We start from the raw sequence: 144,179 nt of genomic DNA on the forward strand, positions 1-144,179 counted from the left end.
ATCTGCTCACTGGATGGCATTGGCAACAGCTGCAAAGATGCATATGTTACTAGATTAATTAGAACATTTTATGATTTTACATCTTTGTTTAATCAAAACATTAGATTAACCATCTCATCAGCTCACTAGATGGCATTGGCAACATCTTTGTTTAATTTTGTTTTTATATGATTTCACATAATGTTATTAGATTAATCAGAACATTTTATGCTCAAATCCATAAACAATAAACACCACATCAGAAAAGGAAAGAAAATGACAATTTGCGTGAATGCATGAATGAAGCAGCAAAGAAGGGTGAAATTAGAAATGCAAAAAATGCTAGGCATATGCAAAAAATGAAAGGTGAAATTTTAGATCATTTTCAGTCAAAACCCAGAAGAAAATAGGAAAACAAGTCTATAAATAAACAAACCACATTGTTGGAAAAAAAAAAAGAACCCAAAATACAAAATGTAACTTACATTTGCAAATCTAACAAAATTAGAGCTAACAAAAGAGAAATCAGCCGCTGGAAACTCAGTAAAACCACAAAAAAAAAGAAAAAAAAGTAGCTCAAAATCCAGATACGATCACAAAGAAACATTTCAATAATCTCTTGCCGAAACAGTTGCCGAAGATTCAAAGAAAATACAAAAAAATATAGATAGAGCATATAACCTGAAAATAGCCACCGACAGTGAAGAAGCACTTGCCGAAATAGTTGGGCCAGAGATCTGAGACGGTGGAGCCGGCGAAAGATGCCAAGATGAAAGTGAATCGAGAGCGGGTAGAGCCTTGGGTGACTTTGCTGGCAGCTTCTATTTGATGTGTTTTGGGGCTTTTGGGTTGGGAGGGTAAAACAGGGTTGAATAGCAAAACGGTGATTTGGGAAGGGAATAGAAATCCTCCAAAAATCAACCAAATTTTGGCATACACCCGTAATGGAATAAGCCCGTAATAGGGCATTCCATTGAACCAAACGGATGATTAGGTGGGCCCATGAAATAGGGTTGTAATGGCATAGCCATTACACCCAACCAAACATGTTGTTAAAGTTAAAATCCTTATAAGATTGATTTTTATTTTATTTATAAATTATATTAAATTACATATATAACTCTTTTAATATATGTTTTTTGTTCTAAAAGTTTTATCATTTTGATAATTTCTCAATTGAATTAATTCTCTATTAATTCATGAAACCTTAGATAATATTATTGTTGATTTTGGTGTTCAATAAGGGAAGAGACAAGGAAGAGATGATGGTGATGACTAGGAGGCTAGTTCACCTGAGTTAGGTTGAGAGCCGAAGTACATAGAGGATGAATAAGGAGAGAAGGCTATGATGCTAGGATATAAAGCTTAAGGGAGTCAAGTGCTAGGGAAAAAAATCCTCTCTTCATTGTACATTGGGGGCATATATATAGGGTAAAAGTCCCCATACTTGGTAGTCTCACATCACAGACAATATGGGTGGTGACTTGGTCGTGGAGTCAGTCAGGTGAAAAAAACCATTATATGTTAGTTGTCATCAAGTAAGAGCTTGCTTTGATATTCCCCATTCTTGAGGTAGTATGAGGTTGTTAGGCCTCAATGACCACTTAGTGGTCCTTTCTTGGAGATGAGTGTGCACCCTTTTATAGTGGGTAGCCTAATAACGAGTGGCCTGAAGAAGGTTTTAAACACATGGGTAGTTAGTCAATAGATGACCACTTAGGTAGTATAAGTCGAAAGGTCATTTGTGTGTGTTTCTCAGGTTGCTTCTTACATCGCCATGTGTCCGATTTGAGTAAGGGTATAACAATTGTCTCACCCTTAGTTGAGAGGTAGGTTATAAAGTGGCATGGCTTGAGACTATCTGCAGATAGGCCCAATGGGTAGTATCTATCGCAAATGAAGTGGTGGATGGTTCAGAATACCAAAAGTTTCCTTTTTGTTTGTTGAGGACCCTATTGAAGTTGAGAGGTTACTTTGAAGATTCTAGAACACTTGTATTAAATGCAAAGCTAGCCCGCTATTTATAGGGGTGAGGCCAATAATGAGTCACATTGCTTCATGAGACACATATCCAGATAACATTGGATGTGAAGTGTTGGTTCAAGTGTGTAATGAAACGCATCGCTTTGGGGGATTTTTATATATACAGTCTTCTTGTTCAAACTATTTAGCCATTTCAAATTTTCCAAGCTTTTCTGCATCTTTATTTACAATTGTCCTTTGATTTTCTTTAGGTTTTCAACTTTTCTATTCTCATTAGTTTTTTTTCCTTCAGTTTCAAATCTCAACCATATTCATTTACATATTCCACTTTTAAGGTTTTCTATGGTAGGGCCTGATTTTTTGGGTGCTTTTTACATTTTATTTCACAATTTTCGATAACCATAACCGAAAAGCAACTATGGTGTAGAGGTCAGAGATTCAAATGTGATTGAAAAGAGGTAGATTAGGGCTTTTAAAATACATAAGGAACCAATGGTTATTACTACTTATGAGTGCAATACCACAAGCATGAACTTTAGAGGGTGCTTCAGTGCTACAGACGCACCACCGCTATAATTTCAGCATCTTAAATGGGTGATACCCGCTTATAAGATTTATGAGCCCAAACATGATGGCTAGAAACTAGGATTTTATCTATCATTCCATGTTTTAGAAGTTGGATTCCATTATTCTCCATATTTGTTCATTATCTAGTCTTTGAGTTGTTATAAGGTTGCACTCGAGCAACTAAATGGGGTATCCTAAAGGATAATCATCTCGATGATTATCCTCTGCCAATAATGAGGGATGTGGCCCATGTTGAGAGTGTTTTAGAACATGTATAAACTGATGAGGGAATTAGTTGTGAACCATCTAAGGTTGTTATATTTCTCGAGGAGGTCGAACATCCCTCACACCGAAAACATGCTTTATAAGAGGGTCGATCATTTAAACCTCGATTTTTACAACTATATCCTAGTGGAGTTGAAGTTTAGGGATGAGTTTGATTTTCTATTTGAGTGGAGTCTCCCACGAATGTGTGCACCTACAAGTCCTCGTCGGAGGGATACCGAGGAGCTGAGAAGCAATTCAGGGTGTTAAACCAAGCTAGTGTCCTTAACATTCCACAGTATATCACCCTTCGAAAGCTTTTCAAATATTGCCTGTTGGATTGGGGCACAAACAGATATGTTGAGTCCAACCTTACCCAAGGTTTCATAAATGATAGGTCATGAGGGCCACGTCATCAAACTTGGATTTTTAACTCAGATAACACAGTGGCCTTAATCCTTCACAGTGTCATAGAAAAGTTATGGAACTGTATTGTTACTTATAAGAAAGGCCCTGAGTCCTCGTCGAAGGTTCGAAAATGAAGGCACCATTTTTTACCAATCATCTCCTTCGATTCGAAGGCTTCTCTCATAGCTACAAAGGCCTTTATAACTACTATTAGTGGAGGATCTAGTCGACCCATTAGCTCTTACACTCAAGCTTAAGCTTCAGGTGTAGAAACCTCTTTTCAGGCTCGAATTCCCGTCAACATATCTTTAGATTAAGAAGATGAGGGTAAGCCCTTTGGATGTACCTCCATTGAATGTGGATATTTACATGTCATTTGAAAAAAAGGATGAGAAGGAGGTCCCTCTGGATATCCTGCCACTAGTCGCGAATGTGGATAAGAAAATACTTTAGGAGTTTGTTAAATAACGATGAGTAATGCTAGGAGGGGTGTTGTTTTGAGGATGATAAACTCTCGTTGTATCATTCTTTTAAACTTTTCAATTTTTTAAGTGTCTCTATTTCGTTTGACTTTGTTAAATTTGACCATACTTTTCTTTCATGCAATTACTCCTAACGTTACAGCAATCACCGGTGGTGAGAAAAGAGTAAGTAAACTATTTGAAAAACCATCTAAACAATTAAAAGAATTGGTCAAGAGGATCAAAAGTATTGCCATGGTTAAGGGGTAAAACTTCCCGAAGCATATTAGGATAATTGTACAAGAGCCTATTGCTCCTTTAGTATGTATTGTTGAGCCTCATCTAGTGTCATTCCCTCGACATTTGCTTTGGGAGGCCAATTTGGAGCCACAACCCTGACCTTTCATACAGGTGGCACCCCTCTCAAAGATAGTTCAACTCAATTTGTTCGATACCTACCACCAATCCTTCAAGTATAATATTTTCATTTTTTTACTAATATTGTTTTACTTATTGTGGCGCTAAATTGGGTGGCTATTATTCTTGAAACTCTTTAGAGTAAAACCACTTTACTCATCATTCCAAACTTAGCTGCAGAAGTCAAAGTCTCAGTTTGTGTTACTTAGGACTTCTTACCATGATTGGTCATCATATGTAAACTAAGCTAACGTATATTCTTGACTATTATAAAATTTTTCAAGAGGGCCAAACTCGATTTGACGAGACATTGAAAAAGGTTAATGACAAGTTAGCTAAAAGCAAAAAGGTGGTAGATGAGCTCTGAAGGGCTAACTCTAAAGATGATCTATTGTCCATTTCAACTAATGATGAGATCGCTTATTTGAAAAATTAGATGGGATTTCTCGAGTCTTATTAGGATTTCTTTAAGAGGGATAAGGAGACATTAGCCTTTCGTTATGACTAACAAATGGATGAGTGGGATGCAACCTGGAGAGGTTATTAAACTGAAGTTGGCCCTTCACAAGGAAGAGGTAGAGCTCAAATAGGTCGAAGAGGAGTTAGAAAAGGAGAGAAGTACTCAGCTTAAGGACCTTAAGATGTTTGATGATGCATAACTTACCTTTGGCCCTATTATTAGAGATAGAATTGTTTTGAGGGCCTAAGTCTCTTATGAGTTACTAGATTTGTACATGGTGAATTGGAAACCTTGTATTGACATGGTGAAAGCAGGTGAAATGGACTTGGACTTTGATTTTTTTGTCTATCTAGTGAGGCATTGGAACAATTTAAAAAAAGCATGCTTGCAGGTCTTCTTTATTCCTTCTACCCCTCTAAATAAATCCACAGCTGGTTTAGGAGGGGAAATTGCTCAATTTAGGGGTGCTATGGAAGATCCTGCTATAATTTTTTTGCAAAAAGATGGCACCCGTGAAGCTATAAATGTAGAGAACTAGGCTTCATTTTTTGTATTTATGTTTTGTATTTGTACGTTGTATATAGATTTTGTTCAATGAAATGAGTTTTTCAATATCATATTTTTGTTCATTTCACTCTCCATGTGCTTCCATGTTAATACCATCTATTGTTGAATAAAGTTCACTGAGTAGTAAACAAAGCTAACCATATAATATGGATGACATTAGTCATGGGTGGTTTTTGCTTTGTCTTAATATCATCTATTATAAGAAGTGATTAATGAAATTTAAGCCAAGACTATCCATGTATTTCGAACATTATTACTCACGGGTGATCGTTGTACCTTACATTAGCACCATTCGTAACGTTACCTGTAACATTATTTGTATAACCATCTATGGAACCAAGTCGTAAAACCATCTGTTGTGGAGTGAAGTACTAAAGGAATTCTATAAGAACTAGTCTTGTGATTTAAATAGTGTCAACCACAAGTGGCCATTTTCAGGAAAATTTGTCGCACTTGTGGATAATTCCTTATGTAGCATGTTTCAAACTGATGGTTGCTAATTTTTTTAGACATTAAGCACAAGTGGTTGATAAGTGAACAATTGAAACATGTACTATAGTAGTAAATATGTTATCATAGATGGTTTGGCAAGTAAAGTTCTTAGTGTTGAAGCATTCTAGGAATGTTTTGTGAAAGGATAAGAGGAGTATCAAAGGCTCACTAACGATAAAGCTTGAAATTCGTATATTCGAAAAAGACAACAATGATGGTATATGATATATGTCTTTTAGTGGACACGTATCTCGGCTCAAATGGTTGACCGCACCCTAGCATGCATGTGCCGAGGCTTAGAAAACTATAATTATAGAAATATGAGCGATGTCTACAAGTGTACAGGTCAATTTGTAATATAGTTTTATTACATCAAAATACTAAAAGTATTCCAAAGATCGTGTACCCAAGAAAGGTTTGTTTGAATTAAATTGACAACACAGAATCACACACTAACTAGGTCTAAATAATACTTACATCTAAGTCATATTATGAAATAATCAAAGAAAATAGGTTGCAAAATAAAATAACAGAAAAATACAAAAATTAAAATCAATTAATACAAGCAGAAGGGTGAATCACTTCCATGTTCATGATTAACTTAAATCTAGGTTTTTTCACTAATTAGCTAACAATTAACTTAATTAATACCTTTCGTCCTATAACAAGATTAGTTGATCGACTTAATTTACTTATCTTTTGACCTGATAAATTAAATTAAGTTAGATTAAGTTGATTCTAAGCAGACTATCTTGTCAGTCTCATTTATCTAAGTGACTTCTTAGAGTCATCAATTGTAGGGTTTATTCCGCTTAATATAATCCAACTAACTAGATATGAAACCCTTAACCCAAGATAACCAATCCCACTTCAGATCATCAACCACTCTAATGCTTTAGTTTCGGGCCATTATAGATGTAAATTCTCCTATCAAATTATTAAACATTCAAAGAGATGCAAATGTAAAGAGAAAAAAAATATGCTCAGAATCTGAAGATCTTGATTTGCGCCTTGGATCTTTGAAACCCTCAATTAATTTGTTGATTATTGAATTTGGTGAAGAACAAATAATAGAAACGTGATTGAAAAGAAAATAAACTGAACTACTATTGAAATTGAAACTAACTATTTACAACTAAAAAGAAATTGAAATCTAAACTAAACCCTAACTAATAACAGAATTCTAAAGTTTGAATGATGAACTGAACTCCCTAATTAGGTTGTAAGAGCTAACATTTATTGTGTTTGTGTTAGATGACCAAATTAGGTCAATTACAAGCTGCTTAACATGTTAATTATGATTGTATGAATGAAAAACACCCTTGGCAGTTAATTAGGCATTATCGGACCAGTGTTGCGATTTTGAAGGTCATATGCTCCCCCTTTGAGTTTGAAATTAGATGCCGCGACGATGACTTGTGGATATCGCATCATTGATGGCCATATGCTCCCATTTTAACTCGAAGTTGGATGTGTTGGAAAAAATCCAGTTCGACAATGGTTTTCTTGCACAATGAAAAATAAAAATTTTGAAAACCGAACTAGTTTGTGATATTTATAGCAATAAACCCTTTTACCGAATTCACACTTGTGTTTTCGGCTAGACAGATCCTTGTTGTTCCTAGCTTTCACCAGAACGACCTTCTCTGTTATTCTCATACCACGAATTGCTTCGAGTATAGGCTCAAACAATTCAAATCAAACACATAACCAGAAATAATGTTCTTTACTTTAAGTGTGAAAACAAAAATCTCTTTTTAATAGAAACCGATAGAATTGTTATTTTGAAAAACATATTTAAAACTTGAGAATAAAACTTTCTCTATTTTCATGCAAAGTAACAATATGTTAAAGTTGTGTATTTTTCCCTACCGGTGTCGTCTATTTATAAAAAGAAGAAGTAAAGCCCTTGTTGAATTGTAGAAGTTTATTTCAACTAGAAAATGAACTCCTAGTCTAAGTAGAAGTATAGGTGGCAACAACCCTAATTAATAATACTAGGATTTGTCGTCCCTCCCTTTAACATGAGGGGCTTTTGGGCCTCTCTCATATCGGGTCAAATTAGAAGTACTTCGTGAACATTTAACCTAGTACTTTATAATTCGATCCAACTCAATATTTTTTTCTATTTCCCCAAATAAATATCTCAATATATTTCAATTAAATGATATTATCAACCCAATTCTAATTCTGTTAAAATCATAATAACTTTACCGTAAAAGAATCTATGACGTATCGTGATTGAGCTCCCCTTAACTACATACCATTACGAAAGTAACTCAATCATTGCTCAACCAATAACCTTGTCATAAGTGTATTACCCTCATAGGATATCCTTAATCTCTTTGGGATAATATATGTTCTCCCAATATGATCATATTTTATCTCATGGTAACCATTACATCTTTTTTCATGAAAAGTCAATTACTATCAAATAATAATCAAGTCATTCATCACGAAGACAAATAACTCGTGGCCACGTTTACTTTTCACCATGTAATGCTAATGAGATGATATTATTTACCCATGTCTCGAGCTATGAATTCCACCATTGTGAATGACATTACATAATGCAAAAGTCGTGTACCCAACGCACCAAATTTTGAATCCTTATCTATTTGAACTCAGGCTTTTACTTACATCAAAGTATACAAGTCATGCATACATAGTCCGTCATTCACTCAAGATTTAGGTATGTCACACTATGAACGTCACAAGTGAATGAATCTATAAACGGATTCAAGATCTATTCTTCTTGGGTCAATTTCGATGTACTGCCAGTCTAGTCAGTCACATCTACGTCTCTATTTTTTGGGACTCATACGCTCCGATGTCCAAGATAAGACATCTCACCAATTGGACTTGATATACTACATATTAGTCTTTTAATCGATTTGCTCATTTTTTATTAGACTAAGGACATGTTTAGGTTTTGCTACAAATATAACTTTTTTTTCTGTATTACGATTCGACCACGTAATACAGCTTAGTATTAGTTAAACATTAAACAACCAATGAGTTAATATTTGCTTCTATTTTACTTTGCGTGCAAAACCCATATGATGACAATTATACAAAGTACATTCATGTAATCTATGATTTTTTTTATTAACCAATCTACTCGAAAAAAATTACAAGTGTATATAAAAGAATATACTACACTTAGGGCACCAGTTCAAACAAGAAGTCTGACTTGGGCTTGTAGATGTGAGTTGGAGTTGGAGGTGGCCCAGTTTGCATTGCCACCAATCAACACATTGATAACCATTTGTTCCCCCTATTGCCTACCGGGGGCAAGTCCGTTGTTGTCCATTGTAACCACGTAGAGGGATGGATTGCATGGAGGACGAAGGTCTTGGTGCATAAGAGCGGAAGGTTTGGCATTCTTCTGTTGGATTTCTTCACTCTCAGCAAATCTGCAAGTAATTTCATATAGTGTGGAGAATTTTTTCGACGAATTGTTGATAATGTTGTACTTGAAGAATTTGTGGGTTGTGCTAGCATTGAAGGCTTGGTTGGCTAGACCATTTGAAACCCTTTCTGTGATCATTGTAGCTGTAATGAAAACCACACAAAGTCATGAAGGGATTCCCCCTCTTTTTAGAGGATAAACATGAGGTAAGCAATGGATTGTTACAACGTCTTCTTTGCCAAAAATTGGTTCATGAACATATTAGATAGTTGGTCGAAGGTACGAATAGAACCTCTTGGCAGGAACAAATATCACGCTCATACGGTATAGGTAAGTGTCATAAAGATTTCCAAACACTTGATTTCTTCCAATGCCTCCAAAATGTTAATATGGTTGTTGTAGTGGGCTAAGTGATCTTTCAAGTTTCCTAGACCACCATTTGAGACCTTAGGAAATTTAAAGGACCAAAGGAGGTTATAGCCACCTCAAAATTATTGCAAAAACTCAATTTTTATTACTCACACATTTTTTTAAGAAGATGTCGTGATTACGAGTGCCTTTGGTCCTACTTCTTACGAAGGGTAGATTGGATGGTGTCCCCCTCTTGAGGCTGTCAGTCTCTCGTCTTGAGTTCCACAATTAGCTACTTATTTTGGGCATTCTTTAAGTCCAATAGGCCTTGGTGTTCTTACTATTCCTAAAATTGGCGTTGTTGTTCAAAGAGTTGCGCTTCAAGGTGGTGCATCTTTTCTTATATCTTAGTGACTTGCTGTTGGGAGCCAGAGTTTTGGTGTTGAGAGGCTTAGTCGGTAGGAGTGGTGGTAGTAGTGACCTAAGAGATAAGGCATAACATCAATGTAAAGGTAGGTGTTGGTACAATGAGGCATAGACATCTCTAGAAAAATAGTAAGAGGCACTAAGTGAATGCTAAGACTGTTAAGACTGGCTTGGTGTTGTCTAGTCAGGGTTTATGGTTAATTGTTGGGTAACTGGTGCAAGTGGTTTAATTGAAGTAGGTAGTTGAGTCTATGTTTGGTCTGAAGGAAGCTCTATTGTAGTATTTATTGGGTTTGTTGGTTTAATAGGGGTTTCAATTGAAAAATTAGCCATGGTTCAATCCACATTCACCAAACTAGTTGTTAAAATTGGAATTCAACAAGGGAAGAGATAATGAGGAGATAGTGCTGATGACTAGGAGGCCGATTCACTAGAGTTAGGCAGAGAGTTGGATTAAGTAGAGGATAAAGGAGGAGAAAAGGGTGTAATGCTAAGATATAAAGCTTAAGATAGTTGAGAGTTGGGGAAAATATCATCTCTTCAACGTGCCTTAGGGTATAATGGTTCCCTCTTGGAGATAAGTGCACACCCATTAATAGCGAGTGACTTGATGAAGGCGTGAAATACATGAATGATTGGGACCACCCGAATGATACAAGTCGAAAAGCCATCCGTGAATGTTTCTCAAATTGCTTCACGTTGCCATGTATCCAAGTCAAGTAGAATATAACAATTATATATTAGCCTTCGTGATAAGATTCTTACAAATGTTTTCTTAGGATGTTTATAGACCTACATTTGGTAATTAATATTTAATTTCCATAAATACAATTTTTATAATTGATCATCCTCGAGCTTGGATCTTCAATCGTTGAAAGAAAAAGTACAATTTTCTGCACTCAAAGTAATGAATACGATTCTTTTGTCACCCATGGGCCGCCATGCTTTTACTTTGATTTTTCGAATAAATATTAAAATTATATTTTGATTTAATGTTGAATATTATATATTAATTGTATTTTATACAATTTTATATATGAAATTTTGATTTGATTCAATTTTTATAGATTATTAACAACATCAATATTATATTATTTTACTTTTATATAATTGTGTACACACAAATATTATATTAATCCAATTTGAAATAAATAGATGCATTTCTTTATTTAAATATGTACAGTTGAATTAAAATAAAAAAAAATTATTTAAAAATATGAAACATTATCAAAATTTCTTATATATTTACACCAAATCAAAATTTATATATTAAACTAACATTAAACTAATTTTTTTCATAAATTTAATATTTATCCTTTTACTTAATTTTTTTTATTTATCATCATGAAAGCATTACATTATTTCCTATATACAATCCAAAATAAACCCCACCGGGACTCATTGCAATAAAGTTCCATTCTCATTGCGAATTTGATAATGTTCTGTGGCCGGAAAATGAAAGAAAAAGAAATCTTTTAATTTCCCACTCCATCATTCATTTTCTTTTATTTATTTACAGGTAAAAATAAAATAAATCAAAATTTTCTTCATTTTATTTAAATAAATTCTATCTACTTTTATTACACTCAGATCCAAAATGATCTGTCTTAAATCATTACTATTTTGAAACCTAACATAATATTTAATTTATATTTAAATAGGAAAAAATTTAGTATACTATCAATAGACTTTTTAAATTTCACAAATAGAACCAATGAGTTGAAAAGTGTTTTATAATGGTGTAATATAATATTAAAAAATAAAGATTATGAAATAAATAAAAAAAATACAGTAGCAGCATACCAAATACTAACCTATTTAAATATAAGAGAATGATTGAGCAAAGGCATAAGGCAACTAACAAATTACAGCAGTCAGGAGCATGTTTGAGCAGACCAACATAGCACACAACACACCACACAAAGAAGCAGATATCAGGTACCCCATTTGTAAGTTCCTTAGACAAACTAACACGCTTAAAAAATCTAAAAGATTTTACACACATAATTTTCCTCACTTAAGTTATCTTGAAACAGTTATCCAATATTGAATGATATGAGTTTATTTACTAATAGCAAAATTATTTAACACTAATAATTTGTTTTTATTTTGAAAAAGATTTCCCCGTCCATTCTCGAAGCCCATTTCATAATTTAAATTCATGGTCCAACTAAAAATAATGCATTGAAATAATATTTAATTTTTATTAAAAACTATCAAATATTAAAATATTATGTTAATAAAATTAAAATTATGAAATATAAATTTTCAAATTTTAAATTCTATCATTATTAAACATCACAATTATATTATGCTATTTTGTTTTGAAAAGATAATTATATAAGAAATAATTTTATAATATAAATTCAAGCCTCACCCAATTATATTAAAATTAATTTTGTGACGAAATGATAATGTGATAGTTCTTTAATATTTACAATTCTAAAAAAAAGTAATCCTAAACATTTCCGAATTAAAATGCTCGACACATGCTAGAAATGATTGAAAGGGCGTGCGAAGAATCCTGAACCCACAAGAAAAAAAGAAAAAGAGTTGTTAGATATGAGAAACTGTGATCCCTACACCTACTCAAATTCTCTCAAGTAAAAAAGAAAAACATACAGGTTAAGAATATCTTAGATTACCCAAATTGCCTTTAATAGAGTTGAAGTTGTCGTGTTCATCAACATTTCTAATTTCTCTTTTTCTTTTCTTTTCTTTTTCCAATTGTCAACTCAAATTTGTCGCTTTCTCTTTCCCTTGAAAAAATATTCTCCAATGTGTCCAAGACAAAAAGATACATGCTTGTAAGATGAAGCCAGTTCCTTATACCAAGAGGCTAAGATTTATAAGTAAATAGGATTTTCAAAATGGAAGTTTGGAGATAAGAAATCTAAGATAACAAATAATTAATGGGGTAGAAAAATGAATTTCATAACAAGTAAGAGAGAAATTTGTCGCCACAACAGTAGTATTCCATTTGTTTTACTACACTTCCTTATGAACCAAGGAGAAAATGGTTTTGCTACGAACTGGAAAATTTTGCAATCCTCATAATTGAAATCCTCCATTAAAACTCTCTCTTCTTTTCTATTTCTCGAGAAGAAGCAACACCTAAGGAAATAGTTTTCCTTTTTGGGTGAACCATCTACCCAAATCTAACTACTAACCTCCACAATCTCTCACCCAAGTCGACTCACCAAACTGAAACTAACTTAGTACCCATACCATTACCTCATCGCCAAATTACTAACAAAAGCACACAAAATCCCAAATAATAAAAAACGGAGAGAGAAAGCGAAGAAAAAGAAGAAGAAGAAGAAGGACCTATTTTTGGGTTTTTTGAATTCTTGAACATTGGGGCTCTGTTTGAGAATTCAAACGGTGAATACAGAGAGGAGGTTGAGTAAAAGGACATATAAAGAAAACTAGGTCGATTGGAATCAATGATAGAAATTGGGTCGAAGGAAGTTTAAAAAGCATTTTTGGTTTTAAGAGGTTTTCTGGTTTATTTTGGGAAAATTGGGGCTAAGAATGTCAAAGAGGAAAGGAAAGGCTTTGCTTTGGTGTAGAAATCCGACTGAACGATGCTTCGACGGAGGTGTTGGCAGTCGGAGGAGGCTGCTACAGTTTGTAGTTTAGTGGAAAATTAAGTTTTTTTTTTTTGTTAAGAAAGGAGAAAAAATAAGGCTTACTAGAATTAGTATCAAATTGTGTAAATTTTAAGAGTTATTTTAAAAAATATATATATAATCAAATTGATATAATAAATAAACACTAAATTTTAAATTTATTAATTATGTCAATTGTATCATCAAAGCAAGAGATTATTTTTCCTTACCGAGTTAATGGAATTAAACCAAAAAAAAAAGAAAAGAAAAAAGACGAGCAATATTAATTAAGTAACAAATTCCAAATCACAGGAGAATTATTCTCACGTTCAAAAGCTATGCGAGAGGTTGTTTTTCAGAAGGGGCTTCTTCCTTTTTTGCATCTATCCTCTTCTCATTTTCAGATTTTTATCTTCTTTGTCTTCAAAGACCACTTGTTGTCTCTTCCAGTGCACCTCGAATTCACCGAATTTATTTATTTTATACCAAATAAAGGAATAGGGTCAAATTCTGTATAAAAAGAATTACATTCTGCTGTGACCAAAAATTAATTATCCTCGTGACTAAGTAAATTGTAAAGAAATATTTTATAAAGAAAATTGCAAGCAAATAAATAAATGGAATTTTCAATGATAATGGAAACAAGAGGAATCAAAATATTAAATAGAAAATTCGAAATAATGAAGAAATAATTAATATGAGGAAAACTCTTGGCTTAGGTGTGATATTAGTCTCAGTATTGGATTGATCACGTATTATACTAGGTTTTTCTTACTCATTGAAAAGTTGGTTGTAGTAGTTAAAGAACAATTTTATATCATCAGCTTTTTTTTTGTTGGTAAATTAACTGTGACTAGTTCAACAATTAATTATTGCCAATCGAACAATTATAAGAGACATTTTTAGAATTTAATTTGTCAATAAATTTACAAATTAGAAAGGCTTAACTTTAAACAACAAACTCAATTGAGTGGTATATTTAAATTAAATCACCATTTCGATGGTACCACTCAGTCACCTAATATTCACTCAATTTATGTTAAATTATTGTTGTTATTATTATTAGAATAAAAAAAATCCAATTATGGGTCTAGTTATTCTAATTAATTTTCTATCCTAAATGCTAAACAAGTGATCCTACTTGAAATGATACCGCAAACAATAATATAGGAATTGAACCTAATCCCATAAAATAAAGAATGACTAAATATCAATTGAATAAGAGAAGATGAATACTTGAATCTCACAATCATAAAAAAACTGGAACTTTTATCTATGTTCAGCTAGAAAATATGAAAATTAACCCTCATTATTTTATAAACATCGAAAATAATACTTTTTTAAGGGGATCTGGATTATTTTATTATTAATAATAAAATAATAAAATAAACCAACCAAACAAGTAGAAAAAATTCAAAACTAATCAGAGAAAATATCGAGACTAAATGAAACAAAATAAAACAACCCAACATTGAGTTGGAATCCACTCGATAGAGCATTCTCGAATTCTATCATTTCTAAGGCCCCACTCACTTCCCCTTTCTATGGACAATCACTAGCACCACGGAATCCAAAACGACAGCCTTTGTTCCTAGGTAACAATCATACCGTTCACTTCCCCTGATCTTAATCGAGGCCCCCCAAAACTCGTCGAAAACTCGAAGAACACAACAACCCATCACCACCTCAAAAGAAACCCCCACCTCAAATAGCAACAATCCTCAATACCCTTCCCCACCTTCAAGCCTCGTTAAAGTTCCTTGTCCACCAACAAACACCCAGTGTGATGCCATCAGAGATCATCTCCACCATTTCTTCCCCCTTCCCCCACATGTTGGTTGTGTCGATCGTTGTCCACCGCATCCCTCACAAAGTCCGACACACACCCTTCCAAGTAAGTACTCCCACCTCTTCTCAACCCCTTTCTTGTTAATATATGTGCAACTCTATTCGCATCTCAAGGATCATGTCTAAATAAGCATTTTGGGAACCCCTCTACTTTTTTTCTTTGCATCATATATATAAGCCCCTATAACCGACCCATCTTCACTCCAGGACCTCATCTTTTTTTATTACCGACAGGGAAATCTATCCCTAAACTCATTGCGTAAAGACATGCAAGGGCCTCCGTTGCAAAACTCATAGGTATGTGATAGTTTACAATTGTTATTGAGCCCACCACTTGACCCCCCCAATTTCTAATAACTATCCCTGTGCAGGATCTCCTATCATTCCTTTGAAATGTTGCATCGAAATTTATTTTGAGGAAATGAGCCTCTAGGGGCTTCCAACATTCATTCTCAACCCTTCGAATAGGTAATTTCCTCTGTACCACATCATCTTCTCTAATGTAGGACTCGACCCTTTGTATTTTATGTTTTGAGATAATAAGATCATCCTGTCATGAATTAATCTATTTCTTGCGGACCACATAAACCATAGGGTACAAATCACAATCCTGCATGTAGTAGTAGAGAATGTGGAAACAATGTAATTAAGCCATTCTTGCAAAGATCCATTAGCAATATCATCAGGCCATTCGAAATCTAACTTTCTCCAAATTTTCGCTACGGAAGGATACCCTCTAAAAATATGCTTAGAGGTTTTGACATCTCCTGTAAACTTCGAGCACATTGCTGAACTTCCCAGCCTATTATTGTACAAATTATAGTACCTAGGGATGTGATTTTTAAAGATTCTTCATACTATAATTTTTATTTTCTCTGGTAAATTTATTTGCCAGAGCTCTTAAAGAAAGTTGTATGATTACCGTTATTACCAGTAGACTCAGCATTTTGAATTAAGATCTTATTCGTTCCTTACAGTAAAGTCACTCGACAGCTCCTCCCCTCAAACCACCATGTCCTCTTGCAGATTCCCAGCAATAGGAATACATCGTAAGCTTTTAGCAATTTCCTCATCCAAATACACAATAAGTTGTTGCTCATCCCACTGTCTTTCTTGATGATTAATCAATTCGGACACTAACCGAATTGGTGAGTTCCCTTCACGTAGTTGTATTTTCGGTTTAGGCAGCCTAGGAACTCATATGTCCTCCCATATTCTGATATTGGTCCCATAACCCACTTGTTAGCCCAATCCACTTTGGAGCAAACCCCTCGTAACATAGATGCTCTTCTAGGTATATAATGGGTAAGTACCTCTAACACCCCTTACCCGGTTCGGTCATCGAACCTGAGTAATAGGATCTACAAACAAATACAAATCAATTACATGCAATTTATTAATCAAAATCTAAATAAATATTTAATCATATTACTATAATCAAATATAATAATAATTTGCAATCTATATGAACCTATTTATGAACTCCATGCATGAAATAAGATTGAATTTGTAAAACTTTCAAAATCTAGTACTGGTATTGATATTAAATAGCTTGGTATCGATACCATATCGATACCTTGTTTAAGATCGATACCAAATCATCATACTGTTTGTTTTGTAAAAGAAGGGTAACGATATTTTTATGAAAAAGTATCGATACTCATAAATATCGATATCATTTTGGCATTCTGTTTGTTTTAAAATTGTTCATATAGTTAGGTATCGATACCAAATGCTAAAATATCAATACTTAAGTTCAAAAATGGTAAAAATCTATCTTTAAAATATCTATTTCATGCCCAAAGCACCTAAAACTCAAATGGTACCCTTTGGAAATAATTAATACCTGAAATCATCAATCAAAATATATTAATCCATAAACAATTATCCTTATATTTAACTAATTATCATTATAGCATTATCAACAATATTTATACAAAATTTTATCACATTCATACAATATCAATATGCCCTTAATGACACCTCAAACAACAATCAAACATGCATTCATTCAACCATTCAAACAAACTCACATTTAGCTCCCTCTCAATCATATAACTCATGAGCTAAGCATTAGCAAAATCATTCAAAGTTAGCATATGCATACCATCTATCAATATATAATCATGCACCAACCAAAAATATCACCTAACTTATTATTCCCACAATCATCACGCCATTATGCACATAACCAAACTACTTTAGCAAGATAACATCAATTTGACCAGTTCCATCATCCACATATATAAACACTTATACACATAACATTCAAATACCATCAAGATACAAAATGATCATATTAACTAAAAAACTTCCTAGGTACATGCCAAGACAAAAATTTAAAACATCACCAACACTTGAGTCCGAGACTATTACTGGATGCTGAGTCATTGATTGATTCTTTAAGTAACTATCCTGCACAAGGAAAACAAAATAGTACGCTGAGTATAACTTGATGGTATTTCTATAATCCAAACTTTTAAAACATAATATAAGTCATAATGATGCATAAACTTAATTAAGATAATATGCAATATGTAAACTCAATAGGCTAATTCACATAGTCATTAATCCCGATATGCTCATTTTACCAATATTAAGACATAGCAATCACATTTCATAAGTCATTTGCAAATTCAACTAATGTAATGACACATTTCATCTCAATTTCTCATTTCAAGTGTTCATTGAACAAATACAATCAATATTTCATAATTTAGTACACTATTTCATATTCTACTTCACTGTAACACCTATTACCCGTATCCAACACCGGAATAGGGTACGAGGCATTACCAAAACACATACACTTGTAAACGTATTAAACCGAGTTATAAAATTTCATCTAAATTAAAACTTTTAAAATAATTAACATGCTTCTATAATTTTTCATAATATATCCTCAAAATATTATAATCATAATAATTAGGGCCTACGAGACCCGATACATACTCATGCAATTCAATGCTTCATTTTCATTTTATTCAATTCGCAATTTCTCATGCTCACAATTTAAATCATATCACTAGTAATTTCCATTTAATTCACATACAATTCAATGATATTAAGTTCAACACTATTGCGTATTTACCATTTATCTCAATGTTTATCAATTATACCATTCAGTAACATATTTTATGAAATTTTCAATTTTGCAATGAAAATATCACTTTAGCTTAAATAACAACATCATCCTGTTATAAATATACAACCACTTATCCATTTGCTTTAATTCTTTTGGGCCAATTTGTCACTTATCATCCTTAATCAAATTAGGGAACAGTTACGGAAAATTGAGTACTTCATTACCTCTTGGCCATAGTATAACTATGGTCTTACGTATGATCACTTATCACTTGTTCCTGATCAGATAAGTGTAGCTAGGCTATCACTTATCACTTTGTCACTTGATCAGATAAGTGTAGCTAGACTACCACTTATCACTTTTTCACTTGATCAGATAAGTGTAGCTAAAGCTACCACTTATCACTTTGTCACTTGATCAGATAAGAGTAGCTAAGTTACCACTTATCACTTTGTCACTTGATCAGAAGTACTCAAATCCGGCGTTCCACTCAATTTGATCATTTATTCAGTTTTTGCATTTTTATTTTATTCTCATTTCAACAATAAATATATATTTCATCATACATTATATAATTCATGAAATTAACATTTAATCATTAAATTTCAGCCATATGAACTTACTATTTCATTATCTTTCCACACTTGTTCCTATGCACATCACACAAGATATAAACATATCATTCAACCATAGTTGCAAGCTAGTGTATATAAACATAACTCTTTTTGGAACTAACCACATGATAAACCATTCATGACATTATTTCATGTCAAATCATATACCGAATATACCATACACACATACTATGAAACTTTATTTTCACATACGAGCTTAAACCATAACCAATAATACACAAATATAAGCATTATTCATATTTCATCGTTTTTCAGTTATAATCAAACATATGACCAATTATATACAAATCATTCATATATTTCCCAATTTTCCTCAACCTCTTCTCCATTTCTCATTCTTAATGTGTATAACATTTAAACAATATTATTCGTACTTTCACTATTTTCTTGTATGTAAAATTCAAGCTGTCCGTCTAAGTTAGAGTCACCAAATTATTTTTCCCCGGAGATACAGAACTCCAAATTAATATCCGTAAATTTTCTCTGAAACTAGATTCACATATTTTTTTACCATAAAAAATTTAAAATTTTTGGTTTAGCCAAATAGTACAGTTTATTCTTTAAAGTTTCCCCTGTTTCGCTGTCTGACAGTTCTGACTTCTCTTCACTAAAAATTAATTATCTCATTGTACAGAATTTAGATGATGTTTTCATTTATTTCTTTTGAAAATAGACTCATTAAGAATTCTAAGCATATAAACTATAACTCATAATTATTTTTGTACAATTTTTTAACAATTTTCCAAAGTCAGAACAGGGGATTCTGAACTCATTCTGACTCGGTCTAACTAACCTCAAATATCTCAAAATTTACAATTCTATTACTTACACGGTTTCTTCTATGAGAAACTAGACTCAATAAGCTTTAATTTCATATTTTATTCATCCTCTAATTCAATTCCTACAATTTTTTTGTGATTTTTCAAAGTTAGACTACTGCTGCTGTCCAAAACTGCTTTAGTGCAAAATGTTGGTTTTCATTTTGCCCCAAATTTTACAGTTTATACAATTCGGTCCTTTCTCAATTAACCCTTCAATTAATCTAATTTTCTCAATTAATACTTTACCTAGACATTATAAGTTGTTACACAACTATTGAAATTCAGAATTTCCACATATAACTCTATCTTCAAACTCTTTTACTATTAGGTCCCAAACATTCACTTTCTATTCAATTCTTTCAATAAAATCAGTATATGAACAATTTAAAACTCTAATTCAATGCTAAATCATCATATACTTCCTGCACATATTCATAGCAACTTTCAACTTCTTTTATAGAATAAAAAACTAATGAATTCAACAAGTGGGCCTAGTTGTAAAAGTCACAAAAACATAAAATTTTCAAGAAATAATCAAGAATTGAACTTACCTGCAGTAAAAATGAGAAGAACCAGCTTAAGGAAACCCTTCTATGGTGTTTTTGCTGATGAAAGTGCAGAAAAATGAAGAGAAATCTAGATAATTCCACATTGGTCGTAACTTTATTAAGTAAATTTTGTAATATTCTAATTTTGCTCGTAATTCTCCTTACTTTGTTGCTGATTTCATGCCTTTGTCGTCCAGCCCAAATAGACCTTGGGTCTATTTGCCTTTTAAGCCCTCTTCCTTTTATCATTTAAGTTATTTAATCATTTCTTATAATTTTGCATTTGTTACAATTTAGTTCTTTTTGTTCAATTAATTATCGGAACTTTAAAATTTATTAACGAAATTTTAATACTAACTTTTTAACACTACATAAATATTTATAAAAATGTTTATGGTTCGGTTTAAAATCCCCGAGGTCTCGATACCTCATTTTAGATTCTAATTATTTTAATATTTATTTCTAGTGTTCTATTCACTATTTCAAAAATTTTTCTAACATCACATTTAACTTACTAAATTAATAATATTTTTTTACTCATTTGTCGAATTTAGTGATCTCGAATCACCGTTCCGACACCTCTGAAAATTCAGGCCATTACATTTTTTTCTCGTCGGATTTGTGGTCACAAAACCATTGTTCCGACTAGACCCAAAATCGGGCTGTTACATTCACATTTCATTTCATTCTATACCATTTGCTATTTTAATAGAATTATAATTTCTATATCATTTGCCATTTCGAAATCATTCTCGATTTCACCATTTATTTCCCTATTAACATGACTCGGACGAATACATGGATCCAACCAACACACCAGTTTAGCACCTAGAGTTGCGCCCAATGCTATTAATAAGTTGACACCCAATGTCTCATCGGTTAAACTAAAACAAATTGGTACCTAGTGCCTCATTGACTCGTAGTCGAAGTAACCCTGAGCTGTTTCTATCCTTTGGCATTCCAACTATCCAACTTTGTCTGAATAGTTAATAGGTTTTTCATTTCATATTTCATTATCAATCAAATTTCAATTCACATTTATTTTAATCTTATATACATTTATTCAACATATGACATCAATAGATCAACCTAATATATACTCAATTTCACATTTACATAAATATTTACAATTTTCATAATTATTAAATTTAGTCCCCAGAAACATCAATTAGTTCAATTCAATCCAACTTATCTCATCATCACAAAATGACTCACTCATATTCTTACAATGTTCACATAGTTCAAAATACAAAAATTTACAGGTAGTTTGAATTATAGAAACACAAACTATAAACTCCGTGTTATTCGTCGACAACTTTGTCTTTTCCTTTCTTTTTCGAGAAATCCGTGTCTACATTAGCTTAAATTAAAACAAACATAATAAATTATCAATACACAACCAAATTTGGATTCAATTACTAAATTATGCCACTTTTGCATTTTATTCAGTTTAATTCTTAAAACCAAGACTAACATAACTTTTACATTTAGCCCTCTAATTTTATGCTGAATTCATTAGAGTCCCTATAGGACTTCTTAGTCTTCAATTGTACAACAAATTTCATAATTTATGCATTTTAGTCCCTATTACACAAAATCATCAATTAACTTTATAATTTAGTCCTTTTTCACTTGTAACCTTAAAATCTATCAAAATAACACTTCAAACTCTAATTATTCAACAATGGTAACATTATCAATTTTTAACAATATTGAAAAATACGACATGGGTCACCTAGTTTAAGCTCCCAAGATTCTAAAAACATAAAAATTACAAAAAAAAAGACTAAATTGACTAGTCAAATAAAGCTTGGAACCTTAGAAACCCTTATCCGAAAGTGTTTCTCTTCTCTTCCCTTTGGTTTCAATTTGATGAAATGAAGAAGATAGCCTTTTCTTTCATATCATTATTTTATTTAATTACTTATGTTTTATTTTATTTTAACATAAATTTTTATGACAATTTTCTTTATAAATTTTCTAAGCTACCGTCCATTATACTTATAAGTGATATAATTACCACTTTAGTCCTTACTCCATTCCCAAATAATAAAAACTTATATAAATTGAAAATTTGACACTTTTATGTTTTAGTCCCTAAACCCTAATTAAGCACTAATTCAACGAAATTACCTTATCGAAATTCAATTCACTTATAAAATACCTCCGTAAATGTTTAATAAAAATATTTATAGTTCTATTTTACGAAAACAAGGTCCCGAAACTACACTTTCTAACACCAATGCCTTTCGGGTCATTATAGTACCTAGATTTGCATTCATGAAATCAGTAGACGGATAATATATTACTTTAAGTGACTACGCTAAAAGTGAATCCGAATATTTAATCAAACGCCACCCTTATTTCACAAGTAAAGCAATATTAAATTTCGCCAAATTTTTAAAACCCAAGTCTCCCATCCTCCCTTAGCTCACACAACTTTGCCCACTCACACCAATGAATATCCTTTCTTCCCCATGCTTTTGCCACCAAAACTAACTGATAATACATTCTAAATCCAAGCAAAACGAGGCTGGTAATAAGAAACATGACATTGCAAAAGTAAGGATGGCTTGTAAAACACTTTTAATAAAAACCTCCTTACCCCCCTACGACAAAGGTCTAACACACCAACTCGCAATATGGCTTCTTAAACGATCATTTACAACCTGAAAAGCCCACCTTTTATTATAGCCCACTATGCTGCTTTGGATCAGTAGAGGAACGAACCCCAATACATTCAACAATACTTTCCCTACTACATTCTTCGACATTTGCGCTGAAATAAACAACTGATTTATCAAAATTAACACATTAACTCGACACATTCTCATATTCTGCCAAAATCTATTTTAAAATCATAGCTCCATTTTTTATCATCTTCCTAAATAGAATACAATCAACTAAAAACAGTAAGTGTGAGATTTTCGAGCCCTTTCGATGGATTTTGCTCTCCTAACCAACTTTTCCCAGAATGTCATTAACATAAGGGAAGACAATCCCTCACTACAAATTAGAAACAAGTAAGGACTAAGGGGATACCCCTGACGAAAATCCCTTTTAGGAGAAAAAGTCCCTTCCCAACTCACCATTCAAACCACAAAGTAAGACATCGTGCTAATACAACCACCTATCTTATCGAGAAACCCATCTTCAACATTATCTTATCTGAAAAAACTCTACTTCACCCTATCATAAGCCTTACTAATATCCATTTTAAAAGTGGAATGACCTAATTTATTCAATCTCTTTTGTTTATACACATTGAGAATTTCACATGCAAGAAGAATATTATCTATGATTAGCCTTCCTGGAACAAAAGCGCTCTACGCTTCATCCACACACAAATTTAACATTTTTTGTAACATATTCACCATTGTTTTTGAAATGATCTTATACAAAATGAATCATAAAATAATGGGACGAAATTGTTGTATACACGTAGGATTTACAGTTTTTAGGATAACGATTATATTTGTTTTATTAATGTCAACAAGTGACTTACCTTCATTCAAAACCTCAAGGAAATAGTCCCCAATGTCCTGTCCCACAATGTGCCAGCAATTCTGATAGAATAGTGTTAGTAAACCATTCGGTCCCAACATTTTTGTTGGCGCCATAGCTCTTAAAGCAGTAAAGACTTCCTCCTTCTTATAGCTAGCATCTAGGAAAACATTCATCTTATCAATAATGCATGCTTCCACCCCCTCTAAAATATGACCAGAATTACCTCTCCCTGCGAAGAAAAAAGTTGCATGAAATAGTCATTAGCAATGGCAAACAAGTCATCTCTATTTAAAACAGTTTACCTATCACCCCTTAAACCCTTAATTTTGTTTGTTCTTCGCCTTTGCGACCCAAATCGAAAGAAAAATCCCGTATTCCTGTTCCCCAATGTCAACCAATTCACCCATGCTCCTACTACCAATATAGTTATTCATTGTCAATTTTAAGATTCATTTCCAACTTAGTGCCTAAAAGATTAGAGAGATTCTCCTCATCTCTATCACCCTCATTGAGATCCTCCAGCCGATTTCGTAGCCCCTTAATTCACCCCTATTCCTTGATCTCAAGTGAGTCACCCAATGATTCAGACCCATACACAACGACATTAACTATTGGATAACACTCCCTCTACCATTCTTCCATAAATGACTAATCTCAACTTCACACGACTCCTCCAATGACCAACAGGAATCAAAGCAGAACCTCTCCACCTTTTGCCTTACCATCCTTTGTATCGTATCTATCAACAAAAGTAAACTATTAGAGAATGAATGAGGTAGATGACTCAATGAAGAACTAGAGAATTGCTCCCACCAAACTGCATTCACAATCCCCTTATCCAACCTGATAATACTCTAACATGACATACTTTTATGTTCTAATTGCATATATATTTTGAGTATAATCTTACTAATTTGAGCTTTTTATAGTTTTTTATTTTGTAGGGACTAAACTGCAGGCAAAAGGAAATTTGAAGGCGAAAAGCTCGAATTTAAAGACAAAATGAGTCAGCATGCAAAATAGGGAATAGATGGTGCCGAAAATACAAAGTGCAACAAAGTTAGGGAAAAAATTCAAAGAATAGATTTATGAACAGAAGACTATTTAAATTCAAATTTTATTTTTAGGATTATTATTAGGATTATTATGATATTATTTAAATTTAATTTCAGATTACATCTTTATTTATCTTTTAGAGTTTAAATAGGAACAAACTAGATTTTCTATGTACTATAAATAGGGGATAGAGTGACATGAATATTGATTCATCTTTTTTGTAAAAAGTTCATTCCCTTTAAGGCTTTAGCTTTTTTATTTTTTCCCTTTTCAATAAATTTTATTCCACTACACTTGTGTTTCTTTTCCCGAGCCAATAAACTCATCTAGCCAAAGGTTGTCGAAATTCCCCAAAAAAGGTTTATGAGGCTTAGAACCCGCACTTAGCCTTCTCAACAAGTATTCATAGTTTCTTCGTATTACTAGACTGACACTTCCATCAATATCCTTCCAAAAGTGATCTTTTCATCTTGTGCAAGGAACAGTCGTTTTGTCTGTTTTGGGAAGGTTGCACAGTTAGTTCTCTAATTTATTGCATTAGTGGTTGTCAAGCCCAAGAGATGAAATAGCGTGGCATTCGCCATTGAGAAATGATGATCTAGTGTAAGACAATCCCACAAAAGTGACAGTTGGCTAGAGTCAGGTTCTTATAAATCGTAAATCTAAAATCTAAGTGGAGCTAGTGGTCGTAGGCGTCCTCTTCCAGTATAACTAGCTTTTTCTATTATGAGAATGATCACCTAAAAGCCTAGGATTGAACTCTAGGAGGATCGAGATAACCGGTGGCTGGAATCCCTTAAATCAAAGAATCTCTTTCCTCAATTCTGGTTCTTTTTACAATTTCAATTTCAATTCATCCATATTTTTAATTTTCTTTTTTATTTTTCTAGGTACACCGTTTTTCATGGGTACGACTGTGCTAGGATTTCGAGAAACAAGAAGTTGTAGCAATCCAGTCCCTAAGGATTTGACATTACTTCCTTTATACTATTCTTTTCATTCTTCCATAGGGATAGGTTATTTTTAGTATTTTCAACAACATACCAAATTTTGGCTCCGTTGTTGAGGACTGACGACATACTAATCTTATTTTTTTCTTATAACCATATCTGCTTCAGGAAATCTTACATTCAATTCTGAAATAGAAAAAACTACGAGAGCTAATCACAAAAGAACTAAGCTACGAAAAAAGCAACCAGAGGTGGTAGGAACTTAGAGTAACCCACCACCGAAAATAGGAGTAGACGACGAAATTGAGTCTCGGGTTAACGAAAACCCTACTCAAACATTGAAGAACCAAAAAATAGGAGTCGATCCACCAGAAGAAGTACCTAACGCTGGTTTAACATAAACCCGAATTTAGCACAATAACCTATGGCTCAAACGATTCAGTAAATTACCGAAGCTCATGCAAAACAACAGCTGTTATGTATTGCGTATCCTACTGTGGATACTAAATTTGAACTGAAGTCAAGATGAATCTAGTTACTGCCGACTTTTCATGTATTACAAAATGAAAATCCATACAAACATCTAACAGATTTTCATATGGTTTGTCTTAGTATGAAACCTCAGGGCATAACTGAGGATCAAATCAAATTACGTGCTTTCCCTTTTTCCCTAGCAGATTCTACTAGGGAATGGTTATTTTATTTACCTCATGGATCTATCACAACATGGGCTAATATTTCTTTTTTGTTTCTTAACAGATTTTTTCTAGCATCATGCGCAGTTGAATTAAGGAGGGAGATTGTTGGGATAAGGCAAAAAGATGTGGAGTCTCTTTTCGGCTATTGGGAGCGATTTAAAAAGTTGTGTGCAAGTTTCCCACAACATGGGATAACAGAATAGTCTCTGCTCCAATACTTTTATGAAGGCTTGAAGCCTATAGAAATGAATATGATAGATGTCGCTAGTAGAGGGATATTAGTTAACATGACCCTCTATCAGGCAAGGGACTTGATCTCCACGATGGCTGCAAATACACAGCAATTTCGAGACAATCTAGAACCCATTAGAAGGGTTCACCAGCTAAGTAATTCAACTTTAGAAGATAAAGTTGATAAACTTACTAATATTGTGAATTCTCTTTTTACAGTAAAAGCAGGACTGATGCAACTATGCGAAATTTGTACAACACCCGAAAACAACTGACACATGTCCTAGTTTGTATGATGATACTATAACTCATTTGAATGCTGTGAGGAACTTTTCTAGACCGCCTCAAAGGTGATATGACTCTTATGCAAGTACATATAACCCAAGATGGAAATATCATCCTAACCTGAGTTATAGTAGAAACCTGCAGCATAACCAACCATACTAAAAATGGTTTCTACAACAAAGGAAGATTCAAGTACCTCTTTAGAAACCATGGTCAATAAATTAACAACTAATATGCTTGATTTCCAACAGCAAATACAACGACAAACTCTTGATTTCCAAAAGGAAACAAAAGATTTTCAAAAGAAAATCGAGGCGTCTATAAGAGAGTTGACCACATCAATTGAGAAAATGAACTCACAAGAAAACCTACCGTCACAAACGGAACCTAACCCAAGACAACACTCAAATGCAATGACGTTGCGAAGTGGAAAAGTATTGGAACCAAATCCTGGCAGGAATCTTGATCAAGATCCATTGCCCATAATTCAACCTCCATTCCAGGACGGTTGAACCAACATCGGAGAGGTAAGGAGGAAAAAGATATCCTTGAAACATTTAGAAACGTGGAGATCAACATACCATTATTGGATGCCATCAAACAAATTCCACGATATGCCAAGTTCCTTAAGGAGCTTTGCACCAACAAGCGAAAATTAACTGGAAATGAAAGAGTAAGTGCTGGTGAAAATATATATGCGGTGTTGCAGTGAAAGATGCTAGCAGAATGTAAAGAGAAGGGCATGTTTGCAATACCATGCAAAATAGGGCACTTAGGAATTAAAAAAAGCTATGTGTGATTTAGGGGTCTCCATAAAGGTAATGACTTTTTTTATTTATGAATCACTTAACGTGAGTTTTTTTATAAAAATAAGTGTTATCATTCAATTAGCAAACAGATCTATTGTGCATCTCGAAGGAGTCATTGAGGACGTATTAGTAAAAGTCAACAGACTTAACTTTCCTGCTAACTTTTATGTGGTAAAAAGGGAAGAAAATAACGCTTTTGGGTCTTCGGATAACTTGTTGGGACGACCTTTCCTTAGTACCGCAAGTACTCAGATTGACATGCGTAGCGAAACCCTCACGAAGGAGTTTGACGGGGAGATCGTGAAGTTTAACATTTACGACACTATTAGTCACCCGAGTGAAATCTTGAACGTAAACTGTGTTGACATAATTGACTCATTAGTAGAAGAAACTTTTGAGTCACCTTATGAAGATAAACTTGAAACATTGTTTGACGATAATTTCAATTTCGGATCTATTTGTGAACCTGTTAATGAATTATCGGCTCCTATGAACACTAAACTTCTACCTTCTATTGTGTAGGCACGAGATCTGGAATTAAAACCACTTCCTGAGCATCTCAAGTGTGCATTTTTGGAGAATGATGAGATCATTGCTGACTTAAAAGGGATTAGCCCCTTGACATGTACATATAAGATTTTCTTGGAAGAAAATACGAAACCAAAGCGAGAGGCGCAAGGACGATTGAACCCAAATATGTTGGATGTGATTAAAAAAAGGAGAATTTCCAAGCCCATACGATCGAAAGATTTCAGCTGGAACAGCCCCAATACTAGTTGGGGCGTCAAACTAACGACGTTAAACAAGCGCTTGTTGGGAGGTAGCCTAATTTTATTTTATTTTATTTTATTTATATATTTTATTTTCTGTTTTTTTTATTTTCTTACATGTTAATAAATTTTATCTATCTTCTTATATCTAGGAGAGTCGAGGAATCGACAAAATTAAATTTGGAAACGGACGAAAACAGTAACGAAAACGACATGTAGAGTGTTCTAAACCCTTTCTTTTTCATATTATTTTTCACATTGAGGGCAATGTGATTTAAGTAGGGGGAGACATTCCTCATTATTTCTAATGTTTTATCTATTGTATTTATTATTGTGTTATTGTTACTGCTGACTGGTGCTTGTTTTTTTCCCATATTTATTTTTTTTAGTATATCTTGCTCCTTTTTATGCCCAAGATTTTCACTAGGAATTACCCACTGTTTGACCTGCAAGCGTGATTCTTGTCTACTGAGTTATGAATTTTCTATATTGATTTCATCTTCACTGTTTTATTTCTATTTAGGCTATGATTAAAGAAGTTAACCCTATCTTGCTTATAGTAGAATTGATTAAATCTAAATGCAAAGAGGACACTTAATACAAATGTATGGTAAAATTATTTTCATGAATGATAGGTAATTTCCAAAACTTATTTTTAACACTTGATTGTTTTTCCTAGTCCTCCAAAATTGAATTTTTGTTTCATTAAAAAAATAAAATAAAATAAAATCTGATGATTCCTTGGTTATGAGCACATTTTAAAACGTGACTGACTGAGTAACCGGGGTAGGGGGCTTGGGTTTTCATCCTACTTTGCATGAAAAAGTTGTGTGGCATGTTACATAAAACTCCTCTAACCGAAATTTAAAAAAAAACTTAAGAGTGTGTTGGGAGAGTAACCGGGGTGGGGTGCTTGGGTTGTCATCCCTTTTCATGTCAAAAAGGCCAAAACATTCTTAACCACAAATATATATAATAAAATAAGAATGTGTTGGGCTGAGTAACCTGGGTGAGGTGCTTGGGCTGTCTTCCCTCTTTGCGTCAAAAGGGCCAATACATTCTTAAGAAAAAACTAAAAAAAAAAAGGAAAAATTTTATTTGGGAACTAAAGGGGGAACAAATAGGGTGTCTTGGTATGTTTAGTAAATTACCTAATTTTCATGAAATAATCCAAGTCGATTTAACTTTTGTGTGTTTAAGATTCGAATAATTTTCGTGTTTACTTAAATCAAGCTAAAGCTTCTCTTTATTTTTCATATGCATTATGCCTAATTTTTATAAAACTTTGGAGTGATACTTCTTTCATGGTAAAATCTAAATTACACAATGGGATGGGAACCATACTTGAGGGCAAGCATGGGCTAAGTAGGGGGAATATGATAATACTCTAAAATGACATACTCTTATGTGTTAATTGCATATATATTTTCAGTATGATCCTACTAATTTGGGCTTTTATGGTTTTTTATTTTGTGGGAACTAAACAGCAGGCAAAAGGAAATTTGAGGGTGAAAAGTGAGAATTTACACACAAAATGAGTTAGCATGCGAAATAGGGAATAAATGGTGTCGAAAATACAAAGTGCCAAAAACTTGGGGAAAAAATTCAAAGAAGAGATTTATGAACAGAAGATTCTATTTAAATTCGAATTTTATTTTTAGGATTATTGTTAGGATTATTATGATATTATTTAGATTTAATTTCAGATTATATCTTTATTTATCTTTTAGAGTTTAAATAGGAAGAAACTAGGTTTTCTATGTACTATAAATAGGGGATAGAGTCACATGAATATTGACTCATTTTTTCTGTAAAAAGCTCATTCCCTCTGAGGATCTAGCCTTTTTGTTTTTTTTTACCTATTTCAATAAAATTTTATTCCACTACAATTGTGTTTCTTTTCTCAAAAGCATGAGCTACTAAACTCATCTAGCCAAAGATTGTCAAGATTCCCCAAAAAAGGTTCATGAGGCTTAAAACTCACACTTAGTCTTCTCAATGAGTATTCATAATTTCTCCGCATTACTAGATTGACACTTCTGTCAATGTCCTTCCAAAAGTGATCTTTTTATCTTGTGCAAGGAATAATCGTTTTGTATGTTTTGGGAAGGTTGCACAGTCAGTTCGCTAACTTACTGCGTTAGTGGTTGTCGAGCCCAAGAGATGAAATGGCGTGGCATTCGCCATTGAGAAATGATGATCTAGTGTAAGACGGTCCCACAAAAGTGATGGTTGGCTAGAGTTAGGTTCCTATAAATCGTAAGTCTAAAATCTAAGTGGAGCTAGTGGTCGTAGGCGTCCTCTTCCACTATAACTAGTTTATTCTGTTATGAGAAGAGTCACCTAAAAGGCTAGGATTGAACCCAAGGAGGATCGAGACAATCGGAGGCTAGAATCCCTTAAATTGAAAAATCCATTTCCTCAATTCTGTTTCTTTTTACAATATCAATTTCAATTCATAGACTTTCAATTCGTTCATATTTATAATTCTATCTTTTTTTATTTTTCCAGGGTACGCCATTTTTCTTGGGCACGACTGTGCCTAGGATTTCGAAGAACAAGAAATTGTAGCAATCCAGTCTCTGAGGATTTGACCCTACTTCATTTATACTATTCTTTTCATTATTTCATTGGGGTAGGTTATTTTTCGTGCTTTCAACGACACATCACAACCGTTCTCTAATATTATTTTCCACAAAATTCTCTTATTCCTATAGAAACCAAGGCCTTTCATACCCTAAAATCTCTAACTGGCAATTTGTTAATACATTTCAAAAATCCTCCATACGACTTTCATCCTGAAAAGCACCTCGATTCTTCTCAAAAGAATAGAAGATCTCATTGAAATCCTCGCACACTAACCAAGGCAAGTTTTAATCCTTACCCAAAACTCGTAGAAGATCTCACATCTCTGAATGAGACTACATATTAGAAGAACCATAAAACCCTGCCATCCTCCATTTATCCCTATCAACATCCTTCCAAATTTCCACATCATTATGATTTTTTGAAAAAATCTTTAATTCTACAGAAACATCTGATTTCCAATCTAGACTAAATCCTCCCCTAATACCATCTACCGCTACCTCAATATCATGAACAAATCCACCCTTTATATGCACCATTTCTATTCTATTTGAATTAAGCTTTGTCTTCATAAAGAATATAATTTGGGGATTGTAAAGTCTCAAAATATGCTGAAGCCTCCTCGTAGTCTGTGAGCTCTCCAACCTATGAACATTCCAACACATGATCTTATTGTTGCTGATCGACCTACCCCTTGGTAGCTACCGGTAACTCATTTTGATAAGCCAATAGTTGCTCATCACATTTCTCTGCAGAATTCAGAAGTTCAGAAACCCCATAAGAGAAATCCACAGTTCTTTTCCTTTTCTTCCTATCAAAACCCTCAATCGGACTATCATCTAAATCATGAATCATTAGATCCTGTCCCATACTAGTAAAGGAACCCATCTGTCCCCTCTTTCCCCTTGTATAAGCCCCTTCTAGATTAATTCTCAACACTAGATTAACCTGCCTCATATGTCCCAAAAATAAGAATTCTTTGATGTTTCTTTCCCCCGCTTATTGTCAGAAGGTTTCCCTGGGAAACCTCCCCCATTCCTTTTCCTCAATCAAATACTTGCCACTATGGTAACTCTTTTCACCGGTGCCAAAAACGAAATAACCCATCCCATTTCTAAATCACCCATTTCCCTTCTTAGTTTGATTAGGCAAAAGCTATCACTATAACCAAGGCAATCATACAAAAGCAAAATAGTGTAAGCTTCTCATAATGAAACCAAACATATATGTGGTTCTAAGAGGATACTTGGATTTTCTTCCTGCTTTTCAATGGAGATCTTATATCCAACCGCATCTTGATCCACATAAATTAAGTGAAACCCCACTAACTCGTTTGGAGTCATATTCTTCGAAAAAAAACCAGTAAAATTTGCCAATTATTTTGCAACAGTCTCGGAGAAAAACCATGGTGGCAATCCATAGATTTGGACCCAAAAGTACGTGTAAATCAGTGACACATTCAAAGGATATTCATTCTCCCCTAGCCAATGAAACACCAACGAATAATTATTAAAAGTCAAAGGTGCCCCCTTTATTACTCTCTCAATGTCAACCTGGTGAAAAAATCTAAACAAAAATCGTTTTTCATCAAGATCTGAATGCCTTTCAACGAGTGCTAGAGATTCGCTAGGGTGTTACACATAGCAGGGAAATGAACAACACTTGCCATAATGAAACAACCTACTAGATAGATCATACAATTGCTTTTGATCTTTTAAAGCCTTATCAACTTGCAACACCTCATCTTTCTCCTCTCTGATACACAATCCCGCAGTTTCATTTTTCATTTAAAGATACCCAAACAAACTAAACAACATGAAACAATAGAGAAAACAATTCAGAATTCATAAAAAAAGATTGAGAGAAAACCCTAAAATGTATTCTAGACTAAGAGACCCAACCAAGTCATGCTACTCTAGCAGACAAAGGCGTACCATACGGTAGACAAAAAATAAAAAATAATACTTACTATTTGAAAAATATTCGAAAGTCTTCCCTACATAGATGTTGGCTTCCTCATTTCTATAGAGAAGAATTTTGTACTCATTTCCTTTCTAAAAAAAATTAAAATATTACAAAATAAAATCCTAAAATGATAAAATCATTAATAACATTACTTATGATTGAACAATTTTTTAAATTAAGTACAAAATCAATTATTTATCTCAAAATAGTCCCCAAAATTATCAACTTGATCCACAAGCTTTCATGTGTAGCCCATCTTCTTTGCCGCATGTTAATTACATTGTCCCCAAGTTTTGATCAAATATTAACCATATGCCAATTGAAATAATTAATTAGCTTTGAATTCTAGTATCCTTACAACATATATTGTAATTGTAAAGAAAAATCATAATTCACTAAAAATATTAATCATGTCCAAAGTTTATTGCATAATTTACCTAAAATTAGGTTAAATATGTACACTAGTAATGCCATGAACTATGATTACTAGTACCTTATCGTGGCTTTGAAGACAACAAAGTCCTATTTTCAGCAACATTCATTGTTGAAGAAATATTTGTGTAAGAGTCTTCTTTTATGTGTTCTCTTCAACAAGTAATATTGTTTCTCTCTTATTAATATTTTTGTCAACTACTTTGTTAGTAAGGAACTCAAATACATGAATGAAACACAAATACTTACTCAAAAAGAAAAACCAATAATAAAACAAAATACTTGAACAAGAAACCAATCAATAGGATAAAATTCTAATATGCGTAACTATGCCACTATTTTTAAGATGAAGTGCAATTCTTTTCCATTCTTTCTTGTCACTAGAACCATCTAAGCATTAACTATCTTTCAAACTGGAGTCACTAGAGGTTCTATGATGCAACATATTCGGTGCTTTTGTATCTTGTTAAGAGTAAACAAATTATTGCACAGAAACGATACAAACCAAAATGAAAAATAGCAATAAGTAGTAAGTCGAATATATATATTTGTGATGAGTATTAAACACTGAAAATAAAATTATTTATTTATTCAAATTTAGTCAACAACTTTTATGTAGTTAGATATAGACTAAATTACCAAAAAACAACTTTTCTTTAAATTACGAAAATAGACCAATTTTTTAAAAATTTATGAGAATGAGCAGATTTTGGTAAAACGCTTTTCAGGAAAAACCCAGAAAAATGCTTCCAACATATTGACAGAAAAACTCTTTCAGCTGGATACGTGTTTGCCACATCAGCACTAAAAGTGGTAGCATCAATTTATTATTATTATTTTTGGTATCACCTATTAGTGTGAAAATAAAACTTACAAAACAAGCCTTTATATAGATTCAAAGTCTCATTTCTCTTGTTTTCTTAAGTAATGTGGGATATGAGATATGTGTATATATAGACTCATGAATAGGTTTGCAGCTTGTTGTTAGACAATGTTGGATTGCTTCATTAAATTGTGATATATAGACTCATGAATATGTTCAATATAAATTGTGATTTTTTGAAGACATATAGATTATGAAATGTAAGTTGTCAATATGTGAATTTGTAACACTTTAAACTCAGCCTAAATGTTACGGCCAAATCTGGAGAGTTACAATAATCATCTTTAAAAACTCCAACTTAAATTATTTGAAATTCAACGATCGAAAATCATTGAAACAATTAAACCAACATGAAATTCCAGACTTATAAACAATAATCTGAAATTATATATGCAATAACTTAAATTCCTATAAAATGGTAAAACAACTAGAATAGAAATGACTTAGCTTCTGCCACGCCAGCTAGCCTAAGTCTGTGGGTTACCTATAAATCAAACACACAACTAAATGAGTTTACGAACTCAGTGTGCAACCTTAATATTCAAAAATGCCAAATACATATTTAGATTTCTAGTATTCAGATAGTTATCAAAGTCGGGAACAAAAACAAAAACATGATATAATAGATACAGATACATATCATATAAGATACAAATGCAGATTTTTTACCCCCATCCTCTACACACCATCCCTGTCCATCCCTATACACCGCATAGTGATTGTATGTCACATTCAGAATGTTGTAGATTGGATGCTAGATCAAAGTGCGATGAATCACCAAAATGGAATATGCATATATATATGTGGCTTAGCCACCAGAGTTGGTAGATAATTAAACTGCCTACACTTCCTTCTTTATCATAATTCTCGCCCTAATGTAGATGAAGATTTAACAGATATCAGATAGGTGTATATAGTGATACAATTTTATATCATGCTCATGCAATGCGGGTCACACTTACTTATTAGATTACATAACAATATATATGTATAAATAACAGATCATCAGATAACGGATTTTATTGCCTAATACAGATCATACGGACCTTATGGTAGGCTAACGTTTGGTTCGAACGATCATTACGACCTTAGAGAATTTTTTTATTTTTGGCCCACACGCCTATGTGGAATCACATGGCCTAGATGGCTGGCCCATATGGTGCACACGGCCTGGCACATACCCATGTGGCTCATCACAATGCCTCACACAGTCTATCACATGACCGTGTGACCTAAGTCAGAGAATTACACAATTTAGCTTACGGCCTGACACACCCTCGTGTGGTTCAAACCAGAGAGTTACACGGTCTAGACGCACTCCCGTGTCAACCGTCTGTGTGGCGTACAATCCAAACAATTCTTCACACGGCCTGGACACACGCTTGTGTCACACGCCCGTGTGAGCTAAGATAAAGAGTTTCATGGCCTACCACACAGCCTGGCACACGGCCGTGTGGCATCGACAGTCATGGTTTCTGGCTTTCACCGTTCACAAAATCACAAATTTTCGTTACACACCTAATGTAGATTCGACGTAGAAGCAATAAAAGTGACTACGAAACTTAGAAACGATAAACCAATTACCCAATCAACAACTTAATCAAAATAATTACGCACAATTTAGCACTCAACCAAATTTTGTCAAAAACTTCGACGCAACTCCCAAAACGCAACTACCGCTTACTGAAGAACAACATCAATTGCTCGAACCTGAAGTTGTAGGAAGAGCGTTAGACGTCTCTAGATTTCCCCTAAAAGCAGGCATAACAACAACACAATGACTGATTCAAAGATTAAACACCAACTTCAAAGTTTGAAGGAAACCTCCAAACCCACAACAAACCAAACACCAAACGAGCAGAAAGAAAACAGTAGAATCTCACCTTCGAAAACCAAAATTGAGCAATAGAATGATACAATTCAGCAATTCACACAACAGCAAAATAGAACAAAAAATCACAAAAAATAGAGGGAAGAGCGATAGTAAAGAAGAAAAAGAAAAGAAAATTTCAAGAAAAAAATGTAAGAGGGAATTGTTTTTAGAAAAATAAATATTTAATTAATAAAAACAAACTAATTAACATACAGTGCAAACAAATGATATGTAGAGGTTTAACCATTGAACCCCTGAGATGCAACTTGAGAGTGCAAGGATAAAGGTTTACAAAAGAAATAAAAAAAGTTTTACAAAAATGCAACTTGAACCCCTGATCTCAAACACATGATTAAAGCTCTAGTCCCCAGAAACAGATACTTAATTAGTGATAAAGTTTAACAAACAAAAGTTTAAATTTTTGGGGCGTTACAGAATTGATTTTTTCTTAAAATATATTCATTAAAAATCATAAAGTGATTATATTTATATGATTAATAATAAACTCGATGTATTTTTTAATGTTTAACTATTGTATTTAAAGTGAGTGATTTATATGGAAAGTGCGAATCTAAAGTCTATATCTAATATAATAAAGAAACAAAGTGAAAAAAAATATTTTTTATTTTTAAAATGAGTATTTAAAATTATTAATTTCCATGTTTCATACTAGTTAAAATCTATATTTGACATACTCAAAAATAATTAATTTTTTTTTCTAAATGTATATTTAAAATAGTTAGGCTGCACTTTAACTTGAAGATTTATAATTTACTCTGAAAAGAGTTATGATTTAAGGATAATGTTCTTTCTTTTTCTTGCACAACTTTCAGTTTTGTCTTTTTTCTGATATGATTTACAGTTATATATTGGAAATCAAAGTTCAACACTTGTCATAAAATCTAGAGTTGATTTGAATTTTTTATTTAAATATTGTTGAACGATTAAATCGAAAATTGATGGGTTGGTCAGTTTAATCATCAATCTAGATGTTACAATATTTGTGAATTTTTTTTATTTATTCACACCAATAAATTTTTTAAAAAAAATGATTTTAACAATGTTAGCAATTAGACTTGTATTTTTAAATTCAAGAAATAGAGAAACTAAATTACTTCAAATTAAAATAAAAGACCTAAATTCCAAACTTATCAAAAATACAGGGACTTCAATCTATTTTAACAAAATAATAATAATATGTATGGATGAAAAAAAATTAAGATTTATCTCTGCATAAAATAGTAGGGGGCCATACTCTTCTAAATTCTCTAGGATTTGGAACTGTGATACTCAAAAATTGGTGGAAAAAAGATTTAAATTAAACAATTTGGGTTTTTATCTAAATAAAATAATTATTTAGACAAAGTGGTGGATTAAACATATTCATAAGTCTATATATACACATTATCTATATATATCACAATTTAAGGAATCAATCTCATATTGTCTAGGAACAAATTGCAAACCTATTCATGAGTCTATACATACACATATCTCATATCCCATATTGCTAAGAAAACAAGGGAAATGTGACTTTGGGTTTATATAAAGACTTATTTTGTAAGTTTTATTTCTACATTAATAGATGACACAAAAAAAATGGTGTATCACTTTTAGTGCACATGTGACAAAACCATTTCTAGCCGAAAACATTTTACCAAAATTGGCCATTCCTGTAAATTTTCAAAAAAAATTAGCCTATTTCTATATTCACGTACTATTTATCATGTTTCAGGGTAAACAAAACTAGAAACCAACAAATTAAACCTCATACGATAATTACTACCCTAAAAACATTTGATAGAAGAAACAAAAGTTCCATAACCTAGACACTCTAGCAGTTACCATCTTAGCATAAGCTATTTTAGAGTAAAGCCATTGTTGGGGCCGGGATAGAGGTATGCTGCTCTTCGAAGTTGGTTGATTTATTGGTCAGGGAAAAAAATGGATAAAATTTCGGACAAACGTGCATATTAAATTGAAAGGGAGGAAAAGAGAAGGGGAAGTAAAAAAGAAAAGGAAAAAGGAAAATTAAAAGAAAAAAATTACTCAAAAGGAAAAAAAAAGAAATATTAAGATTAGATGTATAATTTGACGTAAAATTTTCATTTGAAATGATGATATTAACATGCTACAGAAGTTTGTCATCACACGTTAATGATGATCATAACGTAACAAATTGATAATATGGTGACCATGTAATAATTATTAAAAATTTAGTGATCAAAACATAAACAAATGCATATACTAAACTTGTAGTTTACTTATTATAAAATCAACATTCATGTTAGAATATTAAATTTGATTATTTACATTTGTGCTCAAGTTTGACTTTGTGGATTTTCAATACAATTAAAAATAATATATATTAAAAAAGAAAGGTTAAAATATGTTGTTAGTCTCGATATTGTTGGAAAATATGAACATCACATATATAATAAGGGTAATTACATGTTATTATTTACTATTATAATAAGTTAGCCCAAATTAAAAGTGATATAATTTGGTGAAGGTTTATTAGGCTTTAATTATTAAATAAAGTATAAGTCAAATATGTGTAGATACTCTAATAGCTAATTTCTAATTAATGATGAAATTAGGGTTATGTGCAAAAGTTATATATTAGGGTTATGATCCCCAATTCATAAGGTAACTTTTCGAATATCCCATCTTTAGAAAAGAGAGTCACATTCTCTGAATTTCTTGTATGTTAATTTGAAAGATCAAAACCTCATGATCCGTAAATTTCAAGAAATCAATGAATTCAGATACGCTTCCGCATCTAGTTTTGTTATTAATGATTTGATATGATAGATCCTGATTTACAATTTTAAGTTTATATCAGTTTTTGTTTTATGGTTTTATTAGTTATTTGTATAGAATTTAAGATTTAGTCCTAGTACTTTAAAAGTTAAAAAATAAATCCTTTTTATTTTTTAATTTAAAAATTCTAGTTCAATCATTATCGATGTTGTTTGAATTAGACTAGTCGGTTGGATCAGTTGAACCGGTTTGGAAAGTGGCTTTGAACCAATTAGATCAAGAACCAGTATGAATTGATTGAACCGACAGTTAAATGAGATTTTTAATTTCTTTTTAATTTTTAATCGAATTGTTTTTTGTCAAAATTTGTCAACTTATCATATTTATTTTCTGTCAATCATAGGCCATGTCAAGTGAGAACAACCTAATCCAAATTTCAAGTTGACAAATTTTGAGAGCTTATGATTTTAACAATTGGATTGAAATTTAAAAAAAAAATAGTAGGACTGAATTTTTAACTTTTTAAGTACAAAGACTAAATTTCAAATTTAGTCAAAATACAAAACTAATAACATATTTTAACTAAATAGAAAAACTTATTGAACTCACAAACTATTCAAACCAATTATTAAGATGATTGTACTTTGTTCGCTCGAAAGGTTGGAACTCAAGTCACGATAACGGAGTAAAATTTGAATTATTTCAAGTACGTTTACGCAGCTAATTAATCTAGTGTTTAAATATATATATAGCTGCCTATATGGAATTTTAGATGGCAGCAGTCTCAATACCTGATCAGTTGATTCTAATGCAGATTGCAGGTAAATACTAAAAGCAAGCGTACATACATATAGCATTATTAAGATAGTTCATCATAAGAATTATGTATCGCTTAAAATAGGTTCCTTTCCAGCCGTGATCTAATATGCTCTAGGTAATATGTCTGAGAATGACAGGCTCTTTGCCATTAGTAGAATATATTTAAGTTTTTGTTTTTCAATTTCCAGAAGAAACTATATGCCAATTATAGATTATAGATTCAGGATAGTGCGTAGAACTGGAAATCATGCTTCTTTGTGGAACAACTGAAGTATGTATGATGTCGAAAAGATCGTGCAAACAGTGATGATTGCAGAAGATATTACTTGTAGGTGTAGTTTCTGAACTACTGCAACAATGGGGATTCTCTGTATTGTTGAATTGTTGTTGCTGATTCTAACTATTCAGGTGCAGAGAGAATCAGATGCTTCAAAAAAAAAACCATCGTTTCCCTGAACTTGTACAGCAACTAGATTCTCCTGGTATACATGAATGATTCCTGTTGACACCATTTTTTTGATAAAACGGAGTCGACTTGGATTTTGAAAATAAAACGAAATTGGGAGTCGCCACCAATCTTTTTTGATGAGATGTGATCAGGTCACCTCGTAAAACGGTTGTTTTTAATAAACGATTTAATTTTATTAAAACAACGATTTTGGTCCACGAAATTCAGAAAAACAGGTTCGGGAGTCGACTACGCACGAGGAAGGGTTAGCACCCTCGATACGCCCAAAATTGGTACCTAGTCGATTACTTAATGTCTTGGTGTCAAAAATTAAAAACTCGAAAATAATTTAAAAATACGGTCCCTTTTTATATTGTGTTATTTTAAAATTACTCGAATAAATCAAAATGGAAATACCTCCTCATCTCGAAGTAACAAGATGTCACATCCAGTAAGTTAGGACACGACACCTCGTATTTTGAGGGTAAGTTTGCATTTCACTTTTTAAACCTTATTTATTTCAATTTTAAAAGGATAATCAATTATTTAGAATCAACAAGAAAAATCGAAGCTCAGTAAGTTAGGGCACGATTTCTCGAATTTTCTAATTATAGAACATTACCTTTATTTTGAAATTTTATGTGTTTGGAAATTTAAAAGGATATTTTACTATTTAGGTTTAACGAGAAAATCGAAACCCAGTAAGTTAGGGTACAATTTCTTGAATTTCCAAAATGCAAAATATTGCCTTATTTGAAATTTTTATTTTTATGAATTTGGGTAAAAATGTAACATTTAAAAATAATGTGCGAATGAAGGGTTACATTAATGGAATGATAATATAGAGCATAAAATAATAATTTATGAATAAAATGTTGCATCAATAAATGACAATAATATGAAACTACGAACAAGCTAGTTATAGTACACACAATGGTAATGAACACACAATATATCTAATTTAATACCAACATTAATAACCAAAGGAAAATAAAACAAGATAATATATATAACAATCTAAAGTAAATAATAATTTAACATGAATGATTTATAAGAACAATAAATAATAAAAATTTCGAATAAACAATATATAAGAGAACTTAAAATAAATAAATTAAAACATTTTAAAATAAATAATATTATATAAAAAAAGTACAAACAGTTCCAAAGAATATATACATACATATGAAAATTTAAAAGATATATATATAAAATAGCTTACAATAAATAATAAGTAAATAAAACTTAAAAACAAATAATAATAAAAGAGTTTTTTTGTTTAATAATAATAATAATAATGATAAACAAATAAATTCAATGGACCCAGGACCAGACTGAAATTAAAACAAAATGAAATGACAGAATTTAAATAAAAGGGACAATCGGGGCCTGAACTAAACACGTGCATAGCTACAGGGACGAAAGGGAAATATTCCCATACCGTCTGAACGGCACCGTTTCAGGGGACATCTGCGCACGGTCCATAGACCAAATTGAAGCAGAGGCAAAGTTTGCGGTCCAAATCAGAAAATAGAAAAAGACCGTATTGAGGTAAACCGCAAAGAGCAAGGGACCATTTGCGCAAATATTCCCTAGAGGGAGAACGCGCGGATCCTCTTTCTAGCGGGTCGGGTTGCGGGTCATATCTGAAACGGCGCCGTTTTGGCCATCGATACGAAGGCCCAAAACGACGCCGTATTGTAGCTTATATAAATAAGAAAGAAATAAAAGAAAAATCATTTCCTTCAGTTTTTAAGAAAAAAATAGAGAGAGTGAGGTCTTTCTCTCTCGGTCTCTCCCAAATCCGGCCAACAGGGCCGACGCTCTCGCCACTATGGCCGACGGCCGGCGCCGCGCGAGGGCGTTTCCGACCAGCGCGTCCAAAGACCGAAACCTTAGACGGGGGAACAAGGAGATAAAGAAAAGGTCCCTTCCCAAACCCGAATCTGACGACGGTGAAGGACCACTAGCGGCAGGGCTGCGGGTCTGCTTCAGGTAAGTTTTGCTTTCCCTTTTACTCTCGTATTTCCCCTTAAAAAAATAAATAAACAGAATAAAAATAAAAAAGAAATCCTTTGACTGAAATCAGTAATAACTTTGCTACTGTTTTATTTCTCCTGTTCGTAAAATCCGAAAGCCGATTACAATGGTTGTGTTCGGCTTATATAGCCAAATCTTTAAAACTGCTGAACTTCTATTTTTTGTTGTTTCTATTGTCTTCTAGTGTTTGTGTGTTGTTTGCTATATGTTGCAGGTGATAAGGGTGTCAGACACGTGGTGGTAGCATGCGCGATGGAGGCCGGTGGCGTGCGTGAGCGGCGATTGGTAGTAGAGGCAACGTGCACGAGGCTGGGGGCTAGGGGTCAGACCTAGGTGCGGCGCACCTAGGGTTTCCCTTGGCTGAAAAGTTTCTTAGTTTTGGGCTAGGGTTAATTTTGTATTTGGGCCTGGTTTATACTTTTATTTTGTGTTTGGTTTTAATTCGTATTTGGGCTGAGATTTATTTGGGTTTGTATTGGTTTCGGGCCTTGGGCAAAAATGGGCTCTTACAGCTGCCCCTCTTTGCTCATTATCGTGTAACGAGAATAGAGCAAAGATTAAGAGAGACCAATTTTGCCCGGTCTCGCCGAGTCTTGACATCTTGGTGCTTTTCTTCTTCAGATAGCTTCATTCTAGTCCATTGCGTCTTTTTTCTTTGATCCTCTTCACGGCATCTTCAGAGAAATACGGCTTATAGCTTCAATCCATTTCATTGCCCTTCAGAGAGATACGGCTTCAATCTACTCTGCTGCAACTCTATGGGGATGAGATTTGTGGTTTTTAATCCGTTCCACTGCAACTTCAATGAGATAGGATTGGTTTCTTTCGTCTGCTCCACTACTGCTTAGGGAGATAAGACTTGATGCGATTTGCTCCACTACTGCTTAGGGAGATAAGATCTGGTTTCTTTCGTCTGCTCCACTACTGCTTAGGGAGATAAGACTTGATGTGATCTGCTCCACTACTGCTTAGGGAGATAAGATCTGGTTTTTTCGTCTGTTCCACTACTACTTAGGGAGATAAGACTGGTTTCTTTCATCTACTCCACTACTGCTTAGGGAGATAAGACTTGATGTGATCTGCTCCACTACTGCTTAGGGAGATAAGATCTGGTGTGATCTGCTCCACTACTCCTTAGGGAGATAAGATCTGCAATCTTCAATCTATTCCACTGCTGCCCAAGGAGATAGAACTACTGGATTCAATGTACTCCACTGTAATCTCAGAAAGGTAAAATCCGCCATCTTCGATCTGCTCCACTACTGCTTAGGGAGATAAGATCTGTAATCTTCAATCTATTCCACTGCTGCCCAGGGAGATAGAACTACCGGCTTTAGTGTACTCTACTGTAATCTCAGGGAGGTAAAATCCTCCATCTTCGATCTGCTCCACTACTGCTTAGGGAGATAAGATCTGTAATCTTAGATCTGCTTCGCTGTCAATGCAGGAAGGCAAAATCTGCTATCTTCAGTCTGCTCCGCTGTCAGTACATGAAGGCAAGACTGGTTTCTTCGATCTGCTTCACCGTCAGTACAGGAAGGCAAGATTTGCTATCTTTGACCAGCTTCACTACAAACGAGGGAGGCAAGACTTGTGTCTTCGATCTGCTTCGCTGTCAATGCAGGAAGGCAAGATCTGTTGTCTTCAACCAACTCTGCTACAACCGAGAGAGGCAAGGTTTGTGTCTTTGATCTGCTTCGCTGTCAATGCAGGAAGGCAATATCTGTTGTCTTTAACCAGCTTTGCTACAACCGAGAGAGGCAAGGTTTGTGTCTTTGATCTGCTTCGCTGTCAATGCAAGAAGGCAAGATCTGTTGTATTCAACCAGCTCCACTACAACCGAGAGAGGCAAGGCTTGTGTCTTCGATCTGCTTCGCTGTCAGGGTAGGAAGGCAAGATCTGTTGTCTTCAAATAGCTCTGCTACAACCGAGAGATACAAGGTTTGTGTCTTTGATCTGCTTCGCTATCAATGCAGGAAGGCAATATCTGTTGTATTCAACCAGCTCCACTACAACCGAGAGAGGCAAGGCTTGTGTCTTCGATTTGCTTCGTTGTCAGGGTAGGAAGACAAGATCTGTTGTCTTCAAACAGCTCTGCTACAACCGAGAGATACAAGGTTTGTGTCTTTGATCTGCTTCGCTATCAATGCAGGAAGACAAGATCTATTGTCTTCAACCAGCTCTGCTACAACCGAGAGAGGCAAGGTTTGTGTCTTCGATCTACTTCGCTGTCAATGCAAGAAGGCAAGATCTGTTGTCTTCAACCAGCTCTGCTACAACCGAGAGAGGTAAGGTTTTGTTTTCGATCTGCTTCGCTGTTAATGCAGAAAGGCAAGATCTGCTATCTTTGACTAGCTCCACTGCAACCGATGGAGGCAATACTTTATTTTCAATCTGCTTCGCTGTTAATGTAGGAAGGCAAGATCTGCTGTCCTCAACCGGCTCCACTGCAACTGATGGAGGCAAGGATCTGTTTCTTTGATCTGTTCTCTAGGGAACATGACCTGTAGAATCCATTTTATGGACCTATTTATGCTTAGTGTTTATGATGACATGATCAGAATAAATCAAATGCTCCTAACTAGATGTGTATGAATGATATTTGCATGAATGTAGAATGTCATGAGAATGATCCCTTTTTAATGTTTGGGCTGTCGTTCCTCATTGTTCGTCAAGGTTCTATCACTGATGTTTTCCCGTTCAGCAAGTATCTTTGACAGAAGATTCAAAGAAATAGTCTCAATTTAGACTATCCTTTCTCAAATGTTTCCAACCCTTAGGTTTGGCTAGTTCTAAACAATAGTCCTGTTTCAAGTCCTCGTATTATTTAGAAACTTTCAGAGTAATATGCAGAACTCCTTCTGCATGAGTATTGTCAGTCCATTAATCGTTATTTCAATGAAAAATGCTTGAAAAAGATTATCAAAATGGACAAAATGAAATTTTATTAAGAGCAAAGCTCTAAACAAACAAATCAATCAAGACATCAAATTTTGCTGAGATACGAGATGTATAAGATGAAAAAGATTATCACAATGGATAAGATGGAAATTTGTTGAGAGCAAAGCTCTAAATGAACAAATTAATCAAGATAGCAAATTTTGCTAGAATACAAAATGAGAATAAATTAATCAAGATGGCGTATTTTGTCAAAAATACAAAAATGAATAAAATAGAAATAGGTGCCCCAAATATCATAGCATGAGCTTCTCTGCCTCAAACTTCTTGAGGACCCTTTTGAACTTGATATGTGTCTAGAAGTCCTAGAAGACTTTGTTGATGCCCCAAGAAGTAGCATCTCTCCTTCTTATTAATTCGGAGAGGATAAGACTACCGCATGCCCCACATTCGATCAAAATTTGAACTGCCCATTCCTGGGTTTTCAATTCAAAACCCTTTTGGTCTCAAGGCGCCCTTTGCGGGTTTTCACCTTGGCCTCTCATTTTTCTCTTTTCTTTTCGTTTTTCTTTTCTTTTTTCTTTTTGTTTGTTTTTTTTTCTCAAGTGAAGTTTCTATTGCTGGCATCAAAATTCTCAAGATTAGGCAGGTTCTTGCCATCTATCTTGGTCAATACCGACGCTCTCCTAGATAATGCCTTCCATATAAGGTCCTTCTCGATTTGGCATCCACTTTCTTTTGAAGTCCTTTTGTATGGAAATGATCTTCTTCGATATCAGGTTCCCCTCATGGAATTCTCTAGGGCGAACCTTTTCTTTGGTAAGCTCGCACCATTTGTTTTTGGTGTATTTGACCATGATGAATAGCTTTCGACCTTTCTCTTCAATCAACTTTTAACTGATTATATCGGGCCTGGATTCATTCAGCTTCATCCAACTTCAGCTCTGACAAGACTCGAAGGGAAAGAATATCGACTTCGATGGGTAAGATTGCCTCTATTCCATATACCAATGGGAAATGAGATGCCCCGGTAGAGGTTTTTTATTTTTTTTGTTTTCCTCCACTGAGTCGTTCATTTTGGGGCGACATGGTGTTAATCTTGAATAGACTGCAAACTTCTAATATCGTGCCGTCGTTCAAATTCAACGCATCGTTTGATATGAGCCTTTTGGCTTTCCATACCGACATATGATTTCTTTTTCAGGAATTTACTGACTGTCAGCTTTGCGATATTAGCATATGAAACAACCTCTACCCACTTGATAAAGTAATCGACGACCACAAAGATGGATCGATGACCGTTAGAAGCTTTTGGCGAGGTCGGCCCAATGACATCCATGCCCCTCATAGAGAAAGTCCATGGAAAAGTCATAACATGAAGAGATAAATGAAGCACATAAATCTTGTCTTCGTAAATTTGGCCCTTGAGGCGTTTCTTGGTATAACTGATGTAATCCCCTTTCATGGTCCATGGTGGTCCAGCAGTACCCAAATCTCCTGATTTGCTTGGCCATTGCAAAATCATTAGCATGTGTTCCTCAGATACCCGTATAGACCTCTCCCAAGATCTTTTCCTTAAGGGCGTCTACATGTCTTTGTAGCTCAAGCATATCTTGATCATGTGAAAACATCTTTAAATTCTTGGAATAACTCAATAACATCTCGCTTCGTCTCTGTGGTGATACAGGCTCTGATCTTCACCTTTTTCTCTTCTCCTAAGCTCACAATTTCCAACTGATTTTTTTGTAAGGTAGGATTTGCTTTTCGACTTGCTCTACCATCCTTAATAATCAGGAGATAAATTACAGTCTCGATCATCTTCGAAGTCTTAAGGTTCCCCTAGACACATATCTTGCTCAAAAGAAAGTTCTGAGTCAATAGCAGTGTCGCTCATATCATTGATATCTGGAGACCTGTTCGAGGGAACGAAAGAAGACTCAAAGAGCTAATGAATCAAAGGGGAATTATTCGTGTGGTATGAGTATGAATGAAATGGAAGGAACAAAAGAATGTTTGCCAAAACAAGAAAGATGCATTTGTTGAAATAAAGAATAGTGGATATGTTCCTTTTTCACAAAAGGATTTTCTATTGCTCCCAGGCTTAGAGCAATAAGAATGTTCCAAATATTACTCTGAAATGGTCCTAAAATTTACAAGAATCTCCTTCACAGTCCTGTTGTTTAGAACGCCTCTAGGGATATAGAAACAAATTCCTGATGATTCTTTTGTTTTTGTTTGTTTTTCAGTTTCTTCTTCAAAGGTACAAACATCTTTCCTTCTGAACCAATGGTATCTTTAAAGAATTCCAATTCTTTATAATCTATTGCGCTCTGTACTAGAGTTCTGAACTCAAAGCACTTTTGGATTTTAGGAAATTTATTGTATGCATTGAAATGTAATGTTAGTGAATGAAAAGATGCATGCAATGAAATGTAATGCAGATGAATGCAAAAAGAGACGTTGATTCTTGGTTTAATTCTATTAGAAAAACTTTACTAGGAAACAAATCTCTTTACATAAAGCGGATACATATACGGCTTTGCCCTCATATGTGGAGACATTCAATCTTCTTCTTCATTTGAGCATTAAGATAAATTTCACGAACTCTCCAGAAGGGACGTCTCTTCTATTTCCTTTGGGCCGCAACTCGTTGCTCACTCATCCTTGTAATGCTCGTTGACTCTTTTTTAAGAAAGTTTAGTGGCTCTCGAATAATCTTTATCATCTTGAGTCTTCGGGCAACGAGGCAAAGTCGTGTATTCATTCACCAGACTACCACTCCTCTCTTATTACGTTTTCTTAGACCATATTCAGACAACTGTATTGTACTCCACTTTATCAAGAAACCCGTTTTCTTATGACAAGCTCTCTATTTAGCAACTGAACGTGAATCAACACCTCCTTTTTATGATGAAAATGCAATGCATTCATAACCAAAACAAAAGAAAATAGGTTAGTACAAAGCAACAGCAAGAAAGAATAAATAGAACACATATTTGAGTGACCACTAGGGGTTTGAAGTGGCCCTCCCTAGGGTAGGCTCCTAAAGCTCATTATATGCGGTTTGGTTCTAAAGTAAGGGTACCCGAACCAGCAGATTCCTCGATCCTCACCCATTATAGGCTCATACGGACCGAGTTCGATTCAGGGGAATACATTTCCCTATGGCTGCATGGAGATGAAAATCTCACGAAAACATAGGTTCAGATGTATCCCAAAAGCGATCCACTATCCTGCACGGAGGTGAAGACCTCACGAAGGACTAGTTTCTCACTCCCACTTAAAAGGTGTGACCTTCGGTCATGCAATGCAATGCAGCAGTATACCAAACTTAAACTACCACAGCAATCAAATCACAAAGATAAAAATCGAAATAAAGACGAATGAAATGCAACGAAAGGACCGTACATTTAAACCAAATTTTTGATATTCGACAAGAAGACAAAAATAATCAACACGTGGCTTGACTCTCTTTTTAAACGTCCTCAGTGGAGTCGCCAAGCTGTTGACACCATTTTTTTTGATAAAACGGGGTCGACTTAGATTTTGAAAATAAAACGAAATTGGGAGTCGCCACCAATCTTTTTTGATGAGGTGTGATCGGGTCACCTCGTAAAACGGTTGTTTTTAATAAACGATTTAATTTTATTAAAACAACGATTTTGGTCCACGAAATTCAGAAAAACAGGTTCGGGAGTCGATTATGCATGAGGAAGGGTTAGCACCCTCGATACGCCCAAAATTGGTACCTAGTCGATTACTTAATGTCTTTGTGTCAAAAATTAAAAACTCAAAAAGAATTTAAAAATACGGTCCCTCTTTATATTGTGTTATTTTAAAATTACTCAAATAAATCAAAATGGAAAATACCTCCTCATCTCGAAGTAACAAGATGTCACATCCAGAAAGTTAGGACACGACACCTCGTATTTTGAGGGTAAGTTTGCATTTCACTTTTTAAACCTTATTTATTTCAATTTTAAAAGGATATTCAATTATTTAGAATCAACAAGAAAAATCGAAGCTCAGTAAGTTAGGGCACGATTTCTCGAATTTTCTAATTATAGAACATTACCTTTATTTTGAAATTTTATGCGTTTGGAAATTTAAAAGGATATTTTGCTATTTAGGTTTAACGAGAAAATCGAAACCCAGTAAGTTAGGGTACAATTTCTCGAATTTCCAAAATGCAAAATATTGCCTTATTTGAAATTTTTATTTTTATGAATTTGGGTAAAAATGTAACATTTAAAAATAATGTGCGAATGAAGGGTTACATTGATGGAATGATAATATAGAGCATAAAATAACAATTTATGAATAAAATGTTGCATCAATAAATGACAATAATATGAAACTACGAACAAGCTAGTTATAGTACACACAATGGTAATGAACACACAATTTATCTAATTTAATACCAACATTAATAACCAAAGGAAAATAAAACAAGATAATATATATAACAATCTAAAGTAAATAATAATTTAACATGAATGATTTATAAGAACAATAAATAATAAAAATTTCGAATAAACAATATATAAGAGAACTTAAAATAAATAAATATAAAACATTTTAAAATAAATAATATTATATAAAAAAAGTACAAACAGTTCCAAAGAATATATACATACATATGAAAATTTAAAAGATATATATATATAATAGTTTACAATAAATAATAAGTAAATAAAACTTAAAAACAAATAATAATAAAAGAGTTTTTTTGTTTAAAAATAATAATAAGAATGATAAACAAATAAATTCAATGGACCCAGGACCAGACTGAAATTAAAACAAAATGAAATGACAGAATTTAAATAAAAGGGACAATCGGGGCCTGAACTAAACGCGTGCATAGCTATAGGGACGAAAGGGAAATATTCCCATACTGTTTGAACGGCACCGTTTCAGGGGACATCTGCGCATGGTCCATAGACCAAATTGAAGCAGAGGCAAAGTTTGCGGTCCAAATCAGAAAATAGCAAAAGACCGTATTGAGGTAAACCGCAAAGAGCAAGGGACCATTTGCACAAATATTCCCTAGAGGGAGAACGCGCGGATCCTCTTTCTAGCGGGTCGGGTCGCGGGTCATATCTGAAACGGCGCCGTTTTGGCCACTGATAGTAAGGCCCAAAATGATGCCGTATTGTAGCTTATATAAATAAAAAAGAAATAAAAGAAAAATCATTTCCTTCAGTTTTTAAGTAAAAAAACAGAGAGAGTGAGGTCTTTCTCTCTCGATCTCTCCCAAATCCGGCCAACAGGGCCGACGCTCTCGCCACCGTGGCCGACGGCTGGTGCCGCGCGAGGGCGTCTCCGACCAGCGCGTCTAAAGACCGAAACCTTAGACGGGGGAACGAGGAGATAAAGAAAAGGTCCCTTCCCAAACCCGAATCTGACGACAGTGAAGGACCACCAGCGGCGGGGTTGCGGGTCTGCTTCAGGTAAGTTTTGCTTTCCCTTTTACTCTCGTATTTCCCCTTAAAAAATAAATAAACAGAATAAAAATGAAAAAAGAAATCCTTTGACTGTAATCAGTAATAACTTTGCTACTGTTTTATTTCTCCTGTTCGTAAAATCCGGAAGCCGATTACAATGGTTGTGTTCGGCTTATATAGCCAAATCTTTAAAACTGCTGAACTTCTATTTTTTGTTGTTTTTGTTGTCTTCTAGTGCTTGTGTGTTGTTTGCTATATGTTGCAGGTGATAGGGGTGTCAGACGCGTGGTGGTAGCATGCGCGATGGAGGCCGGTGGCGTACGTGAGCGGCGATTGGTAGCAGAGGCAACGTGCACGAGGCTGGGGGCTAGGGGTCAGACCTAGGTGCGGCGCACCTAGGGTTTCCCTTGGCTGAAAAGTTTCTTAGTTTTGGGCTAGGGTTAATTTTGTATTTAGGCTTGGTTTATACTTTTATTTTGTGTTTGGTTTTAATTGGTATTTGGGTTAAGGTTTATTTGGGTTTGTATTAGTTTCGGGCCTCGGGTAAAAATGGGCTCTTACAATTTCAATGTAGAAAAATGTGAGCTTTCAACTGCTCTTGATTGAGAAAGTTTTAATCATGCTTCCTGGGGAAGGAACAAGGAATGGGGGGAACCATGCTGAGAATCTATATTGGCCAAAATCCAACTCGAATCGGGCCAGGCCTATTGGCTGGTACTTGAACGGGTCTCGTATGTATAATAATACTCGTAATCTCATCATCTTTGTATAAGATTGATTAGTCATTTGCATTTAGACATCTTGGTTAAAATATTAGTCATTAGGATAATTGTAACAGGGAACGTGAGTTAGAACATGTGCAGTTGCTGTCACGGGCATTGATTGCATTTGTTGCCGTACAACCATGAAGTCACAGTTTCCTTTCTCTCACTGCCTAACAATGAAATTAATAATTAAACTAACATAGAGACAAGAGCTAATATTTAGAACCCAAAAAGGGGAAAGAAAAGAAAAAGTGAAGAACTTGAGAGAAATAAACCTATTTCAGATGACTACTATCCTTTTAATTTATTATCAACTGTTGGCTTCCTCATAATTACATTTGCAGTGAAAATGATATTTGCTTTTTGGCCTGGTGAAGTACTGCATTTATTAGTTTGATTTAACAATAGGATATAAGATATATACTTGTTCAGAGATTAAAGGACTAGTAGTCACCATCTATTTACCTTTCTGAATTTTAATTATTGATTGGCTTATGTCTGCTGCAGCAATGAGAAACGAATAATTTTAGTTGTATTTTAGACAAAAGAACATTAGTAGGCCACTGGTTGCTGCACACTTGGCCCTGACCTGATTTCATTCATTCCATTTCCATTGAAAATATGAAATTCATGATGGGTTTTGAGTGAACAGTGATTAATAATGGGGAAATATTATTACAGCAATTGCAAATCCTTGAAGAACAAATTCAGAGAAAATTTAATTCATATTAAGCTTTGTTAGATGATCATCTTATTCTCCTCCTAATGATTCTACAGACATCTTCCTCCATAGCCTGCATTTCTGAACAATGCTTGCTTTATGTCTTCAGAGCTTATCAATGTCCTCTGCTCGTCTACCTAGTACATTACATTGGAAGAAATGCACATTATTGGGAAACAACCGGTGATTTTGCAAATTGCAATCAAACATAAAATAAACATATACCTCTGAACAAGAAGCTTGCATTGAAAAATCATTGAAGCAACTTATAACACACTGTTGAATCTCAAGGCCTAGTGCTTCCAATGTGTTCACTGTAGATAACAGCAAGCCTGGTTTCGTTGCACAGCAGATATCGATTCGAGTATCTGTATCTCTCCTCTCTACATCAAACTGTGTTTTTGGTAACATGAAAAAAGAATCAGTAAAGGGACAATGTCTTCAATTACATGTCCATATAATGGTTAATATTAGAAAACGACTATACCTTTGGGGAATTTCTCACCAATACTTCATCTGGCTTTTGCTCCTTCAGGTTCTTCAATAAACTCTGTTGATTAATAATAATACCCTCTTTCGTATCTTCTTCCTGCAACTTATTAATCCTTTCTAGAAGCTCTTTCATGTAATCTATGGTATCTCCAAGTATAGATGTTCTATCCATCTGTTCATGTTCACCATTGTTTGGATCAGTTGCATAAAAAATGTGTTAACAGATTAGGGGAAAAAAACCAGGGGTCACCTTGCTGATCTTGGGGACTATTGATCTCAGCATTGAAAGCCTGTCATTCAGTCGCTTCCTTCTCCTTCTCTCTGCCATTAAATTCTTTGAAGGCTGACCTTCTAACTTCTTTGTCTTAGCCCTTTTCCTGCCTAACAACAAGTCGCCCATGTTGAAACCCTGAATGTTGCTGGTTTGCTCAATCTCGACTTTGCACCTACTCTTTGTTTCTTCCAAGCTGTGTTGTTGATGATCAATGGTAAGAAGACCAAACTGATCTTCATCATCAACCATGGATGGGAAGTCTTGTTGAGTAGCTGAGAAAGGAGATGTGTGGGGGTGGACGACATTGACGTTGGTGTACGAAGAATCCATGTCCCGCACTGTGAATCCATCAACAAAAGGGTAGGGTTGATCACTGAAAGGACATTCAAAGCTGGGGGTTTGATCAGGTGGTGGTGGTGGAGAGAACGCAACAAAGGAGAGATTTGATGTAGCCAAAGTTGGATTCTCATCAAAAGAATCAAAGTTCCATGAGCCATTAGGGAGGAACTCAGTCACCCCAGCTGAAAAAGTGGTCCAACTGTCTCTTCTTGGAGCCAATAGCTCCTCCAGGAAACCATGCTGTGAGAGCTCCATTTCCCTCTCTCTCTAAAAAAGTTCCAATGAGAACTGATTTGAACAGGGGAAAAAAAAGGGAAAGCTTAATAACATGAAGTTGCCCTAACTTAGAATATATAGAGACTAGTTAAATAATGATGCTACTTATTATAATAGAATATATGAACACATTAACAATGGAATCTGCTTCTTTTTCTCTTTCTCTCTCAAGGTAAATTCGTCCTTTTCACCGAAATTATCAATCAGACAAATTTAATATTTAATATCCACTTCCCTGAAAAAACTTTGACCCACAAATCTTCTGTCATAACCAAAAAAAGGTGGCTTAACATCATCCTCTGTCAGGTTCTTTGTTCATTTCATAACCCCTCTTTTATCACTATTATTGTTTCTAATTTTATCATCACAAAATTATTAATGCAAACCCTTTTTCTCTATCTTTCTACTCTTTAATTTTAATATTATATTGAAAAAGCATGTATAAATGTAAAAATTAGATATATTCGTCAATTTGATAATTTAGATTAGACCAAATAAGGAATAGGATGTATTTTAAGGATTGTTGAAGGATACAAATAAAGACGCCAATAAAACCATAAAATTATACAGATATGCAAAGTACGTTCACAAGTGAATCATTGGTGATTTGGGCACTAAGAAACATGGAAATGTGTTGGATTTTGGGAGCTAGCCAAGCACCTACAAATATAATTACTGCAAGAAGCACATGCAAAGCAATATAGATGTAATATGAATGTACCAAACAAAACAAGCAAAGGCTGCAGCACCTAGAAAGCCTAAGTTGTTTAACTGTTTACTGACAGTCTTGGGGATGACTGACTGAAGTCTTACTTAAAAAATTAGAATAACATTAACATTTTTTTGAGCCTGTATCAGTCTTTGATATTATAATCAATTAATCTCTAACTATTAAAGAGAAAATTGCAATAGTTAGCTAAATGTTACAAATTAATACAGTGGTAACTGAAAAGTCTAAAATTTGGGTTTAATTAAGTTTGTGGATTTGGGAGTAGTGCAAGTTAAGGCTAGAAAGAGGAAGGTTAAGGATGGAAGTTGTGGAGTCCCTAAGGTAGAGGAAGGCCCAGAAAGATGCAAGAGTTGAGATTGTTTGATGTTCCTAACCTGGAGAAAGAAAGTGATAGCAGCTGTGAAAGTTAGGGTGGTTAGCCAAAAGATCCCAAGTTAATGATTTAACATCGTTTATTTCTTTATTATTTTTGTCTATATTTTAAACATTTTTATTTTGTTTCTTAAATATCCCGGATTAGTTATGAAATTTGATTTAATAATAATGTTAAGATATTAGAAACTTTTATATAAATTATCTGTAAACTTGGATCATGACGTAGTTCTAATTTCTTTTTCCCTTTTTTAAAAAAAACTGGAATTTCCACTTCGATGTTTGACATTTTTTTTTCAAATTCTTACATCATTTTCCGCAACTTTAACCTAACAACTTCAAAAAATCCATTCAATTTTTTATTTTTGTAAAGGGATGAATTCAACTTTAACTACCAGGGTGATGAAAAGAATTATACGCAAAAATAGTAAATTATGTACTTTTTTATTTAGGAAAATTTGACATATATGAAAATGTTATTGCCGTTATTATTCAATATTCAGTAATAAGGGTGGTAACATTTTTATATAAAAGTCATTCATCTTAAAAAAAAAGAGTATATTTCATAGACTTATTTGTAATTTATTCCAAAAAGAAAATCTGAGTGAAATATTTTGATGGAGTTTATACCCTAATATTATTCAAAATTTTCGAATTAAATGTTTAGCATAAAACTAGTTTTTTTCGATGTTGATTTTTTTTTTTAATTTTATAAAGTTCTCATTGACTAAAAAGTTCTTGAATATCTTCACTTATATATCTATAACTTATACTATATATAAAAGCAAGAGTTTAGAAAAAAATTTAAACTGAAAAAAATGTTTTTTATTTTTTATCGTATTATAAAATTAACATTTACAAATATTTATAATTTAATTTAGATTTTTTTTCTCTTAAACGAAAACAGACATAAGCCTAGCCAAAACAATAATTTAGAACCATAAACTATGCCATATATTGTCTAAACAAACACTCAACCCAAGCAGGAGGTTGTTGAAAAAGATGTAGCCCCAGGGATAGTCGTCTTGCAACCTTGGCCATGGAATCCGCCACACAACACACTACATGTTGCACATCCACTTGTCATTGTCGAGACAACAAGCGTTGAATATCATCAACCAAATCATATCGTATCGAATCGCGTATTAGTCTACCTCCAACCACATCATTGTAGTCTGATTAACACCTCTATCCGTATTCAACTTGTGCCACCCGTTTGACGACTGACACCATTGCACATTTATACTACAGTAGAGACGTCAAAAATGAATTTAGGCCATGGCAAGCTATTAGCCACAACATATGCAGCACTATGTTTGTCTTGGCTAAAAATAAATTGATTACGAGTCATCCAAATCCACCATCCTAAGAAGCCAAATAGAACCTCCCAACAAACCCCTTCAACCAGCACATCCTTATGTCACGGGTCAAAGTGCAAAACCCGTGACCATGGCAGAAAATGTGCCCCATGGAGGTCTGTCGATAAGATGGGGTTCATTTAGCCCACGAGAATTGGCCCGATTCAAAGAACTATTGGAGAAGCCTGTTAAATTGAAGCCTGGTTGGCCTGATAATGAAGATATGGTAACTTAGGCTAGTTTGGTAACTAATCTTAGAAGATTGAGGGAATCCTATATTATGAAGATTAGATTAGATTAGATTTGATATGGCATATCTTGTAAATCCCTAAAATCAAGGGATATAGTTAATCTCGTCCGTCGATGTAAATGTATCTTTACCGTCGATTTTAGGGAGCTCAACTATAAATAGAAAACCTCCCCCTCATTTATACCCATTCCATTGTATATTAAATTCTTAAGAGAAATAGAATTTTGAGAGAATATTTCCTCAAACACCTTGTGTGTGTTCTTTTCTATGGCTTTCTATTGTTCTTTTTGACTTCTTTTGGCATAAATCGCTTCCGCTCTTCAACTTGGTGCCTTGAAGGAGTTGTTACGGAATCCTCACTTGAGTAAAGGCTGACTTAGGCGAGTTTGGATGAACGGATCGCCTAAGGTTGCACGTATCACGAGACAAAATATCTAGCCCCGTGACAAGTGATATTCGACCTATTGGTTCGAAGGCACCGTTGGGATGTCGAAAGAAGTTGTTGGTCAGAGTGAGCCAATGGAGACCCGAGGAAGGGCCAGAAAAGTGAGTCGATCGAGGGACTTATTTGTCAGCTTTAGAGGATCGAGTCGTCACTCTTGAAGAGTTCATGGGAGACGTCAAGGAGAGGATCAGCGATGTCGATAGTAGACTCAATGATGGGTTGCGAACAATGCAAGAGAAGCTCAAGGAATTTGTTTGGGATACTATCGGTTCCTTGAAAAATAAGCTGGCTGGGAAGGACAATGCTCTCGAGGCTATGGTGATAGCTTTGAAGGAGGAGATCAATGAGCTCAAGGGGGAGCTTAAGATTTTCAAGGTTGCCATAGGTAATGGAATGTTGGCTTCAAAGCCGAAGCCACAAGCAATGGATGTGCCCAAATCGAAAGTGTTTAAAGGGGCAAGGTCCGCAAGTGAAGTAGACAACTTTTTTTGGGCCATGGAGCAATACTTTTGTGCGATAAACATCGAGGATGATGCCACAAAGGTAAAAAAAGTTGCTATGCATTTTATTGGCATTGCTTTGTTATGGTGGCAACGTAGGTCCACTGATATGAGACTTAGTGGGACCGAGATTGAGACTTAGAAGGAGTTCCAAACGAAATTTAAAGCATAATTTTACCCCGAGTATGCTGAGAATGAAGCTCGAGCAAAGTTGCAGTGGTTTATGCAACAATGCATGTTTAGGGAGTATGTGCGGGAGTTTAGTGAACTCATGCTCCAAATCTTTGATTTAAACGAGAAGGAATCATTTTTCTCCTTTACGGATGGGTTGAAACCATGAGCGAAATAAGAATTACAACATCGAGGAGTTCAGGAACTTACCAATACCATCATGGTAGTGGAGTCCATAGTGGAACTTGTTCCGAGAAGAGATAGGTTTGAATCTTCTAAGCCCAACAGGAGGGGCAATGGTGGGTACCATGAGGAAGATGAAGAGGGACATAGATATTATAGCAACGGTAGTAGTAGCGAATGTGGTAATAGGAAACCATGAAATGGGAAATGGAGACCTAATAGCCTGAAAGAGAAGAGGGGAAAGTTACGATGCTACTTTTGTAAAGGACCGCATATGAAGAGGGACTGCCTAAAGGTATCTTCAGTTTTGGCTATCAAGAGGAATGATGAGCCGAGAGAGGTGAAGCCTACTGGGAAAAAGACATCGACGGTCAAATCCATGGTGCACATTCTAAAGAAAAAGAATGGTGAAGGGTTGATGTTTGTAGACATCAACATTGCAGGTTAAAAGAGGAGTGCTCTTACCGACACAGGAGCATCGGACTTGTTCATATAGGAAAAGGCTATGGGGAAACTTGGTCTCTCGATTTTGAAATCGAATAGGAAGATCAATACTGTAAATTCTGAAGATGCCCCAACTTTAGGTGTAGTTCGTGATGCGGAACTACAAATCAACGAATGGAATGGTAAGGAAGATTTCGAGGTAATCCAATTAGATGATTATGGTTATGTGCTTGGCTTAAACTTCCTTGATAGGATTCAGGAATCTCTACATCTATGGGCCAATCAAATTCATATTGTCAATGGTCTGTTATAAAAAATTGTTGTACCGGTGCATCGAGATATGAAGGTGGGGACAAAGGTGTTGTCGTCAATCCAACTAGTCGAGGATGTTTCGTCTGGGAGGAATATTGACTTGATAGAATGAAATGCTACAAAATCCCCTTCGAAAGTGTTAGTAGCGCAAGTGATCGATATGAAGCCTGCAAATTTGACTGTAGAGCCAACACCTTTTGGAAAAGTAGGTTGTGCATCGGGCTTCAAGGGAAAATGAGCGATGCAAAAATAGTTGGGACAAGTAAATGCTACGAGTAAGGTACATTACGAACACTTTGATAGTGTTTTGAGTTCTGATTTGTTGGCTTAGCAAGGTCATAAGGGCCCTTTCAAAGTTCATTAGTAAGGAGGCTAAGAGATTGTGGGCAATACGAAGTCAAGGTGTGGGAGTCAATGTGATTCAAAAGGGAACAAGTCAAAATTGGGGCAAGTTAAAGTGGAGACTTCTTGCCAACGAGATGTACCAACGAGTGTAATAGTTCAAGTAAAGAAGCGATCGAAGCTGAGGCAAAAGTTCTAAAAAAAGGACAACCCAATCGCAAGGCAAGTCAGGAACAAACCAAGGCAACAAGAGGGTTTAGAGGTGAATCAAGTTAGTGCCATTTGGAAGTCGCAACAAGGGCATTACTAGAATGGGTGGGGGAGAATGTTATGGGTCAAAGTGCAAAGCCCGTGACCATGACACAAAATGCGCCCCATGGAGCTCTGTCGATAAGATTGGGATCATTTATCCCACGAGAACTGGCCCGATTTAAAGAACTGTTGGAGAAGCCTGTCAAATTGAAGCCTGGTTGGCCCGATAATGAAGATATGGCAACTTAGGCTAATTTGGTAACTAATCTTGAAAGATTGAGAGAATCATATCTTGTAAAGATTAGATTAGATTTGATATGGCATATCTTATAAATCCCTAAAATCAAGGGATATAGTTAATCTCATCCGTCGATGTAAATGTATCTTGACCGTCTATTTTGGGGAGCTCAACTATAAATAGAGAGCATCCCCCTCATTTGTACTCATTCCATTGTATATTGAATTCTTAAGAGAAATAGAATTCTAAGAGAGCATTTACTCAAACACTTTGTTTGTGTTCTTTTCTGTGGCTTTCTGTAGTTTTTTATGACTTTTTTGGCATAAATCGCTTCTGCTCTTCAACTTGGTGCCTTGGAAGAGTTCTTAAGGAATCCTCACTGGAGTAAAGGCTGTCTTAGGCAAGTTTGGACGAACGAGTCGCCTAAGGCCGCATGGATCGCGAGACGAAATATTTAGCCTCGTGACACTTACAGTTGCAAAGGTTCTCCACAAGCCACAAGTCGATAGAAGCCAACCAAAATCCTTCCCCCATACTCTATGGGATAACCAACTGCCATATTGAACGTGTTGCTAAGCAATCCCTTAGAACATGCGCAACCATTTCTTGGCTATGTCCACAAATGGCACACAATCTGACATTTGTGATACCACCTCTACAACTAATTTAGATTTATTAGTTATAATTCTATCTAAAAATAAGTTGTGATAATTTTATTGACTATAAAATAGAGTTATAACTTGAATAAAAGTTTAACCAAATTCGTTACCAATAAGTAAAGATAACTAATAATTAAGTAAATTTTTGTACTTTCATATTTATCAATGTAATAAAATAAAGTTATAACTTAAATAGAAGTCCAAGTATATAATTAGAGATTGATTTAATCTTTTAATTATCACTCAATTAATGTTAGAGCTATATACCAAATAAAATTTAAGTTTAGTTAAAAGAACAGAAATTGATAGTATTAATAAGTTAAAAATATCTAAAAAAGAATAGAGCATTAAAGTAACAATTTTTCATTTTTTGAGGAGGTAATATGATTTTTTAAAGTTCTCTATCAGTTGTTTATAATATGCGAAGTAAGTAATCTTTTACACTGTGATACCCATATTCGATCCGTTACCAAATTCGAATATGTGACATCACATTACATTGTTAGAGTAACTCAAACTGACTCCATCACAATTGTTAAATAACAAGATATTCAAGTAAATAAATTTCACACATTCATAGCATATACATCATAATCAATTCTATTAATGCACGTTAATTACATGCTATGCATTTAGGGATTGTACAAAGTTTATAACATAGTTGGGATTCAAATCCAAACTTTTATTGTCAAACTTTAACATTATGCCGCGAGATAGGGATCTCCATGTCTTGAGACAGATCTTTTTTTTATTTTTATTTTCAATGATGACATGTCTCGAGACAATGACCTTCAAGTTTCAAGATTGATCTCGAAACCTATTTTCTTAATTTAGCTTAAATGTTTGAATATCTCGAGACAAGGAGTTCTTGTCTCGAGGCTTGAAACAAGGCAAAACTATTTTCTCTTCAATGTAGTCTTGTCTCGAGACACAGATCACTCTGCCTCGAGACCTAAACCATGTTGTCTCAAGACTAGTATAGTTAGTCTCGAGGCCTAAACTATTAATATGCACCAAATGATTAATTTTGACCTTACGATCTTGAAAAATTTTCTTATTATCTCGAGACTTAAATGTAAAAGTGCCCAAAATGAACATTTATATGCATACAAACACAACAAAATTATGCCTAAACTAACCTAACTTCACCCTAATTTAATATATGTCTTCGTAACCCATAAAACATAAACTCATACTCACCAAAACATCACATTCAATGCCACTTACTCTTATAATCCTACCAATATACACCATAAACTAAAGCCTTATAATTCCAACTACCAAAAACATACCAACACCTTCACAAAATAAACAAACCGTAGCAAGATTCAATTTAGGTACATGCCATTATCTATACTAACATACTAAAAGATATATATTTGATCCGAGCTGAGTTAAGCTACTAACCTTGGATGTTTTGCAATTTTGATCTACTAAAACTCATACAAAATCTGCATACAGAAACAAAAACAACTGCACACTAAGCAATGTATACTCAGTGGTATCATCATAATTCAAAGACAATATAGCTAATGTCAATAAATTAAACCACATAGTTAAAGAACATTATTTCACAAACTAACAACTTTGATTTTAACCACATGAATTGCATAAGCTTTCACATTATTAAACTATTAAGTCACCCTCTAAATATTAATTTTACTATTAATAATATTGACGCACCTTAAAGGTATTAGCGTCTCGAAACATATCATATATATATATAAATCTCATTTTTTATTATTAAAACATAATTGGTTATTCTTTATCTAAATCACATTCATATCATTAGTTTAGCCTTTATTAAATGGTTTGAATTTGAGTACAAATATATGAATTAATCCACTAACACATCAATATAGTCACCTAAGTTCTAGTCGAGGATAAATACATCGATCCCACCAACCACTCCAATATAACACGTATAAAACATTAAATATAACACGTGCAATATGTTGAATATAACATACATAAAACGTTAAAACTCCCACCTATCAAACAGACCCTATGATATGTCAAATATATCTGTAACTTTATCCTACACTGCTAATATGACTTTATTCTTTTCTAATCATCATATAGTCATATTGAATTACAATAATTTCACAACTTCATATTCACTATTTTAATATCATATTAATTCATGTAAACATATAATTTCATATTTTGATACAATTCAATCAAATCAAACATTCAAATTTATCAATTTTTACATTTCGATATATCACTTTTGTATTAATTTTAATATAGCACAAGTAATGATACAATAATACAATCATCGGATATATTCATTATATATATCCAACCATTTTCAATATAGATAACATCGTATTATCCCGATGCAAACATTTATATATATATACATTGACTTAATCTGATTAAATTGAGTAGTTGAGTTTATATTCATGTTTGATTTAAATATTAAATGGTTATAATTAGATACGAAATAAAGCATAAATTTAAGTAAAATTATGAGGACACAAACCGTATTCGTTCTTCGTTGTTGGATTTCGCCTTCTCCCCTCGTAAACTCTACCTCGTCTCTGCTTTGAAATTAGGTTCTGCTATGGAAGGAAGTTTAAGCAAGCTTCTTTTTCATTCTTCCTATTTTTTTTTCTGTTTTTGCCATGAATTGAAGATGAATTAATGAAAACACTCCTCTTTCTTCCTTTCATAATTCCTATGACTAATGATTTAAATAATAAAACTTAATATGCTGTGATCAATTATCAAAAGGTTTGGTGTACATCAACAGTTAGGAACACATCAATCCACTAAGTCATATTTAGCATTGGTTTAGTTGCTAATATATCCTTAGTTTAAATTGCCATGGCACTTGCTAAATTTAAAATTAATCTTTCCTCATTTTTGTTACTAAGCAATTTAGTCCCTATATTATTATTACTAATAATTTCTAATTTAATTTTATTTAATAATTCAACCCCACAATTTCATACTTGACACGTAAATATTTGATTCTAATCTCTAACCAACTCATTTCAAGAAATTCGACCCTAAAACTAAATTTTTCGATATTATTGAAATTTAGATAGTTATATATATATATTACCTTATCATTATTATTGAAGTTGTAAACTGATGAAAAAAAATTAAATAATATATAAAAGATTTACCCTATAAAATTTCAATAATTATTTTGTAATAATCGGTATTAAATGTGTTTTTTAATGTAATGTAAATATTTTTTATATTTAATTCATTTAATATAAATATCTTTGTACTTATCATGAATTATTGCTTTACTTTTTATTTATTTATTTTGATTTAATATTTTATTTTACTTTAAGTATAATTTTAAATTTCTATATTATTTTCAATAGTTTTATGCAACAATTCAAAGATAATATTTTTGAACTGTCATTGGCTCTTGGATAAAAGTGTTTTATTTTTTGATTTTGTTTCTTTTGATGATTTGAAAGAGCACAGGTATAATTTTATTATTAACTAAAATATATAGTTATTTTTTACTTGTATAATATACAATATTTTATTTTTCATTTGGTGTTTTATTATTAACTTAAATTATGATACCAACTTCTTTTTATTTTAAGTACTATTTACATTAAATAAGTTATATTTTATAAAATTTTAATTTATAAAAAAAAATACATTTATTCACTTACAATGCATGTGAAAAAGAAAATTAGTATATATAAAAGCATGAGTTTGGAAAAACATGAGAATATCTTTTATTTTTATCATATTACTAAATTAAATTTAAAAATAACTATAATTTAATTTTAAGATGGAGTTTTTATTTTCATAGAAATCTAAGCATAAAATATAGAAAAAAATTAATAATTATAATTATAATTTAATTTATAATTATTAGTTAAAATTTTGAAATAAAAAAAGTTGTGTTAATTGTTTTTAAAAATCTGTGTTTATTAATGTAAAATAGAATTGTTACTTGAATAAAACTCAAAACATCTTAATTGTCACTTAATTAATACTAGAATTATATACCAATTAAATTTAAGTTTAGTTTTATAAATAACATTTAATAATTAGGCATATTCAATTAAGTTGCATCTAAAAAAAATTAGAGTAAAAAATTGGAGATTTTTAACATTAATAAGATAGAATTATAAAAGATAATGAAGAATTAAAGTCATGGTTCTCCGAAGAGGCAATATCGGATTACATTCAAACAACAATGGCATCAAAGGGTGATTGAAGGGTGATCGAAGACTATATTAATTGATGATGAGGTAATATTATATTATGATATTATTTTAAAAATAATAATAAGTTTATACTATGTGAAACAAGTGCTCTTACAACTATTTGTTTTTTTTTTGTCTATTTGTTATTTATTTGGTGTGGATGAAAAATGTTTGGTGGGTTTGTTTTGAAAAGAAAGTCAAAATTCAACAAAATTTTTAATCACTGTTATTAAATATGTTTATTAATTTAGTTTAAATATATTTTCTATTTATCATGAACTATTATTATAATTGCTACATGTTGTTTTTATTTTTTTTAAAATTTTCAAATTAACATTATAATTCACTTTCTTATGTTAGTTAAATACAGAGTATTTAAAAATTAATTAAAAATTAAGCGTAAATTTACATGCAATGCATGTACAATTAAAATTAATATTTATAAAATTTCAATTTTAAAAATATTGTTGAATCCTTCATAAAAACTGAAATACCAAAAATCAAACAAAACTTGTATAAAAAATCCAACAAAACTCATACTAAAAATGCTGAAATTTAGTGTTAAAATTTAATTTTTAAAGAATAAATAAATAAGAAGTAATATATATATGCCATACGATATAAAAGAATGAATATTATAAAAAAAAACTGAAACAGAAATGAATTAAGTAATAAAGAAATAAGAAAGGAATGGAGATTTGCTTTTTGAATATTATTTTATTAAAAGGGGAAAAGATAGACATTTAGATTCCTTAAAAGATCAAACCCAGAATATAAATGAGAGTTGATTAACCATTATTCCAAAAGTTGTTCTTTTTAATAAATGAGATTTTAGGGACGAAATTTGAAGTTCCTTCCTTACAGCAGGCAACAGCGACATTAATTTTATTATTTCCATATTCCCGACAACACCACTGTTTGGTAGGCCTCTACTGAAATGCGTCTCCTACCTAACCAATGTAGATGTCTTCGTTCTTTTTTCTCCTTAATAAAAAGTTTGGATAGTATTATAATTTAACTGGTAATCTTAGTTTCATATATAAATGTAGATTATTAAATTTGTAAATTAGGGTGATAAATACGATGTACATGAGTCATACAATCGATGCCACCTCTATTTATATGCTGGAAAAAATATTTTTCAAAATACGTTATTTTCTTGAAAAATTAGAAAAATAGATCGATTTTAAAAAAAATATATAAAAATGTATTCAGTTAGCGTTTCTTACACAGTTGGCAATAAAATGCGCTCAACTGAACTTATTTTTCTTCAACGGTAAATTTCTAATGGTCAAATTATAAATTACCCAACGATAACTTTTTTTCCCATATAAACCCAGGTCATTTTCCACTCTTTTCACTCAAATCCATTTCTCTCCATACACTCTATTCTCTCAAGTTTAGTTCCAAAATTTCCAATAAATTTCTATAAAAATATTCTAGTTTTACTTTATTATTTCGTAAATTGTTCATTTTAATTAATATTTCACGAATGACAAGTTCTCTTATTTGTTTTGACGATAAGCACATTTCTGCATCACAATTGACAATGGTAAGAATTTTTTTATTAATTTTAATTAAGTTAATTTTAAATTTTAAATTTATTTTGTTGATATAAATAGGCAGATGATCAGGTTTTGGAGGGATTTATACACAATTTATCAAAAAGCGCACCCAATGCAATTCATTGTCATTTGCAAGATGTGGGATTCTTACAAGTGTCTTGTATGCTTAAGGGGCTGTAAATTGGATCTCACATTTATTAGCGCGTCAGTGGAAAGATGAAGAACTGAGACACACACATTTCATCTCCATGCGGTAAGTGTACAATCACACTAGAGGACATAGCTTTACAAATTGGGCTTATTGGTGGATGGGGAAGTCATTATGGGGCCAATGATCGTTCCTGGTAGGGAGGACTTTTGCAACGCACTATTAGGGACCATGCCAAACAAGTTTCAATGTGGCCGAATAGAGATCAAATGGTTGGAAGATAATTTCGGTGAGCTTGATAAGCATGCAACTTCCTTTGAAAAAGAACAATATGCTCGAACATTCATCTTGAGGTTTATCAGGGGCTTTCTAATGCTTGATAAATCTCAAAATTTGGTACACTTAAGTTGGCTGCTATATTTGGTCGATTTCAAATAATGCGGTCAATTCAGTTGGGGATCAGCTGGCCATGTTGTATCGAGAGTTGTGTCGGGCGATGAAATCGGATAAGATGTCAATCGGTGGTTGTTTGCTCTTACTGCAGTCATGGCCATAGTGGTAGCTACAAATTTTACACCGTCGAATCGACGCCTCTTATAAATTCCCATTGGTGACAAGATAAAATTCATTTGATAATAATATAGTTACCATAGTAAATGTTGTTTATTTTTTTTATATGTTTGAATTAACATATTGTTTGAGTAGGTGGAACTTTAGGGCGAGTTATGTGGGACTACCAGAACAGCTCAAAGATATCCGATTACTGTTAGATCAATGCTTAGAAGCCGATGTTAGTTATTGAATTTTTCAAACATATAATAATTACGTAATGATTTGAAATTTAATATTTTGTATATAACAAAATTTATAATTGTGTACTACAGTTTTAATAGATGTCATACGCTGATCCAGCAATCCTAAAGTGCATCCCGTCTGAAAATTTGGCCAATCAGAGTATGTGGGACTCGAATGTGCCATTGGTAGTTTACGCGACGGTGGAGATACACGAATCTATTCGAGTGATGTGATAGTTCGGGTGGAGGCAAAATATTCCATTGCCACCGCAATACATTAAAGCACTCTACAAGCTTGATTTGCTGGGGGAAATCGATGAAAATTGATGGGAATTCCACAAGGAATATATAGACATTTGGGATCATAAGAAATTTTTCATACTTATGCGCGTACCTTTTTTCTCACTGGAAATGGCGACATTTGCAGAGTACATGTTATGGTTTAGACACCATGGGAAGCCATATCTACTATACGTGGAGGTGAGGAGTAGGAAAATTCATCCGAGGAGGCCACTATGACTGCCCTAGAATCCTAGGTTTAGACTACGTGGCACAACAGGTTTGTCATCGGCTCCAAGCCAACAAGGTGCATCGATTTATTCACCACATCCCGGTCAGTTCCTTCCATATTTTCTTATTTCTTTCACTAACCTTTATGTATTTTACACAAGCACCACACTATGCACCACCGCAGAACTTTGCATCTACACCTTCTTCAGGTGTGTTTTTCGTGGCATTTTCATCTCCAGCATATTACGCCCTGATGACGACATTGATGCCGACACCAATGCCGATGTATCCACCAACAATAATGATTACAAGATATTATCCATAACCAGCTTATGCGACACTGTACACTTATCCATCGATAGTGTTGCAAACACCGCCCGCATTATTATTTTACCAAAGTGGCTCATGTTCACAACCACCTTCTCGTAAAATGGATGAGACACGATGGGAGGCTAGGATGACACCGGACTCAACCATATAGGAAGGAGATGAAAATGAAGATGAAGATGGGGGGTCAAGGTGAAGATGTAGACGAGGAGCAAGAACCCCAACTTGTGTGAAGAAATCCTACCAGTAACTATCATCCACCATCCTGTGGCTCTGATTCGGCTTGACGACGTCGATGATGTTTTTTTCCTTTAGTTTTGTGATGTAAATATATTTGATATCTATAGAATATGATCATTTTTTTAGTTTTGTATTGCAACTTATAATTCATTTTCTTAAATTCTAATGTATATTGTATACAAATTTTCCATCTATTAATATTTGATATCAATAATTTAATGATAATTTTATAAATTTTTAAAGGTAAATTATTAAAATGTAAAAAACTCATAATTTAATAATATTAAATAAAGTAAACCCAGAAATTAAATTCGATACCTTGAGAGAGAGCCTCAACGTACCTATTACACCTAGTTTATCTTTATTCATTATTTCACCATGGAAAACAAAATAGTGAATAAGGTAAAAATTATTTATCACTTAATTTCTATGAAAAATTCAAAGTAAAACGTGTAATGTGACTCGTGACTATGAGGTATACAAATGAATGAACAAAATTTGTACAAAAAAATAAATAAATTTGTGTAAAAATGAACAAATTTGTTAACAAGGTATTGTCCTAAACGTATCCCACAACTGAAGACATGTTGCCCTAGTATGCCTTGGGTTCCTACAATAGCTGCAAAACCTCAGTTGATTGGTCCTCTCCCGAATATACGTATTGTCGTGCATCTGAGTAGAATTTGGACGACCTTTTGGGTTACGACACAACGATATATTTGGAACCAACGTAAACGAGGCGTTCGACACAAGCGACTGCATACTCTCATCTGGGACCGATGGGAATTCAGCTTTTCATACATTTTACATGCATTCCAGTTTATACACTTCATTAATATATGGTGTACTATATTTATGCCTGTGTACATACAACAATTATATGTGCCTATGGGAGTCGAAGTGTTTGGAATTTCCTACAATTGTAGGTCCCTTATGTTAGGGAAACACAGTACGTTGCCCCAACAATATCTTGGTCGAGTCTAGCGAACTCCGTGACCGGGGATGATAGGTTTGGACATGAGTGACACACTACATGCATAGAGTTTGCTCTCTCTACATTTTGTTTAATTTCTTTCATGACATCCTTACACCAAATGTGACCGCCCACTATCTGTCCAACATATTTCTCCTTTACTTTGGAAATAAGGCTATCAAGCGAAAGTATGTTTCTTTCACAATCAAGGTTATCGAAAAATGATGCGTCTCCTTCAATATAGAATTGATGCCTTCTGCTAGGTTCGTCATCATGTGCCTGTATCGTGGACCCCTATTATACGATTGTGTCCATTGGTCGAAGGGTATGTTAGCGAGATACACCACACCGACGTTGTTGATGGTGTGTAATTTTTCCAACATTTCATGGAAACAATGTTGGACGAACTCGTACCTTGTCAAAAATTCAAAGTTAAACAGTATACCCATGAATGCAAACACTGTATATGTTATAGCATTATTATGAAAATAGTGACAACTACATACACATATCAATGACTTGCTGTCGTTGACTATCAGAATGGTATTTTGCCATGTAGTTAGCACCGGCATGTCTTATACAATACATATGGTGTGTGCAGTCCTAAAGGCATCCATGCCATTCAATTGCGGTCAAGATTCTGAGTCCCTTGTTGAAGATGACGCATATATTAAGTTTCAGGATAACATTACGACACAATTGGCTCAAGAAGAAATCCTAATCATCTACCTTTTCTCTCACCATTATTGCAAATGCTATCAGTAGAATTCTCTGATTACCATCATCGGTAATAACCATCAACAACTGATGTTCGTATCTCCCATATAGCCAAGTGTTGCCAATTTTTACCAATGCTTACAATACTAGAAAGTTTCTCTCTATTGGTCGAAGGTCCAAAAGAATCAATGGAAAACTCTTCTCTTAGGGACTAAATGATCATCGAAGTATGTTGGCTCTATTTGCAGATTGATTATGGAGCCTAGTACATACCGGTCCAATACCTGACATCATTGCCACAAATCATTATAGGACTTGTCCCACCCATCGTGCATCTTCTCCATAGTTTTCTGTTTTGCGACTCATGCCTTGTAGTACGATTGCGTGCAATCGTACTGACTTCAGATATTGGCAATCAAAATCAGCTAAAGAATCCTAAGACTCGTTTTCACTATAGGTAATATTATGTCAACTATCATGTCAGAGTCTAGCTTTACATGATCTTGTGATACACCTGCAATTGGAGGAGTTAAAGTTAGATACAGTGACTATTGTTAGTTTAGATAGAAATATCGAGTCACCGCATGATGCACCTATGGCAACACAAATATGTGGAGTGGTATACTTTTTTATTGTCCACAACCCTGTCTTCTTTCAAAAAGATGCCATGATTTTTCTTTGGCACTTGCCGTCACACATTGCGCATTTGGCCTTAAATTTCTCTAGACTAGATTTTGTGACATAATAGTTCACGCCGTTCTTGACACTGAACTGTATCACTGTAGCAAGAAAAAAATCTTTTAAGGAATGCTCCATGCTAACTTGTAATTCCTCAACATTTGACGAAGAACTTGCATGACCAAGTCTTCTGTGTGGAAGATTCAGAAACTCTAACCCACCATCAGCTGAGAGGTCGACGTTATGGATGTGGGTTGAAGGTACATATGCCCTAATTTGTAGATTTTTTTAGAGCATTTTCTGAACTATCATTGCTAGAACCGCAAGGTTCTAGCTTAGTTGGAACCTAGTCTGATTAAGAAAAAATTACTATTTTCGGACCATTTGACTTGGATTTTTGAATTGGATTGGGGTTGGATTCAAATTTTCCAACAACATCTGTTGCCCTTTCTTTCGTGTCTACATCTTCTTCTTTAGTTGCATTTTCATTCTTATATTCCTCAACAACCTTAGTAACATGTGCAGGGTTGGATGTCTTTTCGCTGGCTCCGAACATAGGGAGTAAATCATCAGTTCATCTATACCCCATGTTACGGTTAAAATTTCCAACAGGTTGCCAACCGGTGTAAGTTGATGGAATACTAGTATAAGTGTTTTTAGCCTAGGACATCGATCCACCAAAGTTGAAATTGAATACATTGACTAAAAGTTGTACCCGAGTGTCGAAGTTTGGGTTACCGATATGGCCCTACTGATGGACGGAATGTCTACTGAAGATGAAATCGATGCTTGAAACTGAAAAATGTCTTCCCATTGATGATTCCATGATATCGTAATGGGAGCTTTGTAACGAAACAGTGAACCCACCACACAACCATGTCATAGGACTTTTTGCTTCTTGTTCAATTTTTCATGACCTAAAATATTGATCGAAGATGGACCAACTCTATCGACCTCGAAAAACTCAACATATAACTCAAGTATAACATTTCTACTTGAGCAATGTGAATCCGACATCGCCTTGAGCTCCATCTCACCTTTCACATCAAAGAGCTCATACTTAAAGAGGTCTAGTGAGGCTAGATATCTACATTTCAAGCTTGAAATTCTTTTCCAGCATGAACCCCCAAATTTCCTCCTATTTTTTTGTAGCTCACACAATTGTTTGCTACAATTGAAATCCAAGTCCGTTGAATGGGCTTCTGCAAATATGACCTCGACATTCGTATTACAAATTCGACCATCGTAATAAATTATGACTTTGACTCATCGACTCATATCCTCCCCTACAATAATTGGGTACTAAATTTAAAATTAATTAAATATTTAGAAAAAAGAGTGTTAATTATCCAAAATTGAAAATAATAAAACAAACTTCAAATGATTATTTAAAGAAACGGGAGAAAAAAGTCGAAATAGAACTCTTCAACAAACATAATTTACTGGTGTCTTAGTATTGAATACTTTGTTGGGAATGTTGGGTAGTTTAATAGGAGAAAAAACAAGGAGGGAGGAAGGGATACGTTAAAAACGTGTCTTCTGACACACGTTTTCATCGAATAACTATGTATGTTTCAGTTGTGCTTGAAAACTTACCTGAGATTCCTAGGAAAAAGGCATCTGCACAGGTTTTGGACAAATGGAGGAAAGAAAACGTGTCAACATGAGCACATTTTCTACTGACATGTCAGGGAAAACCCACTTAGATGGATGCTTTTTGATAATTTCGAAGAAAATATGTCAAATTGGGCGCACTTTTTCTTTTCCATGTTAACAACAAATGCGCCAGCTAGACGCATTTTCTCTCTTCCATTTGTCCAAAGCCTGGGCAAATGCCTTGCACTAGGGAATCCCATGTAAGTTTTAATGCACAACTGAAGCATACATTACTATTATTCGATTAAAACACGTGTTAGAAGATACTTTTAATGTATCCCTCAATTCCTCATTTTTTTCATTTTAGTTTCACACCAACCTATAAGATGGGGGCTCTCCCCCTACTGCATAGACTGTCCCGGACACCATCCCTCCCTTTTAAAAATTTCTCTCTCAGTTTTCTTCCTAATTCAGTGTTTAAAATTTTCATAAAAAATATTTATTTTTGTTTAAGGTAGAGAGTGTGCTAGCTTTAAGGTATTCTTAAGTAGCTGGTGATGCGATAACGCCCTGAGACACATACATTTCATAATTTGTGCTAGGATGAAATCATTACTTTAGATACCCATTCTATGGATGTTAGGTTTCAGGGTGATGGTGGTTTCTATGGTCATGGGTCGAAGTCTAAGTAGAGGTCTCGGTCGACGGTCATTATATGGTCACGAGTTAGATTATAACTCGGGGGCCAATTATCGGTCGTTATGTGGTCACAAGTTCAAGCTTTTTGGATACCGGGGATGATGACATACATAAGTTTGAGGGCATAATCATAAGGAAAATCTGAGTGGCTTCACGGTATAATTAGCTTGTTAATTTTCCCCATCTCCACTAAAGGCGATGTCCTTAACCTCTATCTTATCTGGAACCCGAGATTGAGTTTGAGGCAAAAGGACTCTTAGGGGGGATCGAATGTGATGGTGGAGTAAAGGTGAAGCTCATTTTGGAAAGAAAACAATTGTCTTTATTAAGCAACTCATTAATAACTACAACCGCTACCGCCACGACTCGTGTTTTATCTCTACTCTACTGAAACATCTGCTCCCCCTTGAGAGTCCTCTTGCATCTATCTCAGTCCTGAGCTTCAGATAAGAATGAAGTTTAAATATACTTCCTTCGGTGGAGATGGAGAAAAAAATTACGTTGAATACACTGAAAAGCCCCTTTGTTTTTCCTTATGATTATGACCTCAATATTATGTATAAGGTTTATAAGCCACCATGTCTAGGTATCTCTAAAGCTTGAACCCGTGGCTGTATAAAGCATCGTCACCCTGAAACCTGACTTCCATACATAACATATGAAATGTGTGTCTCTCCCAGTGTTATCACATTCCCAACAACTCAAATCTACCTTTAAGCTTTCACAGTGTCTATCTCAAATCCAAAAATAGTAAAAAAATCCTAAACCATAAAAAACCCCAAACCTTAAAACTAATCAAACACTAAAAACCCTAAAATTAAAAAAACCTTAAAAAATCCCTAAAGAAAAAAATCAACCAAGGAGAGAGAAAATAGTATGACACTGAAGAAGGATCATGACCATTGTAGAAATTATTTACTCAATTATATTTCTGACAACTTATATGATTATTATGATCAAATGTATGCTTCAGCAAAGAAAATTTGGAAAACATTGCAGCAAAAGTATGGCATTGAAGAAGCTAGATCCAAAAAGTATTCATGTAGTCTTTATTTCATATTTCAAATGGTGGAAAATAATTCTATTATAAAACAAACCCATGATCTTTAGATGCTTGTACATGATGTTTGACACGAAGGGATAACAATCAATAAGCAAATGGAAGTGTTCGCCATTATTAACAAATTGCCCGACTCTTGAAAAAAATTTGGAAAGGTCTTATGATACACAAAAAGAACTTTCTATTAATCTCTAATCATGTATCTAAGAGTAGAAGAACACAAAAATCAAGAAAACTTTCTTGACTTCAATCATTCATGTAATTTAAAGGTAAATCTTGTATATTCTAATGAGAACATGCCTAAGACTTATAACAATACTAAATTGAAACAATAAATAAAATTAAAACACATAAGTCCTACGGGAAACAACTTAAGGATCAATTTAATTAGAGGAAAAACCAATTCCCTTTTTTAAGAGAAACACCAAATAAAAAAAATTTATGGGTGTTATGTATGTGGGAAATCTGTACATATAGCAAGAGTATGTCATTTCTGAAAACATGGACCTTCTAATCAAGTTAATATAATTGAAGAGCCCTTTATGGCTATGATATTTGAAATCAACACTGTTGATTCCTCTTAAGGATAGTAGGTAGACTTTGGAGCCTCTAGGCCTGCCTGCTATAATAAAACTTGGTTTAAAACATATTCTTTGTTTGAGAAAGAGAATTAAATCTTGCTTGGTAATTCCCACATCATTAATGCCTTGGGCTATGGTGATATTGAGCTTAATTTCAATTATGTTAAAAAGTTGATCCTTAAGATGTTTGGCATGTTCTAGAAATTAAAACAAATTGGTCTCTGGTTTGCTCTTAAACAAAGATGGATTCAAACAAGTTTTTAAATCAAATCATTTTATTTTTCTAAAAAAGGTCAAATTTGTTGGGAAAGATTATGCCTATAAAGGCATGTTTAAACTCAATGTTGAAATGAATGAATTTCCAATTTTTCTACTTATATTGTTTGTTTTGTGAATGTGTGGCATGTTAGATTGTGTCATGTTAATAACAAATATGTGAAAAACATGAATAGTTTAGGTTTAATTCATAAACTAGATATTGAATTTGGAAAATGTGAATCATGTAACATGATTAAAATTACAAGAAAACCTTTCAAAAGTGTGGAAAGAAAATTTGAATTATTAGAATTAATACACATTGACATTGTGAATTTGAAAGGATTCTAACACTTGGTGGAAAAATGTATTTTTTTATCATTTATTGACAATTTTTCAAGATATGCATATGTTTATTTGTTAAAAAATAAAAGTGAAGCTTTTGAGAAGTTTTCCACATTTATAAAGGAGATAGAAAATCTTTTTGGAAGAAAAATAAAAAAGATTTAGGAGTGATAGAGGAGGTGAGTATGACAGCCTTGGAATAAATACTTTTATTCAATCCTTGGGTATTATTCATGAAACTACCCCTCCTTATTCTCCTACATCAAATGTAGTGGCTGAACGAAAAAATAGAACTCTAATAGATTTAACTAATGTTATGTTAATGAGCTCTAGTTCTCTTAAAATTTTATGGGGAGAAGTAGTTTTTATTGCTAATTATGTCCTTAATAGAGTACCACAAAAACACTTTTTAGAAATACCTTATGAACTTTGGAAAAGTTATAAGTCAAATGTGAGCTATTTTAGAGTGTGGGGTTGTCCTACCTTTGTTAGGCTTTCAGATCATAAAAGTCTAAAACTTTGGGTAAAAGCCTCTAGATATGCATTTATGGGTTATGCCTTGATGAGTAACGCATACAAGTTGCTCAACCTTGATAACAATGTTATAATTGAATCCTTAGATGCCATGTTTTACGAAAATACATTTCCCTTTAAGGCTAGAAATAGTGAGGGTGTTGAATCTAGACTAACAATAATCAACAAGCTCTTGAACAATTTTCTTCTCAAAACTTAGGGTAAAAGCCTCTAGATATGCATTTATGGGTTATGCCTTGATAAGTAACGCATACAAGTTGCTCAACCTTGATAACAATGTTATAATTGAATCCTTAGATGCCATGTTTCACAAAAATACATTTCCCTTTAAGGCTAGAAATAGTGAGGGTGTTGAATCTAGACTAACAATAATCAACAAGCTCTTGAACAATTTTCTTCTCAACCTGTGAGTGAACCTACAGGAAGTAAGAGAGACTTTAGCCTTGATTATCATGTGTATAATGTTCAAGAAGATCCTATTACTTTAGATAAGACTTTATCTTCTCTTGATTCTGACATTTGAAAAGAAGCCATTAATGATGGGATGGACTTCTTGACAACCAATAAAACTTAGAAACTAGTAGGCTTACCAGAAGGTTATAAACCAATAGAGTGTAAGTGGATACTAAGAAAGAAATTGAAGGATAATGGCTCAGTTGATAAAATATAAAGCCAGGCTTGCAACTTTAAGCAAAAAGAGGACAGATTTATTTGATACATTTTCTCCTGTAAGCAAAATAACATCAATAAGAGTTCTAATTACAGTTGTTGCTATCCATGGTTTGATAATCCATCAAATGGATGTAAAAACAACATTCTTAAATAATGAGTTGGAATAAGAAATTTACATGGAGCAACCTGAGGGCTTTGTTGTGCTAGGTAATGAAATTAAAGTGTGCATATTGTTAAAATCATTATATGGTTTAAAATTAATGTCTTAGGCAGTGGCATGAGAAATTTGACATGTGTTTCATTTCTAATGGTTTTAAAACTAATGAAAGGGATAAGTGCATATATTACAAAGCTAATAATAATTCATATGTCATAATTTGTTTATATGTTGATGATCTCTTGATTTTTGGAACAAATCTAAAGACATAGCTTATGTTATTTTTCTAGCATGGACTTTAAATGGTATTTTTCTAAACCAAATTCATTATATTGAAAAATATAAAATTTTCGATTGAAAACCCTTGTGCTCTTCTTTTGATCCAAATTTACATTTATTTTTCATGGAGAATGTCAATATGTATGTAACCAAAAAGAATATGCGAGTATTATTGGTAGCTTGAGGTACCCATCTTGACATGGCTTATGTTGTAAGGGTGCTAGCTAGATTTACAAGTAAACCAAACATAGAGCATTGGAATGCAATTAATCAAGTGGTGAGGTATTTAAAAATGACCCTAAGTTATGGTATACTTTATAAAAAATATACTGCTATACTTGAAGGATACAATGATGCTAATTGGAATACCTTGGCTAGTGATTCCTTATCTACCTCTCGCTATGTGTTTATATTGAGAGGTGGATCGATTTGTTGGAAATCTAAAAAGAAACAAATTATAGAAAACTCCACCATAGAGGTTGAACTTATAACATTAGCTTCAACTAATGAAGAAGTAGGTTGGTTACGAGATCTTTTATTCAAGATTCCAATATGGGAAAAACCAATACCACCTGTATTAATCCATTGTGATAATATTGCAACCATTAGAAGAGTCAATAGGATATATTACAATGGAAAATCTAGATCTATAAGAAGAAAGCATAACTATGTGAGATCTCATATAACTAATGGTACCATTAATGTTGACCATATTCAAACTGATGATACCCTTGTAGGTCATTTGAAAAAAGCTTTAGGTAGAGAAAAGATGTAGATAACATTAAGGGCGATAGGGCTAAAGCCCAAACAAGAATAAAAATCAACTATGAGGATACCCTATCTAGTAATTGGAGATCCCAAGAATTAGGTTCAAAGGGAAAAACGAATCATAGAGTGGTTTGATGACTTGCACATATAAACAAATCCCTCTCTACGATGCAGTGCATGGATTCTGCAACACTAATAAAGGTTGAGTATATTTATACTCTTAATGAGTGTAGAAGTGAAGCCATATTCTATGAGATTTAGGGCTTATTCTATAGAGCACTCATTATAAATAGGATAAAGCACATGGGCACAACATGCTGGATTACGAAGCTTATTGTAGGGAACTGGAAATCTATGTGTGTGACATAATACTTTGTTTCCCCAAAGCAGCCTTAGTTCAAGACTTAGTTCACTATTGGCTCTGGAGTAGAGATTGTTGAACACTAAGTGTAGGTTCAAGCCATTGGCACCTGCACTATGCATAGTTTTCTATTTTCACCTGAAAAAATAGTACTTAATTGATTTTATTAAAATAAGTGGGGGATTGTTAGGGATATTTTAATACAAAATAAATGTTTTACATCTTATGAAGAAAGTTTAAATGAAACATTTTTGTTTTTAAGTTTGCTAAAGCTTTAATATCAAACTTTAATGATGTAAGTTTTTTTTTCAATGCATTTAAATCAAGTTTAAATTTTTTTAATTCTCCATTTATTTTTAATGCTTCATCTTATCCAATAAATAGAGTGGTTTGTTGTATTCATACTTCTGTAAGAATTGTATCCATTTTTCAAGAGAAATAAAAATAAGCCTTCCTAAGTCTTTCGGAGAGTTTTAATTAATTAGGTGAAGAAAGTGTTGTTTTTGGTGGTGCTTCTACCTTCTAACTTGTGTAGGTTAGCAAGGTATACAGTGGGTAACTAGACTTGTTGTATCCTGGGGGACAGCGTGCAATAAAACCTCTTTGCACTAGTTATTATCACCGAGATGGGGCATATCATCCCAATAGAGCGACCTAGTCCGCACCTCAATGTTTGTCACCTTATTTCAACTATTATAGTTGTGATAGTTCGACAACAATAAATTGATTCTATACTCTTATGCAGAAGAAATATTGTACAACATTCTCCAACACCATAGAGGTCATTATACTAAGAGCTAGATTGCATTTTACTCCCTTTAATAAAAAAATGGGCAAATTAGTCCTTATACGTTAGATTAAATAACAAACTGGTCCTTTCTATTAAAAATTTCATTCCTTTGTACTATTAAAAACTAGCGTGATTGACAAAATAACCAGACAATGAAATATAATGTGCCACATATACTTTATACTGACGTACAAAGACCAGTTTTCAATGGTAAAAATTGGTGAAATTTTTAATAGAAATACTAATTTGCTCTTTGATATAATATATAATGACTAATTTACCAACTTTTGAGTAAATGAGCTAAAATATTATCCAATTTTTAATACATGAACCTTTATGATATCTGCAAATAATATTTGATAAATGTTATAACACTCAACCTAGAAATGAAAAACGTAACTTGTATTGGATTAGTTTTCCCATTGAAAAAATGCATCAATCAAATGAACTCTTAATTAATTAATCTATTTTTCCTATAACACTTGGAAAATAAAACAATGGTAGGGAAGCAACTTAGTTAATTATAAATATTGACCGTTGGTAGATAGTTTGGTCTTGTAAGGTCGTATAGAATGAGGTATAGATTAGATTTGGGGGCAATTATCAGAATCTGGTATGAAAAGACTATACACAACCACTTCTTCTCTCTACAATCATCAAATGCCATTAACCAATTTTCCCCAAAACCAAGGGCTGGCTTGCTTTCTATCTTTATTTTTCGACCGACAACACTAAATCAGTAAATCACAAAACCCAAATTTAATCTATTTTTTTCTCTATTTTATTTTGTACTATATATAAAAGAAGACAAATTAAACGTCAATTTATAGAGTTTCTATTTGCATGGCAGAGGCAGGTAGTAGCCCACAATAATATAAAACCCTCTTCCTCTCTCCCTAAAACCGCTTTTGACATATACTTTTGTCCACTGTTTTTGTTTTAGTTTTTGTTTGCTTCATTTGGCTTATTTGATTGCATGGTTCCTCATTTGCTATAATGGACAAACAATGTCTTGTGAAGTATTGTTCCTAGGGCAACAACTTATTATTGCTGTGATAAAATGACTTGATAGGGGGCGTTTTGGATCATCTCATTTTACATTACTAGCACTATATAAGTTTTTATCATTAGGCCAAAATTCGATATAAAATATAATTTCATTAGTAGATTACTTTTTTTTAAAAATTTTCTCTCAAGTAATATTCCAACAATATATATTTATTATTGTTAGTTATGGAAATATATTTTAGCTATTATATTTACTATTGTTATTTTTTTGGTATTATTCATGTCCGTTTTATGATTCATGTTCGAAGTTTGTGTCTACCCCTCCCAACAATGCCGTCTCTAAGGTTTAAACTTGCGTCTTCTATTAGGACTGTAATGTGCCTTACCATTGCATCCAACACTAGTTGGTTCTATTACTAATGTGATTATGTCAAAACTTTCCTAGAATTTAATTCTAGAAATAAAAAGGGGTAAATTGTAAAAATAGTTATTCAACTATTTATGTGTTTCTGTTTTGGTCATCAAAGTTTAAATTTGTTTTATTTTAGCAACTAACGTTATCGAAATTTAATATTTTGGTCACTCATCCATTAAGTCAATTACGTTAACCTTTTTATTCGCATAATAACAAATTTAGCCCTCCAATATTTATAGATTCTATAAAATTTAGTCATAATTCTAAAAAAATCAACAAATGTATCCTTCAATTTTACACATTTTATCAATTTAGTTTTAATCTTAAAAATTCAAAAAAAAAATTTAAAAATAGGATTTATTTAAAAATTCATTTTTCAATAAAAATACATGATTTTATAAAAAACTACATACAAAATTACTAGGTCTTTAAAGTATGCTTGAGCTAAGGTAAGATAAAAATAATAAATTTAGGCCCAATACCATGGTGGTTGGTTCCGCATCAATTCTGGTCGTATTGGTCGGTGCGCATTGCTCTAATGTTAAAGCAGAATACACAACACCCTTTTTCGCACTGGTGAAAGTTTCAGTCCATACTAATCACACTAATTCATTACGGACAATTCTGGTAACATTAGTCGAAACATGGTGCACCAACTGGTGCATTACTAATATTAAAAAATATAAAATTTTTAATTATCTACTATTATGCTAAAGACTTAATTGAGATGTACAAACTAATAAAAAGAAGAAACTTTTGCATTTCAATTTAGTTTTTATCTTAATACTAAATGTACTAACTAAAATATATTAAGAAAAGTTCACTCACTTGATTATCAAAGAAAAAGTTTCCACTCATCTTTCAACTTTTTTCTTCTTCTTATTTTTGGATTTATTGAATGATAGATTTTCATTTGTGGAGTTATTAATGAATATTTTATATAATTGATTAATATTTTATATTTGAAATTTTTTGAGTATAATTTATTTGTTATTTGTTCATATGTTTATAAAAATATATTAAATATATATTTTTAAAAATACCGACTATCTTGCTCAATACCATAAGCACTAGTCAATTATGAATCAATGTGAGGTAAAATATCATTCCCAATGTCCCCAATAAGAATTCATTTTCAACTCTACCATTTTTAACTCACCCCTTATTTCTTCAAAACATTTAAGAATAAATCATGAATTAAAGGCAAAAGATATAAACTAAATGAAACAAAATTTAAAAAAAAAAAGCACTTTTCTCTTGATAATGGCCTGAACTACAAGTACTTTTCATCTTTCTTTTTATTTATTTATTTTTACTTTTCTTCGATTTTTTTGAATTTTCTGTTTTTTCTTTCCTTTTTTTTTCTCAAATTGAAACAAAGTAAACAAGAATTATAAATAACAATAAAATTTAATGTGTAATCTCTCCTCATTAAAATATCTACCTTAATGTTTTTACTTATCCCAATCCATACTTCAAGCAACAAAATAAGTAATCCTTTTAAGTAAAAGTACTAATAGCAAACATAATTAAAGACTGAAAAGGGTTAAGACATAAGGTTAGAGAAAGGATTGTATGAAATAGTGATGCCACGTTATTTGTGTCTTTTTTCTAATAATTTTATGCCACATCAGTAATTTTATCCTGAATTTCAGGATCTTAATTTGGATTTGATTTGTTTCAGGATGAAAATACTAAATTTCGAGATAAAAATACTGATAAAATTATGAGAAAAGGAATATAGATGACTTGACGTTACTGTTTCATACAATCTTTTCCCGATCAAAGCAATCCAAAGAAAATTTTCATAGTCTTCCTTTATTGTGGAACCAATGGTAAGAGGAATTAAAAGAAATATTCCTTACTTATGGTCGATTACAATTCATGCACTTCCTTTAAAAAAAAGGTAACATAACAAGGAATATTCATAGAATATATAACTAGGAAAGTCGCAAAGTTGAAGCATCTAAAGTCTCAATAATATTTAATTATTGCAAATAATCAGTTGCTAATCCAATGGCATAATAGCATTCTTAAATAACAAGAAAAATAAGCAAACTCACTTTGTAAATTGCTTTGCGTTCATGTCAAAGTTCTTTAATTTGTTTAAAAAAATTAAAAAATGCAAATAATTTAAAAAAGAAAAATAAAGACAATACCCTAAAAGGTAAACTAATCTCCCTCAAGGCTTACTTCATTCATTGTTCTCAATATAGCACAAACCTATTTAAATGAATGAAATAAGAGTTAAGGAGACTTCTCTAAGTAATGCAAGAGAAGATGGAGGGAGTGAAAGTAAGTCGGGTTCAGTTTGATGATGCTCCGGATGTGCCTTTGAAGTTCGGCTCAATGATAGCTAACTTCAAGTGAAGCACATTATTTCACTTCAATGGAGTCGTGAAAATTTTCTTTTCCATTGCTCGCAAGAGTTACGAATACAACAAGAGAATTTTATCGAGCTATTTTTTAATCCAGCCTACTCAAGCAAGAGAATCCCACGAACGCCAACTATTTCACCACTAAATCAACCTGTAAAATAAGAACAAAAAAGAAATCATCACGTATAACCACCACAGTAAAAAGTCCTTAAATACAATATCATTTTTTTTCTTTTTAACTTCATGGATGATCGGCTTTCCTTTGACTCCACTTCTAAGTGTGGTGCATAAACATTCCCTTTTTAGCAATTCAAGTTCACCTTAACCCAAATGTTTTCCGCTATAATAAACCAACTACACCCAAACATAGTAACCCTTCCAAGGTAATTCTCGTTTCCTAAAGACAGCAACAAGTCATTAATAAAGGTGCCAAAATATAAGAGAAGGAGAAAACTAAATGGGACTGAGGCAGTGGCGTGCACGGTTGGGCCTGGTGGTCTAGGGGCGTTGCCAGGAGGTTTAGCATGAGGGGCGCATGTTGGAGCTAATGGCAGAGGCTTGATGTGCGACAGCAAGGTGCGAGCTAGGTGCTGCTAGGTTGGCTACTCATTGACGTATGAATGTGAAGCTTGGGTAGGGAGGAAGTGGACAAGGCTCGGTGCAACTGTGTGGTGGCTAAAATGTGCTAGACTTGTGGCCTAGGCGCAGGGTTGTTGGTTGAAAGTGTAAGTATATAACTTATTTATGGATCCAATTAAGTTTAAAGTTAAGTGGTACAATTTAAAGTGTTTAAGTCATTTATTTTAATGATAGTTAAATCCTATTTGGTCATTTAATTATTTGATGGATGTATTGGATTAAAGGTTATAACTTGATACTCCATCTATCTATTAGAGTTGCACATGTAAACTAATAAAAACTATAGCCTTCATGGACTATCATTAGGGTTTGTGTAACAAAAGGAAAAAAGTCAAGAGAGAGAAATTAATTTATTGTTGTCTTCTTCGTCAAAATTCAATAGTCAATTCCAATATCGCGTCAAGTAATTTTATATACTTGTGATAATCATATTATTCTAAATACCCTAGAATCATATTAGCAAGTATTGGGTGTAATGGTATGGCACATTGCTCTTTCAAGTGGATAACACAAGTTTGAACTTTGGAGATGACATTATTGGGAGGGGCAGCCACGAATCCTGAACATAGATCATAAAACAAACATGAAGGGGATACTTTCTATGTCATGATTTATGAGATCTGTATAGAGTTGGTTTAGATCGAGAATTTTTTTCAATTTTAGATCGAGAATTTTTTTCAATTGTTGAACTTCACTAGGTGTTAATATGCTAAGAAAACATAGTATGAAAGGAAGTGACAGTGGAAGTAGACACTTCTAATGGTGTTGCATAAAACACAATAAAAAAAGGGGACAACAAATTATTTATGTAGTTCAATTTTCCTACGTATGTGGAGTCTACCTCAGTGAGAAGAATCTATTATCTTTGTTCTTAATACAACAAGTGACCTTAATTCTATCACACCCTGGTATAGTAACCTTACTCTTGTATCCAAAGACTAACTCTAAATTCTCCCCTTGAGTGTAACACCTCATGCCCGACTTGATCACCAGGTCTGAGCTATGGAATGTTCATTCATTGTCGCAGTAGATTGATTACAATTCGATTTAATAGTTAATTCATATTATTAAGTTTAAAATATCATTATTGTATGCTATTCAATCATATACGAACCTTATACAAGCTTACAAAAGCTCTTTGGAGAGCTTGAGGTCGAATAAGGACCAAACTCTAAATTTTTAGACTATTGGATTGATGCCACGACTTTAGGGGTTCATGTTGGATCTGGTGCCTTAAGTGTAGTATTTTCGTCTATGTGAACTTGGAATTTTGTCGAATAGATTGGTTAATAAAACAAATTCATTGATTACATTAATATACTTTGTGTAATTGTCCTCATATTGTTTTTGCATGCAAAGCAAAATGGAAGCAACTGTTCTCATTGGTTGTCTAATGTTTAAACTAATATTAAGCGATATTACGTGATTAAATTGTAAGATGAAAAGACAACTTATATTAGTAGACGAACCTAAACATATATTTAGTTTAATAAAAAACGAGCAAACAAATTGAAAGACTAATTGTCGTCTATCAAGTCCAATTAGGGAGATGCTTTGTCTTAGGCATCAGATTGGATGAATCCTAAAAGATAGAGACATAGATTGTAACATCCCAAACCTGGCCTAGATGTTATGGCCGAATCTGGCGTGTCACATTGAAGTGTTTTTCGAAAACCATGTTTTCATTGAAAACCCTTCTTGAAATTTCAAACTTCTTGCCATTTAAAACTTATACAAAACCCCAGTTTGTGTTTGCTTATTTTCAATCAAGGTTTATTAAAGAAACGTTGTTACCTTCAAAACCTTATTGTTGCGGAAACTTAATTTAAAGCAAATGATTTGTGAAAACGTGTTATTTAAAAATTGAGTTGCGGAAACGTAGCGTTTGAAAATAGTTATTCTTTTGGAAAATCGAGTTTTCCTTCTAGTAGGTAAGAATCACAATCAATAAAATCCCGAATTTAAAATCTAAAATTTTAAAGGCCTTATTACAACCCAAATCAAAATCAAAGTGCTTTAGTAAATGAGCAAAACAGAATAAAACTTGTGCAGTTGTGTGGCCCTCTCTGAGTCCCTCACAACTCCGAACCGTCTAACGCTGGGGATTACCTGAAAGGTTAAAAATGGGGTGAGTTTAAAAAAACTCAGTGTGTGATCCCCTATCATTCAGTCAGTAATATAAGCAGTAACAGTCTGAGCTTGAGCCCTTTTGAGTAATAGAACAATGTGGCTTAGCCCACAACAGTAAATGTGCAGTGTTAGCCTTAGCCCATTACAGTATCAGAATCAAAAAAAGAATACATGTGGGCCTAAGCCCAATACAATGACAGAATCAGTAATAGAAATGCAACAATACAATCATGCAACCCATCCCAATCCAGCCAACACACCACCAGTACCAACCAACACACCTTGTGGGGATAAAATCGACCCACCCAGCAAATACACCAATATCAGCACCGGTTGCAGCACTAATCAGTATCGCAGCAAAGCTGCCAGTAACCAGAATGGCTAAGTGCCGTAAACATGATAGCTATAAGCTATAAAAATAATGGCTACAAGCCATAAGTACAGTAATATGATTGACACAAACCCATCAGTAGCAGTGATATGATCAGCACACAGCCATCAGTAATGGTAATATGATCGGCACAAAGCCATCAGTAACGGTAATATGATCAACACAAAGCCATCAGTAGCATCGCAACAAAGCTGCCAGCAACAGTATCGTAGTAAAGCTGCACGTAATAGTATATGTGGCCAAGCCACCAGTAACAGTGATTGTGGCAGAGCCACCAGTACAGTACTTCCTCCATAATAGTATCCCAACCCCATGTAGTATGTCATGTATGCAGAATGCCATGCTCAGAATCAGTCATACAAATCACAGACAAATCAGTCATACCAATCACAGACAAATCAATCATTTACACTCGAGGGTCAAAATGGTCATTTACCCTCAGAGGCATTACGGTCATTTTACCTTATAGGAGTATTTTGGTCATTTAACCCTTTTGGTCATTTAACCCTATGGGGTATTATGGTCATTTTACCCTACAGGGGTATTACAGTCATTTTACCCTACAGGGGTATTACAATCATTTTACCCTACGAGGGTATTTCAATCATTTTACCCATCGAGGGTATTTCGATCATTTTACCCATCGAGGGTATTTCGATAATTTCACCCATTAAGGGTATTTCGGTTATTTTACCCATCGACGGTATTTCGGTAATTTTACCCATCGAGGGTATTTCAATAATTTTACCCATCGAGGGTATTTCAATAATTTTACCCATCGAGGGTATTTCGGTCATTTTACCCATTGAGGGTATTTTGATTATTTTACCCATCGAGGGTATTTCGATAATTTTACCCATCGAGGGTATTACGGTTATTTTACCCATCGAAGGTGTTTCGATAATTTTACCCATCGAGGGTATTTCAGTTATTTTAGAGGCCCATTTCGGCCTAAGCCCATGATAACATTCATGGGAGCCTCTAGAGTCCCACACCGGGTTTCGTGGCCTCGGTTTACGACTCGAGCGTTTGCACGCCCTTACGGTCCCAGCCTTGTCTTTTTCGACTTTCGGCTTTTTTCGATTTGCAGTTGAAAGAGAGTGTGATTACTCACCTTTTCATGAAAGCTAGCGAAACACCTCTTGGCACCAACCTACATTGATTTGAATATTCGGTCAATCCTTCAATAACCAATATTTTTAAGTACTTTAACCACACTTAAACAATCATCACCTACCACGATTATAAGAAATATGGCCTACTCTTCTAAGATTCTTGGCCAAGGCACGATTCCATGTTCTTGATGATTATCTACTCAAGCAGCAATTTTTATCAAACGGATATGGTTACTCGAATATGATTTAAGAAAAATCCAACACCAAAATCACAGCATATTCGGTCTACCAACCAACTTACCCCAACGATCAAATGGCTGGTGAAGGGAAGATTTGGAATGCCTCCACACACTAGAGAACCCTCTTTTCTCTTCTCGAGATTTTAACACCCGAAATTGATGATGATAAAATCAGTTAGAAAAGCTTAGGTATATTCGGCCAAGCACAATAGAGAAAGGATGGTAACTGAAAGTACACAAAAGAGCCTTGAAGAAATCGATTGGGATGGAGAGAGTGGGAAGTAGAGAAGAAGAAGATGGTGAGTAGGTTCAGCTTTGAAAGAAATAGAAGAATGGAGGGAAGAGAGAAGAGAAGTGCATGCGGCACTGTTAAGAGAGTAGTGAAAACAAAATATGGTGTTCGGCAGAGAAAGAAAAATGAGACCAAAAAGAAAGTTACCTATTCGGCAAATGAAGGAAGGAGGAGAAGTAGTGGAAATTTTAATCACTTCAATAGTTAAAACGCAAACCCGAAAGGAACCCCGAATGGTAGAAAAATCCCAAAGAACATTCGACACCTTCCTTTCAACCCTCTCAAAATCGAACAAAGAATTGCCTTGTGCCGAAAATGCTCATTTCTTTTCCCCTTTGCCGAATTTCACTAAGCCTTAAAGTCCCAATCAGCCACAACACCCTACCAACCTCCCATTTTCAAATTTCCTTGATTTTCTCCCCAATCTCCTCCTTGATTTGCTCCACAATTGCATCCAAGACCAATTCAAACTTCACTTTACAGAGTTCGAAACCACCTCAAACTCCTCCCGCCTCATACTAGTAAAATAAATATCCTTTTTGCTTGGAATAGGATTCGAACCCAAGCCCCCCTCAATAGCTCAACACGCCACTTGCCTCATTGCCACAAGCTCTTTTGTGACACATTTTATCTTCAATTAGTAAAAAGGTCTAAAGGCCAAAGTCCAAGTTCCTTTATAAGAACAAAATAAATTACAAAAGCCAAGACTTGAACCCATGCTCCCTTATAACCTTAATGACGCCACAACCACTAGACCACAAGCTTCCTTATGACATTTTTTTAACACAATAATTTAAAAGGTCTACATCCAAGTATCTAGGGTTTTATCCACTTAAAACCAAAATTTTGGCTAAAACCCAGGTTTGAACCCAGGATTTTCCCAACTCCTCTCAGGACCCTTAACCACTAAAGCAGACATACTTTTGTGCACAGTTTCTTAACTGTTCCCTTGCTCAAGGCCCAATACTTTTAGGCCCAAATTTTGGGGTGTTACATAGATGTGACTGATTGGACTAACAGTACATTGGATTGGACCTAAGAAGAATGAATCCTGAATCCTGTTATAGATTTATTCACTTATGATGTTCATAGTATGACATACCTAAATCCTGACTGGATGGTGGACTATGTATGCATGATTCGTACACTTTTATGTAAGTAAAAGACTGAATTCAAATAGATAAGGAACCAAAAGCTTGTGCATTGGGTGTAAAACTTCTGCAATATGTAGCATCATTCACAACAACAAAATTCATATGTAACTCCTTCAACCCGATCTGATTCACTGGATTTGGATCATGGGTGATACTACATGAATACAGACTCGACTTGCAATTGAACAGTTACATCCCAAAACAATATAGAGTTTAAAAGAATACATATACATTAGAGAAATATAATTACAAATAAAAATAAGTGGAGGAATTAAATTACAAAAGTTCTCATCTAACATTACAATATATTACAATTATCAAAATAATTACTCTTATGCAACCCTATTGATACATAAACGCCACTAGGCTTGATCTGTACACATAATAATTCGATACACCTCTTCAATAGCATAATCTTGGCATCGTCCCTCAGGTGCAGACTCACATCATCAACCTGAAACTATAAGTATAACTCATGTAAGTTCGTAAGAACTTAGTGAGAATTAATCACTTATGCATTGATCATGGTTTGCATAAAGTGCCAGATTCTTTTCTTTGAATATCAACTGTCTATCAAATTGAACATCACACAAATCGCACAACATATGCATTCTTTCTATCTGCTATATCGTAGTCTAAATCCATTACTGTCATGTATAACTAAAAACCGTTCTCTTAGGAATCTCTTTCAACTCATCTTGATCATGGTTTCTTGCTCGTATTCTTGCAAACCAAAGTTCAGAATTGCTTCTCATACCTAATCTTGATTTCCAATGTCTACAGATAAATACCCTTTTCAAGTTATATGCAGCCTTATTCAAATTTTTTCCTCCAATGAGGGTTCCCATTACATCTCTTCAGATCACTACCTTTAATTTTGTCTTAACTTGGTACTGTCCTTACCATATATTCAATCGATATCTTTAATCATTCTGGTTTTACTGCTCATACTTAAGAGTCATACTAAACACGCCATATAGCTATATACAGAACCCGCCACACTGGTCATCCATTAGAATACACCACGAGGGCCTATCGATCATTTCCCACCTCGGTGATTAGACACAGACCTACAAACCAGTCCCTCAGACACTGACACGATTCATACCTGACATTTTTTATCACCAATTATACAGCTATTAAAACTCATGTTTCACGTACTAGACACATTCATGTAGATGTATTTTAACACAATACATACCTATACACAATTCATCATATAATTTGAACTCATCTAATTTCTTATATACATACATACTCTCTTATTCAATATCTTATATACTTTTCACGATTTCTAGATTATAAATAATAACAATACCCTAATGCATACTTAGCAACCTTGTACGAACTACTGTATACTAGTCATTATCCTGCATCATTAATTCTTATGGATACGACCACAGTCTCATCATTCTCTCAAACTCTAGTTATCATGCTCTTATTCTACTAAATCTTTTTTATCTGGTTAATTGACAAATCCCCTCAAACCTTTCATAAAATTTATGGTCATAATAATAAATTTTTAACAATACATATCCTCAGAATCCACTTCTAACAACCCATGCCTTAAGCCATACTCTTATTTCAAAAAATTATTCACTGACATTTACCTTGGATGGATTTAGATGTATTTGGCGAATACTTTCGTTGAATTGAATGCCTTCAAAATGACATTCAAATATACCTCTATGCCACACGTATTGATAATGACACGATACTATATAGACCATTCGAACGAATTCCCACTACACTCAAATATACTGACCACGACCTTTAGCGGCACTTTTCCCACAAACGCCGCTATAGACCACGACCTTTAGCAGCGCTTTTTCCACAAACGCCGCTACAAACCACGACCTTTAGCGACGCTTTTCCCACTAACGCCGCTATAGACTATAGCCTTTAGCAGCGCTTTTCCCACAAACGCCGCTATAGACCACGACCTTTAGCAACACTTTTCCCACAAACGTCGCTATAGACCATGACCTTTAGCGGCGCTTTTCCCACAAACGCTGCTATAGACCATGACCTTTAGCGGCGCTTTTATCACAAACGCCGCTAAAGAATAAACCTTTAGCGGCACTTCTTGTAAAAACACCGTTAAAAACATAACCTTTAAAAAAATTATTTTAATCAAATAATATTTATTTTTATGATAAATATTATATTATGTTTTATTTTTTTAATTTAAACTTTAAATATACTTTTTAAGGATAAAAAAATATTATTTAAATTAAATTTTCTATGAAAATTTTAACTTTAAAACTAAATATAAAAATTAATGAATTTAGTTTTAGAATTTAAAATAATAAATTAATAACACAATTAAAATCCAAAAGTTAGAACTCAAGTTGTCGCAAATATTAAAGTAAAAATAAAAATTTAGAATCAAAACTAAAATAAATAATACATATGAAAAACAGACTGACTAGTTGAACCTGCCTATGACTATACAAAATGCAAGGTAATAAAAAATACAATGCATTAAATTGTTGAACCTGCCTAGGTACTATCTGACAGCAGAATAACACATTAAATTGTTGTATTAAGCATGTAGATTACATACTAATGTAGACCAAAATATTTTCCTTTGCCTTCTACCCTTAAATCTAGAGATAACAAAAACCAGGGACCTAACACTAGCAAGTTCAAATATATCGCTAAAAGAAACACAGCTTTAGCTCCATCCAAATGTACATTCAATTCTTAAATTCTGCTTCAATATATTGGATGAATTTCCCCGTAGCATGATGTTAGGTGATCAAACAAAGTACTTTAAAACTGCAAAACTAAGAAGAAAACATCCTCACTTGATAATCTGAAGGGTTGTCTTCCTTACAACTTGGTCCTCTAAAAGGAAGCAGCTTAGCTTTAGGTTTCTCTAAAGAGAAAACAACATGAATTCCACCCTCAATCCCATGATCTTTCCTTAAACGGTGTCTCACCTAGAAGCAAAAATTTGACAAAGAGTAAAGTGAATGATAGCAGGAAATAAACCCCTAAACAATATCTTCTTAATGCAATAGATAAAGAATAGTAAAATTGGATATCCAAAATAACAAATACAAGCAGAAGATATTAAAGTTTTTCCAAACCAATTAAAATCTAATTGGACAAGGCCCCAAAGTAAACACCAATCATAAGATCAGCAACCACCAAAAAACTACAGTAGCAAGTGTAGATTCAAAAGCCACAGACGCAAAGAGCAATGATAAAAGAAAGAAAACCACAACTCTCCTGTAGGCTGTAGCATTTTAATTTCATAAAGAGAGTAAATATTGGTTCATCCATAGACCATGGATTAAAGAGATTTACCTAGTCAGTTGCTCAGAAACTATATCATCTGCTCGAAGGCTCAAGCCAGTCATCCCAATATTTCCATTTCCAAGACCAATCGCACATTTGACAGTTGTACCTGATGCAATTTCAATTCCCAGAATAGCAATTAAAGAAATGGAACGATAACATTTTCACCAATTTACTAGTATCATACAAAAAGTTTGACGAAAGGGAGTTCAAATTTGAACTGAAAATGACATTAAAAATTTAGAATAAATACAGAATCGATAAAGATGATTGCATCTATCAGATCTAGCATGTTTAGCCTTTTGCTAGTGTTATAGGTCAGTTAGAGCATCGAATAAAAGCATTAAAATAATAGCATCTTTCATTATGTGTTAGAAGCATACCACACAATAAAACAACAATCATATGCATACAACACTCATAGTAACAATTAAAGTAGAAGAAATTAGTGGAAAAGGAAAGATATACCATAAATCCAAGTCCTTTAAAAAATTATTGAATAACATATATATTTATAACATCAAGAAAGAAAATCCACGTTAACACTTTTGGAATCCAGGATATAAGGCTGACCTGAGAACTATTCTGTAGATCAATCCTAAAGAATTTGACATTTGAATTATTTGAAACACACTCCAACTTATCTGTTGCTTTTTTACTAGAAGGTTTCCATTTTCCTGGAGAAGGGAAGCTATCACATTTCTTTTGAAACATGAAAATATATTGATTTTTTTAAAGAAAAAAAAAGAGAAGAGATTTTAACATATTGTAAAAAATCTACTGTTGCAAATACAAGTAATTAAAACAAAATCATATTCATAATATTTTAAAGAAATCATAGACATACCAACTCCAAGAGGTCTCATATAAGCATGTTGAGTGTAAACCTATGATTTGTCAACATAAAACACTAAAATATTGGAAAGAAGCAAAAAATTTAGATAATTAAAATAAAATAAAATAAAATAAACATTCATTTAAAAGAAATTAGAAAATTCTGGAGCATGTTACTTACATATAGTCAAAATGGATTCTAAACTAAATATATAAACATTTTATAAATTAATTAAAATAAAATAAAATCTTATGAAACCAGTGCCTCAAAGTTGGGGCAATCCCAGATTTCAATGACCTCCAAATGGGTAAGAGCAACCCAGACAGAGATCCCTCACATTGCAATTTCCTCTAATTTCAGACTTGTACAACAACTCAGCCAGAAATTTAAGAGACGAGAGGTTTTGCATCCCTTTAAACAAAATATTTTAATGCCTTAGCAACCAAAGAAATGCAAGAACTGAAGCGAATTCCAATTACCAGGTTGAATTTCCTCTACGAAGATGAGGTTGATCAGACAGGCACTTGAAGCTTTGAAACATCAAATAATCTCAAAATGTCAGTAAGCTCTGAAGCTTTCGGATAGATTTTGGAAGTGTCTACTCAAATTCTGCCACCTAATCATACAACATTCATACTGTCACTTGCATTCTTACCATTTGTTCCTATAATGCACAAACTAAACTGAACCAAGGATCGATTGAACCATAACACTTCACCTTTTAGATTTGTTAGACAATTGTTTTGTGTAATATAATGAATTCCCATTATCAAGGTATTGACATACTCATGATGATAAGAAATGTAAAAGGAGAAAGAATAGGGAAATGAAAGTGGGTGATCTAACATGTAATAATAATATAAACAAGAAGATACAGCTTTAACAAATGAAGAAACTAAATGAGGAAATTGGTGTCTAGAAACAGAGCAAGGGAGAGAGAGAGAGAGTTTATCCCCAATCCACGAAAGGAAGAGGTGGATATCCATCCTTAGGTGGGGGCTTTAAGGATGGAGGCAGATTACCCCACGATATTGCCATACCATTTCCATTTCCCTCTACACCACCTATAACAATATAAATAAAACCCATCCTTACTTGCATTACACTGCATAAACAAATATGAATTAATAAAACAGACGGAGAAAAAAACACTTGGTGCTACAGTTGAAAGTGGAGGATTTGGGGTCCGAGAATCATTGTTGGGATGGAAGTATTTACAGTTATCTCCGTACTGGAAAAATCCCTAAAATAGGAAAACCAAATGCAGTAAAATATTATATGATTGAAGTAAAAAAGAAACAAAAATGGCTTTCCAAGAGGAAAAGGGAGGAATATTTACTATATTAAGGAAGCGATTGCAGACGCCTTTCGAAAAGGGTGGTACCGAAGTTTGACAAAGATCTGCAATCATAAACATGTGAATAAAGAGCAGGAAGTAGGGAAGTTGGGAGAAAAGTAGTGAGTGAGAGAGTACCTTGGGCGGTTTAGGAGTGGAACCATTGAGCTTTAGCACGGAGGTGCTGGAGGCCCTGCAAGTGGCGTTTTCGAGCAGCAGGAGTGTCTTGAAATTGCTTATCGCAATAGTCGCAGTAATACTTCCCTAGCAGCATTCGTCTCTCTCTCTCTCTCTCTCTCTCTCTCTCTCTCTCTCTCTGATACTTGTTCTATTACTAATACTAGTCCATAACTGGAAGCCAAATCAGAGTAAAAGGGGAAAAGTTTCGGTAAAATTCTACCGTAAAGCTTGTCGTTACCGGAAAATGAGGAAGGGTGTAAGTTGGGAAATATTGGACCGGACAATGGGATCGGGCCGGTTAGCAAATTATAGGAGACATTGAAATTTTCTAAAGTGCTACAGTTTTCGAAGTTCGAATGGATAGTTCCAGTGAGCATATTATGGGAAAGATCAACTGCAGTTATTGAAGGAAGCATCGATATTTCCCATGAAATTATTCCAGTAAACAAATTGCGGTTAAAATTCAAAGACGAGCTTTTCACAATGATCAATGTCCCAGGGGATGCTTCCGTTTAGAGAGTTACCTTGGAGCTCGATTTTGTACACGTTTTTACAGCCGATGAAGTCTGGGATTATGCCTGTTAGCTTGGCTGAACTGGCTGAGAAAATTTGCAAGCTCGGTGCACCCCAAATGTTGCTCGGCAATGCGACGTTGAAAGAGTTCTCGGAGATGTTGAAGAACTAAAATCATAACATAAAGATTTAACATAAAGATCTAAAACATCCATAAATCAAATCATAACATAAAGATCTAAAACATATATAATGGATCCACTAAAACCCTAGAGAGAACAAAAAAACGAGTAATAAGCTAATTTAAATCCGAACATAAGCCGATTGCAAGGGGGAAATTAGGGATTTTATGGGGGAAAGTTGGGGATTTCGGGGGGGATTTTATAAAATGGCGCTATTTTTTGTAAAGTAAAATTATTTTTTTGTGGCGTTTTTATAAAAACGCCGCTATCGCCGCAAAAAATTATTTCATTTGGAATAAAACGACACTGTTTTGCTATGCTAAAAATATTTTATTTTGTCTATTAAAAATTATTATTTAAGTGATTTTATAAAAAAATTTATTATTATTTTTTATAAATTGAATTTTTATAAAAAAAATCAAGTACTCTTAAAATAAATATCATATATTTTAATAAGAAAAAAATGATTAAATGACTATAATTAATGATTAATTTAGAATTATCCAATGTAAGCAATTAATCTCTCACATATCAAATTTCTATTAAAAATTGAGACGTTAATCATGATTTTATATTATTCATTTCCGATCTAATCTCCATTTTATTAGAGATATTTCTTTCTAACTAAAATATAATTATTTTGCTAGATGTTCGATGTGAAATGATTTTAGTTTTTGTATTTTATTTTTATTTGTTATAATTTGGTCTTATATATCCAAAATAGATAGTTACCTATCCGTAACAATTTGTTACATTTTTTTATTTATTAATTTTTTTAAATCTAATATTTAAATATATCAAATAGTTTAGATTAAATATTTTTTAGTCATAAACACCGCTAATGTTACCTTTTCCGGCGTTTACAGAAGAAACGCCACTAATAAATTAAATTCTTGTAATGAAACAACACCGTTTTGAAAAATTCTAAATCATATTAGCGGCGTTTTGGCTATAAACGCCGCCAAAGCTCGCATATTTTACAATTTTTTTATATTCAATTATTGTATATTGCATATCAATTTTAAATTAATAATCTTTACAATTTATTATTATCTCTTTTACAATTATATAAGAACTTATTTAATATATAAATTAAAAAAATACTAATTAATCTAAACCTTAAACCCTAACCCGACCCCAAATCTCTAAACCCTAAACCACTAATTATTAACCCCAAACCCCAAACCACTAACCCCTAAACCTTATTTAATATATAAATTAAAAAACACTAATTAATCTAAATCATAAACCCAAACTCTAACCCAACCCTAAATCCCTAACCCCTAAACATTATTTAACATATAAATTAAAACACACTAATTAATTTAAGCCCTAAACCTTAACCTGACACTGAATCCATAAACATTAAATCCCTAACTCTTAACCTCTAACCCCTAACCCTTAACCCATAAACCTTAAATCACAACTCTTAAATCAGAATCCCTAATCCATAATCCCTAATTCAATAATCTATAAACCTTAAAATCGTAACTCTTAAACCGGCCCTAAATCCTAAATTAACCATATATATATATATATACCCTAAACCATATATATTAAACCCTAAACTATTATGATAATTAAATTAAATATTTTAAAATTAATAATATCGTATCTTTTACAATTATATTTGAAATTATTTAATATATAAATTAAAAATCAATCAATCATGTACCCAAAAAAATTTAATATTATTTTAAGTAATAGTATTTTAATTTCTCCATTTTTAACAAATATTTTCTATTTTTTTATTTCAAATTATTTCTACGTGTCATTATTTCAAATTTATCCATTTTTAATTAAAAATAAATTAAATTTTAATTAATATAAATAAAAAAATTAAATAGTAAGTAGATAGATAAAAGGTTAAAGCCTCGAGCATTAGTGGCTCTTTTCCTAAAACGCCGCTAAAGATCTGAGCAATAGCGACGCTTTTTCAAAAATGCCGCTAAAAGATCTGAGCATTAGCGGCGCTTCTTCAAAAATGCCGCTAAAGATCTAAGCATTAGCAGTGCTTTTTTTAAAAATGCCGCTAAAGCCCCGGAAGGTAGAAAACGATACCGTTGGGCTTAGGTTTTTTTGCGGCGTTTTTCCAAAAAACGCCGTTAGTGCTCATTTTTAGCGGCGCTTTAGCGGCGCCTTATGCACAATTTTTAGTGGCGTTTTTTGTCCAAACGCCGCTAAAAGCCTGTTTTGGTGTAGTGTCCATGCCCATTTCTTCATGAAAATGTATATTCAAAATACCCATTTTTCTCAGATTCCTTATGATCTTAGGAGAGGTCATTAAATCCCAGACCACTATGATTTGATAGATTCCAAATAACTCTGATTCAACTATTAATCATAATATAGACAACTCTCAATGAGCATAGTAATACTTTACCTTAGCTATACTTATTATAAAACTATCTGACTCATTCATATCTTACTAAAAATATAGGTATGTAAATCCTACCAGACATTCATGACAGATTACACCATTCAACCAAACAGAGCATACTGTGCATGCTTCATATGGACACTCGTTTGTTGTCCCGGTGGACTTCACAGAGGATGCCATAAGATTCGATCAGAATGCGCTACTGAGTAGCAGATAGAATACGTCACAAAACATTCCACAGAATACGCCATGAGTCATTGTAATGAATGTGCCATCACGATTTCATACTAAACACGGCCTTGATGATTTCATACATGTTTATATACTTACGATCCATTCATAACATCATTTCATATGCTGCCATGGGTCATAACCTCATGGTATTACGTAATCATTCATGACCTAACTTTATTCTTACAATATTATACATGTTACATTCTTTCTGTACTTTTAATGATTTCCAATATGCATTTCAATCATGTTCATAGATATAATTTAATATGAATAGTATGCATGTAAGATTCATGGTAGAGACTCACTTGGAAACTTACTTACAATAGCTTAAACGCTAGATCCAAACACCTGACTTGTAATGAGCATCAATCACCAGGATATGATGAAATCTCCTACTCTCGATTTGATCTTCAGTTCTAGCTCAAAGGAGAAATAAATACTGTTGGTTCCTTAAGATTCAGTTATCAGTCTTTTGAAGAAGGAAGAAAAAACCTGCCCCTTTCTTTAGCCTGAATACTTATAAATATAACTTAAGTCCCCACTGGAACTTGACATGTGTCACACTCTTTCAAAAATATCTTCATTAATAGTCTACATCTGTAATGCAAATATAAATAAGAACCCAGAGGGTCCCTAATTACTATACTTACAATGCAACTAGCAATCACCCTAATAACATGGCGCACTATGCCTTCGGCGAGTACTCTTTTCAGTCATCTTTTCACTTGGCTATCATCTCATTCCAACCAGCATAGTGATCTATCATTAAACCACCCTCGACTTAAACACTGTTAGGAATACGCCCATTCTGTACACCAAAGGAAACTATCAGCCGGATACCACTTTGCCAGACAGACTATTTCAAAAACCATGTGCCAACCTTGAACCTGCTAGAACTGAGGTGTTGCAACTCTCATCCCCTTAACAAAATTTCACCCTCAAAATTTCTAAATTTGGAGAATTCCAACGTATAATGGGTGACAAACTTACTATTCCAGGAGCATACTATGAGTTGGGCGAATCCAGGATTTACTGGTTGCCTTCATATATTTAAACGTTACTCACTTACCCAGTTTGACAGATGTTAACATTACTTTAGAGAATACACCTCTTCAAACTCTTTGGCAAGATTGATCAAAGCCTTAACTTTTCCTCCATTTAAGCTTTCTGCATCCTTCATCTTTAGTTTTAGGTTTTTCCCAAAGGTATCTCTTTTCCTTCTTCTCTTTTCTTACATCATTATAACGTACATCTTAGACATAAGCGAGAAAATTTTTACATACCTGAGGAACTTAACCAGGTTTGACGTATTATGCATATAGGGCTACTTCCACATACGTTGTCCAAGAACCGGCTAAATCGAGCTCTGATACCAAACTTGTAGCACCCCATACCTGACCTTTAAGGAAAATCTAGGAATGGCGCGTTACAACCTTACATATTTTCCCTTTTTTTTTCTCCAACCATAATTTGAAAAAAAGTTAGATTTATCAAATCTAACTAAAGATAACAAAATTTTGAAATACTAAATCATGAAGTAAACCATTACAAATCAAGATCATAAGCTTCATTACAAAAGTTAGGGAAAAATCATAATTTTACGAATATAATTTTAGTTACAATCGTTCTTTAAAATCCTAAGCCTTAACGCCACCCCATTGTCATGCATAACACAAAATTATTAGAAGTCTCACAATATAAGATATGCTCTAGCGTGGTTCTTGGTGATTCCTTTACTTATTCAATGATCCTGAGAAGTAAATATAACGAAGTAAGTTCATAGAACTTAGTGATTTCTAGAGCAGGCATTAAGATGACTATACATATGTTAAAAAAATTAACTTTCTCAACTCAATGGAACACATAATTCACCTATTGGAGAATACTATACATAACAAACTTTGTACAATTCACCCATTAGCAAAATACGAAACTTACATATACTATATAGCAGACTAAGTTCCTTTGGCACATACATTGCGCCCATGCATTCCTGCAGAAAACCTTCTTTGTGTTGGCTAAAAACTCTAGTCTGTGTTGTAAGATATAGGTTTGTGCAAGTATACACATTCGTTATCAAGTAATAAATAAGTATAAGAGTTATCATCTCCACAGGGACTGTAGATGTTAATTAAATAATTGAGAAATTAAAGATTACAAGTTGGTAAGAAAAGACAATAATTTTGATGTGATGGATAAAATTAATGTTAACTAAATACAAATAAATTAATCTAAATGCAATGAATGAGATGAGATGGTTTAGCAGTAAATTCACAAGCTTCAAAAATAATAACATGAATAAGCTAGAATAATTACAATATTCAATGTAATTCATTTTTCATCATGTTTAGCAATGTCCGGAACGTATTCCATGACAACTCGATCTTTCATTAACTTGAAACCAGTATAAGTTCTTTCAGAATATTATGCTTAGAAAAACATGCATACTACCATGATCTTATTTAACTAAGGCTTTCTTAGAGCTTATGTGAAGTAACAAGGATGGATTAGGTTTGAAATAATTTAATCACACAAATCTAAAAGTTATGCAAGGTAATAGAGCTCTCTTGAGTTATTAAAAACCTTTAATTTTATTGGGCTAAGATTTAAATTAAGCATGCATCTTTCAATTATTGCGTCCATTAATCATCATCTGGCTATGGTTGATAAACTAATTCTAATGCATTTAGTCACATTTTAATAAATGAAATACATGCATGAGTTTAACTGAAAGCATGAACGATTAAGGCACAAATATCATAAACATGAATCAACTGAACTTTGTCAAATTAATGTAAGTATTCTATCTAAAAAATTAAGCTATCATTGTTAATGGAAAAACATGAAAATAATTTACAAACACGTTGAATAACTAAGAACAAAATAAAGCTAAAAAAAGAAGAAACTCTGAATTATTTCGACAATCCTCCAGAAATCGATCGTAGTGGCTTCCTCCTATCCTCGTGTTTGCTCCTTCACAAAGTGCTCCTTAAGGTGGTTGGCCAAGAGTGATTTTCCTCAAGGGAAATGCTAGCTAAATTCAATGGGAAATGGGAGTGTTATTCGTGAAAAGAGAAACAAAGTGAAGAGAGAAATGAGAGATGAATGAGTGATATGGGAATGAAAGATAGTATCTATAGTAGAAGGTTGACATGAAAGTTTGTGAAAAGTAGCTTGAGGGATCTCTTGAAATGCTCGGTCTCTTGGCCAGCCATAAAATGTGGGAAGTGGCTGATTTTACCCTGGATTTTCTTGTTTGATTTCTGCTAGGGGTTGGACGGTTTCTTGGGAAATATTTGAGAGTTGATTTTTTATTCTTCCCCAAGTGCAAGAACCTCCAAATAAATCATCTAAAAGCTAATTTTGGGTTGCTTATATGCTTGCCAAATTTGGGATTATCTTCCCCTTGATGGACGATTTCGTGACCCAATTTAAGACACAATTAGATTTCTTTTCAGCAACCAACTTCAAATGAGTCAAGGTAAAATTTCTAAACACAATTATGCTTTATTCATCCATATGACTTGTTCATGTGTGATATTGAATTTTCTCCCATGTTAGTTAATTCTATAGTTCCACTGCAATAGATTAAGTTCTTTATTAAACATGTAATAATATAACTTAATTTTATGTAGAATTAACTCTAAAAATTAATAAAATTAAAAACTTACTAAAATTATGCTCAATGTCTTAATATAAATTAAGTTCATATATTTTTCTAACAATATACTCAAAATTTGCTCAAATATTAAGTAAAAGATGCTAAATAAGTTTATATAATTTAGATTTATCACGTGTTTAGAGATCATATTAATCATACATTTCTTTTCCTTTGTCATGCTCTGCCAATCTGGTTTGCAATTACGTTTGCCCTACTAGAGGCTACATAACCATTCTAATGTGTCATGATCTTCCAGTTCAATGCTCATATCATTGAAGACAATGCCATGTGTAACATCCTATTTTTCAATGGTGTCAAAAAATAGTGGTTTCGGGACCACAAATTTGATGAATGAGTCCGTAAATGTTATTATTTAATATTTATAAGTCAAATATAGTGTTATAATAAATTTTAATTTGATAAATTATGTTATTTGAACAAATAATTAAGTTCAAGTGGTATGTTCCTAAAGTCAAGTGGTTTTAGAAAAAGAGGTATTGGGACCTTGTTTTTATAAACCGAGGCCGTACAGAGTGCTATTAGGGTGATATTAAATTTTGTTTAAGGAATTTTAAGGTATAAATAGTTAATTAATTAAAAAGGACTAAATTATAAAAGTTGCAAAAGTAAGTTTCTATTAGTAAAAATGTGTTAATTTAATAAGGAAACAAGAGTTAATTGGCTTATTGGGTAATTATACTTTTGGTGGTGTTAGTGGATGGTTTTGGATAAAAGAATTAAGTAATTTAAAGGTTGTAACAAAGGGTATTATAGTAAATTGATAATTAAGCATAAAATTAATAAGCCAAATATCATCATCTTCCTTATTTCACCAAATTTTGACTGAAAACACCATGGGAGAGTAGAGAGCAATCGACCAACCTTTGTTTCAAGTGCATGGTATGTAAATTTGTTCCGTTTTTAGTAATTTTTATGTTTTTGAGCTCATTTTAGCTTAATCTAGCTAGTTCGGGGGTCAAAGTGCAAAATTGTTAAATGTTATAGATTATGCCATGGATGAGTTTGGTATGTTTTTGAAGTTCTATGATAGATTATTAACCTTGGTTGTTAAATAGAAGTACTTTGTTAAGTGATTTTTAGTAATTTTAATGTTAAAGGATTAAGTTGTTAAAAAGTAAAATTTATGGGATTTAATATAAAATTTTGATGATAATTGGATGATATGTGAATAAGAGTATTTTGTTAGCTTGGTTGATGGTTAAAAAAATGGTAAATTTCTTGTTTACGGTTTAGGGACTAAATTGCATAAGAGGTAAAACATTAGGAGTAATTTTGTAATTTCACAATAAAATGGGTTATAAGTTTAAATTAGATATTTTGAGTTATTTGAACTATTTAATTGAATTAAGTTAATATTTAGATCAAGAAATGGCTCAAATAGAAACTAATCACGAAAAATCCAATATAGCGGGTTAGTCATTGGATCACGTTAGGGCATCGTTTTGGAACATGTAAGTTCGTACTATACGTAATATGTTAAATTAAATTCCTTTTTAATTTTTTTGTTCAAATAATTGTGGTGTTGTAATTTTGAATGTGGTTGATGAAAAATTAATAATGGAATTGAGTGGTATTGGAGATATTATAAGGCTGTGTGCCTAGCAGGCTTTGTGCTAGTATATATAATCAGGCTTTGTTCTGGTGTATATAATTAGGCTTTATGCCTATCAGCCTTTGTGCCGGTGTATATTACCTAGCCTTGAGCCTAGCAGATTTCGTGCCAGTGTAATGAATCAAATAACTTGTATTATACGGCTGTGAGTGCTGGTCCTGGATGTCCTACCGATGGCTGAGGTCTTGCATTTGTTGCAGATTCTCCACAGCTTGTGTGAGCAGTATTGTGTAACTAACATCTCAACCCACAGTTCGTGTGAGCAAGCCCATTTCATAGCTTGTGTGAGTGGAAAGGTTATGAATATATGAAACTGCACACTTTGTGTAAGTATTCCTAAATATTTGATGTAATTCTATATGGTTCAACAAGTAAGTAAAAGTTCATGGAAAGACATGTATAAAGGTTTAATGTTACTAATGTTCACATGAAATGAAAAAAATTGATATGCATATATAAAATGAAAAGTGTGAATATTTATCATGTGATGGATGAAATATGCATGGAATCCATTTCTTAATTTATGCAATGTTTCATAGATGTTATGTTTACTTATTATCTCTTAACTATGTGAATTCAAATGAGAAGAATGTGTAATGGATATATATATATGAGATGGATGATATATATAAAGCCTAAGTGCTTATTATGTATATGCCATGTTTTAGTTGGAGCTTACATGAAATGTTATATTTACTAACCTTAGGGGGTGATGTGTATAGGAAAGGAAGATTGGCGTATGACATGATGAGAGTATATTTGGTTGTTTAATTTAATGCATTTGGTAAGTTTAAGTTCTTTATACGAGCTTACTAAGCATTAGTTGCTTACGCAATTGATTTTCCCTATTTCTATAGGGGTGTCACATGGTCGTGTACCATACACGACTGCTGCACATGCAGGTTTCACACGGCCTACAACATGGCCATGTGACCCAAGTCAGAGAGTTACACAGTTTGACACATGGGTTGGGACACAATCGAGTGTCCCATAGTTCGAATACCCACACGGTGTAGACTGTACCACACGGCCTTGCCACACAGCCGTGTGACCCTTATTTCATAATTTTTCATGTTTTGCCTAAACTTTCTGATTTGTTTCAAATTGGTCCCTAATTATTTCCAAACTATTTTGAGGGCCAATGAAGCTTGATTTAAGGCATGTATAAGTATTTATATCATAATTAAGTTATGTTATCAAATATAATTATGTGAATTTCCTGTTGATCCATGTTTTGATGTATAAGGTTCTGTTTTGTACTTAATGCTCTGTAACCCTAATTTAGCGTCGGAGATGGGCTAGTGGTGTTACATTTAGTGATATCAGAGCTATATTTTAGCCGATTCTCGGACTAAACATAGCATGTATGGAGTTTACAAATACATGCTAGTTTATAACTTATGATAGTGTGATGTCTCCTGACTTAATGTGATTATGTTCCTTTAATAGAGAAGTGATTTTTTTCCAACCAAGCTAATCCCGATGAAGCCGAAAGCAATACTCAAGTATTCGATTAAAAGACTGCTCTTAATGTTTCGAAATTCAAAAAGTACAGAGAAAAGGTCCTCTATATTAGTTTTTATAACAAATGATATGTTTAATAAGTGTGAATAAATTTTGGTGACTAAACAACCTCTACCCTATTGTCCTCAAAGTACTATATGATAGAATATTCACAAGATTTTTATTGATTAAATTTGAAAGGGCAGAGCTAAAGAGTTTAGAGGTAAGTGAATAGTGAATCAGTCAAGAGTCTAATACTGGAAGCAAACACAGAGAGTTTAAGACAAAGAGTTATATTTTTCTTGAAGATTATCTGAGATGTGTAGTGACACTGTTACATGAGGAGGTTAGTAACTGGAAATCGACTTTAACTACAATGATATTGAAAGAACAGATTAACTAGGTTTCTTCTAAATTTATTTCCTAAAGAATTATGTAAGCCAACAATATTTAGACAAGAAGAAAAATGAAGTTCTTGAATTGAAGTTGGGAAATAGATCAGTTGTGGATTTCGAGTGAGAGTAGTTCAGCTCAGTAAATTTGTTTATAAGATGGTATCAATTGAAGAGAAATTATGTATTTATTTTAGAGACGGGTTGAATAATGTGATTAAAATGTTTGTTAGTGCAATGAAATTTTGTGAGTTTGTAATTTTTATTAAATCAAGCTCAGAAAAAAGAAGAAATTTGATATCACAAGAAACAGAGTGAGACATGAGGTGGAGACTTCAATAAACAGAATGTATCCAGAATATATTCTACCTTTTCGCCAATGAGAAATGAAAGAATCGATGTAATCCCTAAAATTGGGCCTAGACGCTATGGCCCAATTTGAGCGATTACATGGCCCTTGAAGATGGCCAAAATGATTTTTTAAAAAAGGAAATTCACTTACCTTTTGAAAAAATTTGTGATACGAACTCACTTACGGAATGCAATTGAGTTGTTTGAAAGCCCCATCGAAAAATTAAGTAGTTCTCGTCTTAGTTAGCAAATGGATATATTTCAAGAAGAGAGTTAAAATAGGCAGCAGATAAAATAAAGATAGTTGATGGAAAATCGATAGTTGAGCTTAAAACAAGAAAGAACCCTTAATAGAGATTAAGGTCTCGAATCTTGTAAGTTTTAACATGATAAAATGGTTTGTTGAAAACAGATTGTGACCCACTATCTACCGAGATAGGAACCAACGTTATCAAGTTTGAATGCCACAATCAGACGAGTGATAAGTTCGAAAAGAAATAGGGTTGACGCTAGTAGTTTAGCTAGATAAGTCAAGTTGAATCTTCAAGAAAAATGAGAGTGAATAACTCACCAAGTTATATTTCAAATATGTCAAAAAGTTCAAAGTTACCTTCAAAAGGTTTACAATTGTACTATTTATAAGCTAACAATCAACCAGCCGAATGGACAGGAATTAAATGAAGCTAAAGGAATTTAATTGCCAGTTAAAAAAAACCAATGAATTTAACTAAGTATGGTGCCGAAACAGCCTTGGTTCTTAGTGTTGATGGATGAGCTGAATGAAGCTGGATTCGATGAATGGAGGTAATGTTAGAAAGGTGCACTGAATGAGAAATAGCTGGTGAATGTACTTGCTTGTAGCCGAATGGTCTTTGAGGTGTGAACACTTGGGTTTGTGAATGTCAACAACAAGAAAAAATGAACGCTTGAAGAGGTAGCTTGTTAAGACCATACTCATTGGCTGAGGTACATTAATAATTTGGCTGGAGAATGCACCTAGTAGCTCCTTTGATACATGGACAATCGGATGCATGATCCTTCTTTAACTAGCTTCAGTGTATCGACTAGATACATGCATGTTCGACTGAATAATAGCTCCTTTGTTCATGCACAATTCAGGTACATTGCTCATCATTTAATATCTACAATGTATCAGCTAAGTTCATGAACATTTAGCTCAAAATCAGCTCCCAACGTTCATACTTAATTCAGGTGCATGCGCCACATTGAATGAGCTACATTTGATCAGCTTGTGCATGAATTTGTTCATCCGTATGCTTTAAATCTGTTAAGACAAATTAAAACAACTTAAAACAAAATAAACACACAATTAAATATGTAATGGAATAAAACATATTTAATAATTGTAATTCAAGCTGTAATAAACTCAAACATAATTTAATGAGCTGAAATAATTAAAATGTCTAAAGTCTAGCTAGCTAAGTGAGCTAGCTGATTCGAATTCACCTTCCAGCAAATTGAGATTGCTTCTTGTTTGTTCGCCCAACTCCTTTGGAGCTTTCTTCCAAGCTTGTTCTACTAGAACCGATAAGGACTCTTTAAAACATTTAGCTCGAGCTTGAGTAATTGGTCCAACGGGGAGCTTGAGGGAATCTTGTTTGGGGTTGGCTAGGTCCGTAGGCTGGTTCGCATCAATTTGATTTTGTAAAACATCTTGTACTTTTCATTATAAAGTTATGTGTTCCTTAAAATTTAAAATTTATTTGAAATGTAACATAGTAATATAAAATTATTTAAATTATTTCGTTATCCAATTCATAATATAAAATTTAAAGTCCCAAAACCATTTAAACAAACCCAATTTTAAAGTCCATAGTAAATCCAAGAGAAGTTTAAAAAGTCCATGAAAACACCAAACCATTTGCAAAATCCATAATCACGAAAACATATTATAACGAGAGCCTCTCTAAAGATCCAAATTCAAGCCTTAAGTATGGGGATTACCTGAGACACACGAAAATCATGGGTGAGCTTTAAAAGACTCAGTGTGAGATCAACACAAACACTTATTTTAACACATAACATAACACATCAAAATATTATAAAGCATCTTTCATAGAATTGAAATATTATCGCATTTATTAAATCAAAACATGGCATGCTTATGAACAATGTATAATTATAGGATTTTCTATCCATCTCTGCTACACACCAATATCGAGTTACTGAAACTAGTCCATCCAATAACACACCAGTTTGTGGACAAGCCACCATATAGACACTGATGAACGGTCACATAACACATCGTGGACAAGCCACTATATAATTACCGATAACGACCACATAATTGCAGTTAAAGTACCACATATCTTCCTCCTTTCACAAACCCACCCTATGCATTTATCATAGTTTATCACTTATCACATTTTTCGCATTTTCATGCTCATAACTCATGTATTTCAATTTTCACATATGCATGTATCATGCTCATATTTTCACATATCACATAGTTTCACTTTAGCATGCTTTAACATACATAATTTGTGTTAAAACATGAATCTTATCATATACATACAAATATCACTTTTTAAATCATCGCTTATTAATCTAGCCATAAATCAAATAACATATAGTTGAGATCAACATTTCACGCATCACATATCATAAATCAGATTTTTCACAACACTTAATAGTTTAGGTCACTTACTTGATTTCCTCTTTGATTGAATTTTTCAACTCCATATGAGTACTTAAGGTACTCACGCATTAATTACTTAAATAGTAATATTAAACTTCTCTTAAAATGAGAATTAAATCCCACACCTTAATATAGATCTAAATTGTTTGTTCCATTGTAGAAGTTTCATTTAGGTCTAGTCTTGATTGCAAATCTAAACACATGAGTAACCCATTTTAGTCATGATCTATTCAAATAACATGACTTTTAATACAAGATTTCATGTAAAAATCTCACCAATACTTACCCTCAATTCAAATGCTCAGATTCGTCACTCTCGCGATGTTTCACTATTGATTTCTTGGAGGATTGTTAATCGATCCTTCCTGTTAACACAAGATTATATTAGTACTAATGATTTTTGAAATAATAAAAATAAAATACGAATTATTTAGGCCCTATACCATTCAGCCATGTCACAAAATTTTAAAATGAAGGATTTTCAATCCCAAAACTTCACTTACAATTGTTTTGTTATGAGATGATCGAAGGAATGAAAATGGACCGAAATTGATGGTTGGATAATCTAAAATAATCGAATAAAAGAAATAAAATATGTGTTTTAGTCACTAGGGTAATTGGCAAAAGAAAGAGAAAACAAAAAGGAAGAAATTGATCACTGACGACGGTGGTCCGAAGGCAGCGGTGGCTCGGTGATGGTTCGGCTGCAATAGTAACTCGATGGTGGTCTAAAAATTAGGGGTGCGATTTTTCGATGGTGGTCCGAAATACAAGTAGGGAGGAGGGTTCGATCACTTTTAATTGAAGAGAGGAGAAAAAGAGAGAAGAGAAAAAAAATTAATGGTGGAAAAGGTGACCCGTGATGGTTGCGACAGTGGACACTGTGGCACATGGTGGAAGAGTGGAGGGGAAGCTGAAAGGAAAAGAGAGGGAAAGTTGGCTGTGGACGGTGGTGAGGTGGTGGAAAGAAAAGGGTGGTGGTTGTGGTGGTCAAAAAGAAAGAAAAGAAGAGTGGTGAGGAGAAAGAAAAAGATTGAAAATAGGGTGTATGCCCGACCAAAGGGTGTTTTGGTGGTCAACACAAGTACGTTTGGTAAGGATGAGGTATGGAAAAGATGAGAGAACATAGAAGCAATAAGGGGGATATGTTTCTCTTAAAAAGGCAAGTTTGACTTGCTAATGGAGGAAAGGAATCCTCCCTATATGGCAACATAGGTGGACAGAAAGGCTAGCTAGCTCATGCTAAAAATGTACAAAAATTTAAAAAAAGTACACATAAGGGTTCAAACTAGGGACTTCAAAGATAGCTAAGAAGCTTTCTACCATTCAGCCACAGCACTTTATTATTTTCAAATTGCGCGATTATTTTTAAAACATAGGAGTTGAGAGATTCACCCTCTTAACTAAATTAAATTAATTAAGAAAATGGGATGTGACAACCAAGTAATCGTTTTCAGAGCGATTCAGGTTTTATGACAGAGATAGAACGAAATAGAATAATGTAAGATCACCGATGAAATCAGTAGCTAATGCGGTAGTGTTTGAATGTAAATATACCTGAATGTAGCCATTGTGTCTGAAATCACTCTGGAGCATCTCGTTTGAAAGGAAATATTTTGGTTTATTTGCGGATGTTACTATTATTTTAAGAAAGATTAATGAATCTAACTAGGTGAAATAGATACCAAAATGTAAGACCTACTATTACGTCTACAAGAGACAAATGACAAGGAATTTGAAGCACGATTAGATTCAGTAAAACTGGAATAAAAGACATAGCAGTTCAATCAGAAGTTCATGCTTCTAATAGAGCTTATACGCTCCATATATATATACAAGGATGCCTCAGCTCTTGATGATATTGTTGGTACATTTTTTATCTCAGTTGTTACTGTGTATCCATTAATTGACACTAGAACGACATATTCGTACATATATGCACAACGTTAGTCACATCAAAAGTTTATTGGTTAAGTTGACTGAATATGTGGTTAAGTGATAAATCCTTTAGATCTCAGAGTCATAATTGATTTGGTTTGAAATAGTTTCCACTTTAAATTTAGGGTTATAATGTTCTTGTTGATTTGATGTCACTACCTTTTTATGAATTTGACGTTATTCTGGGAAATATTTGGATGACTGTTCATGATGATATAGTGAATTGTTGTTGGAAATAGATTGATTCGAAATGATAGAATGGTGAATTAAATTTCATTAAGTCTGCTAAGTATGATTGTTCAAATGTGATTTTAGAGATATTTGTACAGAAATGTATACAAAGAGGCTATGATATGTTTTAATTTATATCCTGGATTTTTGAGTATTTAAAATGAAGGTTGATCAGTTATTAAAAGTTTGCAAGCTTGCATATGTTCTTCTTGCAGAATTGTTGGGTTTAATGCTAGAGGGAGACATCAAGTCATCATAAAATTAATACCAGGAACTACTCCGATCTCAATTATTTTGTACAGAATTTTTTATTTCAAATTAAAATAATTACAAGTTTAGTTACAAGAATTAATCAAAAGAGGTGTTATTTGACTGAGTGTATCACTTTAGGACACGCTTGTACTGTATTGTGAAAAAGGAAGATGAGTCGATAAGTCTGTTTATAGATTGCTAGTAGTTTAATAAATTCACGATAGAAAATAAGCATTTGCTACTTCATATTGAGGACTTATTCGATCAGTTGAAAAGTGCTACAGTGTTCTTGATGATAGATTACCAATTTGGTTATTTATCATTTGTGAATTACAGATGTAGATGTACTGAAACAACATTCAAAACCCGTTGAAAACATTATGAGTTTTGGGTTATGTCTTTCAGATTAACTAATGCCTCTACAACATTTAAGGATCTGGTGAATCAGATTTCTTTTCAGTCACATTTCGACAAATTTGTTATTATTTTGTATTGATGATTTACTGATCTATTATAAAACTGATTCAGAGTATGCTCAGTATTTGAAAATCTATATTTTAGACGATTTAGTAAGAATTTCTCAATGATTACATTGGCAAAGATGAAGTTATTACAGGGACACGTTGAACTTATTTGATCAGTTAAGTGCTAGTAGAGTTTTGATTAGTAGAGTTAGTTGGGACATAGTAATCATAATTATTATCAGGTGAGAAATTTCAAGGACAGAATTTCTTAAAGGGGAGAGTTGTAACAACCTGTTTTTTAGTGGTGTTAGAAAATAGTGGTTTCAGGACCACATATTCGACGAATGAGTTTGTAAATATTATTATTTAATATTTACGAGTCAAATATAGTGTTATAATAAATTTTGATTTGATAATTTATGTTATTTGAATGAATAATTAGGTTTAAGTGGTATGTCCCTAGAGTCAAGTGGTTTTAGAAAATAAGGTATCGAGACCTCATTTTTATAAACCGAGGTCATATGGAGTGTTGTTAGGGTCATATTAAAATTTGTTTAAGAAATTTTAAGGTATAAATACTTAATTAATTAAAAAAGACTAAATTGGAAAAGTTGTAAAAGTAAGTTTCTATTAGTAAAAAGGTGTTAATTTAATAAGGAAGCAAGAGTTAATGGCCTTTTATTGTAATAATACCCTTTGTGGTGATAGTGGACGATTTTGGATAAAAGAATTGAGGAATTTAAAGGTTGTAACAAAGGCTATTATAGTAAATTGATAATTAAGCATAAAATTAATAAGCCAAATATCATCATCTTCCTTATTTCACCAAATTTTGACCGAAAACACCATGGGAGAGTAGAGAACATTCAACCAGCTTTTCTTTCAAGTGCATGGTATGTAAATTTGATCCGTTTTTATTAATTTTTATGTTTCTGAGCTAGTTTTAGCTTAATCTAGCTAGCCCAAGGGTCAAAGTGCAAAAATGTTAAATGTTATAGATTATGCCATAGATGAGTTTGATATATTTTTGAAGTTTTATGATAGATTGTTAAGCTTTGTCACACCCCAAAATAGGGCCTAGAAGTTTTAGGGGTATTTTAGGAATTTTAGCCTTTGAGTGTTCAAAATTCTATGACATGGCTAGAGGTGATCATGGGTGAGGCTACCTGGTCCGGCCCGAAGGGTCGCCCGAAAAATGGGAGGGTTCGGGTAAAAATATAGGCCCGAAATATGGGTTTGGGCAAAAAAATGAAGCCCGTTTAGGAAATGGGCCGGGCCTAAAGTAAAACTTTTTTGGCCCAGACCTAGCCCAGATCAGCCCAAATTATATATTAAATATATATATTTTTTATTTTTAATCAAATATGTATTATATATCAAATATATATATAATATGGGTTGGGCCAGGCCGAGCTCGGGCTTAGCAATTTTCTTTCAGGCTGGGTTTGGACAAATTTTTAGGCCCATATTTTGGACCGGCCTGGGCTGAAAATGGGCCTAAAAATTTGTCTGAGCCTGGCCTGAACCCGGCCCAGCCCGACTCATGATCACCTCTAGACATGACATATTGATAATGTTTTCAATTATGATGTTTATAAGATTAAATCAATTTCTGAAAATGAGTCTTAAATACCTATCATTTTAGAAAAAGGACTGATTTGTAAAAGATTCAAAATTGTGAGTTTTTAAGAAGCAATTAGACCAAAATTTAAAAACAAACCTATTTGTTCTTCCCACCTACAATTTTTCACGTTAACTCTTCCCCAAAACTAGTATTGTCGTCCCTTGATTCTCTTTTGCTATTTCAATCAATTTTGAATTCCAATTCCTAATCTTCTTTGATTTCTATCACCCTTGAACCTTAAACCTCTATAAAAGACCAAGAAAAACACCCAAAAATACCATAGTTCCTCCATTGTCAAGCTTTTGGGTTTTTCAGGTTTTCAATCAAATACATAGATTTTCTTTATCTAAGGTAACGATTCAATTCCTGATGAGTTTTTAATGTTATCTAGTATTTAAAACTAAGTTTTTAGCCGTTAACACACATGTTCTTGATAAAAGTGAAAATCGAGTCATTAATGGTAAATTTCGGGCTTGTGGATAAAAACTTGATTTTAAAGTGTTTTTCAACTTATTTTAACATGATTAGAAGCTTTTTAAAGTTAATTTAAAATTTCGTTAAGGATTTAATGAATTTTTTGTGAAAATTGTCATAAATATGTTAAAAATTTTGATATAATGAATTGAGTAGTTTTGAGTAGTTTAAAGGTTGAGAATCAGTCGTAGGTGAATAATTAGATGAATGGAATTCGTTTTAGGGAAAAATATTAAATATAGTTCGAGATATTTGAGTTCTAAGTTTGTTAGTCAAAATTTCAGTTTCTTAAGAAATATAGTTTAGGCTTGCATTTTTGGTTGGTTTAAGTGATTCTTTGGCTGAATATTGATTGTGTATATTGTGTGGTTAATATGTGTGAAGCATAAGAACCGTTGGAACCTTCTTCGAGCAAGGCAAAAGGCAAGGAAAAATTGGTTTAAGCTTTCGGCTTTTCGACGAAAGCGTAATCGGTGAGTGTTTGGAATGACTACTTGTAGACATGATTCCTAATGATTGGGAGCTTAAGAATGACCTAAACCTCTATTCTAAGTTCTGAGTGTAAGCATTTTATTATACTTGTTTTATTTTGGCAAATATGTGGTATGTGAATAATTATGGATTGATTATTATGACGTAATATTATGCATTGTATTATGTTGTGGAAAGGTTAAATATACTGAATGACAGTTATGATGTTGTCTTAGCGCGATATAAAGATGTGTAGTGAAAGTGTGCAAAAGCTGGTAAGTATGTATATGTTGAATTGCGAAACATGGTGCTAATGTAATAGGTTTTGTAGATGATAAACTAATTTTAATGCACTCATATGTTGACGAATATTTGATAGCTCAATAAGCTTTATTGTGACACTTTAAGTGCAATTAAATGTGAATTCGATAAGCATGCATTTTGTACAAGTTTGTGATGTGAATAGAGAAATATGAATAGAGATGATGAACATTAAATCAGTAATTAACAATGTGTAATTATGATGTGGATATTTTGACCTTGTGATCTTATGAGATCGTTGGATATAGTTGGCATGCCATAAGATTGTGAGCACTCACCTATATGTGTTATGTGACTTGGGCATTGAGGCCTTAGGACATGTTGGAGAGATAAGGGAATGTAAGCTAAGCTCTATTCAACGGAACATGTTTGGTGTGTTGGAGGGTGCTAGTTTTATGCTTTAGCTTTAGGATATGTTTGACTCTATGAGTCAATTGGTGTGTTGGAGATTTGTGTATTCGATGAGTGATGATAGAGCTCACTTTATGTTTGATAGCCTCAAGTTCCAATTTATTTTTTAAATATGATCTTATATGTTATGATAAAACAATAAGAGAGTAATGCTTTTAATTGTAAATAATATGTTAAATGAACTAATTTAAGTTACATGAAAATGTTAGTATGTTCTCATAGTAAATTGCGTATGTAATTGTGGATGGGGTTGTTTTCATATAACTTGTGAATGCCTTTGAATATATAAGTTAAACTTGTGATTTATTAAAGCATGTATATGTTGTGTTAGTCTTGACGAATTATTGTTAAATGAAATAATGAAGCATGAACATGTAATTCTGACTCGAATGGAATATTGGTATAAATGTGTTGTAGTATGCTCTTGACTGACCTTTGATATTGTGTGCACATTGTGGTTACTCTGAGCATTCATTAAGCTTGTTAAGCTAACCCACTCCTTCTTAAACTTTGCAGATTAGTTGTGTGCCGGTGTAAGCGGTGTGGTTCCGAGGGGTGATCCAAGCAAGTCCATTTTTGTTATTTGTAGGTGTTTATTATTTGGTTATGTTTTGGAATAAGGCAATGTGGTTGTCTTTGTGATGGTATTGGATATGATATTTTGAGTTGTCTCCATGGTTTTATTACTCTTAGGGTTTTGGGATTTGCTTTTGATGTTTGGAGCTATTATTATGGACGTTTCATCTTTATTTCATGATGGTATGATAGCATGTTGAACTGGTACGAGTTGGAATGACTTCTATGCTTAACAATGTTATAATTTTTGGGTCTGGAGCAGAGGTATCGATATTCGTGTTTTAAAAATGATACATCTGTATTTTTAAATGTGCAGGAAAATAGAATAGAGATTAAGTGTCGATACCTTATCTCCAGTATCGATACTTGGGCAAGGGTACCGATAATTTTCGAAGTTTGGGTTTTTAAATGAAAAACAATAAACAATTTTGGTACCGATTTTCCAAGTAGTATCAATACCTTTTAAGAAAAATATCAATACCATGTCTTTAGTATCGATACCTACGTTGATGTTTTGAGATTTTGCTAAAACAGACCATATGCATGTTTAATTATTATTTTAAGGCTATTTGATGTATGTTAGCATGTAACGAAGAAAACTAAAGCTTAAGATAGACTCTAAACCTGTACGAATGTTAAAATGGAAAACGTTTTATTGAGAATGAGCTCTTACTTGTTGTATTTAACATGAGATGGTGGTGCGACATATCGTATTTGGACTTGGCGACCATGCGGGGTATAGGGTGTTACAAACTTGGTTATTAAATAGAAGTATTTTGTTAAGTGATTTTTAGTAATTTTAATGTTAAAGGATTAAATTGTTAAAAAGTAAAATTTATGAGATTTAATGTAAAGTTTTGATGATTATAGGCTGATATGTGAATAAGAGAAATTTGGTTAGCTTGGTTGATGATTAAAAAAAGGTAAATTTCAAGTTTCGGGTTTAGGGACTAAATTGCATAAGAGGTAAAACATTAGGGGTAATCTTGTAATTTTACAATAAAATGGGTTATAAGTTTAAATTAGTTATTTTGAGTTATTTGAACTGTTTAATTGAATTAAATTACTATTTAGATCAAGAAACGACTCAAACGGACACTAATCACAAAAAAACCAAAATAGCGGGTTAGTCATTGGATCACTATTTAGGGCATTGTTTTGGTACCGGTAAATTTGTACTATATGTAATATGTTAAATTAAATTCCTTGTTAACTATTTTGTTCAAATAATTTTGGTGTTGTAATTTTAAATGTGGTTGATGAAAATTTATTAATAAAATTGAGTTGTATTGGAGATATTATGAGGCTTGGTGCCTAGTAGGCTTTGTGCCAATTTATATAATCAAGCTTTGCTCCTAGTAGGCTTTGTGTCGGTGTCTATAATCAAGCTTTGTGCCGGTGTATATTATCAAGCCTTGAGCCTAGCAGGCTTCGTGCCAATATAATGGATTAGGTAACTGAGATTATATGGTTTTGAGTGTTGGTCCTGGTTGTGCTACCAATGGTTGAGGTCCTCCATTTGTTGTGGATTCTCCACATCTCGTGTGAGCAGCATCGTGTAGCTAACATCTCGCCTGACAGCTCGTGTTAGCATTATTGGAAAGGTTATGGATGTATGAAAAGACACACTTTGTGTAAGTATTCCTGAATATTCGATGTAATTCTATATAGTTTAACGACTAAGTAAAAGTTAATGGAAAGGCATGTATAAAAACTTAATATTACTAATGTTCACATGAAATGAAAAAAAAAAATGGATATGCATATATGAAATGAAAAAGGTGAATATTTATCATGTGATGGATGAAATATGGATGGAATTCAATTCTTAATATATGCTATGTTTCGTAGATGTTATGTTTACTTATTACCTCCTATATGTGAATTAAAACGAGAGGAATGTGTAATGGATATATATGAGATGGATGATATATATAAAGCCTAAGTGCTTTTTATGTATATGCCATGATTTACTTGGAGCTTACATGAAATGTTATATTTACTAACCTTAGGGGGTGATGTGTATAGGAAAGGAAGTTTGGCATATGACACAATGAGAATATATTTGGTTGTTTAATTTAATGCATTTGGTAAGTTTAAGTTCGTTATACTACTTTACTAAGCATTTGTTGCTTAAGAAGTTGATTTTCTCTATTTCTATAGGTCATCGGAAAGCTCAATTGGTTGGAATTGCGTCGGAGCACGATCACACTATCCATCGATCCATTTTGGTAGACTTTGGTTATTTTTGTAGATGGTTATAAATGACATGTAATAGAGTTATAAGTGTTGTCTTGTTGATTTGGTAGTGTTTGAGTTGAGCCTAGCTTGTGCAATTTTTAAAACCTAATGTTTTTATTTGCAAATGCATAGATAAGTGTTTGCTTGTGAGATATATTACGTGACATATAATTAGGTGACTTATGACTACCTATAGCATCAATAAAGTATCTATTTGTATGGTGAATGTTTCAACTATGTGAGTGGTTTGACAGGTATCAAATTGATGATTAAGTTGTGGTGCCTTTTAACGGTATATTGGTTAGGATATACAGGATGATTAAAATGGTTTGTTTTGCATGCGTTTGAGGTGTGTTTTGATCATGTGAATATGTGGGAGAAAGATGTATCTTGCTATGCATGCATAGGTCTTGAAATGGCTTGTTTTAAGGGCTTAATTTGGAGCACACGGCCTAAGACACAGGGTGTCACACAACTTTGTTCCATACAGGGCTGCTCCACACGGCCGTGTGTCTTTTTATTATAGGTATAGGTTTCACACGGTCTAGCACACGGTCTGTGACACAATCGTGTGACCCATGTTAGAGAGTTACACGATTTGACACACGAGCTGTGATACGATCGTGTGTCTTATAGTTCAAATACCCACACGACCTAGCCATATGGCTGTGTGACCCTTGTTTCACAATTTTTCATGTTTTGCCTGAACTTTCTAATTTGTTTCAAATTGCTCCATGATTATTTCCAAAAAAAATTTAGTGTCAATCAAGCTCAATTTAATACCCGTAAAAGTATTCATATCATAATTAAGTTATGTTATTGAATATAATTATTTGAATTGCATGTTGATCTATGTTTTGATGTATAAGGTTTTATTTTGCACTGTAATGCTTTGTAACCCTAATTCGTTGTCGGAGATGGGTTAGGGGTGTTACACCATGATTTCATTTTCTCTTTGGCTTAGAACATACGATTCATTTCAAAGTATGCAGGTACTAACTCAACAAAAAGCAATGCCCTTTTTTTAACATTTATGCAAATGTGCTAGACCAAATTTTTCATGATAAGCATTCGTTACTTTGGTAAAAACACTTTACCATCACAGAAGAAGTAGACTTAACTTATACCAGACAAGAACAAAACATAACACACTCATGGAGTATAAAGGAACTCACCAGAGAAGTTGTAGAAATGCTCAGACAGCAAGACCCTTACCCTTATCTTGAGACCTTTTAGGTGTCTCTTGAGCTATAACATGAAGAGTTATCTTATCATATCATTTTAACAGAAACTAAACATGTCTAACAAGAGTGTTAACAGAAACTTGAAATTTGAAAGTTTCCTCCTTGTTTCCCTTAAACTATCCTTAAAGCATAAAACTGTAGTGCCCCATAAATACCCATGAATGTAAATTAATTTTTTTTTGATATTAACAGGGACCAACGTTGGTGAAGTTTGCTAGTTAGAGCAAACTCAATCCTTCAAGCAAGTCTTAGTTCTCGAGTTTTCAGGGAAACTGCAAAGAAATTTTTTCGAGTGAAAAATTAAGATTTCCAAAGAAAGCAGAAAAATTGGTTAGGAAACCAATTTTGGCTTTATACAGGTACACACGGAAGGAAAACTTAGTGGGCAAGTTTAACCTCCCATTACCCTTCCTTTGGTACCCGTCACTAATAACTTTCTCTCTCATCTTAAATACATGTCCTTTCAATTTCAGAAGCCTTATCCCATTCTAACTAGTACTCTTTAATCCAACTAAATGGTTCCAAATAAAATAATAATAATTTCGATCATTCTTGTTAAACTAAAGGCTTAGAACTTACGGAGTAAACATTAACGTCTATCAGTTAGGGTGGCGTATACCCTGTAAGAGAGTCCGCTAGACCACCAAGCTCACCTTAATAAAGACTTCACCCAAAGGAATATTCTATTATCTTCAAGCACTTAGTCATTTGTAGTACTATATTCACTTAGAACCTATTTTATACGTCTTACTTCTACTAACAATACTCGAATATTGTGGCGTCGTCAAGCGGGATGTTACATCATATCCCGAGATAGGGGTAAGTGATATCCTCTCATTGACATTACTTGGTTAATAAAAAGTAAGCGTGGCCACGGGTCACTCGTCTTTTTGATGAATGACTTGATCATTATTTTATAGTGATAGACTTTTCATGAGGAAGAGATAATGGTACTTGTAATTAGATCCGATATGGAAGAGGCCCAAAAGCCTATTATGTACTAAGAGGGGACGACAAAAACTAGTATAATTAACTAGGGTTGCTCCCTTTACATCCTAGTAGAACTAGAATTTCGTTTTTCTTGTTTAAATAAACTTCTCTAATTCAACAAGGATTCTACCTTCTCTCCATATAAATAGATGACATTAGTAGGGCTGGTTACACAACTTTCAGATATCGTTATTCTGCCCAAAAATAGAAAGACTTTTATTCTTTAAGAATTAAATATATTTTCCGGAATAACGATTCTGCTGATTGCTATTTGATAAGAGAATTTTCGTTTTCACCGTAGAAGAAAAGAAAACTATTTCTAGTTTCTGTGTTTGATTCAATTTGTTCGAGCCTACACTCAAAGCAATTTGTGGTATGAGAATAGAGGAGACGATTGTTTGGTTGAAGGTCGGGAATAATAAGGATCCGTCTATCTGAAAATGCAGGTATGATTTCGATCTAGGGTTTATTGCTATAAATATCACAAGGCAAGTCAATTTTCAAAATTTTTAATTTCCACTGTGCAAGAAAACTGTTTTCAAACCAGATTTTTCCAACAATTGGTATTGGAGCTATAATTGTGCTATGTTTAAAGTGTAAACCGAGACCGAAATTCTCTCTTCTTCATGTATGATTATATTTGATATGATGTGTCATTCTCGTAATTGTATGCGTTTTTAGGGGAATGTATATATGATATTATTTTATTATTTTATTATTTTATTATTATGGATTATAAAGTAATTTTACCAAAATTGTGATTCCTAGAAATTTAAACGTAATTCATTATTATCTTGGGTATGTATATTTTAGATCGTGGACTATCATCTCCACGCAGGATTTTATTTTATTATTTATTTAGAATAAAATATATGATCCAGAAACGGACATAGGAATTTTGCAACCTAATTTTTCCCTACAAAACCTGAAAAATCGAGATGCATCCAAACCGATCGAGACGATGCACATCTGACCCAACCAAACTGGAAAGTTGCCGACGGTGGTCCGACGACGGTTGTTTGACATAGATGTGATTGACTGGATGCAAGAAGAATAGATCCTAAATCTATTTATAGACTAACAGTACATTTGGAAATTATTATGGTTTTCTCCTAAATGAAAATTAAAATGAAAATGAAGATGAAGAAATGGAATCATATGGAAATTAATGTGGTTTTCTCCAAAATAAAAATGAAAAGACTTGAAAAATGAATTTATATTTTTCAAATTAAATTAAGTTCAAATATGTAAATAAATCATTTGGTCATAGTGAGCCATTGAATATGGAAATATTAAATATATTTTCTCATAAATCCTTTTACGGTAAAATCGTTGTGATTTTTACGGAATTAGAATTGGGTTAAAAAATTATTTAATTAGAAATATATTGAAGTTTATTTTGGGAAATAAAAAAAATATTCAATAGGATCAAATCATAAAGTTTTGGCTTTAAAGCTCGGAAAGTTCTTGTAATTTGTAGCACCCCAATTCGACTATCTAACCAGTGAACGATGATGTTCCTGGAAAACATAAACTATTTTGTAATGACAAAAACATTGGTTTTAGTAGTTAAGCCAATCAATATGGTTTTAATAAAACAATCTTAAAATGATGTTTGATGAAGTAGTACTTTTAAAAAAAAACCAAAAGAAAATAAAGGTAAACGTTCCAAAATATCACTTGGTGGATTAAAATATTTAAGGCACAAATCAAGGGAAAATAATAGTAAGTCTTAATTCACATAACATAAAAGTTATTAAATTGGCGAAGTGCCATCATTCATTATATACAAGCAGTTATATAAAAGAAATTCAAATTCACTTTTACATAATTCAATTACAAGAGACTTAGACTACAAGCTACCTCAATTTGATATACATTTTACGACAAAACAATCAATGGCTCACAAAAAATTCCGTTGTCTGGCTAAGTCCCTTCAAAAGTCCTGTCACATTACAAAAATTAGGTTAGTAGAATCGAGTTTGTGAATCGAGAGTGGTCACACCCTGATTTTTAAGATGATCTTTGTGCACTTGATAAATAAATGAGTTATTGGTCTAATGATTAAGTGTTAGTAAAATTGTCCTTGAGACTTGAGTTCAATTCACTTCCCTCGCATCATTTTTATTATTTTGCAAATTTTGCTTCAAACCTTAGTAAGTGTCATACATTGTTTTTAAAAATAAATGCTGTAAGTTCTTCTTAAACCCTTTTCTTGATCTATTAGAAAAAAGGTTCTAATAGATGTGAAGGAATGAACCCGCATCATTTTTATTAGGTGGGAATGAGCCTAAAATAGCATTGTCTATCCGTGAACACCTTACCCCAACCGGTCTAGACTGTGAGGTTGAGAGATAAATAGTTATTGTCAACTCATTAGTTTAGTGGAAGATCGAGAGATCCTACTAGGTTATAAACTAGTTAATTGAATAAAACCCGAAATAATAGTTAGTTATGAACACCGAATCGAGTTAGTCTTCTGTCCCTAGAACTGATAAAATCTACAAATTGTTTTCCCTTCTTTGTTTTTATGCATTTTAATTATTTTTAAAAAATATGATTTTCCGTCACCTTAGGATTCATTGTAATATAGTTTAACTAAATTACTAATTAGACCTGTTAATGTAGAAGTTACAATTAGTTTAGTTTCATCTTCATTGCGTTCGATCCTCAGAGTACTCCAATACTTCGATGTATAAATCTATATTACAACCTGACATGTATACTTGCAAAAACTGCCTAACGATTATATTTAGTTGTAGGATTTACACTCTAGATATTAGTACGTCTGGAGGCGGTCACATACGAGGGAGTAGGATAAGAAAAGAAATATAAGAGAAAAATAGAAAGGCACGACACATAGGTCGTATTTATAAGATTACAACCTTTGTAAATTATAAATCAAATGGGCTATTGGGCTATAACTATGCATTTCCAACCACCGTGCAAATCAATCATAGCATACAACATATCATATATTTTTTAGTCAATCACTTGTTAATATGAATAACAAAAATATCCCTAGAATTAATGTTGCCTACGCATAGGGGTCAAGGGGCAGAGCCCTCTGTGGGGGTTTCGCTGCCCGAACAGCGGGCGACGGTGCTATTGGCTACTAACTGGTAGACCCCGGTGAAATGTAAAAAGCTGCATTCAGATCTCTGTGGAAAAAAACATCATCGTTTGACAATTTTTATCAAAAACATAATATTTTCAACATTTTGATTTATGAGTTTTCTTACTGGAACAACTTTTGTTCCTTTTTTCTAATATTACTAGCAAGTTAACCATTAACTTCGAATAACAAAAACCCCAATGCCCCAAGATAGATTAGTTAACGTTTAACAAATATTATATAAGACCCAATAGGCATCAAAATCAATTATCAACATTTAATAAGTGTTTAAGAGGAACATTTTGTCACGTGTGTTTAGTAGATTAATCATACATGGTTTATTAAGCAGATTACATGTATAATATGTACATAAAACAGATCGAGTATGTAACACCCTATACCCAGCCCGGTCGCTAAACCTGAATATTAGGACGCCAAACCATCGGCTCATCAAAAATCATAGTCAAACATCTCAACAAACATGCGATTAATGTCCCATTATTAATCTTAAGAATATATAGAGTTCCTAAGTCAAGAATACTCAAGCAGCGTTAAATTAAGCCATACAAACATCAATCGAGCTTATTACGCAATTACATCATACATATGAATCATTCAACAAAATTTCAATACAATTCACATAGGTATTGATACTGAAACTAAGATATAGATAATTTCCTTATATGGTATCGATACCACTTGAAAAATCGGTAACAAAAAAAATATTATGTTTCTCGCCTAAAATCAAAACACAAGAAAATATCGATACATTTCAAAAAGTGTCGGTTTAATTACCCCGAGTATCGATACTTGTGATCTGGTATTGATACCAAATTACAATAGTGGCATCATGCACATCGAAATATCATGGAGGTATCATTTTTAAAACCTGAATATTGATACCTCTGCTCTAGACATAAAAAATATAGCATATTAAAGCAATTAGTCCAACCTAACTTACATATATTTAACATGCAACTTTCACCACATCAAACAATCATCGAAAAAACTATAATAACAGTCCAAAACAACGAAAACATGTCGAAGCAAGAATCAACATTTCAAGGTCCAAGTCCTTAAATCCTAAGAACAAATAAGTTATGAAAATATCCCAAATATCATGGAAATATTAATGCAATAGTTCTACCACATTGCCTTATTCCCACAATTCCAAAATAACAACCAGTGAACACATACTCAAATGTTAAACTACTTGGATCAGTTCCTTGGAAAATATTCCACACCGTTCACACCGCAGCGCTTAACAGTCTACAAAGGTTTAAAAAGGTGTAGGTGAGCTTAACAAGCTCAGTGAATGATTAGAATAACTACTACGCAAACATGTAAGGTAAAAGAAAAACTACGTAGGCAATGAATGCTTAGGAAGCTCGTATAAAATTTAAGCATAATATTCCATTTCAATATTGAACTTTATAGAATAAACATAAATCTATGCCAATGTTATAAGATTCATAGATTGATATGATCATCAATTCACAAATGAGTATGTTTATTAATGTCGCATATTTATTAACCATTCATAACATGATAGGATTTCATGAGGCATAATATATATCATCAATCCCTTTTATAAGACTATATATCTTTCTATTTACTTACTTTCTAATCCGTCCCCAATGCTTATCATAAGCCTAAACAACATTATTAACTCTCGATTCAGTGTATTTATCCATAACATAAGCAATTTGCTTACATATAATACATCATAATACATCCCAACTACGTACTTACCGTTTCATTTCCTTTTCTTACCCGTTTCGTATGCATAGTACAAGCATAATCATAAACATCAATCATATCCACAAGCTTGGCATAATCCCTAGCACATCAACAGCACATGTTAGTTTATTTAAACATGATTCATATGAATTTGACTTGGATAATCATTATACTTGAGTATGATTCAATTGGATTTATCATCTATTAGAACATATCATGTTTTTCCATGTCTTGCCATTCCATTGAGTTTCATATAAAAATTTCTTAGTTCTTATTGAACACTTACCATTTCATTTGCATACACATAAGACATAAACATAACATTAATCATAGCCACAAGCTAGTGATTAAACACATAACTTAGCAATATCATCACATGGCAATATATGGGTACATAACACAACATCACTTATATCATACCTTTCATAAACATGAATATTTATACTTTGATCATTGGTACATCATACCTTTCTGATTTCCATAGTGAAGTTAATCAGAACCCTTACTAGAGCTCACACAAAATGTACTAAACGATGGTCGTAACTGTCCCTTTTCATATTTGATGGTCGAAACCATCCCATTTCATTAATCGATGGTCGTCACCATCCCTTTTGATATTTTATGGTCGTTACCATCCCTTTTTATAATCGATATCCGAAGCTATCCCTTTTCATAATTGATAGCCAAAGCTATCCCTTTTCATATTCAATGGTCGTCACCATCCCTTTTCATAATCGATAGCCAAAGCTATCCCTTTTCATATTCAATGGTTACCACCATCCCTTTTCATATTCTATGGTCATCACCATCCCTTTTCATATTTGATGGTCTTCATCATCCCTTTTCATAATCGATACCCGAAGCTATCCCTTTTTATTAGTCGATGATCCTCGATACGCCATTGGATTTTTCTGTCGATACATAATTTGATATTATAAAATGATAGCATTTAAAACATAATTTAAAATTATATTTAAACATACAAATTTATCTGGCTAAATTGCAAAAATGTCAAAGTACAGGGGCATTTTTGTAATTTTCCATTCTCCTCAATTTTCCACCCGATCTTAATTTAAATTAATAATTTTATTCAATATATTAATTTAGATAGAAAAAAATGTATTTTATGCAATTTATTCATTTTTTTGAATTTTTACAAAATTGCCCCTAACATTTTACTTTTATTCAATTTAGTCCCTGGGCCTTAAACATTCAAATTAACCATTTTTATTGAAATTTTACACTAGCCAAATATTCATGGCCTCCATTTCATCCCATTTTTTGTAACAATTTCACATCAAATCCCTGTACTTTTGTTGTTTTAGAATTTAGTCCCTAATCGATAAACTCATCAAAAATCACTTAACAAAATACTTTTAAATAACAACTAATATTTAAAATTCATCAGTTAACATCAAAAATCACCAAATTCATCAATTTCAACATTCAAAATCTTTAACAGTTTCGAAATTGAAGGTACGGGCTAGCTGGACCTAGTTCAACGATGTCAAAAACATAAAAAATATTAAAAACGGGGCTAATTCGGACTTACATGCATCATCCAAAGCATGGCCGAAGCTTGAAGGTGCAACTATTGTTTCTTTCTTCTTTCAATTTGTGAAGAAGACATGAAAATGATGGTATAACATTTATTTTATTTTATTTTATTTAATTATCAAATTACCATTTTGTCCATTTAATAATCATCAAATTTTTAATGCTTTTAGTTCCCCAAAACCGTCTACTGCATTCTTAAATGGTCTAATTACCATTTAATCCCCTTTCCCTTTATTCAATAAACCAATAAATCACTCAAATCAAATAGTGATCAAATTTTACATCTTTTACGATTTAGTCCTTTTTAATTAATTAACTATTGAAACATTAAAATTTCTTAACGAAACTTTAATACCACCTTAATGACACTCCAAAAATATTTATAAAAATATTTATAGCTCGATTTATAGAAATGAGGTCCCAATACCTCATTTTCTAAAACCACGAGACCTTAGGGTTTTACCACTTAAACTTAATAAATCACTTCAATAACATAAATTATCAAATCAAATACCTTTATAAAACCATAATTGACTTGTAAATATTAAATAATAATATTTATGAACTTACTTGTCGGATTTGGTGGCCCCGAAACTACTGTTTCTGACACCACTGAAAAATAGGCTGTTACATAAATTATGTGCCATTAAACCCTAGGGATTGATGCCCCTAGGAAGTAATTTAGCATAAACAGGATCAAGAGATAAGTTTATCAAGTACCTCATTATTTATTCCGGTCAAGAAAGTGAGTGTCATATCCTTAAACTGGGTCTAGTAGTTTCTGGTATATTTTTCGGGTTCCGAGCCTGAATTTAGGAATTTATTGGGTTAATAGTAATTTTTTATGTCAATTTAGGAGGTCAATTTCATCTAAAACCGGTTAAACAATAATCTTAAAAATAATTTCATCTAAAATATTTTTGGAAAATTAATTTTAAACTAATTAAATAATTATTAGTGAAAATAATTAATTTGAGCTGAAAAAGAATTTTAAAATAATTTTTATTGGGGGTTAATTTGAGTTAAATTTAAATATTTATTCAATTGAATTTAATTGTAAATAAGTTGGAATATTTATTTTGCAAATAAACCTTTAAATTTGGAATTTTGGAGGAAAATGATCAATTAGTAAATCAAGGGAAATGTGGGAGTGGCCATTGGGTAAAATTTCTAATTTTTAAATTTCTGGTGGGTTGTTTTAGTTTTAAATACAATGCATCTAGCCTACTTTTCACACCATTTACATCACATTGGAGAGCTATAAAATTTGTTTTCTTTGCATAGTTTTAAATATCTATCATCTGAGAATAGTTTTAACAAATTTCCTTCTCAAAATACTCTATTTTCACCCGAAATTATTCATAATAGTAGCAAAAAATATTCTAAAATTTTTCAAGATTCTTGAATCAAGATATTCAATCAAAGGATTTAGAATGAATCGAAGGTAATTATTATTTCTAAACTTATTTTTATGATGATTAGGAGCATATTAACATTATTTGAGTGATAATTACATGATTTTTTTTTATCAATGTCATCTTCTTCAAAAGCTTAAGTTAATGGTGGATCTTATATTTTGAGAGGAAATCCACAAATCAATGGATGTTCCAGCTCAAAATGGATCTATTAGAAGGTTTTTGATCTTACTTATCAAGATTAAACATGTTTTGTAAGGTAATTTATAAAAAATTGAATTACATCATCTTCATGAATCGATTTTCCAGATTTTTGTGAAATTGATTTAAATGTGAAATTGATGCTTAGTATATGTTTATTTGGTCTAGTATTGATGTTTGGAAGTGATTAGGAGGGCTAGAGTGATCGATTTTTTAAGTAATCAAGTTTTCAACTAGATGATACAAATCCGGTAAGGTAACTTTGAGTGAGAATTTCATGTAGCCTAGTTGATGAAAATTTGTGTTTATTATATTTTTTTGAAAGGTGGTAATATCTATTTTATCTCTATTGAAGCTATGAATCTTGAAGAGGATCGATCAAATTGAATTTGAAGCTTGGGTTTGCTTAGTTATCACTTGGTTGTGGTTGAGTTAGTTGTGCGATAAGTGTTATTAAATGGAGATTTAGTAAATTCACCCTCACTTATGCTTAATTGGATGATTAATTACTAATCGAAAATATTTAATTGATTTTTGGTTGGTTAATTTTGCAATATTATTGATATATGTTTAAGTGATGAAAGTTTTGTTAAGTGTTGGTAAGTGAGCATCTAGTGATTTTATGTGCTTGATTTGATTGATTATAATGGTGAACTAAGCAAGTATGTTGGAGTTTTTGGTTCATGGTATGTTGATATTTCAATTGATAAATGAACATTGATAATAGGTAATTGGTATGCTAGATTTAATTTGATGTTAAAATGGCTATGTTACATTATTCACATATGCACTTTGGCACTTTAAAGTAAACACATTATTGATTGAAATTATGTTATGATTTATTGATTATATTGACATTATTGCATAGTGAATCCAATGGATATAGTTGGCATGCCATAAGTTTTGTGAGTACTCACCATATTGATATGTCATTTATAAGCAATGAGGCTTTAGGTGGACTGATTTTGAGTAGATAAGGGAGTGTTGAGCTTGTGTCTCCACTCGGCAGGACTGATTTGAGGTGATATAAGGGAGAATGTGACCTCGACCTGCTCAATCCGAGACTTATTTTGTGTAACACTCGTAACCCGTATCTGTTGCTGAATTAGGGTTACGGAGTACTACCGATCAATTAGAAACATTTAAACATCATAACATTCAATAAATCAAAAATATCATAAACTATTCACTCTCAAACATTTCTTCCCTAAATTGTGCGCTCGAGGCCCTAAAAATATATTGGGAGCAATTCGAGACTAATTTGAAACAAAAACAGAAATCCAGGAAAAAGAAGAAAAAATTGAAAACAAGGGACACACGGCCGTGTGGAACCTCGCAGGCCATGTAACTTTCGAATAAGGGACACACGGCCATGTCCCAGCCCGTCTCCTCACCCCTGTAACCTTCTGAGTAGGGTCACACGGCCATGTCACACACCCGTGTAACTCTCTAAGTTGCTCCGTGCGCTCGTGAGCCAAGCCATGTAACACATTGACTTGCATACAAAGGACAATCAAATGACACATGGCTATGTCGCAACGCCATGTCCCTCACACGGCTGAGTCACATGCCCGTGCGAACCCAAAATGTGATTCCTAGCGTTAACCCGATCTTCTTAGCCTTAAAAATGTGATCTACAAAATGAAAGAATTTATAGGTTAGCTTAAATGAAGCTTAGTAAGCTCATTTAGAAATTTATAAAGCTTTCCAATCAAACATAGATTTAATCAACATTAAGTATAGAGATTCCCATTATATGTAGCTTACAACAGTAATTACAACCAATTCAGTAGTTCAGTATACTCAGTGGGCATTGCTCGATTGAGCTTTCATCAGTATATCTATAAATTTCTATTCGTTTGAACTTTACTCATTATAATTGTAGAATTATCTCGATTGAACATTATTCAATATAACGGTAATATTTGCTCAGTTAGGCTTCATCCACTATAATGGTATAATTTACTCGATTGAACTTCTTTCAATATAATAATAAGATTTGACTCGATAGAGCGTACTTCCAATATATGGTACAATACTCAATAAGAGCATATTAACAAGAATGTAAGCATGTCAGGAGCATAATTAAACGTACGAACTTACTAGCTTGATTTGCAGGTGATTCTAGAATATAGGGACTATACAATAGTTTTACCTTTTCCACGATTATCAGCATGTTCTTGATCTAAAAATAACAATTTCATTCCATCAAATAGAATAACTACACAATTTGATCCTATCATGCAACTAATTCCTTTTTTTGGCAGTTTACCTAATTGCCCCTTAACTTTCCATTTTATTCAATTCAGTCCTTAGGCCCTAATCATGCAATTTACTCATTTTTCCTAAACACCCATGATACCCAAATATTCTATAACTTCATATAGATCCCTATTTACAATTATTTCACTTCAAGGACATGTAATTTACCATTTAATCAATTTAGTCCCTAAACATTAAAATCATAAAAAAATCACTTTTCAAAATATTCTAATCTATAAAAAAGCTTTATATTTCATGAAATACTTTGAGAAATAGCCTCATTCATCAATGACAACTTTTAGATGGACTAAACTGATACAAACTCAAAAACATAAAAATTACTAAAAACGAGCATCAATATACTTAACAATTTAAAGCTTAAAATCAAAGTTGGAAAACCCTAGCTCTTTCCTTTCTTTGTCGTGAAGAAGATGAAGAAAATGAGAATTTTTCTTTAAATTGCAGGTTTAATTTAATATATATACTTATGGCATTTTTATAAATACTTGAACTTTCTTAATTAAGCTTTAATACTCATTAATTAAGCCTAATTAAATCACTTTATTAAACATAACTCATCAAATACCACTAACTAATTTTCCATGGTTAAATTATCCATTTAGTCCCTTTAATTTAACTACTAAACCTTTGTAGTTTTTACAATTTAGTCCTTTTTTACTTATTAAATTATCCAAATAAATAAATTTTTCAACCAAAATTTAATATGACTCTAGAGACCTCATAACTATACTAATTAAATAATATTCACGAAGTATTTTTTCAGAATTATGGTATCAAAACCACTGTTTTCTGAGACCACTGAAAATCGGGCTGTTACAGCTCTCCCCTCCTTAGGAAATTTCGTCCCCTAAATTTCTTACTAGTAAATAGATGTGAGTACTGTGATCTCAGTGAGTCTTCAGTCTCCCAAGTAGCTTCTTTTAGCCCGTGACGATTCCATAAGACTTTAACTAGTGGTACTTTCTTATTCCAAAGTTTTTTTACTTCACAGAGAGCGATTACATGTGAAGGGTCTGACCGGTATTGTCTCAACAACAAAACATGAAAGACATTATGAACTTTCTCAAGTTTAGAGGGCAATGCTAATCTGTATGCTACAAGACCAACTCTCTCAGTAATCTCATATGGTTTAATAAATCTCGGACTTAGTTTCCTTTGTTTCTAACATGTAGCATCTTTCTCCGAGGAGAGACTTTCAGAAATACTCGGTCGCCAATGGTAAATTCTATATCATTCCATTTTAAATCTGCATAAGACTTTTGACGATCTGACACTGCTTTTAGAAAAGTACAAATTATCCGTACTTTATCATCTGTTTCCTGTATCAAATCTATACCAACGAGCTTAGATTCACTCAATTTTGACCAGTACAGTGGCAATCTACATATCCTTCTGTACGGAGCCTCAAACGGTGCCATTTTAATGCTAGCTTGGTAATTGTTGTTCTAAGCAAATTCCACCAATGGAAAATATCTTTTCCAGCTACCTTTAAACTCGATGATGTAACATTGTAACATATCCTCCAAAATTTTAATTACCCGCTCCGACTATCCATTTGTCTACAGATGATACGCTATATTGAAATTAAGATTGGTTCCTAGAGCTTCGTAAAGCTTACCCCAAAATCTTGAGGTGAATCTCGGATCCCTATCAGAGATAATGGATAAAGGCACTCCGTGCAATCTAACAATCTCTGATACATATAATTCCACTAACTTCTCAACCAGGTAATAAGTATAGATTGGAATGAAATGAGTTGATTTAGTCAATCGGTCAACAATAACACAAATCGAGTCTTTCTTTGTCGGTGTCACTGGAAGTCCCGTTACAAAATCCATTGTAACTCATTCTTATTTCCATTCAGGGATAATAATAGGTTGTAACAACCCCGATGGCACATGATGTTCAGCCTTTACTTTCTGGCACACCAAACATTTAGTCACAAACTTTGAAATCTCATGTTTCATTCCTAGCCACTAGTACATTTTCTTTAGATCGTTATACATTTTAGTACTACCTGGATGTATGGAGTATGTACTACTATGAGCCTCTGATAAATTGTCCTATTTCAACTCTAGATTATTCGGTACACATATTCTGTTACAGAAGTACATCATACTATCATCCCCAACAGTGAATCCTGTAATCAAGTCACTTTGGATTTGTCCCTGTTTGACGGATAACTTTGGATCTTCCATTTGTAACTCTCGAATATGCTAAAGGAATAACAGTTTTTTCCTGAGTTCAGCTACAACAGAACCATCACTTTCCAGTGTTAAATGTGCATTCATAGCTCTCAAAGCAAACAACGATTTCTGACTTAAAGCATCTGCAACTATATTAGCTTTCCCGAGATGATAATCAATTATAGGATCATAGTCTTTTAACAATTCTAACCATATTCACTACCTCAAATTCAGTTCCTTTTGATTCATTAAATATTTAAGACTTTTATGATCTATAAATATGTGGTATTTTTCACCGTAAAGGTAATGACACCAAATCTTCAGGGCAAAGACAATAGCAGCTAACTCCAAGTCGTGTGTCAGGTAGTTTCTTTCGTGAGGCTTTAACTATCAAGAAGAATATGCGATTCCTTTCCAGTTTGCATTAACACACATCCTGATCCACTAAGTGATGCTTTTGTCAACATCCTCTTCAATCGGTTAAAACTTTGCTAGCATTCATCTGACCAAACAAACTGAACAGTCTTCTATCATAACTTGCTCATTGGTAAGGCTATTAAAGAGAAGTGTTTAACAAAACATTGGTAGTATCCTGCTAACCCTAGGAAGCTTCATACCTCCGCGACATTCTTCAGGGCTTTCTAGTTGGTAATAGCCGAGATCTTACTCAGGTCAACACGTATTCCATCCGTAGAAACCAGATGTCCCAAAAATCCAACTTCTCTAAGCTAGAATTCACATTTACTGAATCTTGCATACAGTTTTTTTCGTACAAAATCTGTAGTACTGTCCTTAAGCGCTGAACAAGTTCAGATTTTGAATTAGAGTAAATAAATATATCATCTATAAATAGCACCACAAAACTATCTAACTGAGGTTGGAAAACTCGTTTCATCAGATCCATAAAGGCAGTAGGAGAATTAGTCAATCCAAATGGCATTACTAAAAATTGGGCAAAATACCATTAAAAGCCCCTTTTTTTTATAAATTTACCGAAATGGGCCCGGTATTTTATTATTTACCAGATTGGGCCCTTTTCCCCGAAAACGCGTCCACATCAGCGCGATGTCAGAGGACGTGTCAACAAAATGCGTCCCTGAGGACGCGCTTTGCCTACGTGGCAACAAAGCGCGCTTACGTAGACGCGCTTTGTTGCCACGTAGGCAAAGTGCGCTGACGTGGACACGTTTTGCTGCCACGTAGCACGCCCCTGGGGATGCGTTTTCCTCGTGCGTGAACAGTGCAATGGTCATTTTTTGACCGTTGCCCCCCCAACGGTAAAAAAAACTATAAAACCCCCCACCCTTCATTTTTTTCACAAACTAATCCTCTCTCAATTATTTTCTCAATTTGCTCTCAATTTCCTTCCAAATTTCTCTAAAATCCATATTTAATTTCAATTTGCTCTCAATTTCCTCTTAAATTTCTCTTAAATCCCTATTTTTAATTATTTTTTAAAAATTTTAATTTTTAAAAATTTTTTAAATCGTAAAAATTTGTATGAATTCAGCAATGGCCGGAGAATTGAGTCGTCTTGATAACCAGCACATATTCGTCAAACAAATGAAAATGGTAAGTGTTAAATTTATTTTTTAAATATTATTAAAGATTTTTTTATTTATGTATGTTTAGATAATTATTTATTTATTATTTGTTATAAAAGTCTGTAGATCGGATATTGGAATGCTATATCCAGAATATGCATGGTCCATCATCACCGTTGGTAGAGAATTACCTGCGGGAAGCGGGTTTTTGGCATCTGGCGACAGTAGGCTGGGGATGCAAGTTAGACCTAAAACTTATCAGTACATTTATCGAGAGGTGAAGACTCGAGACGCACACATTCCATCATCCATGTGGAGACTGCACTATCACTTTGCAAGATTTCAATCTGCAATTGGGATTGCCGGTGGATGGGTACCCAGTCATCGGGTCTGTTCAATCTGGCGATTGGGGAGCGGTGTGCTACGAGCTTTTGGGCACTATTCCGGAGAAAATTAACGGAGGTCGGATCGAGATGGGCTGGTTACGAGACACATTCCTGGATCCAGATGATGATTCAACTGAAGTAGAAAGAATTTGATATGCTTGGGCACACATTCTTTAGATAATTAGAGGTTATCTGATGCCGGACTTGTCACGAAACCTCGTACATCTAAGATAGCTGTTGAAATTTATTGATTTCAAAGCAGCTGGTGATTTGAGTTGGGGGTCTGCCGTCTTGGCAACATTATATCGGGAGATGTGCGGGGCGACGCGACCGAGTAAAGCAAAAATCAGAGGTTGCCTGTCACTACTGCAGTCATGGGCACAGTTTCGCTTTTCATTTCTACGTCCTCGAGTGGACCACCCATGTACATTCCCACTCATAATGAGGTAAATTTTATATTAGATTTTCTACAATTATTATGTAGATTTTTAAAAATAATAGTATGCTAAAAATTTATTTAATTAGGTGGAACCATCCGGCAAGTTATACTCGATTACCTACCTCTCTTGAAGATATACGGCTTCTATTAGACCAATAGTTGGAAGCACAAGTAAGTATTAAATAAAATTGATATTTCCATCATGAGCTGGAGGTGAGTACGCTCTGAATCGTGGATTTTCTTCCTCATTTGAACTCCTTTCAGCATCTTCAGGTTCTGTTGGAATAGGCTCCGGTTCAGAAAATAAGCCAACTTCTGCACCATTGGGCCCGGGCTCTCGAGGTGGATCCACATCGGAGTCATCTTCTAACCCATCATCATCTGCAACGTACGAGGTCCCCTCACTGATGGACGTCGTAGGGAGTACATCATCCCTTCTTCTGGGCATTTCATAACGTCCCCAATTGGATGTAGATTGCCAACAACTAGAACTTGATGTCGTTCCCCAGTACGTATTTCTAGTATCAAACATTGAGCCACTGACATACATGTCCCATCCACCGACAGAGTGTCTTACAGGGGATGTGCATTCCACACCACTACCAAACATGGGTTGTTCCATGTTTTGTAACACGCTAACCGAGTGTCGGCCACGGGTCATGTATACATCTCGAACACCGGTCGCAAGTACATCATTTGGTGTTGTAAATTGTACATATAACTCAATATAAGGTGCTCCTCTAGCAAGATGAGTCTACACCATTGCCTCCAAGCTACGAGCACCTTTTATGTCGAACGAGTCATATGTCACCGGATTAACAGAAGAACAAAATCGATACGTAATAGACAGAACTTTCATTGGCATCGTTTCAAAAATTTTACGCCTAATTCTTTTACGAAGTTCTGTCCAATCTATGTTCTGGTTAAAAACCAGTCGCACAGTATTCTCTGAAAAAAACAACACCGTTCTCGGTGTGGCAAACCTCACCATCATAGTAAATAACAACACTAATACGTTCACTCATATTTAATTTCTAACCGTCTTAGCCTCTCTAAATTGTTTTTGCTGTGTAACTTTTGCAATCTGAGAACATTTTTTGCCTCATTTATAGCCTCAGCCCAAACATGCTACTGTAGCAAAAGCGCGTCCACGAAGGCGTGATTTCAGAAATTTTTCTGATAAAGCATCCTGCTTGAAGCATTTTTTTATACTATTTGCTCAGAAACGTCAACTCGAAATTATTTTTTCAGGACCTACTGTAGCAAAAGCGTGTCTACGTGGGCACGATTTTAGAAATTCTTCTGATAAAGCATCCTACTTGAAGCGTTTTTTATACTATTTGCTCAGAAACGTCAACTCAAAATTATTTTTTCAGGACCTACTGTAGCAAAAGCGCGTCCACGTGGGCGCGATTTTAAAAATTCTTCTGATAAAGCATCCTGCTTTGATTTTATCTTAAAAACCCATAAACACGAAACCTAATATAATTTTGAAAAAATTATAATTAATTTAATTAAGAAACACTAATCCCTTATTTGTTTAATTTTTCTCTAAAACCCTAAAAATCCTAAAAACGTTAAATCGTAACCTTAAAAACCCAAAACCTAACGTGGGAGAAACGGAAAAAACGCATCCCCAAGGGCGCGCTATGTGTCAGCAAAACGTGTTCCTGAGGGTGCGCTTTACTTACGTGGACACAAAGCACGCTTACGTCCCCTGACATCGCTCTGACGTGGACGTATTTTTGGGAAAAAGGGCCCATTTTGATAATAATAAAATATCGGACCCATTTCAGTAAATTTTTAAAAAAAGAGGCTCTTTTTGGTATTTTGCCCCTAAAAATTCATAATGACCATATCGGGTTTTGAATGCAGTTTTCATCACATCATAATCTTTCACTCTTACCTAATAATATCCCGATTTGAGATCTATTTTAGAAAGCACGGTTGCCCCTTTCAGCTGATCAAATAGCTAATCAATACAAGGAAGTGGATATTTATTCTTCATCGTCACTTTGTTCAGTTTTCGATAGTCTATACACAATCTCAATGTACCATCTTTCTTTTTCACAAATAGTACTGGTGCACCCCAAGGACACACACTTAGATGAATAAAACCTCTGTCTAATAATTCTTGCAACTGTGCTTTAAGTTCTTTCAACTCAATCGGTGCCATTCTATACCGTGGAATCGATATCAGCATAGTTCCCGGTATCAAATCAATAACATATTCAACTTCATGTTCCGGTGGTAAACCTGGTAAGTCTTCAAGAAATACGTCTGCAAATTCATTGACAATAAGTACTTAGTCCAACTTCGACACAGAATCCCGAGTATTCAGTATGTAAGCCAAAAATGCTTTACAACCCTTAGAAATCTTCTTATGTGCGGTAATCATTGATACAACTCTAGTAACATTGTTTAATCTCCATAATTCAACTATGGTTAATTCACTTGTAGAGCATTTCAAATTCACTCTTTTCTTTCTACAGTTAACCTTTGCATCATGTAACAATAGCCAGTCCATACCCAGTATTATATCAAACTCATAAAAAGGTAATAACATCAGATCATCAGAAAACGCATAGCCCTGGACTTTCAGTGGACATTTAAGATAAATTAAATTAACTATTACACTTTGACCCAGTGGATTTGTGACTTGAATATCAAATTCAATTGATTCAACTATTAAATGTTTATCAGTGGCTAATGTAGTGCAAATATATGAATAGGTTTATCTAGGATCAATCAAAGCATATACAGTAACATCAAAAAGATAAAATATACTCGTAATAACATCAGGCGCTATAGCCTCCTATCTAACTCGTATAGCATAAGTTTGGGTAGGTGTTCCAACCTCGAATCTAGCAGTGGCATCTCTAGCATTAATACGATTCATCCCTGTATTACTGCTCTGACCAGGGCATCTATCCTTTTGTGGCATTGATGGGTTCCAATCATCTTTTTCTCCTGGTGGTTTCAGACAATTTCGTACGAAATGGTCAGATTCTCCACATCTTAGACATGAACTTGCCTTATATTTGAATTCTTCAATGTGAGGCTTACCACAGAAATAACATAGCAGTCTCAGGGCATTACGAACACTAGACGTACTATCAGCAGGTCAATTTTGTAACTTCAAATCAGGTTGTTTTGGCCTGCTTCTGCTAGAAAATTCTGATGATACAATAATACGGTTATCTTTTTCTCTTGGTTTCTTCGGAGGCGGCGTGAAGAACCTACTAGGAAAATTTCTTTTATTGAATTCTCGTGCCTTTCTTTCTCTCTGTTTCTTTTGGTTAAAAATTTCCTCTATCTTTTAAGTTCGGTCGGACAATACCACAAACTATTGTATTTTTGTGCCACCTATCATCATTTTGATCTCATTATTTAATCCATCTTCAAAAGTGGGTACACATTTCCTTCTTCGTCGACACAATCTCCCGAGCATACTTGCTAAGATATGCGAACTCTCTCATACTTTGGCACTAATTTATTTCCCTATTTCAGTTCAAGAAACTCTTTCTTTTTCTTGTCCAAGTACCTCTTGTTGATGTATTTCTTCTTAAATTTTGATTTGAAGAATTCCCAATGAACATCATTTTCCGGGACTACTACAATTATTGTCACCCACCAACTGTAAGCTTCTTCTCTCAACAGTGATACAACATACTTGAGATAATCCCCCAAGGGACAGGCCATTTCATTAAAAACCCATTGAATAGTTTTGAGCCAGTATTCAGCCTTTGCAAGGTCATCCTCCGATCTACCCCGAAATTCTTCAGACCTATACTTCTTTCCTTTATCAATATCAATTCATCGGTTCAACCCAATTGTCGGAGGAGATGGTGGGTGGTATAACAAGTGGTACTTTAAGAGGTACCATAGGAGGAGCAGTAGTTGGTACAATAGATGGTGCAGGAGGAGACGATAGTGCATCATTGGATTATTTAGCATAAATTTAGAGAAAAACTATCACATCAGTCCAAAGAACATATTTTGACCTCATTTTTAGACATTTGTAGGATCGGTATACTATGGCTCGTACATGTGCTAGTAGTTGGGACATTACTGTCCACTTCATTAATCTTTTCACGTTCAATAACCGATGCCATCTTTTGCAATTTACAAAGAAATAGGGTTAGACCAGGTCAATTTATATCACACTATCACAGGTTATATGGCATGTACCTTCTAAGTTTAAACATATTACACTGGGTCCAAGAATTGAATAAACCGTAGCTTTCATACCACTAAATGTAACACCCCAACTCATATCTGTCGGCAGATTAGAGTTACAGAGTATTACCAATCAATTAGAAACCATTAAACATCATAACATTCAATAAATTTAAAAACATCATAAACCATTCATTCTCATACATTTCTTCCCTAAACGGAGCCCTTGAGGCCCTAAAAATATCTTGGGAGCAATTCATGACCAATTTGAAACAAAATCAGAAATTAAGGAAAAAGAAGTAAAATTTGAAAATAGATGACACACGACCGTGTGGCCAGGCCATGTGGAACTTCACAGGCCATGTAACTTTCAAACAAAGGACACACGACTGTGTCCCAATTTGTGTCCTCACCCGTGTAACTCTCTAAGAAGGTTCACAAGGATCACACACCCGTGTGCCAAGCCGTGTAACTCTCTGAGTTGCTCCACACGCCCGTGTCTCAGACCATGTGTTAGGCCCATGGAACTCACTGAGTTTCATACAAATGACTATAAGATGACACGCGGTTATGTATTAAGGCCTTGTGCCTCACACGACTGAGTCACATGCCCATGTCTCAAGCTGTGTGAACCCAAAATGAACCATTTCTTGCTAAATTTCACTCCATTTTTACATAGGTAGCTACATGCTACAAATACATATATGGAAAGTGCAATTCAACTTCAAACACACTTTAACATAACCACATATTCACTCTATGCCTCAAATATTTATCAACCTTGACACCTCAATGTGTTCTATCACAATTCATTCCTAACTTGTAGCTACAAGCACCTCTATCTCTATAAACATACATCCATTTCATTATAGGCTCAAGTTGACTCATAGCATACCATTTTACACTAGGACCTTTCAAACACATTTAAGTAACAAGTAAGAGTTCACAAGTTGTTCAAGTGCATAACATATCACAACATATTACTCAAAAGCTAGGCATTTCACAAGGCAATACATAAGGTCCTAGTACATGCCATATACAAAAGCTGAGAAATTAAGTCTACCAAGATTCTCGAATAGTGTGATTCCTAGCGTTGACCTGATCTTCTTAGCCTTCAAAATGTGATCTACAAAATGAACAAATTATAGGTAAGCTTAAATAAAGCTTAGTAGCTTAGTAAGTTCGTTTAGAAATTTATAAAGCTTTCCAATCAAACATAGATTTAATCAACATTAAGTATAGATGTTCTCATTATACGTAGCTTACAACAGTAATTACAACCAATTCAGTAATTTAGTATACTCAGTGGACATTGCTCGAGTGAGCTTTCATCAGTATATTCGTAAATTTCTATTCATTTGAACTTCACTCAATATAACAGTAGAATTTTCTAAATTGAACATTATTCAATATAATGGTAATATTTGTTTAATTAGGCTGCATTCAATATAACAGTATAATTTACTCGATTGAGCTTCATTCAATATAACAGTAAGATTTGACTCGATAAAGCGTACTTCCAATATAAAGTTCAATATTCATTAATAGCATATTAAAAAGAATGTAAGCATGTCAGGAGTATAATTAAATGTACGAACTTACTAGAGTGATTTGCAAGTGATTCCAGAGTATAGGGACTATACTGCAGTTTTACCTTTTCCACGATTATCAGCACATTCTTGATCTAAAAATAATAATTTCATTCCATCAATTAGAATAACTACACAATTTGATCCTATCATGCAACTAATTCTTTTTTTTCAATTTACCTAATTGCCCCTTAACTTTCCATTTTATTCAATTCAGTCCTTAAGCCCTAATAATGCAATTTACTCATTTTTCCTAAACACCCATGATACCCAAATATTCTATAACTTCATATAAATCCCTATTTTCACTTATTTCAATTCAAGTACATGTAATTTATCATTTAATCAATTTAGTCCCTAAACATCAAAATCATCAAAAATCACATTTCAAAATATTCTAATCTATCAACGAAGCTTTATATTTCATCAAAAAAAATTTAACAAATAGCCTCATTCATCAATGAAAACTTTTATAACATTTAACAGTTTCATAAATTGGTCCTCTATTTAGATGGACTAAACTGATATGAACTCAAAACATAAAAATTACTAAAATGGGCATCAATACACTTACCAATTTAAAGTTTAAAATCAAAGTTGGAAAACTTTCCTTTCTTTTCCGTGAAGAAGATGAAGAAAATGAGAATTTTTCTTTAAATTGTAGGTTTAATATAATATATACTTATGGCATTTTCGTAAATACTTCAAATTTATTAATTAAGCTTTAATAATCATTAATTAAACCTAAGTAAATCACTTTATTAAACACAACCTCATCAAATCCCACTAACTTATTTTCCATGGTTAAATTGTTCATTTAGTCCCTTTAATTTAACTACTCAACCTTTACAGTTTTTGTAATTCAATTCTTTTTACTTATTAAACTATCCAAACAAATAAAATTTTCAACCAAAATTTAATATGACTCTAGAGAACTCATAAATATACTAATTAAATAATATTCATAAAGTATCTAGTCAAAATTATGGTCTTGAAACCACTGTTTCCAACACCACTGAAAATCAGGATGTTACATTCTGATTCTGATTGGGAGGAGATCTGTTTATTTGATGTATGATCACCCGATTAAGTGATGATTGTATATGCCAATATAAATGTATGAATTTTTATATGCTAAATTGTTGATTATATGCCATGATTAATTATGATTTTTGATACATGGTTGAGCATATGACATTGAACTATTATAGATTGATATTGTGACTAAAAATTTCTATTTGATTAGTTTGGATTTAAGCATGATTTGGGTGCTAATTTACTCGTTGTTTTATTAAAATTTACTGAGCTTTTTAAGCTTACACCCTCACATTCATGTAGTTAACCGATGGGATTGAGGAGTTGAGGAGGTGAGCAAGAGAGTTCCAAGAGATTAAGGCTCGATAGAGATTTAGTTACACGTTTTAGAGATATTAATCAGGCATTGTGGAACTTCCGAAACTTAGTTTAGTTTTGGTTGTAATTGGACTTGGACATTGGACATTTTTAATTTCAGATTGTTTTATAATATCATGTATACATGTTTTAGTTTGATTATTGAATAATTTACGGTGTATTGTTGCTTGATAACATGTTGATTAATAACACGTTGTGTGAGGCATGATGTTTACACTAATAATTATTTAAATAAACCTTCCATGGAGCGATTTACTAGCGACTAAGGTATGTCACTTGTTTGAATTAATTGGTGGGTGATATGCATGAAATAGAATGTTCAATTCTATTTAATTGAGACATAATTGGTGTTAATAAATTCATTTGAATGTGTATGAATATGTATGATATTTAATTGTAGCTAAATCAAGTTTAATTAGCCATTAAAATACTATAAATTGGGTTTAAAATTGAATTTTTTGCACACAAAAATTGCAGTGGACTATTGGGGGTTTGAATATTGGTCTTTTTAAATTATTTCTCTAGTCTGTTTAAATTACAAATTAGTCTTGTAATTTGATAAGTCTAATTAGAGCCTTAAATGATAAGGAAACTTGATAAAATTTTAGGATTAGACTTGTAATTGATAAAATTTGTTAGAAACATACTCGATTTAATAATTGGGTATAGTATTGATAGTTTGAAATTGTTACAATTTAGTCATTAATGATAAAACTTGAATTAGACATAGAAAATAAACTCAGATGAAGCTGAAATTTTTTGGGCTTACATAAATTGACTAAAAGAGGGTTGGTACATGTATAGATCTAAATTCAGGTTAGTGTAACCGTAGGTGGTAAAATGACAAAAATACCTTTAGGTTAAATTACTTATAAAAAATTTCAAATTAGTTCAAAAATTGTTTCCGCATTAGTAAATAACTAATAAATGGATAAGATTGATGTGTTATATGGTCGAGGTGTGTCTTGAACGGTTGTTAGCTGGAGAGCCACTTAGGTGGCTAATGTAACGCTTTGAATTAGGGTTGATCTGTCCCCGTCGGGTTTGGGGTGTCACATTTGGTCGTATAAGAGCCAGGTTAGGATTAAAATATTAGGTTAACCTAGGGTTGTTGAGTATGAAAATTGTGATCTTGTATTTATGATGTTTGTTTGCTTATGTTGTTTGAAATCGTATGTTTTTCCTATGCATGTTCTTTTCAATATAAATTGTTATTGGGGTAAGATGTGGGAACATAATGCCCTATAGGAATTGTACTTAGTTAATCTTTGACCTCTTGCTGCTACTCACTTCTGGTACATTTTCTTTACTCTTATCTTTAGTATACAACAGTCGTTATGCCTCTGCGTCGCGATCGGGGTAGTATGGAAAACGATGAGCCACCACGAGATGATGCTTAGCTGGGCCACGTTGAGCACTTCATGTTAGAGATGATCAGGGCACTACAGTGTATCGCTGGTGCCAACACTGCTCCGACTTGTCAGGGTTTGCCATTGGAGCACTTGCGAGCTTTGGGTGGTAAAGAGTTTCGTAGTGTTAGGGAAGGTGATCTGAGACATGCCAAGTACTGGTTAAAGGATGTGTTCGTATTCTCGGTCAGATGGGTTATTCTGACGAGGATAAGTTAGGTTGTCTTATGTCATTGCTGACGGACGAGGATTACAGATGGTAGTTAACTATTGAGAAGGGTGCTATACCGAATTATTTTTCTTGAGACTTCTTCTTATCGTCGTTCCGGAGGAACTTCATGGGTAAGCAGTATCTCGAGGCTAGGAGGCGGGAGTTTATGGATCTTGTCTAGGGTACTCTGCCAGTAGATGAGTACGAGGCTGAGTTTGTTCAGTTAAGCGACGACGCTCTCTAGTTGGTGGCTCATGAGGTGAGCCGTTGTAAGAGGTTCAGGTTCGGACTGAACCACAAGATTAAGCTCTATTTGGTTGCTCAGAGTACTGAGGTCTTCGACGAGTTGGTTGAAAAGGCTCGTGCGCTTGAGGAGACTTTGGAGAAAAATCCCAAAGTTGTTTCGTCTGGAGCTGTTTAGAGGACAACCGATGCTACTAGTGGGTCTTGTCAAAAGGGGAAGAGAGGTCATTTTGGTAGATCTAATTGACATGTTACCGGTGGTCATGGTCAGGTTAGGCAGGCTGTGAAAGTCGAAGCTGGTCCTACTGATCAAGGTCGTACTCTGTGGACTTTGTTTGAGCACTGTAATCATTGTCATTCGAGAGAGTGTTGGAGGTTAATGGGTGCTTTTCTAGCTTGCGGTTTGATGGAGCATTAAGTTTGCGACTGCCCAAGGAGAGCGCTTGTTGTTCGCGGTTAGCCTGTTGTTGCAGCTACTGCATCTGCTCCAGCTCGAGGAAGTGGTGATGGTGGTAGAAGTGCTGGTCAGCATGGTGATGGTGGTCTAGCCAGATTTTATGCAGTGAGGGAGCCCTAAACTAGAGAGGCGACTGATGTTATCGTAGGTAATTTCATGCTATAGTCTTTTCCACTTCTAGCTTTAGTTGATTCTGGTGCGACAGGATCATTTATTTTGATGTAGCTAGAAACTTGGGGATTGCTTTTGAGACTTCTAGTTCGAGTGTTACGGTTAAAAGCCCTTTAGGTGATAGTGTAGTAGTGGATCGATTATATCGCCACTGTCTTCTAATGGTTCAAAGACATATGTTTCCAGTTGATGTGCTTGAGTTGCCATTTTGGGGTTTATAAGGCAAAGTTGGTGACCTTGTGTGGTGCTGGTGGTTTCGAAGTTGTTGTTGTGGAGGTGAAGTTTAATTTATTGTCGAATGTGATATCTTCACTCCGTGCTGAGAAGTTGGATAAAAAAGGTTGCAAAACTTTTCTAGCCAATGTCCTCAATGCCAATAGTAAGGAGATAAGGTTGGATGAGATTCGGGCTATTTGCGATTATTCAGATGTGTTTTCTAAGCAGTTTCCTAGTTTACCATTGGATAGAGAAGTCGAGTTTGCTAGTGAGCTAAATTTCGGTACTGCTCCAGTGTCTATTACGCCCTATCGCATGGCACCAAAAGAATTAAAAGAGTTTAAGCTGCAGTTACCAGAGCTTTTGGATCGTGGGTTCATATTTCCGGGTGTGTCTCCGTGGGAAGCACCAGTGTTGTTCTTTAAGAAGAAGGATGGGATTTTAAGGTTGTGCATCGACTATCACCAGCTGAATAAGTTAACCATCAAGAAAAAGTATTTGTTATCGAGGATTGATGATCTTTTTGATCAGTTTCGGGGAGCTTCAGTTTTCTCAAAGATTGATCTACGGTCTGGGTACTATCAGTTGAAGGTTAAAGATTCAGATGTGATGAAGACTATTTTCAAGACTCAGCATGGTCACTACGAGTATCTTGTCATGCCATTCGGATTGACGAATGCGCCTATCATGTTTATTGACATAATGAACTGAATTTTCCACTCCTAATTGGATCGATTCGTGGTGGTCTTCATAGACGATATATTGGTGTATTCCTAATCTATGGATGAGCACGATGAGCACTTGAGAGTAATTCTGTAAGTTTTACGGGAAAAGCAGTTGTATGCGAAGTTGAGTAAGTGCTAGTTTTGGCTTCAGGAGGTGGTGTTTCTGGGTCATGTCATTTCAGTTGAGGGTATTCGGGTTGATCTGAAGAAAGTTAAAACGATTTTGGATTGGAAGCCGCCTAGATCTGTTTCTAACGTCAAGAGTTTTCTGGGGTTAGCTAGTTATTAACGTCATTTAGTCGAAGATTTTTCGAGCATTGTTTCTCCTTTAACGAAGTTGTTTTAGAAGAACACTGCCTTTGAATGGACTATTGAGAGACAAAACTG

At 33.5% G+C, this 144,179-nt stretch overlaps 1 protein-coding gene, 1 long non-coding RNA gene and 1 pseudogene across 4 annotated transcripts; 1 reads left to right on the forward strand and 2 right to left on the reverse strand.

Annotated features, from left to right (window-relative positions):
• Nucleotides 1-14,772: 14,772 nt before the first annotated feature.
• Nucleotides 14,773-30,503, forward strand: LOC107891843 (uncharacterized). Of its 3 annotated transcripts, none has more exons than XR_005920419.1 (6): nt 14,773-15,292; nt 15,481-15,543; nt 15,618-15,714; nt 24,772-28,691; nt 28,794-28,856; nt 30,129-30,503. It is a non-coding gene; the product is annotated as an uncharacterized lncRNA (long non-coding RNA). The 3 variants fall into 3 exon arrangements; XR_001682321.2 differs by lacking the exon at nt 30,129-30,503 and having other exon boundaries at nt 14,777-15,292; nt 24,772-24,901; nt 26,608-28,691; nt 28,794-28,980; XR_005920418.1 differs by lacking the exon at nt 30,129-30,503 and having other exon boundaries at nt 28,794-28,980.
• Nucleotides 30,504-52,194: 21,691 nt separating this feature from the next.
• On the reverse strand, nt 52,195-53,728 carry LOC107891842 (transcription factor bHLH61). The gene is made up of 4 exons (XM_016816762.2): nt 53,020-53,728; nt 52,765-52,941; nt 52,503-52,670; nt 52,195-52,414 (listed from the first exon to the last, which is right to left on the reverse strand). Exons 1-4 carry the CDS (start codon nt 53,635-53,637, stop codon nt 52,328-52,330), a joined length of 1,050 nt encoding a protein of 349 aa, XP_016672251.1. The 5' UTR covers nt 53,638-53,728; the 3' UTR covers nt 52,195-52,327.
• A 34,395-nt stretch (nt 53,729-88,123) lies between these two features.
• LOC107891841 (zinc finger CCCH domain-containing protein 3-like) lies at nt 88,124-94,443 on the reverse strand (annotated as a pseudogene).
• Nucleotides 94,444-144,179: the final 49,736 nt, after the last annotated feature.

The sequence above is a fragment of the Gossypium hirsutum genome, chromosome D11 (genome assembly GCF_007990345.1).
Source record: "Gossypium hirsutum isolate 1008001.06 chromosome D11, Gossypium_hirsutum_v2.1, whole genome shotgun sequence".
Lineage (NCBI taxonomy): Eukaryota > Viridiplantae > Streptophyta > Magnoliopsida > Malvales > Malvaceae > Gossypium > Gossypium hirsutum.

Bases quoted from the DNA above. Each gene is read 5' to 3' on its own strand.
- LOC107891842 (XM_016816762.2), bottom strand. From the start codon at position 53,637: ATGGAGCTCTCACAGCATGGTTTCCTGGAGGAGCTATTGGCTCCAAGA. The intron at 52,942-53,019 runs GTGACCCCTGGT...GAACATGAACAG, and splicing joins TAGTCCCCAAGATCAGCAAG to ATGGATAGAACATCTATACT. The intron at 52,415-52,502 runs GTATATGTTTAT...GTAATGTACTAG, and splicing joins TGCAAGCTTCTTGTTCAGAG to GTAGACGAGCAGAGGACATT.